The sequence below is a fragment of the Pseudoliparis swirei genome, chromosome 1 (assembly GCF_029220125.1).
Source record: "Pseudoliparis swirei isolate HS2019 ecotype Mariana Trench chromosome 1, NWPU_hadal_v1, whole genome shotgun sequence".
NCBI lineage: Eukaryota > Metazoa > Chordata > Actinopteri > Perciformes > Liparidae > Pseudoliparis > Pseudoliparis swirei.
In genome coordinates this window covers 9,888,588-10,010,483 of record NC_079388.1, presented here as the reverse complement: position 1 = coordinate 10,010,483, position 121,896 = coordinate 9,888,588, and the positions used below count along the sequence as shown (strand labels likewise).

At 42.9% G+C, this 121,896-nt stretch overlaps 1 protein-coding gene across 1 annotated transcript; it reads right to left on the bottom strand.

Annotated features, from left to right (window-relative positions):
* Window positions 1-1,020: 1,020 nt before the first annotated feature.
* runx1t1 (RUNX1 partner transcriptional co-repressor 1) lies at window positions 1,021-58,091 on the bottom strand. Its single transcript, XM_056415550.1, has 11 exons — window positions 57,540-58,091; window positions 21,956-22,093; window positions 19,835-20,076; window positions 17,096-17,185; window positions 13,166-13,347; window positions 9,678-9,940; window positions 8,863-8,951; window positions 8,150-8,345; window positions 5,031-5,099; window positions 2,416-2,606; window positions 1,021-1,466 (listed from the first exon to the last, which is right to left on the bottom strand). The coding sequence occupies exons 1-11, from the start codon at window positions 57,565-57,567 to the stop codon at window positions 1,104-1,106; spliced, it is 1,851 nt and encodes a 616-aa protein (XP_056271525.1). The 5' UTR covers window positions 57,568-58,091; the 3' UTR covers window positions 1,021-1,103.
* Between the last annotated feature and the right edge of the window lie 63,805 nt (window positions 58,092-121,896).

Genomic DNA, 121,896 nt, shown 5'->3' with positions numbered 1-121,896 from the left:
TGTACAGAAAAAGAATGCGAAAACATAAGAAGAAAGATGGAAATGTTGTTAAGAGTTGAGACAGGAGGGAAGCGTGTGGAGTTCTGAATGAGTTTCCTACCGACTCCTCCACACTAGGTTTCCAGCTCGGAGTGGCCCAGCGGCTGCTGTCATGGTGATTTGACAGTCTTGCCGGTGGGATGATGACTTCACTTCCTGTTTGAGAGCTACTGTGAACCACCAAGCATGCAACTTGTAGTCAGTACATCCTCCACATGTGCATTGGACAAAGTTTTGTATTTTGTCCAAGAATTATTTCTTTTATGTCCTTCAGGGAGACTGATTTGTATTTCCCAGCCCACTGACCTGGATATTACTGCAAGTGAGAGGGAAATAACATTGGTTGAACAGCTGGCTCCGCTTGCAATCTGCAGCACATCTGCCCGTTTCATGGCTGTCTGTGGTCCAGAGTTTGAGTCCGTTCCTCTCCTCTCTCCAGGCAGCACACTCGTTTATCCATCTTTCGGTTGGTTTGTCTTTCAGGGTATCGAATATCTTTCTTTACAAAGAGTATTGTTCTGCTAGCTAGTTATGTCCCCTTGGTATGCTGTTTGGTAAAACAAGGTTGATCCGTCTCATGTCCCAGGTACAGGAAAGAAATAAGCATTAATTCAAGGATGGAAAATAAAAAAAACATTTTAAAAAGGGGAGGTCAGATATACTTGTCTTGAGTTCCTGGGTATCTCTACTCGGTCTCTTAATATTTACAGGAAAAACAAGATAAGCTACAATGAGAACAACATTAACAACAACAGGCACAACGACAAACGGACAACAAGAACAGCAAGTGTAACGATAAAAGGATGTCAATATTTAAATCCATTCATTCAAAACAAAGAATATCTTTGTGTTTCTTTAAAGTAATGGCAAGTCAATATGACCTGATTGTGGACCTCCTCCTCCTCCTTATATGACTAGATAGACAGAAGCATTGCCATCTCTTCCCGTTAGCCGCGTTAGCTTAGTATCTTTGCAAGGCAATGTAGACAGTCATGCTGTTTGTGGGGTTGAGGGCTGGCTGTCAAGCCCCGGAGGCCTTTGCCTCGATCCTCCATCTGAGTCTCTTAGCGCGGTGTGCCTTCCGGGGCAGCGGAGGACGGGGTGCTGGGGGTGGAGGATCGAGGGGTCGCGGCAGGCGGGGTAGCAGCCGGACTCCCAGTTTCGCTGCTCGGGGTGCAGGCAGAGGAGCTGATGGGAGCGGGGGGCTCTGACCCCGGCACGCCTGCCTGCTGTTGGCTGGCTTGCTGCTGCTGCTGCTGCTGTTGCTGCTGTTGCTGCTGCTGTTGCTGCTGCTGGGCCAGGAGGGTCTGACCACAGACATGGTGGTGCTTCTCCCAGTCCTTATGCTGGCAGAAGGAGCCGCAGTAGCGCGCTGTGTTGCAGCCGCTGCACGTCTCGCTGGCTTTGCGGCCGCAGTTCCAGCAGCTCTGGCAGACAGAAAGACACAATGTCACCTCACACAGAAATAATACAGCGGAAGAATTTACAATCCAGACAATTGGCCAGTTGAGCTGAGCTTTTGATTAGGCTACGAATGAAATAGTCGTCAGGACCCCTTGTTTGGCTTATTCTTTGCGTAACACACTATCATGCGTTAGCGATATTAAAAGGCCACAAAGAGAACTAGCAACAGTTATCACAGCAACAGTCTGCACATAAACAGAAGGAGTTTCTCCTTTTACAACACTTAAGCTTAAAACAAACCACAGACAGATGAAAAACCCATCTCTGATAACACTTATGGCCTCTTATAAGTCTTAGAAACCGCAGGGAGAGGAGGTCAGGGCGGCTGTATATCCACAGGAAACAGGAGAACAAGGTTGCAAACAGCTTCACAGAGTTTACCTCTGGGGCGCTTCTCTCTCATAAACATCACTCCTGCAATTAATGACAGATGTGTGCCATATTTCCCTCTCACTTAACTGATTAAACGTCAAGGTCTCTAATGGTGATTAGGACATGAAAACTCCTCTCAGCTGAATTGGTAACACCTCTCTAAACATACTAGCTACTCTGTCGGAAACAAACAGAGGGAGGAGGAAAGCGAGGGTGATGTTGGATTGACCTGGTTATATATTTGCAGAAGTACTTTTAAAGTTGTGAACAATCAGAAACCTCTTTGATATTTGAAAGACAGAATACAATGATTGGCTTTCCTTAATACAACAATGCAACACAACAGAAACGTCTTTGTATGAGAAGATCCTATCACCTGTGTCATTAGGGAGCTACGAGAACATCTAAAGTGTCGTCAAAGCGACAACAAAGAATGATCACAACTGCCAAAACAAGAGGATGACGATGACAGTTCTCATGATGTCTGAAAGATTGAGGGTACACCTTTTGATGCCTTGAAGCGCTGCTGTGTGTTCTTACCTCGCTGGAGTCTTCCTGTTGGTTGATTACGGAGAGCGCATCGTCGGCCGCCTGTCGCTTGGCCTCTGCGACCGTATGCTCCATCTTGGCCCGCTCGGTGCTGATCATCTCGTGCGCCTTGCGCTCGGCCTCTGAGACGGCCTTCTGCAACTCTGACACAGCTTGTCGCTTCACCTCATTCACGGCCTCTTCTGGAAAGAGTGCGGACACAGAGGAAGTCAAGCCTCCCGTACCTGCAATGTAGTGTGCATTGGATCATTCTGTGAGTTTATTTTTTAATGAACACACTGATGTTTTCAGTTTTTTTCTAGGATACAACAGTTATTATGTGTGAATATAGACAGTTTATAACAATTTTCTGAAAGAATTGCAAAGTTTAATTCGACAGAAGTGGAATCTAAGATTGTGTCTTCTGAAAGATTAATGATAAAAGCAGTTTCATGTCCTAAATCTGTAACACATCTGGAGGACAGACACTAAAACCATAAAATTAATGCTTTCACTCACTTTTATGTTCGGACAAAATCTGAGCAAAAACCTGACTTGTAGTTAAATGATGAGAATTAATTCACACAGAGATCCTTTTCTGTTTTTGTTATTCCAAGATCATCTGCATCGGGTAGTAACCCCTGGGATACACCAAATGTAACCAGATATCAATTTTTAAATGTGGTAAATATACAATAGTGGATTAAAACATAACACACTGATAGCTTTTGTTTAATCATTAAGGCCTTTCGGAAGTAGACGGTGACGGTGACAGGTTTATTCAGCTACAAAAGGTCCTCTAATGGGTCGTTGAAAGGAATATATTTGACAATATATTTTTTCTTATAATATCCTCAAGATAACAGCATGGGCCAATTAATCACAGGTAATAAGTCAGAAAACATACTTTTGAAATGTAGCAATGTGTTATGTTGTACTTGTTTGGGGTAATGAATAACCTTGCCGTGCGGGTGTTAAGCAGTGGAATTCCAACCGAACGTCAAAGCAAAAGGATTTTTTTGGTTTGCTCCCATCAAGCCTGTAACTTGACTAATTGTGTATGCAAATGAGGCAATTTATATTTAAATTATGCATTTCCATTGTGATCCCTGAGGCCCATGTGGTGAGGGAAGTGGGAAGCCGGTAGGACACCGTGCAAGGTGCTTGAATATTTATCACCAACTGTAAACAATTTGCCCATTTCAAACAGATGTATTCATCGCCATACTCCATTGTGTTAAAAATCACATTTTGTAATCCTCCCCAGGTCACATTTAAATCAGTCTCTCCTCAGCCAGAATATATGCGACTGAAGTGAAAGAGAAATATGGAGAAGAATGCAGAGAATGAAAATATCAGGCAGCATTTATCCTACAGACAAAAGATAAATACAGCTTTAGGTCTGGCAAATACACCTCACTTTACTTAATATCCTTTGTAGACATTACACTTGTATTACAAATGTAACATCTGTTTTTAAAATATCAGACATAATGTGTGCTTTTCTAAAGACAGGCATTTGTTTCCATCGTCATCCAGCTACATTTTCAAACCAGGGTGGTTTTGTCTTGAACCGACTGTGCTGCCTGAAGTCATGGAAATTGCCCTTGTGCAGTGTGATATATGCCTTGTGCATGGAATTGTGATTACACACCAAATGCCTTAGATGGAAGATCGATCAAAGCTGGTGAGGGGAGGAGAGGACTGGAGAGCAGGCAGAGTCCCAATGGTGATACTCAATTCAATTTAAATGCATATTACTTGTTCTGAGTATCTCACACATCATGCTCGGTCAAGCAAGGGGACAATTTCTTTTCTCCGAGGGGTTTAAAAAGCAGATATACTGTATCACTGACGGTGAATACAAAGTGGATTCCTCGAGCAGTGAGCCCTCAGCGGAAAATTCTTTCAGTTTTTCAGGACAGCAATAATGGTGATTGCGGCTGTGCTCATGAGTTTAAAGAATTCTGTTTGTGTACACTACAAATGTAATGGCTACTAATGAAAGCTGTTAAAGCAACAAATTAGTTTCAATACTTGATCTTAACTGGCTCAACACATTTCCCTTTTCATTTTCACGATTGTGTTAAATAGAATTGCTGCAATGTCTATGGTTAAGGACATTACATTGGTGCCAAATGCAAGAAGATACCAAGTTTTGAAAAGTAGTTTTTTTTACCAGCAAAACCACTGGACCAGCTGGTAAAGCGACTTATGTCCCTTATTTGACTGGTGCAATAAAATCGTTTTACAACCTGACATCATATTTGGAGTGTGCAGAGTGTGGTGGTGGAACTCTTAGTTGTCTTTCTTCAATACTGTATTAAATATAAATAATTTTCTAAGAGAAGCCTGACACATTAATACGTTAACCAGCAGTGGAGATTGCAGGCAGCAGACTACACAGGGATCAGAGGGGAGAATGGGGTTAAAGGAGCACCTCTCATCCTCTTCCAGCCGCCCTACTCATCTGGGTGAAAAATATGGACTTGATTTCTACAAAGCAAACATTCTTAAAAACTGCAGAGAGATAAAGAGAAAGAGAGAGAGTGTGTTTGTGTGTGTGTGTGTGGGTGTATATGTGTGTGTGTGTGTGTGATAATGGCGGGCATGGAAATGTTGCTCACCAGCTTTCTTCCAGATCTCTTCAGGTACGTATCCAGACACAGGCCGGTGCAGCAGCTCCCTGTGAATTTCTGGGGAGACACAAACAACCAGCCATGGTCGTTAACGATCAACCGATGACACAACAGAAAGATTGTAGAACTAATCATCATGTTGTAGAAGATGTTGGTTACCCTGATACGGCTCTGGTTTTCAGGGGACGTATATATTTCCACCTGATTGCCATCTGTATAATCATGATTACATAGATGATATGGCGTAGTGGCATTATGTTTGAGCATAACAGTAGAGGACCTAAAATCCACCCCTGGGGATCTCCACATAAACCATCAACCATAAAACTGCTGGAGATAATGTAAAAGATCGGTATCATCACTTTCATGTTGGAAGCAAACCGACTCGGTAGTAATGGGCTTCTTTAAATGTAGGTATTGTCTTTTTCAACACTTTTTAATGATATTTTCTGGAAATTGGCATTGCATCCCAAAAAGAATCAATGAATTAGATTCTCTGACAAAAAATGAGAAAAAATATCAGTATCCGTGGCTGTCGCACAACTATATAAGCTCGTCCAATCATTTTCTTTGGCCGAAAGCGCAAAAGAGTTGGCAACACCAACGGGTGTTTTTCAGTTGGATAACTAAATCTAGCTTACTCTTGCTGGTTTCTCCAATGTTGCCAACCCCATAATAGTGGTTTGGAAAGTGCAACGGGAAACAAATAATTTGGGTCTTTAGTTATAGGCGGAACTTATCCATAGTCAGTATATTACCTACAGAAGATGAAAGCTGTGGACAAGACCAGAGGCAACACGATTTTAAGCCACCTGAAAGAACAGCTCACATAAAAAAAAAATCTATATAAAAAAAGGGTACGCTATATTGAAGAATTCTTTACAGCTTTATCTTGCCGGTGGACAGCCTTTTAGATGTGAAACTGAACTGAAAGTGAAACTGATCGATCCTGTCTTCAAAGCAACAAGACTCAGTGGACTAAAAAAGTTCCCCATCGCAAAATGTTCTAAATATACCGTCATCTACTGGAAATACCCCCAACATCCCGTCCCCCTCTGCCCTTGCACATATGGCACACCGCACTAAGAGACTCAGGCGGAGGACGGAGGCAAAGGCCCCCGGGGCTTAAAGATAAGTACTTCATACAATCCAACAGACTTGTCCCTTTAAGAGAGCTAAAAGAAAAAAGACACACTACAGGAAAGTGTTATGTACATTATGTCCAACTTAAAGAAGTGGTGGGTAAAAAACGTTCTATAGCAGGGCTCCAGACTAACTTTTTTAACTAGGAGCACAGTCGCTCCTAACTTAAAATGTTAGGGGCGCAAGCAGAAAATTTAGGGGCGCACTTTTTCCTGGGTCAAAATGGGTCTTGGGTGGCACCTTCTATTCATGCAGTCGAGCTATTGAGTGCGTGATCAGCAGCTGGCCGCTCTGCCGTGATATGCGCACACAGGTGAGCACACCTCCTTGAAACATACTATTGAGAACATATTCGCTGACATGAACCTGATGAACACAGTTATTTTTTGTTTTTTCAACGCAGACTTTTTTTTGCCTTAGGCGCTCGGGATTTGTCATAGGCGCTCGGGAAAACGACTTAGGCGCCCAAATTTTCTCTGCAGGAAAACCCTGACACACTATAAATCGACTTGCAAAGTTTTCCCATCATTTTACTGTATTACTGATAAATAATTTGACAATATACAATCTTATGCCTGTTTGCCTTCATGAACTGCAAAACATTCACAACAGAGAACTCTTCAGAAGTTACTGTATTGAGTTTAAACATATTTGAAGAGAAAACATACCTTGAGCATGTGCATGTTGCACTTGATGTGGCCAATCAAAACATTTGTTGGTTTCTAGAGATGCACCGATCAGGTTTTGGTGCCGATCACGATCACTGAAATCAGTATCTGCCGATCCGATAATACCAATCACCGATCACGGTGTTGATTGAACATTCTATTTATTGTGTAGCATTATTGCCTAGGACTATGAGGAAATACATATATAAAGCAACTCAAACATTAAAGAAATTACCGATTTCTTTAAACATTTAGGACTTTACTTTGAAAAATTTCCTAATTGATACATTAAAATTGTTTGATTGCTATTGTAGGATTTCAGATATGTATGGAACACAACTGCATCATTCATTTCCTGGAACTCTTGGGGAAATCTATATACAGGACTTTTCTTAACATCCAGACTGACTAATTTTTATAAACTCTTCCTTGGTACAGTAAACATTTTTAATGTTAGCATAATTTAAGCTAAATCTCAGAAACTATCTATAAAGATACAACATCAGTTCATTGTTTACTTTTATATGTTAGTGTATGATTTGTCAACATCTTATTTTGATAAACGGATGTTGTTTCACGTGGTTCTTTCCGCTAACTTTGCAAAACCGGATGTTGTCACTTAAATCCTTCCGCTAACGTTATCAAAACCCTCGCGCGCTCCTGATGGAATGTGTTTACCGTGAGCATCAGTCTATAAGGGCTCAGACATGTGAGAGTCGGCTGAGTTGACCCAGAGATTCAACTCGGGGGACGGGGACGCCGCTCGGTGGTGAGGATCCCCTCGTGGACCTCTCACTCTGCGGCCCTCGCCCTCGTTGCGTCTCCGCTGCGGTGCGCCTCTACAGGCCAGCCTTCTTCTTCGGTTTTCGTCTCCTTTCTTCTTCTTCTGGAGTTAATGTCGGTTAGCAAACCAGTCATTCAGGCATTACCGCTAACTATAGTGGGCTGAAGTGTAGAACAAGTTTGTAAACAACAAAAATATTTAATAACAAAAAAAAGAAATCTGCTAATTTACTGGTCGCGCATGCGCGAGTTGATGAAAAATTTACTCGCACTGTGTCTAATTTTAGGCGCAAAATGCGACCATTTGGTCGCAGTCTGGAGCCCTGTATAGAGGTAGTGGAATAAATAAACTCATAAAGAAAGACGAATACAGATGGAAGGATCAGTGGAGATGTAACGGAGACATGAACAGAACTCACTGGAACATGGCTTTAAGCAGTCCGGTAAATAGACTAATTGCTTGGCCACTTCAACAGCTCTCTATGACATGTGCATGTGTGTGTGATCCCCTACCGGGTGTTGCGTTGTCTTGTGCCGCCGGGCTCTGCTGCCTTGACTGCCCACTAGCGGCGCCCTTCTTCAGCTCTTCAGCGTCGCTGTAGCGTCGGATCCAGTAGTTGAGCTCCTCGCGGTCGGCCTCTTGGCACCGGCGCAGCACTGTCAGTGAGCGCCGTGTCTTCTCCACCATGTCCATGATACAGTTCAGCAGCTGGGGGTGACAGGGAGCGGACAAGGCGCTGAGTTTACACATAGACATGGAGGGATTGATTGCAATTCAGCAAGCCAGTGTGTGGCGTTCTTAGTGAATTATTTGTAATTATTATTTTAATATTTTAGTTCGTGTGTCATTCTTATATTCATATGTTCAGTGGTGACACACTAGACACACTCTCACCCTTGAAAGGTTTACATTGTATGTTTGTTATACTGCAGGCAAACATGCAAGCACACACATGCACAATGTTATTGTATAAAGAATAATAAATAATAAAAAAACCTTGCTCTTAGTTTTGATATGAACTTAATGTCCAACCTTTCTTTCGATGATCTCACACATCATTTGTTGATCAAATACTTTTAGGTCACTTTTATGCACACACCTTTTCTCTTCACTATGTCTTACAGTACAGTGTCATATATAACAACTAAATAGGACTGAATTGAGGATTTAGATTAGTCTCTTCTATTCAAGATATAATAATAAAAAATGTTATTACTTTTCTTACATGGTCAAGGTGTTTCCATTCCTCAGCCCACTCTCTGTCGGTCAGCCTGTGGTCAATCACTTCCTCCTGCCTGGTCCCTGTATGCATACCTGTAATCAATAAGACAGATAGAGAGATAAACAAAGGGCAAGTCAATATGACACAGAGGAACAATGAAATATTACTCCATCACTGCCATCTTTCATTTGGTCCCAGTTTGAAACTCTCTCTCCATCTATTTCTTTTTTCTCCTCCCCCACTGCCCCTTTTCTTTGCTGTCTCCATATCTCTCTCCCGGCCCGAGGGCAGGACTCAAATGACTGAGCTTCGAGTCCAATAAACATCCATCACAAGGCAAGACATGGTAAATGTCTCTCCTATTTTTAGAGCTGAGCCAACATCGTCGTAACAGCTTCATCAAGGCTCGGTCTACGGAGAAAAATGTCTCTAATTCAAGGACGCCGTGCCTAAATGTACTTCTGTTGTGTGCTCATATTTCTCACACAGTGCGTTACTTCAGTCCGGCATCAGGTCCGAGTGGCCTCAGCATCTCTGAGGCAGCAGGAGGGCCCTGTGGTCAGGAGACTGTTTGTCAGTGTGTTGCACCAACACGCACCCACCAGGCTGAAGTGGACACTGACTGATTATCAGTCAGATCTCAGTGGGATATAAAGTCAGATCTCAGTGGGATATAAAGAACTGAGAAATGATGTCAAGATGATGTAAAAATGATGTAACTGTGGTAACTGTTTATTTTTGTATGTAAAATCTTCTCTCGTAAATGCGACAAAGTAAAAGCTTTGACAGTGCCCCCCCCCCCCCCCCCACGTCCTCACCAACAGGCCTGGGCCTCTCCCGGATCTCCCGATGATTGGTGGGGGGGTGTCTGTAATTGTCACGGTAGTGATGGGCGATGGCCATGTCATCCAGCCTGTAGTGCTGCGGGGGGAGCGGGCCCGGGTGGGGCAGGCCGTTGGGTTGGTAGGAGAGCCCATTGGACGGGCTGAAGCGCTGGGCGGGGCTTATGGTGCAGGGCCGCTTGCTAGGGTGAACATCCGGGTGGAGGGCACCATCTCGCTCGAAGCCGTTCTCTTTGGTTCTGGGTGAAGAAAGAAAGAAATGAGGGAACATGTGAGTATTACATTGTCACTGCAAATAGCACTTTATGAGGGTGTTTTTATTTTACTCTTTTGGAAGAATATTGAATATTGGACACTGGACAAAATAGATGAGTTGATAAAGTGAAAGAGCAGAGGACGGAGGACAAATCGTTGGTGTTATCACATCTATTTTGTAAGAATGTTTGATTAAAAATTAGTTTGATGCAGTTATTTCCTACAAAAGCCAAACTTGAAACATGTCCTCACAACAACTCTTCCCTACTTTGTGCTGCACTAAATGCTTGAGTCGACGTGCTAACAGAGAAAAGAAGTGCAGGAATGAAACTGGAATTCTTTCATGAAAATAACTCACGGCCATTCATACATGCGTACAAATAAACAACTACAGTGTGCGCTCACACACACACACACACACACACACACACACACACATACACACTCACTAACGTAGCTTCCAAGGGAACAGGAGAAATGTTGTGAGGCTGCTTCCGAAGATTAATGTGGCCAGGTGTGTTTGTGTGTGTGCATTCTTGCACATGTGTGTCTGTGTGTGTGTTCTCAGTTTTGTCAGTTCACAGTTAAATCTTGCCAACCTCCCCCCACTATCTGCACTCCTCCATTTTCTTCTCTCACTCTCTCCATCTCTCTCTCCCTCTCCCTCTCTCTCCCTCTCTCCGATGAACAGATTGAACTTCTTAATGAGCTGTTTTTATGGGCTCCTAATGCTCATCCACAGCTCTCCATATGCTCTTTCCCTCCATTCGACCGTCTCTCGCTGCCTCCCTCGACTCATCCATCCATTCTCTCCCCCCCCCCCCTCCACACACTCTCGTCTCCCCAGCCTTCCTGCAACAATGTTTATATCTTCAGGCAGTGCAGTGCACACACGTTCACAGTTTCTTATACAATGTGCGGATGTGTGTACCCATAACTTAACCGGCTGAAGATACATATATGGGCCTAATTTACATGGACATGCCAATGTCTTGATATTTCTATATTTTAATAGTTGGATTATCTTTTTTTGGATGTCAGACAGACATGGGTGGCCTCACATTGTCTCTAAGATAAAACGATTAAGCTCATTTACAAATATTGAGATTTTCTTTCAACTCTACTTAATACTGGCAATCATAAAGGCTAAAGGAATTTTATTTCTAAAATTCCTTTTTTAATAAATACATTTTGATTATATTTGAGGAATGCCTGTCCCCTTTGTTTTTACACAAATGAAAAGGTTCCCCTAATTTACATAAAAAAATACTTCACGGGGTGTAATTCCTTTACTTGTGTGGAAGACTTTTATTGTGAAACATCTGCAATAATTGTTCAATTAACAAAAGAATAGATTAGACTTCAATTACGAGTGAGAACACAGTTCTCTTAAAAAGAGAAATTCAGAGCGATAGAGTGTCGGGTTTAATTATGTTGCTGATGGAATTAATGCTGTACAAATATACATCATTATAATTTACCATGCAAGCCATTGTAGTACTAGTGAATTTTCCCTCCCAGCTATTATTTTAATATCAGCTTTGTTAGAAAACTATAGGATACACAATATGTACATTGTTGTTGTTGTCAGATTCATATTGTACTGCATCGTTCCTGGTCAGGTTCCTGCAGACCATGGTATTAATCAGGATGCATTGATGGTGCATTGTTGTCCGTAATTAAGTATTCTCATTCAAATTCCAATATTCCGACGCAGGGCTCCAATGAGCGGGAACGCAGAGCAGAGGTAAGCAGAAACAAGAGGTGCTTAGCCAGCCGTATTGGTGCTGGAGCCTCATCTGTAAGTGTTATCAGCCCATCTCCCAGGGCGCGCGCGCGCACATACACACACACACACACACACACACACACACACACACACACACACACACACACACAAGTGCACATACATGAACCTTACTCACCCCTTCACACTGAATAGAGAATCATCATGCACACACACATTCACACAAAAAAACCACTTTTTTTTCCACTGAATATATGGATGCTAACTTACTTTTTCTCTCTCTCCATATATTTTCTCTCGCTCTTTCTCTCTCTCACACATTTATACTCACACCTTTTCCCCTAAGCTCACTCCCCTAAGCACCAGACGGCCTGCAAATATGCAGGTATTACAGAAAAAGTCTGCCTATCCGACTGTTGGGGGGGAAAAGAGAGGTACAAATTATTAATATCGCTTTTGGCATTTTTGTCCCTCAGCAAATATAAAAAGTACATTTTTCTCTCCCCTGACTGTATTAAAAATTGTAGACCCCAGGAGAATGACTTCTTATTTCAAAAGACCATGCATGCATTGTCCTCGAAGCACAGACACACACTCTCCACAATGCACATACACAAATGTTCAAGAAGACGTGAATGCTTATTAATGTGTAATAGAAGGATATGTGTAAAATCCCTTTGTAAAGTTAATTTTGGATGAAAATGCAGGGAAATTTATATGCTGTGTTCCAGTCAGATTGCAGATATACTAAATAAAGTGTATGAAATAGGGCTGGGAATGAGCCACAGTCTTTAACATGTCTGCCATTGGGCTTGTGGGAAGACTGTTGAAGAGAGGACTGCAGGTTCTTACAGCGCTGTGTGTTCCTGGACAGCACGTCTCAGTGCTCGTCCATTAGAACAGAGAACATTGAGTCATCACCAAAGCCTGTGACAACAAATAGATGTAATAATTTGGCTGGGAAGGGGCACTCAATAAAGTATGGAAGTAAATTATAACATTCACAGAATACATATTCATACACATTCATATTTTCCATTTAGGCACAACAGCCTTCACTACTTTTTTCCATTCTCAAAATCAGTGTGTGTGTGTTTGTGTGTGCGTGTGTGTGTGTTCCCATCTCTTCTTCTCCTCAGTTCTGGCCCATTAAGAGCAGGTTCCAGGAGCTGAGGTGTCCAACGGAGGACATCATGAGGCCCGGTGGCACACAGACAGACACTTCCCATACATACATACAGACACACATACATTAACACATCACTATTGCCCTGCATTGGCTCAGCTTGTTTCTGTGGCGCGGTGTGTGGGTTCATGGATATACACACAGACTCAAAGGGATTTTTGAATGAGATCAAATATTGGAAAAAGCCTCAGCTGCTTTAATGTTTGGAGCTGGTATGCAGAAACCAGATCAGTCCTCTGCCGTCAAAATAGTGTTCCGACTTTCGGATCCACACACCTGTCTGGCGTCCTTCTCTTGCCGTTCTCGTTGACGTCCAGCAGGAGTTCTGAGGAGTCCACTGGGGAGGTGGTGCTGGTGTCCAGGAGCAGCTGCTCGTGCTGTGCCAGGTACTGAGCTGGGTTCTGCTTGGCTAGCCTGGCACAGTGCAGCAGCTCCCTCTGAAGGAGCGGCAGGTTGGCCTGCAGAAGGAAACGTCACTGTGTTACCAGAGGAAATGTAACATTTGTGTGCATGTTCGAGACAACGCTGGAAACCATTTATTGTGGAGATGCAAGAATATAAATATCAATTCTGCCTATTTTCTCAAAAAGATGACTCGCTCAGTTAGTCACTCTTCTTTTTAAGATGCTCTCTGTGTCTTTTTTGCGCTGATTTGGGAAACAATTACATAATCTGTCAGGTTATGTAATTGTTGTTTTTACTACAATGTCTAAAATAGATAGAAAAACACAAGGGAGATTCAAAACTGCATAAAACAATACATTTGCTTTTTGTGTAGTCAAAGTCAAATTAAGCTTAAAAAAGGAAAATATGCAGTTGGAAGATTCAAGTTGTACTCATGTGCTAAATATAATGTCATTATTTGTTGATTAAATTACAAAAATGTTACATTCAACCAGATGGATGGATCCTTTTGATCTAAAACTAAATGTAAAGCTCATAAGGCACATACAAATATGATATAATCATACAAGCTTTTTCCTTGTCTTTTCATCCCAGAAGCACCCATTTGGAATAACAAGAGGTCCATTACTTCCACGTTATCTGACCCCCGTTTGCTCATTACCATTGAACCACCACCACTTCCTGTGACCCAGAGTGCATTAACACCCAAAAGGTTTCTCCGTGGCATACACATTTTGTATATATACAGAAAGACAGAAGCTATTTTCCATCTTTTTCACATAACAAGGCAATATGCTTTCTTTTGTGGAGTTACAGGGTCATGCAGGTATGTGCGCGCAGACTTCAAAGACATCTGATGGGGTGCGTTTTGAAGCAAGAAGATGAAAGTGTGTCGTCAGGCTGGTTCAGAAGGAGAGTGGGGACTATTTCGGCGAGGTACATCACAAGCCATCTTTTTAAGTTTTAGTTCTGTTAATCTTCCAATCTCCAAGCCTCATGCTTTGTTGTTTCCTTTCCTTTCTTTTCTTCCAGTTTCACGATCTAAAGACTTTTCTTTGCGTCATTTCTTCCCATCCGACATTAGCTCACAAATTTGCTTCTGGTTCTTGACCATTCAACCTTGTCCTTGCCAACTGCATACAGAAATAATACTTGCAAAACACAACCATGATTTGTTTAGTCGGATTAATGTTTCATAATCATACAAAATCCCTCTCCAGTAATTGGCTGCAGTAAAAGAAATGCCAAGCGATGGCCTTCGCTTTACCTGCCCGAGTTAATGGTCCGTTAATAGTTTATGATCGTAATTACCCTCTGAAAAGAAGAGCATAAAATAGATTGCTTTGACCCTGGTGAACTCATCTTACATTAATTAGAGGTCATCCTAATTGCCAGAGATGTGGGATGCATTAACAATAGTCGAAGTCAAGAAATGCAGACCCTTAAAGAGACTTGATCATTTTTCATATGACAAAGTATCGCGATTTGCTTCAGTGCAGTTATGGTAACCAACATCTGCACTCGCATAAAAGGAAAAGTTCCAGTAGTGTTCAGCAGCCACAGCTAAAATTCACCCAGGATGATTTATTGTGAAAATACTGGATTTGTCATTTTGTCAAACGATGCCAAAAAACTATTCAGAATATGCTACATTCAGGATATGCTGCACTTCATCAACGTTCTGTTCCTGGGTAATTTGCAGTTGGGGTAGAATCTAGGAGACGTCTTTATTGTTCTATTTCAATGATTTCTCTTCCTCTCTCTTGAGGTAAATGTGTTTACTCTTTTCACAGCACTCCTCTCACTTCATCACGACACACACAAAAAAAGACATTTGACAGAGTATAAAGAAGAAAAAAGCAGCTCAACTTTAACTTGAACCTAGAGAAACGCTGTTACGCTGTTACTCTGTGAGCCTGTTGTCTTGTGTTGCGGGCAGCCCGCCAACTTATCACGTCACCGGCACTGTGTGGTTTATGATTGCCTCCTTCCAGTAAAGAGTCCCAACCAATTTGCGGTTTAGTATTAAGAGAAGGGGAAAGGAGTTGAGTGGGTTTGGGTGGAGGTGGGGGAATTGGGGGGGTCGGCTTGGTCTCACAGTAATGTAATGAAAAACTCTGAGCCCTGACGCGCATTGTTGCAGCTGTGCTTCGACGCACCTATAAAAGCGCCCGTACGCCTCTGACTGCTCTCTGCTACCATATGGTAGCTGGCATTAAAGGCTCTGCAGTGGCAAGACACTAAAATTAGACTGGGGATAGAGAGCGGCGGCGAAGGAGCGGCGGAGGGAAAAAAAGAGTTGCATCTTTGATTCCACAGCCATCCCAGTGATACACTAACCATCTGGCGAGGAGAAGGGAAGGGAAGGAGGGACTAGAGGATGGATAGATGGGGATCAGTAAACAGAAACAGCAAAGGGATGAAGACAGAAGGATATGGAGGGAGAACAAATGAGAAGGTGAGTCAAAGCAGACAAACATGAATACAGCTGCAATAAGGGAGTGATGTGAGAAAGGACACACGGAGGACACAAAGCTCCTGTTAGTGTTGTGAACAGCCTGTAACAGCGATTCTAGTGGGAGCAATGCCACATCAACTCAGGAGCATAGTGGATGATAATGGCTTGTAAAATGTCAACCCACACATGCACACATGTGCAAATGCACCCATGCACACAACGTAAAGTATGAATGGACTGTTTTGTTTTCACAAATAACATTTACCTCGCGCTCGTCACTCAGACACAAGCAGGTGGAGAAGGGTAGGGTGGGATAAATAGGGGATCAGGAATAGATAGAGAGGAAGAGGTAGGCAGATGGATCCAGAATAGCATTGAGCGGTAAAGGGAAATGAATAAGAGAAAATGAAGTGAGAAAACAAAACAGAGGCTGTCATAGAAACAAATGAGCTTTGTGTTAAATGTCATGCCTGTCTCTGCTCTCCATCTCTCAGTGACACACTGATATTGATCTCACCTGGACCCCATAACATGATCTAAACTGCTCCTGCACAGTACATCCCTCAATATAACCCCCCCCAGTCCCATTTGTCATATTTGACTACCAAAACAAATCACACCGGCGACACCACCAGCCTTGCTCCTTCAGACACTCACAATATGGACCTATCTGACACAAACAGCCCAAATGAAGCTCCAACCATCCCAGCCTGGAAGATTAGAGCTGTGCCATTGTAAAAATAGGTGACCGGTAACGAATGGGTGAAATAAACCACGACTGGGTGGCTCCTTCCTCTGGTAATAGAGCATGCTAATGGCTGAACATGGGGAATGCTTGCTGAAGACGTGGCTTAGTGGGATGAGGAATCGATGACAAAGGGAGCCTCAGAGAAAGTGGTGGAGGCTGAAGAGTAGCACATGAGAGGGGACGTTGAGCTCAGGCCATGGCCACGGTTTTTTGGAAACAACAAAAATATTGTTCCAGTTCAAATATTGCACAGGAAAATTACAGGTTGAACAAAGTTGTACACCTTTGATTAAGGAGTGTGAATCTAAAAGAAAGAGATCAGCCTCAGTATTGATAAAAAGAGATGATGTGAGATACAGAATGAGAGCAACTGAAATTGCAAAGAAACTGAGGTAGAAAGAAAAAGAGGTTTAGGATAGATGAGAGAGAGAGAGCGAGAGAGAGAAAGAGAGAGAGGGGGGGGGGAGAAAATGGACGTAGATATGAACATAAATATGCACATCTGGATCTGGGCTGACTAAACGTTTTCCAGGTTTGGTTGATCAGTCAGTGAAGCAGGCAAACGTTCTTAGTAAATGCATATTTAAATATCTACCTTCAGAAAGGGTATGACAAAGGGCCGCAGAGGGAAGTTGGTGGCTTCTTGGAGCTTGGAGTGAAATTCTTCGATGGTTAGTGTGGAATTCTGGAGGAGAGAGACAGAAAGAAAACACATGAATCCATGTGGAAGGCATTAAGTGAAAATATGACTTATTGGGAGCTAAGCTATATCCTGGCCTGGAGTGAATGTTTTGGGTTTTGTAATAGGAAGCGTATGTTTAGGCCGCGGTGGAAAGAGCCACAGAACACTAAGACACACATCTCCTTCAATTAACAAAACAAAAACATATGCGGGAGTCACATCATCAAAATATATGAAAGAATTGTGCCTCATTTTTAAAAATAATACATTTTGTTTTTCAAGATAAGTTATTGGCTCATTTAAAAAACGGCAACCTCCTTAATTATGTAAAGTATAAATGTATTCAGAGTAGTTTCATTTTTGTTAGTACTTGTTGCTCTGATATTTGAGTCTGCTTGTTTGTTATAATAAATAGAAATAAAAAGATGTAATATTCTAAAGAAACCAGTAAAGGATTTATGTAATATATGTCCATTAAAATGGTTTCTTCATTGCAGTTTTGTAGGATATTCTGAATCTAAACAACTTTCACTGAAGAAGCTTGGATTTGAGCCTCCCTGTATCATCACAGAGGACGTGATCTTCCCTCTCCGTTGCTTTTTCTTTGTTTCCATCACTTGGACATTTATGTGGACGCTTGCACACATGTTTTCTGTTTCATGTTTTCCTGTTGTATATGTGTCCATCAGCACAGTACATGCTCCTGACACCCTGTGCTACCCCCTTCTCTCAGTGCCATGAAACACTGCCCGGCTCTTTTCAGAGACCAGATACGACCAAAGTGACCAAAACACATTATGGACCAAGGAAATGAGGACAGAGAAGGTGGAGTATGTGGTGGCCGGGGCGTGATTACGCTCAGCTGTGGAGGTGTGTGGGGGAGTGGCTCAGGGAACAGGTGCAGGGAAGAGGCTTAATTGGCCTCAGCTGTAGAGAATCGGGGTGATTGTGCCTCTGCACTATATACTGCAATGGAGATGGAGGGGCGGGACTGGCAGACACTAAATAAAGTATCTTGCAAAACGTTACACAATGTGTGCGCATTCCTTTCTGGATGGGCGGGGGGTAGAGTAACAAGACCTGTAAGAGTACACTTAGCAGGAGAGGATATCTGTGTTTTTTCTGTGTGCTTGTCTACAGGTGAAGTGTCTGTTTGGAGCAGCGGGGCATCCGATGGGTTATACGTTTCAGTTTGTCAACACCAAAACAAACCCTCGCCTGTAACTCACATTAATGACAGCCGTGTCACTATTTTAAACTATTCCCACGATGCAGAGCCGACAGAAAAAGGAGGAGCATGCACAAGGGAGAAGTAGCTGCTCTATAACGAGCATAAATACAAACAAAGGGGGGGAGGGGGGGGAAAGGCAAAAGAATCAAGCGAGACGAAGAAATAAAACATTAAAAAGCAGCAAATAATATTTTTCATCAGCACACTTTCTGTGTTATTTCCCAGACCTGAATTTTGTTACATTCAGCCTTACATCTGTTCATCCAGATTGCGTAGGGGCTGTTCTTGACAGCTAGTGAAACCTCCTGAGTCTCCCTCTCCCCCTCTCCCCAGCACACAACTAGCTAATTAACGGTGTCACTCTTTTCAATAAGGCAAGGGGAGGGACAGAGAGACGGCGAGCGAGGGAGGAAGAGAAGGAGAGAGGGAGAGATATGGAGGGGGAAGGTACGTGAGCCAACACGACACAGGAGAGGAATGTGCATATGCAGACGGTGAGAATAATAAACATAGTGAAGCCAAAAGGAGGCTATGCTCTCTGAGGCTAATTAAAAAATATCCTCCCTCCATCTCCTCCGCCTCCTCCTTTCTGCACAACAGACAATAACTATTTCTGTATTCCCCTGCTCGTTAAGTCAAATCTTCTCAGATCACAAAGACGTACGGCACATCTTTAGATTTGCACATCTGTCCTATGAAATCTCGTTTGGATAAATGTAGTTTGATGTTTGCAAATTCAGACAAATTATAATTCATATCTGGAATATCAACACAGTTTATAGGTGGATCTTAATTTGGGTTTAATTTGTGCATCATCTTAAAGCTACAATCATCTCTTTTATTAGCTCTAAATAAATACGGTTTTAATAATGCGACACACCTGCACAACTTCAGTGATAACAAAAGTAACAACTCTAATGTTTATTGCCTCTGGTTTCCCATGTTTTTTTTCCAAATTGGATCAGGACATAAAAACACTCGTCTCCTGGTCTGATGTTATTCTTTTTCCGAAAGGACAACATGCTGCCATTGTTTTGTGTGTCAGGCGTGGAGGCCGAGGTTAATACATGCCTGGGTTTATTTTACACTTACGCCTGAAGGACCAGATCGGGGACGTTTCTGACACAAAAAATAATAAAAACAAACCTTGAAGAAATACCCCTGAGGTTTTTATAATCAGAGGCAAGTATTTTAAGTATGTTAAGTATTCATCGAAGTGACAACAAACGTGACACTATTTAAAAATATATATATTTAAACTTATTTCATCTGCTTCTTCAGGCATGCTGAACAAATTTCTAAGAATTATTCTCAAATGTCCTCCGGATGTATTCACTTATTCCTGCTAACTTAAGGCCCGGTGTCAATTTTCACTCCATGATCCCTTTGAACAAAAGCTCGTATACACGGAAGCCACTCACCACTAGTCCGAGCACTAATGTGCGGACCCGCTCGCCGATTTCAGGTGAGATGTCGTTGCCAAACTGCTGGAGAGTCGTGAGGAAGCGCTTGAGCTTGCTGAGCTGCCGGGCGCCGCAGGCCGGCGGCAGCTGCTGGTTGGCCAGCGAGGATGAGGATGAGGAGCTGGGACCATTGCTGTAGCTGTTCGGAGGAGAGGGAGCGCCGTTGAGCGCCGTGGGAGAGTGGCTGCTGCCATTGGTTACTGTTTAAGACAAAACAGAAGTGGCGTTAAGAGAGACTCATTCCATTGGGCAAAGTAGCACTGCGTTCACGCTTTCAAATCACCGGAAATAACCTGAAATCCCAGACTTTACCTTGAACAAACACCAATAAAGGACACAACAAACGTCAGCTTGGCTGAGACCAAACCAGTGATTTGGGATGATTTACATTCCCCTGAAAACATCAACAACCCTCAACATTTGTTTCCAATCGCCTCGGCTCGTTTGATCCTTTGCGTCATCTCATAAAAAACACATTTCTGCATCTGAAGACATGTTGCCTCCCTTTCCCTCCTTCTCCCTTTCCTCCCTCCCAGCAGTCTAAACAAGCAGGGACAGTCCCCCCCCCCCTCCCCCGCCCACCCCTCCCGTCGCGCCAGAGCACGGGAGCGGTGTGCGTTTGTGTGTTTGTGTGTATGTGCTGGGGGAGTCGGTGTACAAAGACATACAAGGCGGCATAAAGCTTTCTCACTAATGAGATTAGGTTTTGACTAGCGATCCACTCACTCCTTCTCTGGCTGCCGTCCAAAGCCGCCACTGTAAAGAGAGGAGAGAGACGAGATACTCAAACTGCATCTGGTAACAATTACGTCGGGTGGAAATCAAAGCATACTGCTTTGTTAAAACCTTCGGTATGCGTAATGAGAGAGCTGGGCCTTTCCTCCCTCATTGCACGGAAGCCCCGATGTTAATTGTGGAGTGTGAGCGAGAGAGAGAGAGAGACATACAGAAGGATAGAGAGAGAGGGGGCTGGTAGAGAAAGCAAATGCTAAAGATGAAGAAAGGGAGGATAAGTGATTGAAAGAGAACTAAATAATGCCTCTGGAGCAGAGAACCAGCACTACTAACGCGCCGACTTGAGCACTCTGAGGGTTACAAGGCCTTTGATTCTCTGATTCTAGTGCTCTTCATCCAAGTGGTTAAGTATGTACTTCTAAGTGAATACTCGGGTGTAATTTACTCGCCACAGGCTATGGGGACGTTGTGGCATAGCTCCAAGGGTTCGTAAGCTTGGTTGTTAATGAACTTGTTAGGGGAGTTGTTTGGAATGACTGCAATTTGGGAGATTGGGAGAGTTCCATTCAACTTGTTACGGAGGTTTTGTGATGCTGATTGATTTTTAAGTTTTTTGATTTTAGGTTTTAAGCAATGCATATTGCAACTGTCTACCCATGCATGGAAGCATGCATATTTGTTCTGTATCAGCGTGCTGCTGTGTATTTTCAACTTGTGACACAGTGCTATGGATTTGGCGGCAAGACTGCATTGACTTGAGCCGCAGAGTGCACTGCCATGTTCATGCAGTTCACATGGCAGTGCCACAGTTTTGCACTAAGTAGTTCCAGGTAATGCAGTGTCACCAGCGTGTCGGAGTAATACGGCAAAATACGTTAAACCGTGTAATGTCCTCGCTAGAGCCAGAGAATAGTTTATCCTTCTGGGCTACTAAGAAAAGACAACAATTCACTTTCAGGTGATTATGCTTTTATAAAAACATAGTTGTGAATATCGTATTCCATTTGTGTTAAAGGTTTCCCGTGAAATGCGACACCCTGTACACCTTTAAGTTGGAATCATGCATCTGATGTGCAGCCATCAGCTTGGAATGTATTCATGTTCAGCATCACTGCAACCACCAAAGTGTAATATGTAGAGATGCACCAACTTGACTCTTCCAACTCTCTCAATATCGATGCAACTATACCACCACTCAGCGTTGATCCAATACTACGACAGTGCTCTCTTCTCCCAAATGTAACACCACACAGCACGGCACTTGCCAATTGCAATAGAGGACGTGTGCCTCCGTTGCTGCACCATAACCCCTTAACCCACAACTGTAAATCTGTCTTTACTCACATGTGGTGGGGGTGTAGGAGCTGTTACGGGGTGCTCCTTGCGTGCTGGGTGGGGGAGGCATGGTAGGGGGGGTCAACCGGGACTGTGTCTTGACGTCCGCAGGTGAGTCGGGCATGGTGGAGCGCTTCCCAGTGTGATCTGAGGGAAGACAAAGTGAAAGGTTGGAATGACATACCAAAACATAACTTGCTGGTGGCTCGACACAGGAAATAAACTAAGCTCGGTGCACAACATCCCAAAAAAATTACATCAAAATGTGGGCATAAACAGCAGTAGAATTTAATTAGCTAAAAAGGCGCCGGAGAGGTGGACCAGACCAGTTCTGGTGTTCGATGGTTTACCACATCGAATGTCTGGCCACAATGGCATGATGCAGATGCTCAGACTGTCAGAGGAGGAATGAGAGGGGGAGAAAGGAGAGACTCACAGACAGACACCCGAGAGAGGAGCGTAAATCTGCTGCGGGTACGAGTCTCATTGCACCACCATCTGTGCCGTCCTGCATGGCCGCTGTACAGAACGGTGACACAGTACCCTCCTCCCCTGCTAACGACTGCAGTGCTCATTACACACACACAGACACACATACAGCCGTAATGCTTGTACCTCTGGAAACATTATTCACATCTGTTCAGGACCGGAACAATGAACTAATTTGATGACAAATTCACAACACAGACTAACTCGTTCTGAACTTGTTCTTTTACATTTTATATTCTCTGACAGAAATAAACACAGCAGATACGGAAGAAAAGTCAGATCATACTCGCACTAATTCAAAGTAATTTAAAATATAAGACTTTGTGAAAAAACAAAACATTTTAAGCATCTTTGTGTACTAGAAAAGCGCTATAGAAGTCTAAATTATTATTATTATTATTATTTTCTTTGATAACAACTATTTTCACCGATAATTTTCCATTGTACTCAGCTTTCTGCACATATCTAATGTATGAGAGCAAGAATAAGATGCTTCTAAGCCCATATTGTGCAGAATAAGCTACACACTATCCCTCAGCAATGGCATTAGGACAGAGTCAACTGTCCCTGTGGCACATTGTGAAGGTGAGATTGTAAAAGAAGAGACAGGAAAGAGGATGCAGGAAGAGAAAAGGGAGAGAGGGCAGAGGGAAGGGAGGGGCCGCAAAAGAAACAAAAGTACTATCTGTGACATTGGGAATGAATAGCTGTAATCATAGAGTGGATGCATGTGCTTTGACTCAAAGACACGCACACACACACGCACACACACACACACACACACACACACACAATGTGTAATCAGGGGGGTAAGGGTGCATGTTCAGGGAAGAGGGTGGTCCCTGTCACATAGATGTCTCAAGACCCTAGAGTGTGTGACTGTGTTTTGCATGATGAATATGCCGACTATTATAATTTATGAGAATGAGCGCCCCAGGTACAAGGTCAAATATGTATGTTATACTGTTTTGAAAATGAGGTCTAAATCAATGTATGCTCTCCAAACTGTGTACGGATATATACTTTGTGAATATAAGAACACGTTGTTATCAAAAGATACAGGATAATCTACTCGTCACTGTCACTCTACAATATCATGCTTCGTATCGCTGGAAACTAGAACCGTCCAAGCTTTCCAATGCACCTGAAGTAAGGCAAGTTATGGTGAAACATCGTGAAATAAAGTTAGAAAGGGAATTATGACCTGTTTACAATTGTTATAAACAGCTTATAAAACATCATTTAAACTACAAATAACAAGATGGTTTCAATCCATAAAAATGCAATCTTATATTTCATATCATTTGAATTGTGAGTTTTTATATTGGAAAAAAAGCACCCATTATAAATGACTGTCACAAAGTAAAAGGATAATATTCAGATTAGTTGATGGTTCACACTGACTTAAGAGAAGGATATATTTTGGGGATAGTCTGGATAGTCCGGATCTTTGTAGACCAGCTGCTATGTTCAAACAACAATACGGAACATCAATGATTGGCAATTAATATCAGCGGCCTTCTTTTTCTTTTGTGCTGATCTGCTCTTTAATCTGATCCATTACTCTGATCCGAGTTTTATGATCCGTTGCATCAATAACCTGGAAACATCTCTCATCGAAACACACAGCAGTTAAATCTATGTTCTCGTCAAAGTCTTTCACAGAGGACGACGCTATTTACGTCCAAAACAGCAGATTTGAGTGATTTATATGTCTGCTGCATTATAATCCTTGAGAAAGCCACACAAATTGGCACCATGTTTTCAGACAATTTCTGGCCACACTCGATACAGTCACCAGATGGCAACACACACTAACAATATACATCATTGTCTTTGTCTCATTCATATGAATATATGGATTCTTCATACATTTATTTGACTGTAAAGCACGAGGCTCTTCTGTCATATGAATATTGATCTTATTCATAGCATTCATAACTTTTACATTGTGTTTGGGAGATTAATGTTATTGCTAAAACACTGAGATATAGATATATCTTTAAAAATGGTATGATGAATGTTGTATTTAATTGCATTTTCATCAAGCTGCAAATTAAGTAAGAGTAGGTAAAGACATTCAGTTGCATCATTGTCTATTGCAGTGGTTCTCACATGTACGCGAAGGCACATTAAATATTTGAATTAGCATCCATTCAAAATTCTTTTAAGAAATATTCAATAAAATATAAAGTAGAAATTCATAAACTGAATTGAATATAATCTATATTAAATCAGACACTGATGGCACAGTATTGTGTATTACATCTTTTTTTCATCCAAGAATACGGCTGGTTCGAGGGTACTCGGCTGAAAACATATTTCACAGGACGTACATCACTGAAAAAAGGTTGAGAACTACTGCACTATTCAATCTTAATTGTAAAGGTGACATTGCCTCTGCTATTAAGATATTATACTAGGCAAGGTAAAACTATTATAATAGATTGGTATTCTTCAGCTTTCGACCTTTCAAAGGAGACCAGATATATGCATAAAAGCCCGATGGTGGAGGAGTGATTTTCAATTCATTTTGGGTACGTTATTACCTTCGCATTGAAAATGCGGAAGGTTATGTTTTGATCGCCGTGTATTTATTTATTTATTACCTTCGCATTGAAAATGCGGAAGGTTATGTTTTGATCGCCGTGTATTTATTTATTTCATGTATGTATCCATCACCCAGTCACAAAGTCTCACTTCAACCTCACTGATCTTGTTCGGCCCTCTATCTCGGCCCTCCTCCTGAGCTCTCTGCTGTCTCTGAGCAGCTTCAGCCCTCCTTCCTCTCCTCTCTCCTTTCTCCTCCCTCGACCTTTCTGCAGCACCAGCCTCACCTCTCACTCATTCTGGATCTCTCTCTTGAGACCTGGGGATCTCAGGCTCACACTGCTCTTTCCTTCCTCCCGGGCACAGCCTGCACTCTCTGGATCTGGGTCTGTGTCTGATCCTTGTCCTCTCCTTCCTCTCCTTCCCGTCCTCCCCCCCTCCTCCTCCTCTCTCTGTCTCTCTCGGCTTCTCTGTTCTCCTCTTCTCTGGCTCCTACATTCTCTATGCATATGATGACACAACTGATCTTCTCTTCTTCCCAACCCACCGAAACGGTGGCGCGGCGCACATCTCTCTCTGTTCTGCTGCTCTCTCAGTGGATGTCTCTGCCTCCACTCACACCCTGACACCAACCTGAACAAGAGCTTCTTCCAGGAAGGCCCCCCACCCCCACGACCTGACTACCACCTTCAGCAGCTCTGTGTTGGCCCCCTACCCACCAGGAACCACCCTCGGGGCTGAACGACAGCCACCTGCCTGCCTGATCGCCTGCATCAACGCGACTCTCCCTGGCTGTAGCTGGCACATGCACAAAGATCAGGATCCCTCTTCTTACTCCACAGAAGGCGGCGCAGGTTCTGATCCAGGCTGGTCATTTCACGCCTCGACTGACTGCACTCTCTCCTGGCTGGTCTGCCTGCTAAGGCCATCCGACCCCTGCAGCCATCCCAGAATGCATGCAGCAGCTCGATTCAGCCTCCCGAAATTCACCCACACCACTCCGCCTCCTCCTCCTCTCCACACTGTTGGCCGCTGCTCGCATCTGGTCAAAACACTGGTCCTGGCGTAAACAGCTTGCGGGCGGGGCCCGCCTATCCGGGGATATGGTCACACGACACCCCGCGTTATCACTAAGCCAACTGAACAACAGTGCCTCCTGCTGCACCTCCCTCCCTAAAATCTAAATCATGCTGATCCAGCTTGTCCTGTGTCCTGTGGTCCTCAGAGCTCCCTCCAGACATCAGACAGAAACATTCTCTACATCTTCCGTCGGACTACAAAACACACCTTTTCCGACTATATCTGGATTAATTAAACACAGACTGGCAGTGATATAGATACTTACTATTATACTTTTGTGGTTCGACTATGTTGAAATGTTTGAGGAACTGTTGTATTTGTGTTGTGTAGTTTTTTACTCTGGTTGATTGAAATGCACTTATTGTAAGTCGCTTTGGATAAAAGCGTCTGCTAAATGACATGTAATGTAATGTAATTTATTTATTTCTATCCGTGTTACTCGCATAACACAAAAAGTATTAAACCGAATCGCATGAAATTTGGTGGGATGATTGCTTATTATCCGGGGACCATTTGATTAGATTTTGGGATCAATCGGGTCAAAGGTCAAGGTTATGAAAAGGTCAAAATCTTCTTTTTACCATAGCGCGGTCAATTTCTATCCAATTGGCATGCAACTAATGCCGAAATGTTCATAATTCAATGCCCAATCTTGTGATATGTGAAGGTATGCGCTCTACCGAGTGCCCGTTCTAGTTATAGGAGTGTTTTCCTAGGAAATGGGGCAAGGGGTTAGGAGGTTAATCTAATTTAACATGTAACTTTGCATATTCTTCCCTCGGTGTTTGTGTGGATATACAGACTACATACATGTTAGTGTTCCTCTGCACCCATAGTGTTAAGTTGAGATGAAATGAAAATGAAATACTGAGAGACAGACAGGATAGCCTAAGCCTGTTAGCTCGTGCCAAGCCTCCGTTACACTCTGGCTTACTGTGACTAAGTATTTTAGTCACGCTAGCTTAGCTTTAGCAGGCCGGCAAGTGAGAGATGGAGATGTCACTGAAATTGTATATAGAGAGGGCTCCATAGAGAGAGGGGATGGGATGTAAATGAATGAAACAACCACAGGAGTATACAAGATATACATACACCTAATAAAAGCTTCATGATTAGTGGCCTGTTCAGGAGCAGTAATGAGTTTTCTCTTTAAGCTTTAAAGGTTTGCTGAGAACTGTGACATACAAGAATCCAACAAGAGCCTTTAAATCCACACCTCTAGAGGTGATACTGCTCGCTATTTCCAATTTTATTCAAAGGATTTGAACTAACTTAAGATCAAGATTATTCTTTGTTTTTAAACATTTTCGAGGAGCTTCCAAAGATCCTCGAGGCAAACTGATCCAAACCCATGCAGAGGTCAGGAGAGGACGGGTCCAGCATCCTCATCCCCAGACAGCTCACACATCTACCTCCCAGCCACACATGACTGTCCCTCAGTAACCATGCACACTCCATGCTGTCCACGGGGACAACTGATCAAGTCACTGGGAAGGTTGGATTTCTCCCAGCACACTGGCACAGAGACCTTTTAGATGATCAGATCTCAAGAACCAGATATCAAGCCTGAACCCTTCCAGGGTTATTGACTGGAATAGATACATATTCAACTTAATCTTACAAATTTTAACATTCTAACTAAAATTTGTATTTGATTATACTGCAAAAATGAAATTAAATATGTCATTCATCGACTCGTACGATAACACAGGTACTGAGGCAGAGCAAGGAACAACAAAGTTTGGCTCATTTTGTTTTTCTTATGAAGCAAAATGGGACCACCAGCTTGTGTCATACAATGGAAATAAATTGAACAAAGGAGGATTTGAATAAAATGAAGCTAAAAGAGGATACATTGCAGAGAGCAGCATGGATAGAAGCAGCGCAGTGGAAACAAGCAGAGTGAGTGATTAGAAAAGCAGGGAATAGAAAACTGGAGGTGAACAAAGAGTCAATGTGAAGAGAGATCGACAGACCTTTAACTGACACACGCACACACACGCACACACACACACACACACACACACACACACACACACACACACACACACACACACACACACACACACACACACACACACACACACACACACACACACACACACTCACTCTCTCTCTCTCTCTCTCTCTCTCTCCACTACAGACTTGGCCAGACTGGGAAAGGTTTACTTCTCTAATTTCACCACAGTAAAGAAAGTCTGGACATGACTATTTATTTTATAAACTCAGGATATAGTAGTGTAGCGAGTGGAAACATATAGTCTTACCTCTGGCTGCCAGCTATCATATCCGGTGTGCCTGCCTAAAATATGATCCATGAAAATACAAGGTCATTAAAAAAAAAGACGGCCGGGTGACAGGACCCAAGGTAATTCATCATTTTCCAGTCAAACACAAAACCTATCATGTATAATGAGTCCAGGTGAAATAGAAAGAAGTTACCGTTTAACACATGGTTGTACTTATCCTGTTTCACTGAATCTTTGAGCTCATGCTTTCCATCGTTCGGTGTATTGGCTTCTCTAATTGTGTGGTAATTTTTTGGCCCAGTTCACATCGATCTATTGTTACATAGTAGGACGTCCAATTAGGATCCATCATCTTATAATTACCATAATATTTGTGACTAGATAGATGGATAATGTAAATGACTTAGATCGTCACAATGGATTTCAAAGCAGATATTGACCTCCAGGGCAAAGGATACCATATAAATCTTTTTGCTAATTCACATTAATGTGGGTCTTTTAAGAGAGAACTTGGACATTATTCTTTGAGGTTAAACTCATATAGAAAAAACAGAAAAGCGCTTTTCTTAATATTCAAAATGTGTTCACAGTAAAAACTTAAATAGGAGGCACAATACAAAATACATAAAAAGAGAAAAAAGCTCAAGAGTCTGGACTAAAGATCCCCCTGAACTCCTGCATGGCCCTCCGGGTCTCGGCAGAATGAAAAGATGAGTTTAGGTACAGCCTTGTAATTGGGGATTAGCACAGAGGTCAGTGTTGTGATTTGATGGCAGTCGTCGGCTGAAGATGAGAGAAACATAAACCGTGGAAACATTTGAAACTCTGCAGTCCCTCGGGGGAAGAAGATGAACGATAAAGAATGAATTAGTGTGAACTTTGTGTACACAGCAAATCCATGTTCTCTCTCTCTCTTTCTCTCTCTTCTGCCTACACTCCTCCTACCCCCAACGCCCCCCCCCCCCCCCACACACACCTTTATAGAAACAGCGGCTCCTCTGTTTCTGATTTGATTGAGAGCCCTGCAAAGCAGAATAAAATCAATGTCTTCATACTAACCAACAAGGGCTGCACCCAACCATTCACTCTGCACTCACTATGCGACTTGAATCAATATCAATACTCCCTCCACAAGCTAATTTTCCCAGTCAAAAATACAAATAAATCTTACAGCTGAAGCATGTGTTTGATAACAGCTCATGCCATGTATATTTTACAATACAGGCATACCTGTGCAGACAGCAGTCAGACAATAACTTAATCTATTACAGCAATAGAGCAAGGCTGAACAATAGTAAGTGATTGCTAACTCATACATAATTCAATTTCAAAAGCACGACCTGAACACGCAACCTTAAACAACCTTGAAAACAAAGTCTCCTCCGGCCTCATACATCTGTTAAAAGTTAATGGATGAACTTAATGCACATCTATTGTTCATTTATTAGCCAGATGCATATTGCAGCCGAGGCAGCAGATCTGCGGCCGGCCGGTGGATGGAAAGACTGGACATGTATTGATGTGCTGAGCGTTAATGGAACGGGGCGATGAGTGCTTTGACTTTGCCTAACTCACTTTACGACTTCTCAGAAGTGCTGTTGTCCAGGAATTAATGGATTGAGGAGGATGAGGACTGTTGTGGAAGAGGCAGCAATTAGCTATAAAAGAACAGAAGAGCCTCTCAAATGTGTGTTGATTCACTCGTGCACTCTATGAAGGCAGAGGTGCCAAACCTATTGATGATCATGCTTATGGATGACAGTGATTAATGTCTCACAACAGCCACTTGCTGCGTGGTTTTATCTAGAGCATCATAAAAGAGCTCTTAGCGCAAATATTTGCAGGATGGGTGGGTGGCCTGAATGAGACTCAATCCCATGAGGCTTTAGTGATGCCTCATTACATGTAACTGGTATATTGTTACTGCATTACTCTGATATCTGACAGACATGGCTGTATTTGCTTTGTCGACATACAGTCTGGATTACACTGATGCTGTATTGCGACATGTTGTGGTATAAACCCCTGTTGCATTGTCGGAGATGTTGGCAGTTCAATAAAACAGTGATGTTCCTTTTTAAAATTGTTTCAGATGTATAGTCTTTAGATGACTGAAGGGGTAATAATTCTCTGTTTTCCACAAGAAAGAAAAAAATCAAAGATTTGAGAAGTCACAAGAAATAAAACAAAACAAAAACAAACCGGAACGGATGTTTTTTTGGTCAAAAGTTTCATCTTCCAATACCTCAGCCACAGTTTGGTAACTCCTTTTTAAAGCTTTACTGCACACTTAGTTCTAGCTTGAGAATAAAATGTTAACATGTTATCCGCCCTCATCTCTCTGAACAGCTCTAGCTGAATAACTAAGCAAGTTGAACTACTCTTGAAATTTATTTAATCTCTATACAATCCCTCCCTCTGACTCACAGACCGATCCTAGAAAAGAGGCAGAACCCTGGACAACCACCTGCCACTTACACGGATGTCTTCACGCTTACATCACCCGTTTGCTTCGTCCATGATTTCATGATCCTCAATGTTTGCAAAAATCCCTCTTTCTTTCTTCGCTTTTGTCCCTCTCCCTCGTACTGTCTTTCAGCCGAGCTCAAAGAAAGGAGATTTTATCGCCCCGCTGACTCGTGATACACGCCTTCTCTAAGGTTACATGCAACTTACATCACTCGCCTATAACAAGGTTGTTGCAGTGAAATATATTTAGAAGGATCGAGGCCCCTGAGAAACAGTTCAATACACTAGAGAGAGGACTTTGCTAGCACAACTCGAGGCAACAACATACAACATTAGATCATTTCATCATCGCAAACAAAGCTGTGAGGTCATTTGGTATTTAAATCACGTTGCCAAGTGGGAACAACATCTCCTAACCTCCATGTTTTAGATTACACAGAGGCTACAACGCCTTCAAAGTCTGTCATCAGGAGACAAACAATCTCCATTACACACTCCATGAGCGGCTGCTGTGTGTGCGGCTTTTTACGTGACTATGTAAACGCTGCGATCGTACAGTTGGAGACGTAGAAAATGATGTGATAATCGTGGCAGTAATATGCCACTCGAGAACACTTCACACAGGCAAACCCCATTCTTCAAAACAACAATGGCTTTCAATCACGCTGCGTTCGAGAGTTGGCGGCTGTGACATAAACAATCTATGGCGCAGTGGTGACTGTGCGAGCACAATATTGTATAAATCAGATATATATATATCATCAATAAGAAGTTAAATTGAAAAATGCATAAAGACTGACCCATTATGGCCTGCACAAGCATCATATGATCGAGACATAATACCTTCAGCTCACAAGTGGGTATGTGAGGTGTTGAAGTGAAAACCGTGAAGCAACGAAGCCACAGGAAGCCTGTGAATGGACCACTAATGTCCACAACGGGCCAATGCCTGTGCAAAATGGTGCCTCCGGGTGTGTTAAACCCCCCCCCCCCCCCACACACACACATGCACACATTATTGTGTGAGGGGGAGTGGGACAGATCGGTAATGGAATAGATGAAGCGATACCGAGATGGCTTGATAGTATCTTGTGGTGATTGCGCTGTGTGCTGGGTACAGATGTGGAGAGAGAGAGAGAGAGAGAGAGAGAGAGAGAGAGAGAGAGAGAGCAGGCGGACACCCACAAGGGAGAAATAAAGGAGGAGAGAATGAGACGACGGACGTGTTAAAAGATCACAGTCAAGGGACAGGTGGGGCGATTGAGATTCAGACGGAGAATGCAGAGAAACGAGTAATCTATCGGTATGCAAGCGTAGTTACCGCTCTTCTTTTTCCATCATCTCTCTCCTCTACACACACACACACACACACACACGAACAGATTCATCGGGAGCGAGATGCAGGAGCAGTATGCAGAGCATGTCCCATCAAACTCCACCCGCTTGTCAAGAAGATGTATGGTTGCAACGCCTCACCACAAGCCCACAAATACATACAATGACACACAGCTGCAAGCACACACGAACCAATTGCAAGCAAAACAACACAACTCTTTTTTTCTCTCTCTCTCACATACACGCAGGTCGGATTACATTTATTTCCCTCCCCAGCAGATGAGGGATACAGAGGTGAGCTGTACCGCCGCCATCAATGTGTCCCGTTGGAATTTTTTTCTTCTTTTTTCTTCTCCTTCCATCTCTCTCATCTCCTCCATGTTGGTCCCTCATTCCCTCGTTCCCTTGTTCCCACTGCCAACACTCACTTGTGACATTCCTCCTGAAAGCTCCTGTTGACTGGTGGCGTCTCCTCATCTCCCATCAACATTAAATGATGGATGGATTTTGGGCTCAGTGTGATGTAGATTCCCCTTTCCAGAAATACCAGTGACTATGTAAGACACCAGCACAATATATCCGACTCATCATGCATTCAATGCAAATTAGACGTCAACATTGGCGCATTAATTTGCGCTAATGGGACGTTGCTCCAATAATGCTGAGCTTTCACCAGCAACTAGGAATGTGCATACTCATTTTGAATAGACGCTCCAAACATGAACTTGATTTGTACCTAAAATATATTTTAATGAAAGTTAACTTTATATAAGACGGCTTTACTCATAAATAATAAGCATTATGAGGTCAGCCTTTTCCTGCTCTAAATGACCGTTACTATATTGGCCTTAAAAAAGCCGCCCTCTAATACGAACAGCTTTCATTTACACGTTACTCAATGGGATCAACACATTAGTTGACATGTACAGTTTATCTCTATCTCACCTCAAACACTCATGCCTGGCCTTCTCAGTCCTTTTAAATTCATTTAGCTCTTATGGCTGGTCAAATATTGTTTGTCATTTTTCAAACCATCTGAGGAGGCTTCAGTAATATTTATGTAGCCGTGATAGTGCTGATATAGTCATTTGTCATTTGCTTATTTCTCCTAAATGATGGAGGAGTTTAATTGGATCCACTTCTCTCAAGACTCGTCATATTGTAGACATATGTTACTTCTAACAAGGTAAAAGTTTCTCCTTGAGACCAATAAATACAGGAGGAATGAAGGTCATGATAACTTTGTAATAATCGCTAGGTTTTAAAGAATGTTGTATAACAACTACTGATATGAGAATACAACTCACAGGAATGAATGAATATATTCAAAGAATTTGCAGTATCCAGAATGAGCATTCCTCCTCCTCATTAAGCCTAAAGTTGTCAACGTAAAAGGTAATTAAATATATTAATTTCAGCTAACTGACACTATCTTGCCCTAATATCTCAAATAGGAAACTGTAGGTCCACTTTAGAGGGAAGAGGTAATGGTACAATACAGCAGGAAAGCTCTGTAAACCAATCTGCTCCTGATCAGTGTTCACAAACATTAGCATTTCCCAACATATCTGTATTTTTTCTCTGAGCATAACATCATGTGTTTATACTTTGTCAAGCCAGAAAAGACGTAAGGAGATTTCTCAATTGCACACAAAGGTCTGAACACCATCTGTTTCATCACACAAACATCAACACGCACATGCACGCACACATGCACAAAAACACATAAACTAAACACACCAATCCTCTAAAACACCTCTGACTACACACACACACACACACAAGCACAGCACAAACTGGACAATAAAACATATGTGGCGCATAACATTAGTTGTCATTCGCTTCTTTGAAAAAAATAGATTTATAGGAATGTCTGTTTTACCCATCTGTTAAAAAAAAGTCTCTCTTGCAGAGGGAGGGAGGGAGGGAGAGAGAGAGGGAGGGAGAGAGAAAGTAAGAGTTAAGGAACAATAAAAATGATTCACAGTTCCTGCGAAGCATCTTCACAAATTGAACCAATTTATGCCACATCTTGTTGCCAGGCAAAATTGAACTACGGGGTCTTGGAAAAAAGAAAAGGAAAGGCAGACAGTGGGAACAGGTGGTGGAAAAAGTACAGAGACAGGGTGGAGGAGGGAAATAATTGGGTGGGAGAGAGGTAAAAAAAGAAAACAGCGGGACAGAGCGCAAACGCTTCCCATCATTATAGAAATAACTAAACTAGAAACATCAGAAATGTTTCGATATCCAAGCGGGGCTCAATATACTTAGAAGAATCTATCAAAAGCTTTGTTTATTCATATAAAGCTAGTCTGTCATTAGCATGAACAACATAATGTCAACATAATGATACAAATGTGGCTTTTTGGGGAAAAACAGAGCGATATCAATCAGATGTAAGCCTTCGGGAGCTAACTCTGGCCATGTGATTGGATTCTGCTCTCTGTGTACAGTTTGGTTCATTTCTGATGCCATGCTGACACGAGGCCAAGTCAACCCAAATGGATCTGGGAGTTTTCCCAGGCAAGACTCTCCGCCAGCAGAGAAGGACTCACATAAAACACTCCGACACTTTCTAATGCCGACGACACACGGCTTCATCTCCCTGAGCAAGGGTTACCTTTCTTTCCTTTGTGATATAGAGAATACGTATGTTGTCTGTCTGAGGATTAATATTGTTGCAGCATATGTACGGTAACACTATTTATATTACACAACCAAAACCTCATTATGGGAATCTCACAGTAGGCCGTGTACTTTTTCCTTTGTGGGTCTATTTACACAAAGCCTTTTCTGTTGTTAGTGCTGAGGAAACATACAATAACACACATGCACAACCCCTCCATGACACAAGCACAATTTAAAATCACTGATGCATCCACTCCATTTTTCAACACAAACAAACACACACACACACACAGATACAAACACACACACATACAAACACACATGCCCAAGTAGCAATTTGTATCTTTTCCGCTATTATATTTCCTCACGCTACACGGCACCACCTCTCTGCAGCCAATTTTGAATCTGTGCGTGTGTGTCGACGCTAAAAGGAATCATATCCCTGACTTCAGGAGCAAAATCCATTTTCAACAGACAGTAAAAGCCCTCCTGTTTTACATGACAGTTATCTTTTACTATGTGGAGAGACACAGCGGCACAGAGGGAGCGGATGGATGGATGAAGGCGTGGAAGGATTGAGTGATATACAATGCAGGCTAAATAAGAGTGCAGTTACGAAGTTAGCAAAACAGACAGGGATGACGGGGTGAAACAGATGTGGAAAGATAGAGAGATGGAAGATATATATATATATATATATATATATATATAGGCAAAGGGAGGTGAGGTCAGAGACTGGAAACTAGAGATAACATGAAGCGCCTATGAGAGACAGATGGGGAAATAAAACGCGAGAGGCAGAGGACGAGCACAGGAAAAAGAGGGCTGCGGCTAACAGCGAAGGAGGGAGGGTTCCTCGGGGTGGGGGGTGGGGACCAGCCTGTCTGCCTGGTGTTTTCAAAATATCACATGACGGCTGCCATGTGTTGGAAATTACTGCCGGTTAACTATCTTCCCCAAAAGCGCTCCGAAAAAAATATGTCTGCAATTTATGAAATGTGTTCCAGGGCTCTGCTAAGTAGAACCAGATTTGTGGAAAAGATTTAACAAAAAACGTTACCCCTCAACGCCCCTTCTCTGAGAGCCACTACTCGCTTTTCTCTTTGCGATCCCTCTCCCTCTCCTCCACCCCTCCCTCCTCTCCCCTGCAGGAGAAGATGTATGAAAAAGGGGTTTGAGTCACATCTGGTGAGCAGGGAGCAGAGTGGTGGTTGGTGTGACCTCGCATCAGGGCATTTCCAGGCTGACATAGTAGGTCTTTGTGTGTGCGGTTGTCCCTGAGTGTTTGTGTGTGATATGGCGACCATGATTTGCTAATAGCTCTGAGTGGCTGAGAGTAGAGTACGTCTGGAGGGGGAGAGGGATGGCCTCTACATGAGCGCAAACACGCAATCACACACACACACACACACACACACATTCGCACAGTAGCTCCACAACCATTCCAGGTCAGCGATGTGTCTTTTGTCTCCCTGATCTAACCACTACACACAATTTCTCCTCGGCTCACTCCTCCTCATCATTTCCCCTGTCGCGGTCTCAGCTCCGTGTCACTGGCGCTCCCAAAATGAGCAAGAGTACCAGTTCACAACGAAGCTCTGACAGACACTGACCTCTGGAACGTCGGTGACAGCCAGGTAACCACAAAGCTGCTGCCTGGATTCAGGATGTTCTGTGTTTTATACAATACATGTGTGCGATATGTCCCAAACATTGAACTCATTATTTGGAAGTTTTAGTTTTTTAAACAAAATATTTTTTTTAATCTGTATTGGATTTCAATATATTTTTTAATTGCAATACGGATTTACTGCTCAAATGCAGTAATTTGACCACTTATGTCTTTCTGCTGCTTTGACACACTCAATCAGGAGCTCATTCAATTTTCTTTGAATTTTTTCCTGCACATTAAGAGTCATCCTCTGCAACACGACGCCCATCGTTGTAAAATGCAATGCACAGCACCTTCTTATTTCCACTAAATAAACCAAACATTAGAACATAAAAGCAACAATGTAAACTGATCCGCTCCATATATTTATAACAAATTGTATGGAATTTTGTATAAATGGAAATTGATTAGCTTTACATTTAGGGTACATACTACAAATGCCATATGGAAATGTAATATTTCATGAACACACATGATCGAGTATAAAATAATTCTCAATTTAAGTTTGATAATAAACATACTCCATCAGGGATAAGACCATAATTTATCTGAGTTATGTGGGCAGTAGAAGTTATTTTTCTCGTCGACTGGCAGTTGCCAGAATCTTACAAAACAGTAAAATGGCATGAAAGTTAATTCAGCACTGTGGGACATGTGTTGCAGTCTTTGTTCTGCAGGAGGCACTTCGGATCACTGTCCTTCCCACATCCCCCTCCCACTGTTCATCAAACAACTTTTTAACCAGCACAACTCTGAACTCTGCCACCACACCCACCACCGACACTAATAGCATCATCACGACAATCCCATTGTTTAGTTTTTCTGCAGCATAAACACGCACACACACACACACAGACACACACACACACACACACAGACTCAGACACACAGCCTAACCGCTCTCCAGTGCTACAGATGGATGCCACCACTCTCTCTGGAGTGTTGCCAGCGCCAGCTGAACAGCTTGCCTGGCACAGGGCTCGGCGTGTGTCTATGTGTGCGCCTGCAGAAACAGTAGCGAAATAGCTCAGCACAGATGGGTGGCCAAAATGTCTCCCCGCCGCCCCCCCCCACATTGCCACACACAAAAAAAGAATGCTCACACACACACACACATGCACACACATATGCTCCAGAATAGAGACAACACACATGTAGACAGACACACACACACAGTGTCTTGGTTCTGTTTAAGTGTTCCCGACCTGGCACACGCTGACGCTTGCACAGCTGCTTCCTCAGACGCACACACACTTATAGACTCACTCACACACAGAGCACACACAGCGGAGGATTGCAGCTACACACACGTACATCTGTGCTTAATTTACACTTCCTGTTTAAGGCAAAGGAAGTATCATGTCCACATATATTTTCAGATTATTTTATGCTTCACACACACACACACACACACACGCACACACACACACAGACACACTTACACTAATACATTGCTTTACCCTCGGTAGCTTTTCAAGCTTGTATGTGTGTGCTTGTTTAGCTCAACACACATGAGTGAGAACATCAAGGCATTCACTTGGAAAGCCTCCAGTGCTGGCAACCTGCCAGCAGAGGCCTATAGATCAGTGTGATCATAGGAGTGTTTTATTAAGACACTTCACTGTTTAATGATTTGACAATGAAATTAAGATATGAAAGCTCTTGCTGGAACAATAGAATCAACAGAATGTAATTACAATGCAGCTGTGTAGAGTTAAAGCGGCTGTAATGCTCAAGGTGTGATGTGAATCCTCGTGACAGGCAATCTGATGTTGCTTCATGCTCTGACTGTGTGTTTCCATTAGATGTAACCGATTAAAAGAAAATGCTGCCTCTGAACGACAAATTCTTCATCTTGGTTTGGGGTGAAAAGGTTGCTCTCTTCGGATCAAAACAAAGGCAGAGAAACTTGAACAAGTGAGTAAGTCCCTTGGTCGACAGCCTGCCAGTCAGTCGATGAGCTCAGGCGGCTGGCAGCAGGTACCCTCGCCTCGGTCCATAGGGGAGAGCCTGGTGGCTGGCAGTGCCAACTGTGCACAGGGTTGCCGTGCCAACACTGCCAGCCTTGCAGTGTCTGTTTGCCAGTGCCATCTGGGAAGAGCAGCTCTGCACATACACAGCACCTCAGCTCAGAGGGCACACACACACACACACATGCATGGATACACACAAGGGCAGAGATGCACTGCGCATACATGCAGTATGCGCACACATATGCATGGCATGAACTCACAGGGAACGGCACGCGCACAGCCGGCCGCTGACAGCTCGCCATCTGCACGCTGCCTCAGACTTCTCCCTCTGCTTCGTTCCCTGCCCTTGTTTTTGCTTTTATAAACTCTTGCTCCCTTCCTCGCGTTCCTCCCATCATGTTTCATCTTATCGGAGGAATTTCCAAGCCGCAGATTCCTGCGTTATGTCATCACGGCCACCTGTAAATTGACATTCTGCATGTATTTTTTATGTCACGCGCATGCAAAATTAAGATGTGCCATTATTTGACAGGTCTTTTGTTGGTGAACTAGGATTGAACAAGACAGGAAGCGTCCGCGGAGACTCTCCTCTCAACTTCCTTTCCTCCCTGACAGATGACATGAGAGACCTAAGAGGTGTCCTTAAGTGGTTTTGTTATACTGAAACACATGTGGGCATATAAAACCTGGAATACATCACACAAGACTTATGGAAACCATAAGGGAAGATCTATAAACATTTAACAAAAGGAGTGAATGTACTGAGGAATATCCCTCCGTCTCAGTCATATTCTCAGTTCGTCTTCAGAGAAGATGAGAACAAAAGAACAACGGAGAGAGAGAAATGAAGAAAGAGAGTGGAGAGGAGAGGGCGAATAAAAAAGAGGAGAAGAGAAGTGGGAAGGTAATAGGAGTTCAGAACCGTGGAATTCACATCAAAGAAAGGCTAAAACGGGTCACTATATTTACCAGAGTAATGCCTGGGGTGAAGCTCTCCGTCATATGTTTCTCATTTAAATCTTCTGAAACACGGTTTGCGAAGGAAAGCCAAGCAGAGACACAAGTACTACACGCGTATAGTCCTTTTGTTTTTGTTCAGCTCGAGTATGTTCACGTATGATTTAGCTCATTTGCCGAGCTGAAATTGTTTTTACTTTGTCCAGATGCTTTTCCGTTTATCTTTATGCCGACATCACAGTTTAACGGCGTGGCTTTTGGAACGGTGCCGAGCGATCCCTTTTCTCCTCGACACAACAGCTGTAATATTTTCAATCACAAATCTCCCCTCTGTTCCTATTCTTCGCTCCGTTGAGTTATTTCCCTCTCACTGGCCGCCGCTACCTGCAATAACTGATTGTTTCTCCCACCATCTATCCTCTCCTCCTCCACATTCTCCCTCGCCCCCCCCCCCCCCCCCGCCCCCATCCCTCTGACCACTGCATAACACCGTCGGAAAGATCGACTATCCCACTCCTATTATTCTTACTCTTTCTCACCCTCCGTTGTCATTCAGTCGCCCACCTCCCCCTGCGTTCTCGTTCACACTTCTACACATCTTCGCCACTCATCCTCCGCTCTGTCCGTATGCCTCTCCATCCCTCTTTCCATCCATCCAGCCCCCCCCCCCCCCCCCCCCAAAAGCACCACATGCTCTGGCAGCGGCAGAAGAAGTATCCTCATTACAAACAAGGAAAATCCATTTGGAGCAGCCTGCTGCTTCTCTGGCCCCCTCTGAACTCTCCTGAGAAGAAATGCCCCACATCTCTCCTCTTTCCAGCCCTCTTTTTCTCTCTCTTGGATTTCCCATCTTTAAGCTGAAATTATTTTTCTTTTTCCTTGTTTTCTCTGTTTCATGAGACACTAACTTTCCATGCCTCTGTGCTACCTTTAGATGTGCTCACTAAACTGATACTGATCAGGTTAGAGCTCAGAAAGGAATTGTCAAATTCTATTTTGATATGGAAAAAATCAAACAGAAATCTATGTAGAATAATGCAAAATGATTATAATAATAACACTTCAATTAGAATTAAATGACATGTGGTTCACTGTTTTGCACTATATTAGACAAAACCCTTTTCAGACATTATCGCTTTATAAAGAGAAACAACACACTTGCTTATCTACATCCAGGCTACATTAGCGTTTGTTAAGGACCGTGTATGTTCACCTCGTACATGTAGGTCCAATATTTACTCTTTATTTAGCTCTCGTTCTCAAGGAAAATATCTGACTATTTACCAGCTGTCCGTCTGACATGTGGAGTGTATGATAGTGTTTTAACTCAAATGCAGCTGGAAACGACATTGAAGAGAGGGAACAAAAACAGTGACGTCGTGGGCCATAAAGAAAGATGCTGAAGTTGAAGCTGAAGGGAAACTGTACTGCTAAAGGGAAAGAGACAGTTGGTGATAATTATCTGTGGGTTCATCATTGTGAGCGAGCCCTCTCACATTACATGTGGTAATTACATACATTTTATGAAAGTAAAACTAATGATCATAGCATATTTAATATTAGGTCAAAGCCCGGCTGTACACTAGTTTTATTTATATGATACAGCTATCAGAGTATGGATAATGTATCCAGTCCCTACAGGAAACATTTGTCATTTTTGTTCAGTAACCTCAAACTCATCAGTCCATTCAGTTAAACTAATGGTCTGGATCGATTCTCAGCAGTGGGGTTTTCGCAGTTATAAAATGAATCACTCCACCACTTCCTGTCATTTCCATCCACCAAGCTTTCTGTTCCTCTCTCATCTTTTAAAAGCCCCTGTTTCTTTTCACCCTTCATTCTTTCCTCCAAGTGCTCTCGCTCTCTCCCTCTCTCGTTCTCCCCTTCTGCTCTGCCATCATCACAACATCTGATTAACATATGTCTGGGCTTTCACTCCCTGTCAGCTTGCAGGCATCTGCACACATGCAGGCGCACACATTCACACAAGCTTGTGCATCGTGTCTCAGGTTCAGGAAAGTAGACAAAAAAGGCACAGCAATTCCACTGATCCTCCTTTTAACTGCATTTGTGTGTGTGTGTGTGTGTGTGTGTGTGTGTTTGTGCCCACAAGTGTGAGGATGAGAGACAAAGCATCTTAACATTATTGCAAGCCAACAAGCTTCATGCTCCCTAGTGAGCTGCTTGAAATGCCAGTAATGGAGGAGAGAGAGAGAGAAAGGGATAAAGCAACATAATAAGACACATGGAGAGAAGAGAGAGAGACAAATGAAAGTGACACTGTGTGTGAGCATGTGTGTGTGCGCCGGTAGACAACAGTAATAGCTCCGCCAGCTCCCTTGAGACTTACGGCTCTGAAAATTACTCACATTCACGTCGTCTCTTTAAGCTCATATTACCTTTCATAGGCAGACATTTATACAATGGATTTAGTTTATTCAATAAACAGCAGTTGGGAGCTTAACTTCATATCCCACCTTCCAGTTATTGTAATCAGAGATCATGGTATTGATTGTTTTCAACATTGGTTCCAGGAAGGCCATGGTCACCAGTGCCAGCCGATGGCGGAAACCTTTGTGATCAGGCAGTATGGAGGAAGCCTTTTCTTAAAACACAAGGAGGATTTATTGGCTCACAGCAACAATGAAATCATTCCATATGTGTGCAAGCGCGGTGTTGCAAGATGCTGAAGCCTCTTTTCAAGTCATTTGTTCTCACTCCTCTGTCCCAGATTGCCTGGAATTAGTCCCACGTTCACCATCTCATCCACAATAAAAATATGGAATAACAGCAACAGACGTAGGCAACCAAACAAATACTTTAGTGAGAGGCTTGCCAAAACACATAATCCAACTAACAGCAACAAAAGCTTAGCGAAACTCGGCGGCCAAATAGTGATGATTGTTTGCTTTGGTCTGTGTTTGATAATGCATGTCATTTCACCTGTTTGTAATAACGGCCTTCGTTGCCACAGTTTTGTTAAAAAGGGACAAATACATTGCAGACAGTCACATTTGAAATACCACTTTTGCAATTGTATGGGATATGAGTCGTGCTGTGTTAAATTACTCTGTGTCTGTCTGTGTGTGTGTGTGTGTGTGTGTGTGTGTGTGTGTGTGTGTGTGTGTATGTGTGTGCAAAAAAAGCCTCAAGGACTTGCTTTATTCAATTATTAAACAAGTCAACTTGTCAAGAATCTGTGGCTTTAAGAAGGCTCGCTGCATCCAAAATAAAGATTGCCCGTCTCTGGTTCATCCTATTCAGGCTATCAAAGAATGATTCTCAACATATGGGTTCATATATGTGCTTAAATTCAAAACAGGCAAATAAAAGGCCTCCTGCATACAGGCGCATTAACAAACTGAATCGTCAAACAATGCTGATGAGGAGAAAACGTTTTGCTAAGGGGATTTCAATGGAGCGCAGAGGCTGTTTTGTGTGGGACGGAGCCATCCTGTGTGCCAATGTGTGTGTGGGTGTGTGTGTGTGTGTGTGCGTGTGTGTCTGTGTGTGTGTGTGTGTGGGTGTGTAAGGAGGGTTAATGGCTTCAATAACAAAGAATGGGAGTGACTTTTTTGTGGAAGACTTGATAAACTCAATAGAGCTTTGGAGGGCCCACTCAATGATGAGTCAATGAGGTGGACTTGAATAGTGGGGGTGATGAAGTGAGAGACAAAAAATGGTCTCTCTCACACACACACACACACACACACACACACACACACACACACACACACACACACACACACACACACACACACACACACACACACACACACACACACACACACACACACACACACACACACACACACACACACTGATGTCCGTTGAGACAGCCTCTCGCCACTCAGCATGTGTAGGCTTAATGCCACAGACGGATGTGTGTGAAAGAGAAGAGGAAGGGAAGCAGGAGAGGTAGGTGTATGCAAAAAGAGTGGGGATGCAAAAGCATGTAAATACAGGCTTGTGTTTTAACAGACAGTACATCACATCAGCACACCCAGACATGCCTGCCTCCTTCGTTCTCTTCGCTTTCCTGTCCTCTCTGCCCACTAACCCCTGCTTCTGTGCTGTCTAAAATGGATGTGTGGGTATCTTTGTGTGTGTGTGTGTGTGTGTGCGTGCGTGCAGCCTACAGAATACACAGAACCCCACACAGTTTACACCCCAGTAGAGACCATTAGTGATTCTCGATCAGACACACAGGGAAGTCAGTCTGAGAGACAGAGGAGGAGAGGCAAAAGTGTAGCAGAGAAAGGGGGAGACAGAATCAAGAGAAGGAGAGAAAAAAGAACGAGTCAGTGACAGACGGGCAGACTGATATACAGACACGCACACAGATGGGAAGATAAATGAACATATATTCTGGCAGCGCAACACTTCATTGAGAGAAAAGGAAGGGGAACATCAGGGCAAACGTCAGTCCTTTTCTTCCCTGTGCCTTTCTCTCCCTCTCTCCTCTTTCCTAGTCAAAGGATTGACCAAACATGGCCTCAGCTTTAGTGCAATCTGATGTAACTCGCCAGAAACAGAGTCTCAGTACTGCATATCAAACCTAGTCATACCCCAGTTATCAAACTGAAGAGGGAGGCTCTGTGAAATCTGTCCAAACTGTGTCAGAATGTAAGGTGGACAAACTCCGGTCCATGTAAGTCCTTAATTAAGAGTACATGAACAAGAGGAGAATAGAGGAGAGGAGAGGGGTAAAGGAGACACCGACAGAAAATGAAGGTCAAACGACAAAAGGTAAAAGGTAGGAGGACAGATGAAGAGAAAGGCGGTGAAGGTGGATGAAAGAGTCATGAAGGAGGAGAGAAAGCAAAGAATGAGAATGTTTTGTAATAGATCACAACAGACGCTCCACTGCACTCTGCCTCCTGGTCACTAATGAGAGTGGATGTGTATATGTGTGCGCGTGTGTGTGCGCTTGTGTGCGTGTGCACGTGCACCACGGCTGCATGTGAACAACAACTCTGGAGGTAGTGAGGTTACATATGGTGTGTGTGTGTGTGTGTGTGTGTGTGTGTGTTTGTGTGTGTGTTGATGGTAGTGAGAGAAAAGGGGGAGCTGCAGAAAGAGGGCAAGTGAAAGCGAGTGTAGTCGAAACGGTGCAATCAACGAAGTAAAAAAGCGAGCGAGAGACTCCCTGTGTGTGCGGCAGGTCCCCAGCCATCTGGACACTCTCCTCCCTCCACCCCCCCCCCCCCTCTACTCTCCTCCCCCTCCCTTTTCTCGCCTCTCCTCTGCCGACTGGTGTGCTATTCATGGCGGACCCATTTCACCTTTCAGTGTGTTACGCCCGCTCGCCACAATACATGCTAATGAGGTAGAACAAATGACTTTTTTGCTGTGGGTGCATGCATGTGTGCGGGCCTGTGTGTGTGTGTGTGTGTGTGTGTGAGTGGGTGGATGGGTTGCTGAATCCTTCCAATCTCAGCTGCTCGCCAGAAAATGTTAATGGTTATGCAGAAACCATTTTGGCTTCCTCACCTGGAGGCACAAAATAGCTGCAGATTACTGACACATGATCTGATGTCCTCACGTACAGATGTTTATTTTCTAGAACGCTGAAAACAGTAATCTCTCCGATGTGTCCAATCACCCATTTTAAATGGCGTCTAGGGAACTGTGATTTGAATGCGCTTCCCGCTGGGCCTCAAAGATCTAAAGCAAATAAACCATATGATCACAATGGGGAACTACCATTTCATTTCAGCGTGGGCAGCCTCAACCAGTCCTATACATCCTCACATCCGGCCTCCTTCCTTTTATCCAGCACTGGGTTACTTGGCCCAGTTCTGATCTGCTCAGGGATGATAAAGGTGGAGAGCTGGCTGTCAGTGGCGACATGAGAGAAGAGAGCGCACACTTCCAGTCCTCTGTAACACCGTTGACAACAGATGAATGGAGCGCTTGATTTGTCGCAACAGTACACGAGACGGCACAACTGACGCTGGCAAGAGGATTGGGCGAAAGGGAGAAAGAACGACAAAAGAAGGATGGAGAAAATGCCAAGGGTGATGAAAGACTGAGAATGGAGAGAAGAGAAGTAAGCGGAAGGGAGCCACTTGAGAAGGATAGACAAAGAGGGAAAAGAAAAATGTGTGGCAGTACCGTTTGTCAAAATCACCGCCCCTTCAAGTCTTTCTTGAGTAGGCGCTGCTCTTCTCTTCTCTCTGCATCACTGGGTGGCGCTAACGACACATCTGTACACCTGCTAACTCTCTCTCCTTCCTCTCCCTCCCTCTCTCTTCCTCTCTCTTTCCATAGTGAATCACTATGACAGCCTGGCGTGGCGGTCATAATTAACTGAGTGCACCCGCCTGTGCAGCAACACACCGCGGAGAGCAAGTCGTCTCACAGGGAGAAACTCCTGAAGCACAAAGTGGACGGAGCTCAGTTAGAACTGTCACAAGGTACGATGGTCTGGCTCCGAGTGGGTGATGCGCTACAAGCTACCAAAGGATCCTACAAAATAATGCTGTCCATATGTGTTCACGTTAAAGAGGGTCATTTTGAAAAGTTGTTTAAATTGCATTAGGGATGACTCCCTGTCCAGCAGGGCCTTTGATGTGGCATTTTATGGTCAATATCATAACACATGTCTGTCTTTTCTTGATAAGATGAGTCCCAGAGAAGAAAAACATTCTTTTTTGTGCTGCATCATTTGCACGACAGACTTCTCTTGTCCAGCTGTGGAACAAATTGCTTTATTACGTTATTTTAACACCCAAAGCATTCAAATAAACTCCCAGATTCTCATTATCAAAGCCACACTTTTCCCAAAGAGAGGGAGACCATTTAAATGGCTGTAAGTGTTTCCACAAAAAGATTGCACAACAAATCTGTTTTACAGCAGTTATGATCGACTAATGGAAATGGTGCTACAGTTCCTTTAACGACAGCAACAGGAACCAGATCATTCCTGGCTCCCCTCCCGGCCCCCGGGGCCCAGGGCCCAGCCCAACTCGCCACACAATGGGCCGGCAGAATGAGAGGAACCGCCGGCCATCCAGAGATAGCCTCGGTGGTCAGGAACCAGAAAGGGAACCAGAAGGGGAATCTGGAAAGGGGGGAGGGGGGCTCGAGAGCAATGGAGAAGAGAGGGGTGGGGATGGTTGGCTGGTCGGGGTCAGGATGTGTGTCAGGGGGACAACGTTTATGTGTGTGTGTGTAACAGCCAGTATTGCAGAGTTCAAATATGTCTTCTCATGCTAAAACAAACTTGCACGCACACACAATGTGCTCCGCCAGGTTGAGCCAGGATGTTTTCGCTTGTTTTCAGGGAATAGAAGTTGGAAGCGTATAGTTGTTGCATTGAAGGCGGAAGGAGGAAAGCTGATGGAGGAGAAGGGTGGTGCTGAGAGCGATGACCTTGGGCCTGACCCCGCTGTCCTGCCTGCTTCCCTGGGTAAGCAGGCTGTCCTATCTGGCTTCTTCAGACATGGTCCGGGGCATCAAACAGTGAGTCAAACCAGAGCGGCCGTGGACTCTGAACTTCCTGATGGCAGTTAGTCATCGAGACAAACATTTAAAAGTGGAAGACGTGAATGAAGTGAGAACAAGAGGGCAGTCTGAATGTGGTCCTGATCTTCCTGACCGGATCTGCACACATGCTCTACTTTGGGGGTCTTTGGGGTGAAACACACACGCAGACACACACACGCACACTATGTCCCCACTGTTTCCATGACAACAAGAGGAGCACATATGTTATCCCAACTGTCAAAGGACTTTGTAACTGTATTTAGAAAAGTGGCAAATAAATCTTTACTTACTTACTCACGTGCACACACATATGCACATGCACATATGCAAGACAGGTGAAAAGAGACAATGGAAGCGAGCAGAAAGGAAAGAAAATGGCCGATATAGCAGGAAGGTGAAATTAGAACAATATTTTTGCACAAAACAATGATTTTTTGTTGTGACAGGAAGGGACTGCTTTATTGCCAGTAAGTAACACAAAAAGTGACCAATAACTTAACGTACATCTGTGACTCCCGCATCTCGACAAATCTGCAGTAAGTACCGCATCTCTTTTATTGTGCTCTCGTCTGAACCAGACTGGCCCTGTGTCTGACTGGTAAAATTAAATACTATGTTCTTGCTTCTTCGCCTGGCACAAGTGCACAATTACTGCTGCTCTGAGACGCAAGAGAGAAAGAGACACTGTACAACCTTTTCCAACAAAGCAGTATCACAAGTGATGCTCTTTGGGGGATGAAGGGATGTCAGGGTGTGAATGTGTGTACACGTTTATAGTTCTACATCAATCTGTGTTTGCAGATGTGTATGTGGAGGCATTAATTGTGCATTATGTAGAGATTTTTAATATTGTCACTTGTGTTGCTGCCAATTTTTAGGGAAATTCATAAATAAATAATGAATGTTCCTTCTGTAAATGAACTATTGTTTTAGGATCTGTGAATTTGTGTCGTCCATGACGTCTTTTTCCTAGACATTACAATCCACATCCTAATCTAATTTGCAGGGTGTGAATGAAAACACTGGCACATTGGATGTAAGAAGACACAACATATTTAAAATGACTGCATGCACACTGAGGCTGCCTCACATCATCAGAAAAGCAAGACGCCTTTTTCGCTCCAGGCTTTACCACATTTTACAAACCTTCTTCCACATACCATAAATACAGCATTTTTCCACAACCTCTTAATCCCTAGTTGTACAAAAATATTCTCTTACAGTAGAGCCACTATATAAAGTGTATATGCTCGCATGTATCTGTGGTTACGACTGGCTGCGTGAACTGCTTCCCATGGACAAGTTAAATATAGGTTGACTGAATTCGTACATTATTTTTTCTCAATTGCTGAAATGCTTCCAGCGTAGAGGCAGTTTAACAAGAATGGCTGTCTAAAAGAGAGACAGAGAATCTCAAAAGCACATTAGAGGTAAGAGAGCTGAAGCGTGTATCCAGGCTCAACAATTTGGAAACTCGTGAATGTTGTTGAATATCTTGGGTATTCTCTCTTTCTCTCTCTCTCTCTCCTCTCTCTCTCCGCTTGACTCTGTGGCTTCTGGCAGCAGTCTCCAGCGGTTTAGAGTCACTCACAAATGTGCCCCCCTTGATTTTCTCCGTTTCCCACTTTCCCCAATTTCCAGGGTCTTGTTCTCCAACTGGCAAAGGCAAGCAGCTTATACCAGAGCCACAAACACAGAGACCTCACGCACCCTGCTTCATAAGCTGGCTGTTATTCCAAAACACAAGAGTCCCATTTTGGATTGTTCCCACACTGGTCCATATCTGAGCACCGGTAACTAAACTAGTTGTGATAATCAATACACATTACGTCAAATCTATAGGAGACATGGGCTATCTAATACTAAATGAATGTATTGATTATTAAATTATTATTAGTGTGATTTAGTGTCATCCCTTTTCAATGGTGATGGTAAACAAACATTGGATTAGGAGAATGTGTGTGTGTGTGCCCACCCTTGATCAGCTGGTGACTTGCTCTTGTTATTGTCCTATCAGAAGCCCGGGGCGTTGCACGGCTAATGCATTAGCGTTTTTGGCAGTTCGGGGCATCTGCCGCATGTGGCTGCATGTTTTTATTGTCTCGTAGCCTCAGGCAAAGTAGCTAAACCAAAGACGAGTTGTATCTAAATACAGAGCCAGCTCGTGTGAACTTAAGAGGTCTGTCTCCAAATATATTGGAGCTGTTTGCGACCTCGCAACAATACAATTCTAACTTTTAGTTTTTGTTCCATGCAGGTAACCTAAACCAAAACTATATGTTATGGGAAACCTGTCACTTCTGTTGTGTTCCAGTAAAGCAGGAATATAATAGAACATAATTAGCGGTAACAACGAGCTCAGCATGCCTTTGTTTGATGACAGTCCTAGGATATGGGTATGTGGTGGAATGAGTGTGTGCATATTTGTAGATTTAAGAAACAGAAGCAATAATTACTATTTTTAAACTTGTGTGTGTGTGTATGCGCATACAGGTCTGTTTACATGACACTGAGTGTGTGTGTGTGTGTTTGTGCGTGTGTGTGCATACTGTATGACGTGGAGTTGAGCACCGTGTGTGAGGTGGTTTAATTCTGAAACATAACGTTGCAGCTGCGAAACAATAAGCGCAGCTGTGAATTATTATGTGGACAAAATAATTTTGCCAAAGAGGAAATAGCAAATTGAGATCTTAATTCTGTTGTATCGCTTAAGTGTGCAGCAAAAGGTTTGTGTCCATTCATTTCTGAATGTTAGTTTGTTATTGGATGGGTCTGTGATTCTATTCTCTCTAAATGGGAGTCGAGGTGCAGACAGAGACCCAGGGGTCCCACTCTAATGCTTCAGGGGAAAGGGCTTTCCTCTCACTAAAGCATCCCCAAACTAACAACTCAGCAATAATTTTTCCTTTCACAGGGAAAGCATAAAAACCAGAAACCCAAATTCTTTGCAGTCATGGAAAAAGTGAAGAGAGAACCAAAAAAGCCAAAATACTTTATCTCCCCAACCCCCCCCCCCCCCCTACTGAAAGTTATTACAGTTTCTGAATGGTATGACTTTCTAATAGTTAGCATATGTGAGTATGTGTGCACAGAGAGAGAGCAGTGGTTGAGGATAAGTTAATAGCACAAGCAGAGGGGGAACTGGGAACCCTTGGCTTATAAAGGATACTTGTTTCTCTGCCTCAACGAAAACCAGATGTTGATCAAAAAGACATAGGGGGAGGAGAGAAGACAGATGGGCAAGGAATTACCATCACTTGGGCCAAACATCTTGAAACATCTGCAAAGAAATTACAGACCTTACAAGGGGAGATGGATTTATGCTCTCTCCTGGATTTTTATTGCTCCGTGAGAGTCCTTCTCCCTCCTCTGCGCATTCTCTCAAGAGTTTTGCCGCAATCTGGAGCTGGTTATGTCCTGGAAAAACACTCAGATTCCACAAATGGCTTTATCGCTCAGAGAAGACAAACATGTCCGTACACTGCAGGAGCCATAAAACTTCAGAGAGCGCCGCAGGATCAGCCCAAATCTGCATGAGTCCACTATCACGCTGACTAACTCGATATGCATTGCTATAAATGTCAAGGTACATCGCAATACAGACACCGCTATGTTTGCGCAGACATCCTGCACATGTGGGGCCAAAAACATAATTCATATCATATTTCCAAAGAGTGGAGTTGGGTTACCATGGAGACACATCATTTACGAGACTATGAAACGCGCAGCTGAGGATGACATGTCCATATGGTGAGAGTACGACAGAGGGAAGGAACAGATGCTTTGATGAAAGGGCTGTCAATCGCAAATCCATTAGAGCAGCTGGGGTCATGAATGTATATCAGATGACACTACAGAAACAGATACAGACATATAGATAGATAGATAGTCAGATAGGTAGATATATAGATGGATGGATGGATAGATGGATAGATAGATGAATATATGGATGGATGGATGGAGAGATGGATAGATTGATGGAGAGATGGATAGGTGGGAAGATGGATAGATGGATATATATATATATATATATATATATATATATATATATATATATAGATGGATAGATAGATAAATGGATAGATAGATGGATATAAAGATAGATGATAGTTGGGTAGATAAATGGATAGATGGATAGATAGATAGATGGATACCTATATGGATAGATCTCTATCAGTTCATTGATACGCAGCTAGCCTCAAACCTAATCCTTACGACTCCCCCTTTCTTTACTTAACCACCATCTTCAGACAGAACACCAGGACTTTCTTCATCCCCTTGGAGAAAGTAAGTGTGATTATTCTCAACATAATCTTGTATTTTTTGCAGGTAGACATGCCATCAAATATCATTGTATAGAGATAAAATGGACTGTAATTTTGTTGCTGGTGAACATTTTCTCGACTGTGAGCATAAACACTTGGTGGCAGGGTGGTGAGCAACAATTGAGACTATTGAAGGTTGGATGTGGATGTGGGGGGCATGTGGGGCAGGATGCACTACAAGTTAAACAAAATGGGGCTTTTACTTGGCCCCATTTGGGGAAAATGGACCAGATCTTTTCATTTCTTGATGTAACCCCCACTGTCTCCTGCCTCTCTCTCTTTAAACCAATTTCCAAAATGGCCCTTCCTCGAAATAATTGACACTCTGCGTTTATCATTTGAGGCACCTGCTGTCGGTTTGACAACAAGACAATCAGACGGAGCGAGTGGCCTTTGTCCCATTGTCCCGTCTCCCTGTTTGTCTGTGACTCTAACTGACAACAGCTGGAAGCCCTCTCTTCCTACAATACCCATCATGCAAGTCAAATTTAACCACAAGAAGAAAAGAGCCTCATTATTTGGCTGCAGTAGTTTTAACCAGTAGAGGAAACAATGATTTAGTTGTATCTGTCTGTTGATGGTATACAAGCCTTGGAGCCACGGGAAGTCCTAAAACAACATGGTTCTGACTGCTCTCCAGTTGCCGACTGTATTTTATTATGATTATTAAATAAGCACACCTTAAATGCAGATGGGTAATGGCTGTTTGATTCTATACACCACTGTGCTGCCACACATATGGGTTTAGACATTCACAATATGTAAGCACACGCATGCGCCCATCTCCCGATATACACACACACACACACACACACTACATCACCACCCCTCCGTCTTCTCTTCTTCTCTCTCTGGCTGTAATTGACTGAATACGTCAATAGTCGGAGGGTAAAAACAGAGGGTCCACTGTCTGCATCTATTGATCTGAGCTTCTCTCTTCCTCTCTCTCTCTCTCTCCCTGTCTGCTGATCTTAATTACACTTCTTTTTACCAGGCTAGTCTGCTCTCCACTCCGGCGACTGCCCTTTTTATAAAGTGTATCGTCCAAATCCGTACATCAAAATTAATGAGAGAACTGAGCTGTAAATCAAATATGAGGGACATCCACGCTGATAAGCAGGGATGGCCGTCGTAAATTGTGTCCTTTTAAAACAGTAACAGAAGGGTAGAAAGAGAATTATGTGCACATGCTTATGCAGGTCAACGTTAACAATGTAGACGTTTTATGGAGGAAGCAACCTCGGTTGAGGTGATTAAAAGCGCTAAAGCGTGACAGGACTGAAGTGAGGTTTCTCTCCACCCTCACGCTCCTCACCCTTTTCCTCTTTCTTTGTCTCTTTTCTTGTCAATTTGTCAGATTTTCTGCCTGCTTGTTTTTTGTTTGTTTTAAGAGCTGTCTGTCTGCGCTCAGCGCTCCACCTCTCTCCCTCACACGTACACACAAACACACACACACACACACAAGGGCAGAAAGGACTTTTATGGTCAGGTTTTATGGACTGACAGCAAAGCAAGCCGGTCCATTCTTCAACAATTGTCCTCTTGTGAACTAGGAAGAAAAAAGGGCTCCTAATCGCACAGTTTCACAGCTCATACTCGCCATCAATCAAACCTTTCTGAGTGTCCTTGGCATTTGTGTGAGCGCGTCTTCGAGCATTTCTGTAAGAGGGAGTGTGAATGTGTGTGTGAGCGCACGCTCCCACCACCCAAAATCCCAAACCTCTCCTGAATCACAAAACAAAAGCTATTAGAGATGGCAGCGCAGTAATCTCCTTCCACATGTGCCCACACATGTACACACTTTTCCTTTTCATACAACAGTCACAAAGGACATGCAAAAACACATAAACATACACAACCACACACACTTCCACCATTACATTTTGAATGTAAATTGTGTGACAGGTGAATATTGCAGAGGTGAGCGATAATGGGGAACATCTTCACTCAGCTACATTATCGCCGCTCCGCATCGCTGAGAAGTGCCCATTCAATATCTTACCTTTGCAGGGAGGAACACACTGTTGTGTGTGTCCCTTTGTATTCATAAGACACACTGTACAGACACCTGCATGTGCACTTACACTCACACACAGACACACAGTCACAGAATCACATCCAGTTGCTTATCTTTTGGAATAAGAAAAGGGGCTTTTCAGGGTGACACGTTGTATGTATATGTGTGTGTGTGCATGCACGTGCGTGTGTGTGTGAGGGGAAGGCAATGTGCATTAGGGCGATTACAATATCAGTCGACTCCAGATGGAGGAAGGAAAATAAACAGAGGGAGAGAGAGAGAGTGTGAGGTGAAAGACATCATGAGGAGTCTAAGAGAGATTCTGTGTGTGTGTGTGAGTGTCTGAGTGTGTGTGTGTGTGTCTTGCAGTCTGCATGTGTGCGATACAGTTTGAGAAAGTGAAGTTAATTAACAACTCAATCCGAGTCGATATAGAGAGGACTGAGAGAGCAGAGTGTGTGTGTTGATGTTGTCCTGCATTTGTCTATCAGTGTGTTTTAGTCCAAGAACCTTGAACTATAATGTAGATCCAGCCAGCCGTCTGTAGTTAGAAATACTGCAAGTACAGCTGTCTCTAGTATGTTACTGTTTTTATGATAGTTAAGGAAAGGAAAGGGCGACGTTTAAATGTGGTCACATTCAGAAACTGATTATAAATATGAAGTGCAGAAACCTATGAAGAATGATCTGCGTCCTTGAAACTTGAAAGATCGTCAGTCTGCCCTATTGCCGTCTTCTTCACTTGCTCTATAAGTCTTGCGTTATCCGGAGTAAAACCACGAACAAGGCCAATAAAATCAGTTTGTAGTGCTCATTGTTGACTTTGACATTAAATAAGCCCCTCTAAAGGCCAACTCACAATGACAATAAAACAAAGACCTCTTGCTTTTGTGAGTGCCGGGGAGCGAGCAAACAGACACACACACTCACACACACACACACACCTGCACACAAATCCATATACAGACCCAAACATATGCGAGTCGTTTTATTCCGCCGCTGCTCTTTCATGGTTGATGAAATTCAATAAGCAGTGAAGAGAACTGCCCTCTTGCTGATAACCATCAATGGGCCTATTGATCTACAAGGGTGTGTGTAGGTGCATGCACACAACCACACACACACACACACACACACACACTGACTCCCTCCATAATTCACTCTGGGACTTGGTAAGAGATGGCTCTGAATAATCAGAGCAGATCTATACATCTTGAAGGAGTGCATGGAACAGTGGTTTTAGTTTCCAATTCTGCTGCTGACATTTGTCCTGTGACTGCTCGGCTGCTTCAAATACAACCTGTGTCTGTTTCAAAAAGCTCAACTTTGTCTTTATACGGCAAGCAATAACAGAAGGAAGGACAGATGAATAATGTAAGTGTTCTTGTTTTTCCTTGAATGACATGGCAAACAAACCTTGATGGAAACCAGATTGAACTACATTGCAGTGACATGATATTCCTCTTACCCGACTGAGCACCAGGAAAGCTCACTTATCCCAAGTACACAACAAACAAACAACAACCAAAACGGTCTTACTCTCGACAGCATTTATATCATAGCCAGCGCATAACTGATGAAGCTCGTCTTTTCTTCTGAATGCTCGACAAAACCAACTTTTAACAAGGGATGTGTTGAGTTGATTATTTTGCAACTCAACACATCTTGAACTCTACAGGTGATGCATCCGATACCAAGCCGATGTCTTTTGGTGCAAGAGTATTTGCAGCTTTGAGAAATTAGAGTCTGCAAATACCGAAAGACACGAGGGGGCTTCATGATGTAGCCGGTATTTTAACTATGTTGAGTCATCATCACTTATTCACCACATAGCAAATCTGGACCGCATCCAAACGTCTGCGTGTCATACTTAAAAGAAGTGCTTTGTAATCACATCACAGCGCTGGAGCCCCGATATGACTCTGAGCCAAAAGAGAAATCAGTGTTTTCTCTCCAAAATAACCGTAATTTATTGTTTGAGGCTGTGATCTAAAAGATGTTTGAATGCATCATACACTCGAAGCTATTAGCTCTTTGCATCAACATGCACTGAAAGAACTTCAACTTGCCAAACATGGGTGCATTCATGTTTCTGTGCTTGTGTGTGTGTGCGAGTGTTTGAGTGTCTGTAGGCCTATGAAGGTGATAATAAAATGGCTGCCATCCTTTTTGCAAGGCCACGTTTGTTACTGTGAGTGACGGTCTGATGCATTTGACCCTACAGCCTGAGAGCTGGGAGGAAGAGGGAGGGAGGGGGAACAGGTGTGAGGCAGGCTGGTGGCTGGACAGATGGCCAGAGCCTGGACCACTGAGAGTTAGCAGCTAACGTTAACACAAGTCTGTTTATACAGCGAGCACGGACGATGCAGAAACGCACACACACACATGCACACACATGGGCAACCAAATGCACACACAAACAAAGCGATAACCTGCAAACAGCACTTATCATTTACTCTCCCCTCATCACCAGCTCTGTGTACCTTTCATTTACTCCTTCTGTCCCTCTGTCTCTCTCTCTCTCTCTCTCTCTCACTTTATCTCTATAAACACACACAAACTCCAGGTAATGGTCTTTTCAGTCAAGTAACCACTTTAATGGAAGTCACAGTGGTCACAGAAAAAACAACAACAAAGGATGACACAATAAATGACGGCCAAGGTAACCAATTGAAGTAGAATGATCACTGCAGTAAATAATACTAATGATAGCTAATACTGATAAATACAAACTCCTTATATTGCAACTCTATGTGGATCACATTAATAGGATACCACCAACTCATCAGCAGCAGCAGCCCATTGACATTCTGGTGTGTTGGATTCACAGAAGACTGTGAAGATTTGTCTGACCTCAATGCAACTGCTCATAAACACTCATCCTTTGTATCTATATTCTGCTGGGCGAGGACTACATCTGCAGTGGGCCACGTTTTTTAGAGGAGTTAACAATCACTCTCTTGGATGCCTATACAAAGCTTTGCATGGGGCGGTTCGGCATGCGTAAAAAATGTCCAAAGCCCTGTGGGTTTACAGGAGATATTTTGCTCCCTCTCTAATCCGAGCCGTGAGAACAGGCGGTCATCCGCAGCAGGTTGAGCCCCAGCCGTCTCCTTCCCCAGCCCGCATGTCTGCTCTCTCCTCAGTCGAGGGAGTCAAATATAGCCAGAACCCTTTAATTTAACCCGAACGCCTCTCCATAAAAAAAAAAAGACAACCTTTATTATTTTTTTCTTTGCGCTTTTTCGGTTATGTGGTGATGACAGAGTGGCAGCAGGCGGAGATGGAAACTTCATAGGCTATGGATCTGAGCGTTAGACGGTGGTGACGGAGCTCCGGAGGATGTTTTCAAATGCAAACTCTGAAATGCAAATGAAGTCTCTGAGAGAGAGCAGAGGGAGGAGAGGAGGCTCCTCGCTGAACCCAGGGACGGCCAAGTCCCTCACCACAATGTATTTGAACCGAATCATGTCCTTCATGACAAGTTGTCTTATTTAGAAAACAGGGAACAATTGTCATCCAATAGGAATATTTTATATGCATGCTCTGAGCCCATCGTGGCACATTATGGTCAATATCCCGCGCACGCCTCGCTGTAAAACATACGTTTTAGTGCCCATGCTTTCTGGGGATTATCAGAGGATATTTATTTCTACACATGGCAGGGAAAGGGAGTCACGAAACGCGATCCGTGAATTGAAGTTGCCTGTTGCCGGATAACAACTCGCCATAGGTTTAAGCTCATGAATTAATATCCGATTTTTATGGAGACACGCAGGGGCAGAGAGTTGCTGTCGTTATCTAAACAAACTAAACCAATAATTCAGGAAAAATGAAACTAGTTGTTATAATAACGCAACAATGAACTTGTTTTCTAAAGTGTATATTTAAATGGCGGTCATACTTATGTAATGTTAAGATATAGCTCTTCAACTTCAATTTATCAACAAACAAACAAACTATTTTCACTGAGCCTTTTTCTCCTACAACACAGACACGCGTTAGTCGCTCCTGCAATGTGTCAAAACAGTTCATCTCAGAAAATGAACATAAATAAAAATCATTAAAATAAATACAAAAGGCTGTAATGTAATTGGCTTGATAGGCCGACATATGTTGTAATTTTACACACATCAGTCTACATCTATCACTCTGGAGCACAACAGCGTGAGCCTATACCCAAACATTACAACAAATCATACACGTCACATGACATCTGATCAGCAGCTTCATGTTTTTATATCGTTAATTTGGTGCACGCGCGGATATGAGGGTTCCACATGCTCAGCAAAGGCGTAATAAATAAAACAAATCACAACAGCAAGAGAGAGAGAGAGAGAAAGAGAGAGGCCACTTACACTGAAAAGAGGCAGAAATTCCCACCATGCGGTACGTTGATGTGAGAGGGCTAAATAATTTCCAGTCCTTTTGACTCCGCGCAAGGTCCCCTCGATGATCCGCTTGTATGGGGAAGAAGAAGCTAGAGTCCAGCCAGCGCTCAGGGGCTCAGGCGGGAGACTTCCAGCAGCTCACAATGAGGTTTGAACTCCGACAAAAGAAGAAGGGCAGCTCACGGCTTTGCGACGAGTGATCAGTCACTGGGGATAGTCAGGATGGAAGAAGCCGGGAGTCTTGTAAAAGCGCAGATGCAGAGAAGGAGGAGAGATGAAACAGAGATGGAGATGGAGGATGCGGCAGTGCGCGCGGGACACCCGTCTGGTTTCCTATCCGTCTTTCGCACTTTGCTCCAAAATCCTTTTTAACGTCGAGTCGGTCGAGATTGTAGAAATCGATTTTTGTTTTGTTTTTTACATATGAGAGAAATTCATGCACACACCCTCGGTCAAGAAGGGCTTCTTGTTTTCTGCTTCTCCGTTGGCGTGGGGAAGAGGAGTAGCAGCGCTCTGCCTCCAGTCGGCGGTGCGCAGCAGAGCCAGGTGGCGGTGGGCGGGACCGGAGCACCGCTGTGGAGGGGGAGGCGGCGATTGGGCAGCAGCATCTATCTGTGTGTCCGAAAACAGGTTGGAAAAAGCGGGGTCAGATGAAGTCAAAGTGGTTTCTACTGTACCAGCGGCTACCGACGCTTCTTCACGTCCAGGGATCCCAGGAGATCAGCCCCGCGGTGTTTTACACAAGGACGCAGGAAGTTAACCGAGAATAAAAAGAGTCGTTCACAGTTTATTTTCATATCTGTCTGCATCAGGCCTGCTAGATGTCTCCTCTGTCCATTCTGGCTGTGATGAAATCAAATAATTTCCAATAGCAATTCCAATGGACAAAATATCTATTTTTGTCTAAAAATTCAAACGTGAAAAAATATAAAAGGTTTGGTTTTTGACTGACACAAAAATACACGAGACACATTACAGCGACATTGTGTCATCACTAACGCATCGCTCCCTTCTTGGGAAATAATTATATGGAGAGAAAAACAGTAATGTCTATTACATAGCCGTGTACAACTGTCATCTCCAAATTAATCTCGGCCTACACTGATCAGACAGCTGCAGATGAAAACCTGCACGAATTAGAATTTTCTGCAAAAAATAATGTTCTTCAAAAAAGACTGCATATTTAGAAGATAGCCAATCTAACTGACAAACTAATTCGATTTAGCAAAACAAATAAATGCCTTTTTACACAGAATAAGGACTTTATATACTCTTTTTGAAGTTGCATTTGTGCCAAATTCCTTAGCACACATTCCAGCAGATATATATAATCTCTGTCCTGAATCAATTACACTGAAATTACTTTTTTAAAGGGGAAAAAAAGGAACCTATCCTTTAAATATATGTTTATTTTAGGAGGGAATACGCATAAATACACATTCAACTACATAGAATGAACAAGGTTATTTATTTAGATTTGCTTGGGACCCCCTGGAGTGTCCTCGGGGGCCCTGAGCGATCCTTGGACCCCACTTTGAGAACAACTTGCATAGCCAGCAGTGGAGTGTGATGGACAAGAACCAGCTAGTTCAGAGCTAGTTGGTGTGTGTGTGCAAAGAAAGTTAGGACTGCACGATGCATGTCTGCACTCTTTCACACTCACACACACACACACACACACACACACACACACACACACACACAGACGCACACACTCTTTCTTTCCCTCAGCTGAAAAAGGCCCAGGCAGGCTGGCCTGCAGTAACCTAAGGCAAACACTTTCCCCGCACCATCTGGAAGTCATCTCACCCGCAGAGCCAGTGAAAGCACAGAGCAGAAGCTACGTTTACAACACGGTGATAACAACCGGTCCACTTGAACTGCATGGTTGAACAAGTCATGCACCAAAGCCCGTTCATAACATCTCAGAAATCAAAAGATTTGACTGTATTCTATTTTGCAAGGCTCATGTTGTAGGCATTTGGGCTGAAACAAATAAACATTAAGGTGATCTTAGCAACAACGACTAATGTTGACATTGTTAGTAAATATTAATTTTAACTGGTATGTTGTCAGACTGCTACTTCTAGTTATTGGGTCTCTTTTGTTCCTGGGAAATACATCGACTGGAAAAACACTTGTGTGTATTTACTAACAACATATCTCTCAACTGTATAGACTATAGAGCGTTGTTATCACACAAGTAACTTCTTCCACTTTGGTAACATACTGTATGTAAAATATTCAGTGGATTATTAGCACACCATCGACACAGAGCTTATGTTCCCTCAACGCAATCTCTGTGGGGAGAAGATGATGCCATTAATGGCAATTGTTTGCAACGGTGCCATTGTGCATTTCTCTTTTTTTCACCTCATCTTTCTCTCTCTTTCATCTCTCCCTTGTTTCGCTGCTTCTGCGATGAGTTTTATTGGGTTCTCAACGGGAATATAGATAGATACGGTCTCTAGCCAGCGTAGAGCGAGGACTGTGTGCTGTGCTTCCATTTCCCAGTCTGGGTCCTTTTGTCAATTCACGACAATGGCAGCGGGCTACGCAGGATCTGTGAATAGATTTAGGGAAAGAAGGTGAGGGATGGAGGCAATATTGAGCAATAAGACGGGAAGAAGAGATGTGGTTCTTAATGAAACGGAGGACGAAGGGAAGCGTGTGGTGAATACATGCTTGAGAAAAGAAGTGGCCCCTGAGTCTGGCATGAGAAAGGTGCTGAAGTAATGTGCCCGCTCAACCTAATGGGGTCAGAAAAAACAGCGGGGTTGTAAGGATGCCGTCACTCCTCGCCTATTTGTGTCCTGGTTTGTTCCCGGAGAGCAAGTTCTCTCATGGCAATCACAGTGAAACATCTTGACGGCCGGAGGCACAAGGATAGGCGTTGAGGAAACCTGCAAGGGAAAAGAGAACAGGGCAGTGATCTCCGTGTGTGTGTGTGTGTGTGTCTGTGTGTGTGTGTGTGTCTTGCGATAACGGTGCGTGAGAGCAGGAAACACACAGTGCCTGTTTTTGCTGCAGGGGTTCCTGGAAGTCAGCCGCCCAGTGTGATCAGCGACATGCACACACACATGTGAGGACGCACACACACATACACACAGGATACCTCGCCTCTGAAAGGGAAAAACATGCTGCGTCTGATACATGTGGACACAGACAAGCAGACTTCCTGCATTTTCCCACCTACTGGGCGGCCACCTGTAACACACACACACACACACACACACACACAAACCATTCGTGGAGACGAAGCCAGAACACAGCAATATAAGTTGGGAGTTGACAGTAAACAAGTACCATTGGAACCCCAGTTATTATCTGGCATCGGGTCAACACCGCCTGAGGCCGAGCAGCCTGACATCAACATGATCCACATCACCAGCAACAGGAGAAAGACAACTAATGAAAAGGAGCTTACTTAGGGCGGGATTTCCATTGAACATTGTGTAGCAGTTTAGGAGGATCTAGTGGCTGAATGAAAATATAATACAAGAAGTATATCTTTAAAATAACAATCATTGTCTTCTTGTTATCTCAGAATGACCCCGTTATATCTACACACTGTTGTTTCTACCGTGGCCCAGAACTGACAAACCAAACACTGGAGTCCTAATACTAGTTATAGTTCTACTTTTGGGTCATCAGGGGGTAGACACAATGTAATGGTCTCTATTTTCTTTTAATGTATCTCTTGTGCTCTAGTCTCCAAAATAGTCAGTGATGTTTTTGTAGGAATGTACAGTATATGTGTCTTTTACAGAAACACAGGGAGCAAACCAACTGTATATAATAGTTTGAATTAAACCCATTTTGAGCCATTGCAAAAGTAAAATGCATAATCAGTAAATGGATGCTAATTCGGTGATACGATCTAAAATTATAAAACACTTACGGGGCCTATAAAGAAGCTTGTCCATGGTAACACTAACTTGAAGTTGTCCTCGAGTTATTCAGCAACAATTTAATAAATTATGAATCTTTTATGGAGATAGAAAATGTAAGCAACATTGATTGAGACATGGAGTGTCAGTTTGTTTTGGGTTTTTAAATAATTACCCTTCCAAGGATAATTGATTTGAAAGTGCGTACACTAGAAAGAGTCATGAATTCCATGTTAACTGGCTTACAATTGATATTTGAGGAAATATTTAGGGGTTATTGGTTTAACTGGAGGTTTTTGTGCCACATGACATTCCATCATCAACATGACATTTAAACACACACGTCATACTGAACTGAATCAAACGCAATCATTTTTCCTGTCACAAAATAACTATGCATTTGAATATGGCATGCTATACTCATGGAGGAAGTATGAAAAGCAATGCATTGAATGTAACAGCTCAAACTAAATCCTCAACCCTCCTTTGAAAGAGATGGAAAGGGGTTGTGGGAGGGAGGAATAGAGACAGCGCTGCATGATGGGATAGCAGCTGCAGTGCAGCATCTTATACAGGTACAGTGTCTGGAGAGGGATCTCACTCACACACTGGGGTATTATGGAATTCAACCCACCGTCTGGCTCGTAGCGAAGGAGAAGAACTAAGTGGGCGGAAACTGACAACCTTGAAATCTTCCATGAGAATGTAAATGATCTTTCCAACTTTTATAGAAGACTGGGTAAATGTCTTGAAAAGCATGCAAACATGTAAGACAATAACTTTCAAATCCCACCATTGACAATGCTGTGGTGTTATGTCATCGTATATTACAGGGCAACATCCATGTCTAATGAGCAAACAGATACGCTGTCATCCTAACAAATATGTACAACAATGTGATGTAGGGGATGTTTGCTTTGTGAAATTAGAGAATAAAGACAAAAAGATGCATATCCCCACTGTATTGTCTTTGTGTACATAAAATCCCCAAATGCCAGATATATAGGCCTGCGTCTGACTTTGCTCCTCTCTTGGGGCTTGGAGGGTATCCCACAATTCTTTGAGGGGCTGTAGTTTTCCATCTGCATTTTTTTAAGTGAAGACAGGGATAAACTCCTTGCCTGTTTGCCACTGACACTCCCATGTTCCTTCTGAAAAAATTGACATATAAACACTTGACATATGAGATTCAAGAAATGTTCCTTTTTTTCCCTCGGTATAGTTGGTTTAGCAGATTTTCTGTTTATTTTTACTCAAAGTGAGCAGATCCTGTGAAAGTTGACACCTGATCTTACACGGGGGATGATGGAGTGAATACATTGGCCAAGACGGGATCACGTTTGAAACGAATCTCTGGAAAATTAGAAAGCCTAGTATACTTTACTTATCCTGGGGATATTAAACACTCTGTAAAGCAAACTTACACGGGCTTCATTAGCATAGATAAAAGGAGTTCCCACCATATCCATAGTTTTCACCCAAAAAGAATGAACATCTATATATATATATATATATATATATATATATATATCCTTTCCTGTAAAGGTGTGGCCCTTTGTAATTCCTACCCTCAAAGCTTCTGTTTCGACAATGTTACCTTTGTTATAATGTCACTCGGTGGATGATCATCTCCTGAGGCTTTTGATGATGGTCAAAAAAACATACAATGGAATTCAAATGATGAAACTACTCGTCAGCTCAGAAAGTAATTGACCACCTCACATTACTCCTTTGTCTGGGGAAAAAGAAGTGTGCGCTCACTTCCACTGTTTATTCTCTTCACACAAGGACACATTTAAGTCACTGAGCAATTTAAAAAGAAAACATTGCATTCATTAACATTTCACAACCTAACCTAACCTTGAAGTCAACCTATCAATTTTGCCAAAATGTTTTTTTTTATGGTGGATTATTTTGACCTTTTTGTGTTTGGTGATAGAATGATAACATTATTTGATTTTACTACAGATTATAGCAGATTAAGATACTACCACAGGCCCAGCAGTTTAAACATATTGAATTCTATACGACGGTCAAATAAAAATGACTGACTCACTTTGTTGAAGAATTAAAGTCTTCTCTATTAGCTAATGGGTAGAAAGGTATTGTTGCTATCATCCCATCGCCTAATCAAATTCTTCAGGTAAAGTACAGAGGGAATACTCCCGCCTCAGGCATTGAATTCACAATGACATTTCCTCATGTTAGAAAGAGATCTGGGAACTATACAGACAGGACAAGGAGGGTGATGCAATCGGAAAGATCAAATGTAAAAAGAGCAACGATCTTTGAGGAGTAAAAAGAGAGAGATGACAGATTGAGAGAAAGGTGAAGTTCGAGATTTTGTGAGCAGCTAGTTCCTAACCATGTCTGCATACTTATGTGAAGCAGTTCTTCCACACATGTATGCATAATAGCTGCCGAAGGCTGCTGTGATTGGCAGCGAAGCTTCTAGCCCCATCCATCATCATCACCCACCTTGCTACACCTCGCTCGCGGACCCGACTTTCCAACTTCCCCCAAATCATTGGCCAGATGGCCCTCACCAACACTCACCCGCTTTATACACCTGATATGAAGCTATCCGTCATCCGATAACGACCAAGCTTTGGCGGTCCCCCAGCTGGGGCCTCTGCTGCAGCACTGGGCACTGGCGTGTATTGGGGATTGGGTGATGGCGGGGTGGTGCACAGCCTGACTGCCCCTCTGATGGATTAGTGCCAGGTAGTGTGGCTGGGGAGGGGGTGGCGGTGCTGAGGGGTGTCCCCTAATAGGATTCACAGTCATCCAGTGGACCATGGAACAGGTGGATGGAGAGAGGGACACCGGGGAGAAAGAGAGGTGTGTGTGTGTGGTAGGATGCAGTAGATGGAGCGGAAACCAGAGAAGCTGCAGCAATGTAAAGAGGAGAAAGATGGTGGAAGGACCATCGGAATACACCAACAACTGGAGAAAGGAGACAACAAACGAGGACTGTGTGCCAAACTCTAAGCAAACCTTGACCCGAGGGTTTTCACATCACTTTGACATCCAGAGTTTCTAACCAGGACGACTGTTCCCTCACCTGAACAAAGACGTTTTTATGCCTTAACCTAACCAACCGTTGACAGTTGTGCTGGTTTATTTTTGCAACAGGATTGAATAGTGTCTTTTGTAAGACTCTCCCAAATGATGCAGTCCTGCCGATATGGGCATCCGGCAGAGAGACAGTTATATGTGTCACGCGTGGAGGATGTGGACTAAAGATGACCCTGTTTGCATGACTGCAACACGATGATTGACTGTGAATACAGACGCAATGGGAGGACAGAGAAGACGGGTCATTTTTAATGATGACAACCACGTTATGGCTGACGCAGTAGAGCTATTATACCTACAGTGTAAATGAGGGCACAATTACATTCAGCCCACTCAAATAAAGTGCCGTCGCCACATTGCATGAAATGTCCTCGGCTGTAAATAATGACTTTTTAAGCAGTTAGATACAATACTTAAAGTGTTAACAATATCTCGGGGTTAGGGTGATTGACAAGATGAAAATGCCTTAATGACTTATGTTGAGCCTAATGTAGCAGTGTTTCCGACTTACACATGCCAGTGCACAGCGAGGGAGGCTGGCAGCACACAAACGCACATACGCATACACACACACACACACACACACACACACACACACACACACACACACTAGCAGTTCTCATTAGTGAAGTCAGTGTGCTCTAGGTAGGCAGGGCCCCTGCAGCAGTCTTTGGGAGTCAGAGGGGCCATTTGTCAGTGGAAAACAATTAGCGGGGAATGATCCGTTCCATTGGTTTTAATGAGTACAGCCGGGTCACTCTGCTCACAGCAGCAAAAGTCATCAAAGGCTGAGAGCGACGCACAACCAAGTCACATTCATAGATAGGCGCGGAAACACACACGGCGCGCACACACCTCTGTTCACTTTCACCGCTTTTTGCTGCTTCGGATGTGCCGTATTCACACATACTGATGCAGAGAGAATCTTTTTGGGCAGAGAGAGGTGGCGTCAAGTGCAGTACTTTACGGAAAGGTTTTGGAGGAGGTGGAAAAAAGAGTACCTCCACAACATGACAACAAGACAGTGCTGGCTAAGCACCAAAAGGAACCTGCAGGTCTGTGATATAGTACTGGACGCTGATCACTCTACCACGAAGCTATGGAGGCTTGGGACAGTCTCATAAGTCATTCAAGGCAAAGATGGACTTGTGAGACGGACTAAAATCTTGTTTGGATAGAAGGAAGGAACCACAAAGCAGAGCGCGCGCACTAGCAAGCCCGCTGTGGAGCGCTTTTCCAGAAATGTGTTTTAATGCTAGAAGCTGTTTCAACATTATGCAGTAAATAAATGGGATGTGGTTTTCTGTGTGCCACATCCATCAACTGGTTTGTAGCAGATAAACTTGGTTACAGTGTAGTTTGTTTAGAAGTTGGCTCTTTAGGGAATGCAAAGCTTTATTCCGCCGATAAACAGCAGAAGAAGAAGAGGTTGTAAAGAACTAGGCTGTCTCGGAAGACGACATTTTGACGTTTCCATTCAGCTTCTCTCATGCAATACTTCAAAGTGTGCATTCAAATATGAAAATGGAAACATGGTTACAGAGAGGTAAAGAGATCACCAATGGAAATGCAGAAAGTGTTCACGCAGGAAGAGATTTTCAACACTTCACTGCCCTTAATAGCCACATTACGCCATCAATGGCCATTTAGCATAAAAGTCCACCTGGTAACCGTGGCCCCCGAGCCCTTCCCTCCATCCCACACTGAAACCAGTGGAAAGACCTCCGAATGGTTTGTGAACACTGTGACAAGTAAAGTGGGGTAGTGGTGAGAATTAAGGGTGTTTAAAATGGGAAAGCCTGCAGATCAACAGATAATCCATGTAGTTATGTGTATTGTATGTAAAGCTCAGTTTCATTTGTACATCCCACCTTTAAGCTCGGCAGAGTGTCGTAATGTCAACAGGAGGCTTCTTTCGACACAATGAATGATAGCTACTTAGATACAACTCATTGCATTTGAGAAAGCCACTTTTTTAGCTTTTAATTTGCTTATTTCTACAATATTTGTTCCTTGGAACTAAAACATGATTTATATTGTTCAGCAATTAAGACAAAAATAGAGAGAATTACCTTGCACATGGCGGATACAGTATAAATCAGTGATTCTCAACAGGGTGCATGCAACCCAAGGGGGCTGTACTTCTGCAGTTGGCAGGGGAAGCCAGGAAAGATCGTGAAATAGCTCTGCAAATTGGAAAAAAATAAATAGTAATACATTTCTTTAAAAAAAATCCACATATTTGCCGTTAGGAGGAAAATAAACACACAAACAGGTGTACAAATTAGTGTGACGAGGCTCTTTAGTACATCTGTCATCACAATGATCACTAAATTACCAAGTATGATAAGTTCATTGCACAGGACATGCCTCCCACCAAGGTTTCTGGCACCTGACAGTAAACGTGAACGGTAACAAAATCATCTTTATGTCTCATCCTGAGTACAACACACGCTGCCGTGTTCAGCTCAGACGATTCAGATAAACATCTTCTATTTCGTCGCAACTGTGATGGCTATACAAAACACAAGTGTTGAGTGTGGACATGATTCAGATGTCTTTAATGAAGACATGTTGTCTGCATTATGGTGCTGCCTTCTCTCCTCTTTCTCGCTTCTGCTCCTTCTCTCCTTCCCTGCTCACGCACACATTTGCTTGCAAAGTGCATCAGCGAATGAAAGGATGTGTCAGGGCAATCGGAACAATGTAATTAGAAGTGCGAGAGAGAGGTGGAAAGTGCTTTATGGCGATAATGTGGCACAGTAATTAAGGGGAAATATCATGACCCTAGTGCCCATGGCATTTGAAAAAAAGAGCCATTAAAGTCCGAGATTACACGGTGGTTGTCAATTCAATGGAGGAGAGGGTGAGGGGAAGAATGTGGAAAATGAACTTGTCTTGATGGGGTGCATCGTGATGGAGGAGGCAGATTCAGTATGCGTGTGCATGTGTGTGTGTGTGTGTGAACGTGACAGTTAATGGACTGCAGCGTTGTGTGGATTTGTGCTCTGATTTATCAACTATAATCCAATAATCATTTACGGCATATAGATTACATCAGAAGTTTGGTTTTAAATATTTTTCCACATTTAGCATATCACTTCCTGGATAAACACAAAGCGCAGTGTACTGCAGTGTTGTGGCACTCACTTTTAAAAGCTGTAGTCACAGAAGAACTGCAACCAGAGGAGTCAGACAAAGGGGAGGGGGGGGGGGGGAGAGTGAGACAAAGGGAACAAGTGGAAATAGAAGGAGAGAGATCTTGGTAATGACAAGTACGTCACAGTCAGAGCCGACCTCCCTCCACCCTCGCACCCCGATGAGATAATTCCTTCTACAAATTGCAATCAAAGCTCAGAAAAACACTTGAAAAGCAGGAGCCCTTTCAGCCATTAACTCGCCAGGTCCTGGGGTGCTGCTTTTTAAATATTACATTTCTTTCAATGTGTTTACTGCATATTGTTTTTCCCCTTTTAATTATTGTTCCTATTACTCTTTGTCTTCAACTCATCATTAACCCTGTTTGGGATGTATTAATATTCAAGCTAAGTAACTGCATGGACAAACGAATATTAATAAGTTGATGCACTTAATCACTCTTCTTTTCTTCAAACGCTTTGTCCCGGTTTACTTGCATGACCTCGCTATTGTATTCGACAAAGGAGCACATTCACAAGAAAGCTGCTGGTTTGGTCGTTTTCCTCTGGTTACGGTCTCACCCTGTAAACGGCAACAAACGATGTATGTTCTTTAGACTGGAGGAAATACTAACGGGGCCCAATGCAAACAGCACAGACTCCCGTTTACACCCCTTAAAGGAGTCACGACTGTGGTGTGCAACAACAAGAAATCAGCACCCGTAGTTAGCGACTCGTTGTGGACAAGTTAAGAGCCACTGAGACACTGGAAACACTTCTGATCTTGCACCTTTAAAAAAACTGTTAAGTTTCCTGACACTGAGCCATCATCTATATTTATTTCACACATCTGGGCTTCAATTAAGGAGCTCAGCTGGACTCAACATCATATAACTGAGACACATTAACCTGTGTGGTCACCCATTTATCCAGAACACGTGGGTGTGCTGATGAGGATCATCATGAAATGAAACAAGCACAATCTGTCCAGAGGATTGAGACTGGAATGGGTGTCTTTGAGTGAAAATACTGTGTGTGGGTGGAGGAGACGGCTCATGTGGTCTTTCCATGCATGGTGAGGTAAATATGAACAACAGGTCAGGGCTTAGAGCCCTCTAGAAATAAACAGTATTCTTTCAGGATAATGTGGCGGTCCGTTTGGACAGTGTTGTGACCCGCCTGATCCCCATGCAGGACTTGAAAGACCCTGAATGTCAGAGAAAAGAAAGCTCAGTCCTCTGCTGTAGATCTGGTGTCAAGTGGCTCTATTTGTCATAATTATGTGTTGTAAAGGGAAAGTCTAGAAAAGGTCTAATCAATCTGATTTAATTAAGTGCAGTCAGTCATTTGAAATGTGCAGAATAGAATTAATAAGCACATTGTAAATTTGCATTTAAACCCATGTAATTATGCCAATTTAGTGGCCTCACTAGCACTCTTTTTTTTTTCAAAACACAAAAAAAGAGACAGAAACAATTTTTATTTTTTCTTGATTTGATTCTGAATCGATATGCAGTCAAAGGAAGTGGCTTAAATAATGCAAATACCATGTGTATTTTATTGTACAACAGATTTCTGCCCTCACACCGATGCTGACAGGCTACTGTGAGGGCATTTAGCTTTTCTATTAAATAAGGGTGCTTTAAGTAATTATGCATCTAACTATTGACAAGTGTGACAAAATGCCAATGTCAGCCATGGAATGAATAATGTCTTCGAACGCAACAGCAAATAACAGTAAATCAATAAGTTGGATAACTTCATTTTTTAAAGAGAAATGTCATAATTCCAAGTTAAATGTTCACATCAAGCTAAATCAGTGCATCAAATATTCTAGACAGATGGAATGAGTCACCTTTCATCAGTTTCAATATTTAATTTAAAGAGACCATCTTGTGATGGAGGGATGTTATGTGAGGGGGGCCGACGGCTCCTACTTTCGGCTCTCTTGCCCGGACCACACCCATTTTTAAAAGCAACCTTCATTTTGATCTCAACTACTCTGCTGTACAGTTGCATCTTGCACAGTTATCAGTCACAACATCTTTCCACAGACAGATATAAATATAAACATCTGACAAAGTACTCCAACCTGCCTCTGTGGACATTCCCGCTCTCAGTAGGTGTATCATAATGACACACACACACACACACACACACACACAGGCAGAATACAATACAGCATCGCCGTCGCGGTTCATAGTCATGTTAGCTGCAACATGTTGCTATTTCCTACGTTAATCCGAGTGTACATTAGGAGAAGAAGAAGATAAGCGGCACTACATCAGAACAAAAATATATTTTACAAATATAAATAATACAACATATGTAATATGACCAAACAATGCAGAGCCGCATGTCTCGATGTGTCGGGGGCGGGAAGTAGGTCCTGGCCTGCCACTCTCCTCAGCATTAGTCAGTGGGGGAGAATCTGGATCAGTTTGGAGAAGGGAAGAGAACCATCAGCTGTTTGGGTAGGACTGGGTCGTAGGCTGCTTGGTGGACCGGTCTACACTGGACTGGCTGACTGATTGACAAGGTGACTGACAAGGTGACTGTTTATGTGTTGGGTCTTGCATGGCTGGTTCTCTGAGATGCACTGAGGCGTTTCCTCTAGAGCGAGCACGGCACGGGGGAACCTTCCTCCACTTTCATTTTGACCGGTTTTCATTGGAATATGCTTTAAAGGAAATACCTAGAAACTCCCATACAGCGGGTTAAGAACTGTAAAATAATATTCAAACAGTGCAACATTTCAACCGTATTCCAGTCCTGCTATAAAAAATGGTGTAATTTTCTCACAGTGCAACTTTGCCTCTATTTATTTAAAAATCCTTTTCATGCATATTTTTTAATTGTGCAAGGCATGTCAAACATAATTTGACATGCTGTGTGGAGAATTAACGACACGCAAATAAACATCACAGCCTTGCCAACGGAGCTTACCTGCCATGGAAACAGCTGAAATTAACCACCTCCCACAATTCTTTCTTCTATTTACGTTTTACATTCCGCTTGAGCAACTCCACCTCTCCCTCTGAAAACCATATGGGCACCTCAACAGATATTACACTTTGAGTCACTCGCAGCGCTGCACATCTGTCTTTTAACTGGCAACAGCTGAAAGGGGTGGATTTTCTTTTTCGTGGAAAGTGTGATTGTGCATATGTGTGTGTGTGTGTGTGAGAGATAAAGACATTTGTTATTGAAAGAGAGAGGAGCGACCCTGTCGATGAAAAGATGCCTGCAAGGATTTACCGTATCTTACACATCTCTGTTTTTTCTTTCTTTCCCCTAGATATCACGACGCTGCTTTGCGCTCCAAAGATTTCCCGAGCGGCATCAAGTCATTTCCAAGCGGCTTCCTACATCTTACCGCTAATCAACACAGTTCATTTGTTTCCCTGTTTATTTCATATGGATCCTCAAGCTACCACACTTGGGTTTCCGCCATTCCACAATATATTTCTCCAGCTAACTGGCAAAAGCTCTCTTCATTTATCAGATCCACACAGCCGGCTTATTACAAGAGTTCTCTTATCTGTCATATTTCCTTCCAGTAGTACTGCAGTGGTTACAAATGGGACTTGGTCTATCTGGCTTGGAGCTGATGAGGGAGGAAATGAAATTATTGCGATTAGATCTGACCCATATGCTGGAGTGCTTGGAGTGTGTGTATGTGTGTGTATGTGTGTGTCTGTGTGTGTGTGTCGTGTAGGCAGAGGTATAGTGCTGCTTTATTGTGTCTCACACTGTGCTGGGTGGCAGTGGCTAGCAGCAACATGAAGGCATCAGGCAACGATGAAGGTGGGTCATCATAAGAAGCAGATCTTTTTTCAATTGGTACCATTAGGAGATCTTTCATCTTACTTTGTTTCTCTCTCTATGTCTTCCTCCCGCTCTCCCCCCACACACACTCCCCCTGTATTTCTTTCTCTTTCTTGCTCTTTCTGTGAATAATTGAACCGCCAGCCGGGCCAAGGTTTAGCGCTATCGTCTAGCGAACAGTCTGACTGCCAATCAGTTGACTCATCTACTCTTGTCGAGAAAACAAACAGCAGGGCACTGATGCAAGCCAACAGACAACACTCCAAATCCTGTACCAGTAGAATGAATCGTGGTGTGTTATCTGCGGCGGTCCAACGACGATGGCAGAAATAAATGGATTCAATAGATGTGAGAAATAGATTCAGCATTTCTTAAAAATAAACAATTCAAAGGAGATTGGACTCAGAGGTTTGCAAGCAACAATGATTACGTTGGAATGACATTCACAGAACGAAAACAAAAAAACTAATATTTTATGATTGGAGGAATACTAATAATTGAGCTTCTGGATTCCCCTTCAACTCTACAGCAACTCTTCCAATGTAAGACACATTTAGCCCTTTCACAATATTCCGGACAAACCTGTGTGATCCTCTTACTCCGTGCACAATTGGTCAAGATGAATAAGGCGCCATACGGCCTCTTTGATAAAGCAAGACATGCCCTCTTCTGCAGTGTTTTTGTTATTAGCTATAAGTAGATGCATGGCCCTGCTTTAAATCCAATATGTTGTTGGACCCCCAGAGATGCTTTCAAAGGGCTTGGGACAGTGAAAGACAAACAGAGGAAGACTGGTAGCTGCTGCACATCTAACAACAACAATACTAATAATCTAATAATAATACTAATAATAGTGAAACCAAGGACAATTCAAGATAATATAGGTAATTAAATGAATGAATCGGTAAATGTGTAATGTTGTATCTAAATTAATCCAGCGATGGGGAAATAAACAAATACAAAATGTGGAGATTGACTCGGGAGACCTCTAACATCTGTCCTAATCTGGGGCTGAAAGGATTCTGTTCCTTATAACCTCCTCATGTAGGAGCACCTCTTTGCACCTCTAAACCCAAAACATCTTCCTCCTCGTAAACATGCAGCTTCACACCACAACCGATCCCTCCCTTCATCTCTCTGTCTCCCTTCAGAGAAGATCAAGGCACTCCAGCGCCAGTCAAGCTGTCACCATAAGGTGCCCTCTCCATACTTAACATGGCCCGATCAATAGGCATTGGCCAGGAGGACACAAGGAAGAATAATGAGCAACAGGCCCAGGGGAAAGGCACACACACACGCACACACATGCAAACACACAGACACACACGCACGCACAAATATAATGTGCATAAATGTATAAGTGTTTTCTCCTTGATGCTAATATGTTGTCCTCTACTGAATATTTCAAAGCTGAGAGAGAGAGAGAGAGAGAGAGAGAGAGAGATATGTTGTGTCCACTAAAGCATTGATTCTTCATTGCAGCTTTACTGCTAGAAACCAGCAATAACCAACAATAAGGCTAAAAAAACTGAAAGGCCAGAAAACCCATAAAGGTCTTTAGATATATCAACATTTATATTGTAATAATTATACATTGGAGAGCTACAAGATATCCGGAGGATGTAGGAGTGCATTATCAAGTGGATCCATTCTATTGATTGACTGAAAATGTATTGTCAATACTTTACATAACAGTATTTTTGTATCGGACATTTTTTTTATGGAAAACATTCTCTGGCACTCCAATATAATATAATGATATTGTCTGTTTCATTTAATTATACAGTAAATATTTACTCTTGGTCTGATAAAACACTTAATTTGAAGACATCACCTCAGGCTATAACAGTTTGCAAAAAACATTAGTCAGAATCTTCTGTCATTTCTTTAGACAAGCTGATTAATTGTAAAACATAAAGAAGAATAAGTAATACATGGAATAAAAAAACATTGATTAAAATAATTGTTGCAGCCCTAATTATTAAAATTACTAAATGTAGCTTGTCCCTGAAAACCAACATGAAGCAAAGGAAGAGATTTAAAGATGTGGATGTGCTGCAGTTGGATCACATCTGCTCGTAAGCCTTTTCCTAAGCATTTATTTATGTCTATAAATTCAAACCGTCAAACCATTGCTTTTTACAGTGACAACAGTTCAGAGATGATAAGTGGAAATTGGATTCCTGTGACTGTTTGTTCCTGTATTTTATTTCTCTGTAATGGCCTTAATGCAAGTGGCCCCGCTCATTTCATTAGCATCAAGTCCTTGGACAAGGCTAGCCGAGGTCTCTCCAGCGCAGCTTGTTTCTCCAATAATGGGCTATGAGGCATGTAAGTAGCGAACAGAGGAAACATTATTTTGAAAACCATTAAGCTTGTGTGTGCGTGTGTGTGTGTGTGTGTATTTTTATTCCAGTCGGTAAGTAGTAAGAGGTTAGTGGCTGTTAAGTAAATAACATGCAGCAGAGAGGTTTTGCCCTAAAAAATCCTTTATTCATGACCAGGACAGTCTGTTTGCCTTCTTGTGTCGCCCATATGTGACTCCGCTCACACATGAGATTTAAGTAGGTCTGATGCATTTTTTGGGTGTTTCTTTGTTTTTAAATTCATGAATTCATGTCGTCTCTATGAGAGTGTTTGTGATTTTCTGTATGGAAATATATGGGCTTATGTAAATGTGTGTCCTCACGTTGATGTGTATGTGCACAGCAAGGCAGATTAGCGTTTCTTGGCCTCTAAGTGAGCACATCTGCAGTCAGCGCTCAACATCTGGATCTCACATTTTCTCCCACAAGCACTTCTTCAACTAAAAATGAGCGCACAGAGGATGTAAGAGACGGAGTGAGGGAGAAGGACATGCTTAAGGTATAACAAGTATTCATCCTGAGCCACTGTCTGCCCTTAAAGCCACCTTCCCCTCTTCTTCCACTTCCTTTCTACACTAATCTTCAGGGTGTCATGTAACCATTCACATGTCTTTTACCATAACCCCCAAATGTGTAGCGGTTATGGATCTGTTACTATTTGTTGTGCTCTGGCAGCTCTGGGCCCTGTTTCAGAAAGCAGATTGAGTGAAAACTCTGAGTTGGTTGACCCTTAGATGAGGGAAACTCTGGGTTTTCAGTTTCAGTTTTCATATCTTAAAAAATGTAGACAAGCGCTTCATACATTCAGATTCCCCCGATTTATCATCAGTACATTATTAATTAAATGACAAAAACAGAACATCGTGCTCACTTTCTGACTTAAATATAAATGTGCACGGTCCATATATCTTTACATGCATTAATATCTCTACTTCCACTGAATTAAAGTGGAGGCTGCCCCGTTTACCTGTTGCCAGAATCGTGGAATCGGACCTCCACTGACGGCTTTTCTCATTCACGTGCACAAGCTTAATTTAGAGTTGATTGAAAAAAACTCAGCTGTTCTGGAACCGAAAACTCAGATTTTTCATCTCAGGATTTGTCAACACACACACACACACCCACACACACAGATTCCAGCTTGGGAGGCAGCTTTTCAGCCGGGCCGATTTAGCGGTCACAGAGTCAAGCTCTCTGCTCTCTGGGACAGACAGTTGGTCACAGAGCCCGTCCAAGACCCATTTAGCCCTCTCACCCAAACAGATGTCAGAACATAGGCCGCAGAAACTTTGAGCACACACACAAACACACCCAGATACTTTAGGTAGGAAACAGTGTTGTACACGTAGTGGCAGTACACCAAGTTCATAGGTTTTATGTTTTAAAGACACTTTATTACCATAATCTACTTACACTAATGTAAAGATTGTGTGTATAGGTACTAAATAACATTGTATAAATAATTAATATTTTCTATTTACACTTGATTTTCTCTATTATTCATTATTCTGTACTGTAACTGAACGAGTATTAATACAATTATACCCTTTAAAAGTACATTATATGTTTGGTAAAGTTTAACTTAAGTTTGCCTGGCTGAAGAAAGTCTGAAGGGCGTTACGATTCTTGGTCCTTTTCCTTCCCCTTCTTCTCTCTGCTCCTCTTTGATCTTGAAACATGTATATACTTCAAAATCTCCCCAGGCCTTCTCTCTCCTTCCCTTCCCCCTCTCCTCCCCCCCTCCTCCCCACCTCTATTTCTCTCTTGCCACCATCTATTAGATGACAAGGGACCAGTTCAGAGTCCGTATCAAAGCCCATCTGGGTTTGAAGTCTGTCTTTCTCTGCCTCCCAGTCATCCTCTGAAGTCAGTGGACAGCCGTCCATGAACCGCCCCAGTACTTGCTGCTCCCAGTCCCCTTGACTGGGACTGTGACAGCCTCGAGGTGGGAGGGTAGATAGAGCATGACCTGACTCTGACTCAATGCTGGTCACAACTTGACTATAAGGCTGCTGATGGCAAAAAACAACAACAAAAGGCAGCAACTTGGTGCTGCCAGTGAGCTGTAATAATAATACATCAACACACTGTACACACACACTACATGATGGTCATGAAAAGAAAATACGTCGATACAACGTCTGTGATATATTATGGCATTTCACATACAACAGGTGAGTCTGATTGTTTCCAAATGAGAGCATAGCGTTTGCGCCTGTGTGCACACGTACCATGAGTTCATATTACAGGGATTGGATTGTGTATCTGTCTTGTGTATCAGGGCTGCACGGTGGTGTCGTGGCTAGCACTGTCACCTCACAAGCAAGAGGGCCGTGGGTTCAATTCCCAGTCAGGGTAGTCCTTCTGTGTGGAGTTTGCATGTTCTCCCAGTGGCAGCGTGGGTTCTCTCTGGCTTCCTCCCACAGTCCAAAGACATGCTCAGGTTAATTGATCTCAAAAAGGTGTGCATGTGAGTGTGAATGGTTGTCTGTCTCTATATGTGCCCTGGATGGACTGGCGGCCTGTCCAGGGTGTACCCTGCCTTCGCCCAATGTCAGCTGGGATCGGCTCCAGCGCCCCGCGACCCTAATGAGGATAAGTGGTATAATGGAGAATGGAATGGAATGGATTGTGTATCAGTTTCTGACTAATCTCCCCAAATGGCAGAAAGCAGCACTCTATGAGGCAGAAAGGTTCAGAATAGCAATGTTTTTCATGTTGGAAGCACAGACACACACTCAGTTATGCTGACTACACACACAAATCTCATAGCGTTTAGATTGCATTCATTCTAAAAAATTCTGCTCTTATCCAATCTAGTTGAGTTTAGAGAATCACAAAAACCTTATAAAATATGTGTCATAGATATAGCTGAAAGTTTTCATCAATTGAATAAATATAAGTATGCTGTTTGGTTGCATTTAGTCTCTTGAATAATTTTAGTTGCGCTCTATTTCGATTAAAAAAATCTAATGTTTGTCATGCTTCCCAGATCACATTTTTACTTTAAAAAAGTCCACTTTCCTAACATCCTCGGTACTATGTTTCACTGCAGCACATACAATAGGGGAATTATGGGATGGAGTCATAGTATGTCTTCCTTCATGCACTCAGTCAACTGGCACGTTCACTGTCTGGTGTGACACCATCACCATACCCCATGTCTTCTCCCTCGCACACATCACACACTTAATAAAATATTAACTAGATGCGTCTTTTAGTGCTGCCAGCCCGACTGAAATAGAGCTGATGGATTTACAGTTTCACACAACTGCTCCACAGTAAGAACCCACAATGCCCCCGCCTTTCTTTGGTGCTTTTCTTTTTTCCCTTCTCAGTAGCCCCTGTGCGACCCTCCTCCAGCTGTTTAAAGTACAGCTCCGTCTGAGGAGAGGGGTGGAGGAGGGAGGCATGCAGGCCCTCTTACTCTCTCCCATTCCCCTGCCACACACATTCACATAATCCACCTCCCCTATGCCAAATGTGTTCACCTAAGCCTCAGCCTATAGCTAATGAGGGGCTCAGGACCAATGCCAACCATAGTTGTTAAATAGAGGATACATTAAACCATTTTTAAATACATCAACGTCTCTATTCATATTTATCTGGGGATATATGATCTTTCTGAGGTGACATCAATGGACTTCTCTGGACAACACAATGCAGTTACTTCTAGGTTTTTATTCATTGTTTCGGTGTGCTTTTTTGCCTTTTTTTTTCACATTCGTGAAGCATTCCAGTAAGTTGGACCGACTCCCTGTTACACTCATGCTTATACACACAACACGCACTCATGACCTCTGTCAACATGGCGAAAAAAGAAGACAGATGTCTGCTTTTGTGGAAATGACACAGAACAGCTATTCTCCTCATACCTATTCCCTTTTAAGGCTCTGCTGGCTCTGAGTTACTCGGCTACACCTCTACATATAAATTGAGTTGGCTCCACCTCTGTTCTTGGTCCTGTTCTCAAGCCGGGGTTCCTGGCAACAAGCTTATTGATGACAAGACCATTCCTAGTCGGCTTGCAAGCTGCGGATGGAGTGAGCGAAATTGATTATTGGCCTCTGTGACAAGGATTGGGTTAGCGTGCCAGAGAAGCTGTAAAAGAATTGGAAAGCTGCGAGTGGAGTCACCTTAACATGAATTTCAAATCCTCCTTCTTCTCCAACCTATAACTCTAAATCTACGTAAGTGGACGGCTTCACCACTGAATCAATGTGCGATTTAAAAGGGAGGCGTTTCTGTCAGTCCTTGTGTGATGTATAGTTTTAGCAGCCTTGACGTGAACTCCTGCAATGGCTGCACAGTAAGGGCATTATGCAAAGAGAGAACAAGTTTGTCAACTTCAAGTTGAGAATTTACAGAGGAGCAACATGTGAACTTAACCACACATGATTCAAATGCTTCCCGACTGCAATAGATTACAGATAAGCCAGTTCTGTAACATAATGTCTCGACATCGCAGCAACATCGAAACACTCAGACCTTTGAGTTGCCTGAGTGATCACAGTGGCTCCAAGATGTGGGAGTTGCATGTCAAATCAGACAGGTAGATAGGATGCTGACAGGCAGCAGGGTAAAGACGCAGGGGAGCGTAGACCAGCAATTAGTGCAGATTGATTTAGGTTGAAGAGCCACCCACATTCGCCTTGGCAGGAGCAGTCGGGGCCAGCAGCTGTGAGAAGCACCAGGTTAATTAGCGGTGTGTAGATCTGTTCAAGTGTGTGCGCTGTGTGCTAATATAACTCTCCTCTCCCTTGTGGAGTGGATATGACCAGGTGTGTGCTCGATTACACACATTACTAATGCCACCCCCTGCAGACCCAACCCCCCTGTGGGTCCACATACACAAAAACACATACAGACACATAGACAGAGAGAGTAGGGATTGGCCAAAAGCTATCGCCATCATGCTCTACCATTGGTTGATGAGAATAACTCCACCACCTGTTATATATATATATATTTATATATATATATATATATATATACATATTTATATATATGTAAATATATATATATACATACATACATATTTATATATATATGTAAATATATATATATATATGTAAATATATATATATATATTTGTGTAAATCTGTCTCTACACATATACATATATATATGTATTAAAAAAATATTGATATATATATGTATATTTATATATATATATACATATATATATTTATATATATGTAAAGATATATATATATATATTTGTGTAAATCTGTCTCTACACATATACATATATATATGTGTTTAAAACAAATTTGATATATATATATATATATATTCCATAATCCATCCATACCACTTATCCTCATTAGGGTCGCGGGGCACTGAAGCCGATCCCAGCTGACATTGGGCGAAGGCAGGGTACACCCTGGACAGGTCGCCAGTCCATACAGGGCACATATAGAGACAGACAACCATTCATGCTCACATTCACACCTATGGGCAATTTAGAGATCAATTAACCTGCATATCTTTGGACTGTTGGAGGAAGCCGGAGTGGATGAACAGACATGAGTGCACTTAGATCCCCACACACGCGCCAACACACGTAAAACCACACACCTCACAGAGGAGACGCACACCTCCCAGTCCCATGTCTCCCCCGGCGAGAGGCTTGACAGGACCTGAGGTGAGGTGAAGGGGAGAGAGGGGAGGAGGCAAGAGGAGGGCGAGCGAGCGGCGAGAAGATGAGAGTGCGAGTGTTCCAAGTCCTTTAACAACAGAGCTGCTCAAATTAAACAAGATGTTTTCCCTCGACGGCCGAACTCTGTTTTAGTGAGGGCGGGAGGCAGCTGTTGAACTGGAGCCCCACAATAAAAGAAGCCACAAGCAAAAACATCGCCGTTCTTCTGAAAGTCGCTCCTCGTTCAGTGCAGCGATAAAAGCTAATGGGAAACATCTTGAGGCAGACGGGAGCACCAACTGACATTCTTAGTCAAACGAATGTGAACGGTCGTTTGGGAACCGACGCACGTCAAATCTGATTTTTTAGAATTGAAACCTCTTAAGTAAAAAAAAAAACATCTTTTGTGTTTTGGATCACAATGAAAAGCATGTAGTCAGAGCATGTGGAACACACACACCCACACTCGTACAGTACACCGCAAACACACACATGGCCTGATGTGATGCAACTCCCACACATGACTTGAATTCAACATGTGGGACACAGAGCTGAATAATGTAATTGCCACCAGATGTAACGGCCTGTCGAGCAGCAAGTTCTGGTTTCTAAATAAACAGGCTTTTATGACTCATAGCCACACAGTGGTGAAGGAGCTTCGGTTTCCCCTGTTGAAACACAAATAAATAATAAAGCGCACCCCCTCAACGTTCCACCATTACCATTTTGTTCTTGGCAAGCTGACGCGGGGGAGTGTATGGTTCATATTAGCTTGAAAGGAAAGAATGAAACGTTCATCCTTTATCAATATGCATCTGTATATTGTTTTATTTGTTCACATAGTCATGCAGAAGAACAGAAACAGTGAACACCAACAACAACGAAAATATCTTCTGTATTTTAATTATGTATTTTTTACATGTACACGTGCAACACGCAAAGTATTACTATACATCTTGTTCGGTATTCAGTACACAACGAAAAAGACATACATTCAAAATGCACAAACTCAATCAAAGGTTGAATAATAAAAAGGATTCAGACATTTGAAAAGTCACAGAAACAAGAAGTAGTTTGACATTAATGGGAATACACGTAATCATTGTCTGATGATTTATACCACGTGTAAAGCCAGCAGCCGGTGAGCTGACCTTAGTTAACAGACTGGGAACAAGTCTGGTTCTGTCCAACGGTACAAACCCAACGCTTGTAAAGCAATGTTTTGTTTTTTATCCAGAGCAAAAAACAAAGTGTAAAAACCACAGGTTGTGTTTTTATGGCTTTTACCTCCTGAGGTCTTGACACGTGTATTTCAGTCTATTTCTTACCGCACCACTCGCTGCCTCATTACGTCACGAATGATTTATGTTTTTAATAATTGCAGCACCTCCCAGGAATTTTATTTCATTAAATTACATATCTCACCAAAAAGCAAAAGCCATGAGCTGAATTTAAGGAATTATATCATGCTGTTGTATATAGGCAAGTTTAAAATGTGTACATATGATGGATAAGGAATTACATTCTGATATACTTTGATTTCTTATTTTACAGTCAATGCTATTAATTATCTAATGTGCGTAGATTAATACCAGTAAAGTTAACATTTTGATTTCCACAGATCACAGTTTTGATGTGTTATGTCTGATGTTCGACTATTCATTGTCCTTCAGATATAGGATCATTGTACTTTTACCTACCAAGACAAATATACAGCTCTAATTTGAAGAAGAGCATTGATTTGGAGAATTCAATATTTATCGATCACAAACAAACTCAAGTTTTAAAAAAGCACCCAGAGGCTACTATGGTTACTAAGCCTCTCACACACTCATTCATGTTAATCAGGCTACAGAGAAACAGCTCTCTGATTATTGTGACACCAGCTCTCGCCAACCCAGTGTGTATCAGCAGATGTACACGTTTATATTGTTTCTGCTTTGTGTGTCTCTGTTTAAATATCAAGGCTCCGTCACTGTAAGATATGAACAGTAAAGTGCTGTACATGAAATGATTGTCCCCATTTACAGTAACACAACTGGTGGGCAATTTATTATAACATTCGTGCTGTTAAGCAAACGCCTGCCCTTCCTTTTCACCCAGCCCTCTCATCACATATACAATTATCCACTCAGAGTGCTGGGCCCAGTGTCAAACCTGCAGAACCATGGACGTCACACTCACACACACGTCACACTCACATACGTACGCCTGTGTGTGTGTGTGTGTTTTAGCAGTGAGTACTTTTGGGGTCCAGAATGATTGCCGGGTACCTTTTCCCTCGCCATGTGCCAGCAGGTAGAATTTTAATAACTGACAGCCAAATTATAGAGATTCCGCAGAAAGGAGACAGGTTAATAGCCGAAGAGAGGAGAGAGTGTGATAGTGCGAGTGTGTATCAGAAAAGTATATGCTGACACAACTCTTTGTGTGTGAAAAGAAGGAGTGAAGAAACATACAGCGGATCTATGTGCAGAAGAAATAACTGCATAAAAGACCACATTCAATTCTTCATATTTCTCATCCTTTTCATTTAAAGAGAGCTGCGTCCCTTGATCTCGCTAATTGTGAGAGGTTAGCCATGCATTACGCTGATGAGCCCATTTACCATTAGTGCCTCTCTGCAGCTTAATGGAGAGATCAATTCTAATAAAGCAGAGACAAACATACAAAATGGAGATGTGACGATGCATTTATATAATGGGAGAAAGTAGTACAAGTAGAAAAGGACAAAAGAGTAAGAAATAAATCATTGGTTCCACACTTAAGTAGATCAGTGTGAATGTTTGTGCTAAATGTCTGAAAGGTAATAAATTGTGCATACAATGGGACCCTTCAACCACATTGATAATTCTAACAATCTTTTCAAACCTTTCCCTTTTCTCTAAGTGGGTTGAGAGCACACGCTTCTTTTCAACAACATACACCAGTTACACACACTTTCATCCAACTTACACACACCCTTCAGTTAGCCACTCAACAACTTCACAGCCCAATATGCATCTATTTGCCTTGCTTATCTTGAAAAGTGGTAAAAAATAAAATGGTGTTCCTTGCATTAGAACAGGTTTGAAAAAGAAAAATAACATCCCCTTCAAGCTTGCAGTTTTTTGGTTCTTTAAGTGTGAGTTAAAACACACAAAAGAGGACAAATATTAGTTTCCCAGAAACTCGGAGCAAATCCAAACAAAAGGAATAAACACACCTTTTCTCTGACTACAAAAGGCTATCGTCATTATCAGTATTGACAGATTCCAAAACATGTCCATGAGAAAATAACGAGAGTCCCATCATCTACTTTCTATGCATTGGGTGCAATCCACAACACAGTGACAGCATTGTCTATGCATGAGTAACCGGCAGGAAGCAATCTTTACTGGTATAGTCGATGCACGGTACTCAAAGGAGAGAAAATCATTCAGAGTGAGAGGACAGAAAAAAACAAGGACATGGCTGAGTGCTGAAAATAAGTCGGGCAACTTCTAGAGTTGGAGACAACAATAGTTCGACTCAAGCAGCTGACATTATGTTGTTTGTATTGATTTGTTGGATTGTCTTAGTTAAGATGTTGATGCAAGTAGAAAACTACAAAGACGGTGTCTTAGTTGATATATGATCACGCTTTCTGCTTTCAAAGAAAGATGGTTTCTATTTTTTTCCCCATCAAGTCTAGTCAGATTGTAAATGGCTTAATTTGAGCCTTTTGACTATACAAACGAAACACCTCAAATGGATTACCTCTTCATGCAAAAAAGTTGTTTTTTTCTGACACATCCAATCATATTAAGTGTGCACTAGCGGTTCAGTTCCCCAATTCAAGCCTGTCACTTTGGCGAATTTCAAAAGCTTGTTAATTTCAGCATAAGCAACGTGTTCCCCCTAAAATTGCCACTTATCTATCAAGCAAACTTAAAAACACACACACATACACAAAGATTCACATTCCCACATTGAGGCCACAGAGCAATACTTGGATAAAAGAGCAACTGACAGACAATGTTAAAATGAAGTGCAGAGCAGTGTTAGAACGTAGCTTTCCCTTAAATATATTAAAGCCACTTAGTTATCAAATCTCTCTTGTATTGAAAGTCGGGGAAGATTTTCAATTAGACTTGTCCTGCGTGTTTTGAGTTTATTGTGAATAATGAAATAATCTAAATCAATATTGGCTTCAATGATCCAATTCAGAAGAGCTTTTTTATTTCAAAGGTGGCAAATCGAAAAAATGAAAAATAATTAATGGTTTGTTTTGTAAATATGATTTTGCCACCACACTAAAACAGACTCAAATTGAGATCCAACAGATTAATGGACAAACTGTCGTCAACACAAACATATTCAACACATTCTCATTGTCATCAACAAAAGTTCATGCATAACTTACAAAAAACCCAAACGATGCTTGTATTATGTCCTACGGGCTGCATCACCAGGCAGTGCTGCCTCACTGGGAGATGCTCCTGGGTTCAAATCCACCTCTGAGGAGGCGGCCCTGCAGGCCTCTGACCTGTCCACTCATTGACAAATGCAATGCACTGTAAGATGGCGATGTAGTGGGATGACCGTGTTTTAAGTTCATGGGAACAAGAAAGAGGAAGGAGTGGCTGCACATAGAGAAACAGTCAGTCAGCAATAGTTACTATTCACAACTCCAACCTGTGGAACCGCTGTGTCCTCACACCTCCTGCTTTTTACTGCTTATTACTTTAACCTTCTGCTCCCTTCATCACTTCCCCACCTACAGTAGCTGTTACCTTCCCCTCCTCCCTGCCTCTCCTCCTCTCCTCCTCTCTCTGATACACAAACAGTCAAACAGCTGGAAGTCGATTACTTCATCCAGGCTTGGCTAGCCACCAACTTTCTCTCTCGGCTATTTTAAGCTCTTTTTCTCTCTGTTTCTCACTCAATTTAGTCGAAAGCAAAACAGACACTGACAGATGTGGAATCCCCGCTTTACTCCTTATCCCTCTCTCTCATACTGTTTGACTCTCTGATTTCTCCCTTCTCTCTTTTCTATTGGAGAACATTTGTGCAACAGCCATTGACACAGATGTTGAATGTTGTTATCTCTCTCTCCCTCTCTCTCTCTTCCTCTCTCTATCCATCTCTCTCTCTCCATCCCTCTCTCTCTCTCTCTCTCTCTGCACCTGTGCAGAGTCTGTGCCAAGTTCCTGTTGAGCCTAAATGGGAGGTCCAAACATTCCCGGAGTTTAGCTCATGAAAGCAAATCTCCCACATTATTATACACTGTATTATCGGCTGTCACGAGGGCAACCCGATTTAGAGAGTCACCAACAACTAAATGATGCGAGAGGTCATGAGCATGCAAAAGCATGTAAATATCCACATCTGCGTGTACACGTAGACACACACACACACACACACACACACACACAGATGTACAGGCACGGCAGGCTCTATAACTCTGACCTGTTATTACTTATGGCAGACACCTATTTGTATGCATGAAGCTACATTCACACACATTATTAGTTGCTCATCACACTGAAGGATGTTGTCTGCAGTCTAAAGTTGGATTAAAAATGTGAGTGTTGTTGTCTGCGACTTGGATGACACCCATTGTTTCAGAATATACAAGGGGAAACATAGTATGATAATAGTATATTATATAAATTGTATATTTTGGGAATTATTTGGCTTTGTTCCCTCAATAAATGAATCTCCGATTCTAAAGTATTTCTATATAACTAAATAAGCAAAAAACAAAGTTAAAGTTTGGGGGGAGAGCAACATTAGTTATTCATTATTAAGTGTATTACTGCCAAACTGATTCATCTGGACCGTTTGTGTGTTTTCTTTGTCACATTTGACAAATAAAACAATTGTGAATTTAATAATTTGTAAGACGCTGATTGAAAAAATTAATTTTCGGGGAACCTCCATCAACATTGTTCACACATCATACAGAATTCACAAAGTATTTTTCATGGGGATACATGAAATCATATGTTGATTAAAAAAAACATCTCATCACCTTGTTTGTTTTCTTTCCTATTTTGCAAAATTAGTCGTACAATGACAAATAAAAACCTGGTAACCTTGTAATATTTCCCTCAGTACCTGTGTCGTGTTTCAAAACATATCTTCTTTTGTAAAGATTGTTTGTAAAGAATATTCGTACAACCTTTCCACAGGATCCACACTTTACTTTACATATGGTTGATTGGTACCACTTTCTCCTGCAGGTGGTGGTTATTGCACATGTCAAACTCTGAAATAAATAACAGATGGAAGAGGAACATGAGCCATGGAGGAAAGGTAGGTAGGAGGGATGGTGCAAGGTGAGGAAGAAAATAAGCAAAAAAGCAATGTGTGTGTACACCGAGGGGGAAGAGTTAGAGAGGGAGAGAGATAGAGAGGGAGGGAAAGATGGAGATGAGTGAGATAGCTGAAAATGAGTGTGAAACAGATCGGAGGCTGTGTGCAGAAGCAGCAGATGGACTGGGGAGCAGCAGAGCGAGGCGGAGGAACACAGCCTTTGTTCTCCCTGCTGTCTGTCTGCCCGCCTGCATTTTCTGTCTGTCTGCACGTCTGTCTGCTTCTCGGTTTGTTTGGAAATGTTTTAAAGCTCACAAATACGCTCCTGTTCTCATCTCCTCCTCTTTCAGTTTCTCAAACTTACCAAGTCTCACATCTCTTCTTCTCCTCTCCTCATTAATTCTCCTTTCTCCAGTGCTCGTCTCCTTTGCCTCACTTTACCGCTTCATCTCTATCTCACCTTTCCTCCAGTCTCTCATGCTTTGACCTCCAAACCACCTTTTTTCCATTCATGCCTCTATCTGTTTCAGCATCTCCACTAGCATCTGTCCTCCCAGCTCCACAGCATGTAGAGACCTTGTCGACCAGATCTCTATCTGTGTCTCTGTGTCTCCGTCTTCCCCTCATCTGGCTGCCCGTGGCCCAGATGTTAAGGCACATGCCATTAGACCTACACACCATTACTCCTAATATCTCACTGGGGTGAAAGTATGCACATGGCGTAGCTCATCTGCGACAACAATTATACGCACGTGTGCTCGCTTGCAGACCCACACACACACACAGACAGAGAACCTCACACACACACATTGTGCAGGACAAGTGAGGGAGGTTTCATCTCAAACCTTCGTTGATTTCCGCAACTGTCTTACAGACTTTGCTCGTGTGATGTATAGTATATCTCACACAATCAATCATGTATGGCAGTCATAACTACAGTAATATTTCTTGGGGTTTTGTCCATACATGTTAAAATGTTCTTGATGTTTTAGCAACCCTTCAGACATAGTTGTGTGTGTGTGTTGGTCTTCTATGTATGATTCTGTCTGAGGTACCCTCCACAGATCATCCCAGCTCTCCTCACAGCGAGGGAGGGCAGTGCCAAGCCGTGAACAAAGGATTAGGAGGAGAAGGTGTGTGTGCGTGTGTGTGTGTTTATGCGTGTGTGTGTGTGTGTTTACGTGCGTTTGACTCAACACATATTCCTATATCCTCAGGGCTGACTGCTGCCGAGCCTCTATTCTATCACCATCCATCTCTTGCTGTGTGTGCATGTGAGTGTGTGTACACGCGTGCGCACTGATGCTATCATCATATTAACATAGATGACAATCTGGCGCGAAGGTGCTGATCAAAGATAAATTTCCCTCCCTGGCTCGCCTCCCGTTAATTACGCCATCTGTGTAGGAACGTAGCGTCCCGAGTGTGGGGGAGGCCGATCCGTCAAACGCTCCCGCTCTCCGGCGCCGACAGTAATCCACCAGAGACTGATCGCCTCCAACCCTCTGATAGGTTACGCACACATGGCCACGACGCGATGGTGCACAACTTCAGTGCCCAGATACACACACACACACACACATCCCACTATTTACTGTTTTCGTGCCGTAAAAACCTCCATTCCATTACACACAGTGACTTGTATATACACACAACCTTTTGCTCACCTCTCACCACCAAGTGCACACATGTCAACACCTCTCATCCAGCATTTAATTCAAATCTCTCTGTCAAACACAGCTCTCAGAGTTGGAATCCTTAAGTTGCACTTGGTTTAGCTGTAAGCCAGTTGAGCCGAACCAACAGCTCATACTTCACATCCCACTGAGATATGACAACACTTCGGCAACTCAATTCACTTTGTTAAGTCAGGGGAAAATGGTCTTTGTTAACTTTTAAGGAACAGTGATCTGAAGCATGAGACGTTTTAAAATGTTCAAGCATTTACTTTCTCAATATTCAACTATAAAACATTATCTTTCCCGAGCGTTAACACATGAACCCTCAACAGCACATGCAAACCCACGTCTCAAACTGGAATTATGCTTCGAAGATTAACGTAAACATCTTTGCAGACCTACTGCGGAGGACATTTATAAGACATGAAAGAATGTGGGATTCGTGGATTGTCATAGTTTACTATTTTCAGAACCTCAGAGTCCTTCAACCGTTGCATATAATGTCTGGAGGTTAAGATAAGATGAAGACCTCCATGTTGTTCTCGTCTTCCATGGTGAATCGTCTTGTTCTGGGGTTACACGTTTTACCTCCGTCATACGTGATTATATGTGAATCTGTATGACGTAGCACAAACTGTAAAAAGCTGACCGCATGTTACTTTATATCTTAACAACACGTCAAGCAAGCGGATTGGTTGTTCCAACTCCTGTGGTGAGGCAATTACGAATGTTTTTAAAAGGTTTACTTTAAAGTATACAAGAAGCAGCCACACAGTAACCTCCATGCATGTTTGCCTGCACAGGCATGTCTCAGCCTTCAGGGTTCAAGCCGTGAGCTCGGATCAGAACATTATTAGAACCCCAACTTACACCCCACAACTCCTTTGCCGCATGACAATTCCAAGACTGGACACATGTTGCTAAAAGATGCAATCAAGGTTCTATATACGTTTCCTCCATTTGTCAAATCAAGACACAGTTGTACAGAAGCATTATTGTTGGAGAATAAATGTAGAGGATTTAACTCGGATAGCCTGAGTAATGCACGACATCCAGAACCATATACTTGTTTACATTCATTTGTATTCAAAATGAGAGTAATCTTATCAGTGACTAACACGGTAATTGTATTACAATGTACATGGCGGGTAACACGGAAAACCATTCCCAATAGGTGGGTTATTAAGTGCTTTAATTGACAGATATACATCTGGTGAACACAAAGGAGAAGGCTGTCCTCATAATGGCACATCACAAGGTCATATCCGAGCCACAGATAAAGCACAGATAACCAATAATAAGTCAGAATGTGAGAAATACCCCACTAGTATCAGGTATCAGGTATTCTAACAGCACTTTACACCCACTATACTTGTGCCAAGAGGATCCTCTGATTCCAGAGAAACAGTGAAAGACAGTGGAGTGAGGGATTGGTGCCCCGTGCCCCACGCTTGTGCCAGATGTGTGGGGTGTGCTTTACGAGGGGGCGCTTGGCACAAAGTGCCACTGTGACGGAGAGGCACACGCCATTAAGCTCCTTCCTCTGGGATGCCTGGATGCCGCTCTGCTTTAAGAGTCCTCCACCCCCCCGTTCCTCTACCCTTCTATCCTCATTGCCTCCACTCTCCCATCATTCCATCAATCCTCCCATCTGCTCCGTGGTAAAACAGAGACTCTTTTATTCCTCTACACTTTTCTAAATGAAATCTTAAGCTAGCGTGCAGGCATTTCACTCACTCCATCACTTTCTCATCCATCCATCCATCCATTCATCCATCCATCCATCACTTAATCTTATTTTGCTCCAGTCCCCGTTCGAAGCGCTCATCTTTTCCTCTTCCCCTCCTCCAGCTTTCCCACCAGTCAAATGAAGCAGTCACAGCTGTGCAGCCATTTCACGGGGGGCCGCACTGATCACACCATTACGATTATTGACTAGATTAAGCAAAGATGGCGGGGGAGGGGGGCTGTTTGTAACATTGACCACAGTGCTGCATGATCAATAGATCCTTTGAGGGGGAGAAGGAGATGAAAGAGCTTTGAATCAGGTATCTTAGAGAGGACAAATACGCAGATTTACATATCATACTGAACAATAGGTGCAATAGACACACATGACAAATAATCCCAAATTGTCTTTGTGGTTGTTCCTGATGTGCTATGAAATTTATTTGACATCAAGAAGTGTTTTATTTGAATTCAGAGGTCAGGCAATCCAGATCCGCATGAACTATTAAAGCAAAACAAACACAAACAAAACTACTTTACTCAAAACATGACTTCCTCGTCACTGAGTAATTAATGACAACATCCACCACCCCGCGGGTCCTTGGGGATGTTATTGGGCAACCAAACATTAGTCGTTTATGTGCTTGGGTCTTTAAACACGAGCAAGAAACAATGATGTGATTCAAACAAGAATCAAGGTCATCATTAACATTTCAAAGTCTTCAAAGCAATACAGTCCTAAATACTGCTTAAATTGACCATTAAGGGAGAATTTCTAACAAATCTTACATATTCTCTTTCATCCCTTGAATCATGTTCATGTGATAAACCTATTGAGGGAAGGAGAAAAGCGAGGAATCAAACACAAGCAGAGTGCTCTGGGAAGCCAAAGTACATCAGGAGTATACGTTTTGTTCACTGAAGTCTTTCAAAGTCTTCTTTCTTCAATCCTTTACCTTTAGTAAGTCTTTGTAACTTTCCCAAGTCCCGTGTTTTCATGTCCCTGTGCTGATTGTGTCCAGTTGTGCAAGTGTGTTTATGATTGTGATGCACTCCCAGCGTGCCGTGCTCTCCCAGAATCCTCCTGGAGCTTTCCCAGATGGCCCGCAGAACTCCTACCCATCTCTGAACTGGCATCGCTGTCAGGCCCACGCTCGCTTGTAGGGCACACAAGACCAGGGGCTTGGCACCTGCAGTCGCTCCCAGGACTAACGAGCAACTTTTGGAGGTCATCTCAGTGTTCTTGGACCAGCTGTACTTTCACCAAACTGGTGGCTGTACTTTGGTCATTTGGATGAAGCAACATCTAAAAACGTATGCTCGTGTTAAGCATTCAAGCAGTTACACTGCGCAGCAGTACAATATGCTTACTATTCTACTTGATGAATAACACAAGGAACCAAATATAAGCAGGTTTATGCAGAGACCCCCCCAAAAAACAAAAAGAATTTCCACCATATGACTTTACCAACCACAGTTACCATGATCTGATCAACAAACAGAAGGCCTGGGGGGAAATGAGTGTCACATTACACAAATAGAAAAAACTGTAATTTACACAAAAACATGGAACTTTATTTCTTTTTTCATGATTATTTGTGAATGGAAACAATTAGACTTTTACTATAAACAGACGATCTGCAGTAAAACCAAGGTAACATTCACTAGTCACCGGTCTCTGGACTTGCATTACTAATGCATCTACAAACCGTGCAATGTGAGTCTTTGGCAACTTTTTCAGCCGAGTTATAATAGAAAATTCAGATCAGAACTCCAAATGTCGTATCAGGAGAACATGGGGGGAGATGAAGATAGGGAGCAGAATTAAATGATACGGAAATTAGAGTAGGCATAAATGACTCGGCGAGGGTGAAGGACGGAATAAATTGAATTGGACTGATTCTGTAGCCAGCAGATAAAATACAGCAGGCATAAAAGAGGACCATCTACGCTGTCATATGGAACAAGATGTGCATGTGCGCGTATATGTGCGTGTAGGTGTGTGTGTGTGTGTGTATACAACCAAAACTCATTCATTTGTTTACTATTCTCCGCACCTGCTCTTCAATATTTCCCCTCTCTTCCCCCCTGGTGACCTTGCTGTCTTGTCCTTTTCCTGATGTTGTTTTTCTTTAATAGGGCTTGGGGTGGAAGAATGGAAGCTGTGCATGCATGGGTTTGTGTGTGTATGTGTTTGTGTTTCTGTGTGTGTAGGTGTGTGTGCGTGTGTGTGTACATGTACTTCTAGTGGTGGTGGTGGTGGGGTTAAGTGGGGTTGTTGCAGAATGTTTTGCCGGGGTTGAAAGACATTCCTGCCCGGTGCCATCTCTGGGAACCTGGCTGCCCCACAGTTTCCTCCAGCTGGAGAGCTGCAACTCTGAAGCCAAGCCTGTTCCAGTCGCACCTGCCTCTATCTTGCCTTTGCCTGTGTGTGCGTGTCCCTCTCTAGTGGTCCTGTTTATCCCCAAGACACCACATGCCAACGAGTGAGAAGAAAAGGGGTACGACAGGGAAACAACCGAATGGTTAGGCTTATAGGGAATATGAGTAAACAAAAGAAAGAGGGAAAAGGAAAATGTAAAGAAAGAATAAAAGAGAAGGAGAGAAAGCCACAGATGGGTCCAGATCAAGAAGGCAACTAGAAGAGCATCCAGGGACACACTTAAAGGCAGGCCCTGAGGGGAAGATAGAGAGAAGGAGACGGAAAGAGGGAGAGGGAGAGAGCGCTGAATCCTTTCCCCTCCAGAGCTCCTGACCACAGACACAAAGAGAATGACTTCCACCTGTGCAACCATGTCTCGTCAATCAATTGTTGATGGGAGGAGAGGGAGGGCGAACGAGAGAGATAGTGTCTCATGCTCATGTGTGTGCCAGTGTGGAGTGTGTTTACAATGCAGGAGACAGCAGAGTCTGAGCAGGTATTTGAATTTCTACCGAGGCAAAGGTGTTGTTATGCTGAATTTGACCTGTGACCTCCCTGTCTAGAGGGGACAGATGTCGATCCACGTTCACGCTTAAAGTAATATAATCTCTTGCAGTGTTTATCTCAAGCATCCAATAAACAATATATATGTATTAAGTCTTCACTAAATTGGGTATGGATAGGCTCACAGGTCTCTGGTTTTTATATGTAACACCTGAGTGAATCCACTGGTGTGTCAAAGTCATCGCAGGTGAGGAGAAAATGAAGTTTTTGAAAAGCGAGACGGAGACCGACTGTGATAATGACTTGGCTATATGTATTTTCGACCACCGCTGCTCATCAGTCAGCAGCACATCGCTCTGCAGGGTCGGTGTTCTCTTACTATTTGTGTCTGTTTAAGCCAACAACATTTTGGCCCCAATTTGTCCTCCTTTTGGACCGAGGATTGCGTGTTTAATTTTATGTAATTATGCAGATCAATGCAGAGGGTTTTCCATTGGTCCATTTTGGATTCTGTCCAAAATGTAAGACCTAAATTCTGCATTACATATAATATTCTTTCCATTTAATCCCCTTGTTCTCAACTCCTGAGTCATTTTGCTGAATCCTTCTTATAACATTTCTACATACCGCCGTATTTGACATGGTGGAGAATGATGACAAGATATGATATGTGATGCACACCAGTGCACTTCAGTCTGAAGCCCAATTGACAAGTTGGAAAGAAGTCAAAGTTTGATGACCTCTGTGCCTTCTGTTAAAAGCTCCAAGTTCTTTAACTCACCCCGAGGTACTGAGACCTCTAGAGCGAAGCGAGAGCGTCGCCTGGTGAGTTGCTTTAATTACTTCTCTCCCTCCCTCGCTGCTAATACCTTTATTTTATTAGGCCTGATCTGATTCATATGCATAGTGCAGACATAATTTTGATTCAAAATGATTTCTTATCTGTGGTGGCTGGGACTTCCCCTGCATGACTGCATCCAAAATCAATTACCTTGCTTGGTCCCCTGGCGAGCATTTGTCGAGGAACAGAGTGGCACAGTGTGCAGGTTCTATCGCAGACTTTGAACCTTAAAGACAATGTTGTCTTTCACTTTGAAGGACATCTCTGATTCTGGTGTGATAGTGTTTTATGGATGAGGAGGTTGTGGTATCACTTTAAAAACATTCCCCGATTCAAATCACTCACTGTGAAAGCTGGTTAGAAGGAGAGATGTTGTCATGTCAGTCAGGTTGGAACCGAGAAAACAACCGAATGCAAAACTCGACTTTAAAGCTCCAAGATGCCATCCCTCCTTAGACTCCACAGAGGAAAAGCTGCCTTATGCCCACAAAAAAACAACCACCAACCTCTGACTGGCAGCTTACGTTGTCATACGGCACCTCGCCATCACATTTACAGAGAGGTAACACCTGTGTTAAACAAACATCCCCGAAGATGTTTGGCTATTCATTTGCAGCAAGTTCTCGTTATGGATCCATTATGGAAAGTGCCCAATGCACCGGGGTGTAATGACACAGGCAATGCTTGGTGTAAAACAGTGGCATATGGCTAAACTACACAACATTAAACATTTTGGAGACTGCGCCTCCCCGGTGCCTAAATAGCACAGCGCTTTGGCAAATAAACCATTACGCAGTGTGAATGACTTATGCACTCCCGTGCCAAGCTGAGACAAACAAAGCCGCACACAAAAAGAGAGCACGCTGCATTGTGCAAGACACACACACACACACACATGTGAGTAAACTTAACACACACATGTTAAAAAAACATACAGTAAATACACATGTTCACATATACGGCATCCAGATATTCAATCATCCATTGTTGGTGGCAGGAGACCAAGCAGAGCAGCCCAAAACACTGTTTACATGTTCTAACTTCTCTTTGGGGATCCCGAGGTGTTCCCATGCCAGCAGGGACACAAATAAACCCTCGTGTGGGTCCTAGCTTTGCCCCGCGGTCTCCTATCATTTGGCAATTCATCAAAGTGACTCCACAGGAACGTGTGCAAGAAATGTCCAAATTAGATGTGCAAATCACCTCGACTTGCTGCGTACTATTTGGCAGTTCTCCCTCAAGCTCCTCAATACTGAAGACACACTCTGTCCCCCGAGGGTAAGCTCCAACCCCTGCCAAGCAAAACTTGTTTGTTTTCGGTCATTACCCAAAGCTCTTGATTACTTTTAAAGGCTGAACAAGGACCGCACCATGACACCCCATTATATTGGCGATAAATGTAATCTTCAACCCCTTGAGGACAACTAGTCTTCAGTTTTGTAACCACGGCTTCAGATTTCGTTCCAGCTACTTAACAATGTACAAACCACCCGGGTGGACGCTGAGAGTCTCCGTCCGACATAGACGGGACTGTCATCTGCTTAACATGGGAATGCAAACCAAATGCAAACAGAAATCCACCACACTGGACGCTTATCAACGATTCCACGTGCCTTCTAAATACAAGTCCATCAGTCAGGCTTGTGCACACTGTTTATTGCACACCTACAGCCTAAAAGGATCTCGTGAACCTTCTCAATAGATGTGCACCAGTAGCCTGAACTGATGCCACCTGAGACCTTCTCACATATACACACAATCTGCAGGCAATCATCAACCAGCATCACAACCGCATATTGAGCTGGAAGCTGAAGTTGCCTCACAACCCGCCACTGCATCTTCTTCTCGGTGCCAGGCATGTAAACCGCCTCAGCCATGCAGTTACAGCCATTTCTGTGTGATTGATGTGAGTGCTTAGCTGGGCGACAGAGGTCACAGTGCCTGGGAGATTGTTTTAGCCCTACCTGCTCCTCTTTCCCACTTCCATCTCTTTTCTGTTTCTCTTCCTCCCCTCTCTTTCTCTCTCTCTCTCTCCCCACCTGGAGTGTCGTGAACCCTCTCCACACTCCACCACCTAATTATATCCTGGACGTGTAAATGTATTCATATTCATGAAGGCACAGATGCTAAATTAACTGTGGCAGGGACACGTTGCACTGTGCCGACTGCACAATCTGCTTCCTCCACTTACAGAAAGGAGGGAGGGAGGAAAGGGGCGTCGGAGCTGGAGGAGAGAACACTGTGGGGAGAGAGGGAGTTAAACAAAGAAGGGAAGACGAAGTGGAAGAAAGGAGACAGAGAGGAAAACAAAGCAGGGAAGAGAAGAGGAAGACACTGCGGTCGGTTTGGCGGTGTCAGGAGGTGACAGCCATGTTTACGGAGGGACAAAGTCCCCCTTTCAACCTCAGAATCACGTGAGATGTAACCATCACTGGTACCGCCCAACGCCCTGCCATCCCGGGCCCGGTCACATGGGCCTAGGCGGCGATGAGTGACAAATCAAAAAGCCAGAGTGCATAAAAACTTGGAGCCGGTGGCAGCAGAACGGCGCACAGGGAACTCAGGGGCAGATGGAGGGAGGTGCAGCGGTGCGCAGCGAACAGATGGCCATTCCGAACTTGATATATGAAATTAATAACGTTTCTCAAATAGAATTCAGAAACAGGAATACATTACCTGAATTTTAATAAGTGATTTTCTCTATTCTTTTTTTGAGGAGTGTGGGGGCGGGGGGGGGGCGCAGTATTTGCATGTCAATGAGGGATATGTGGGGGGTAAACAAATTCAATGTGCTCGATTCTAGTGGTTGTTTTTTTCTCCCCCTGTGGAAAAGGAGACAATAGAAGGTAAATGACGGCAGCTGCATTGTTCTGAAAAGTCCCTCCAAGTCGTCCCTTTGTAGTTGCTGGAATGAAACAGTATATTTGGTCACTTTCTTCAAACCAGGGGTTTATTATATTGCCCCAAAGCATGACTTTACAATTGTATTAATCAGAATGTTAGAATTGTATTTAAATAAATGAACAAAGGTTTGAACAAGACAGTAACCCTTTCCCCACTGCCTGTATGATGAAAACAATATATGTCCTTGAACCTCACACTGACTGTCTGTTTTTCACAGTTCTGCTTGTTTTATATTCACGTAGTTTCGGGTATTGTATTTTAGCGAGAGGTTTTGCTCCCTCAACAAAGAGTGTTATTCACTGCTGCTTGATTTGCTCCCATCAAAAACAGAACCATGAATATTCACAGACCTGCAGAACGATGAAGCCTTCTGACACGCTGTATTCAGAGCTCAGTGGGTGGAAAATCAACCATAATGAAAATGTGTAGAATCAGTTTAATTCAAACAATTGTATCAAACAATCAATTGAACAATTAAAAATGTTCCAAAGGCGTGTACTTTATTTTCTATAAATCAATTATGCCTGTGAGAGGTCATGTCAACACAACAGTGAAGAACAGGAAGTATAAGTGGAAGGTAAACTTAATTTGAAAATAAAAATTGTCCATGAGAAAGGTTACCCATCTGATGAAAAAATGAAAATTATTTAAGTCATCTGCAATTTGAGATGTTCATATTGATAGTGTAGAATCGAGCCAATTTAATTGAATATAGAGCTGTCATGTTTTGGGCTATTGGAATATATTAAGAATTATATAAGCCTAGAATTTGAATCACAGAGTCAAACAGGATAAAATAAATAGAATTTTAAGGTGTAATTTCTAAAAGGTTTTCAAAATAAAAATTGCTGAAATGAAATATACAATTGATGACTTGCGCAGCACTCCAACAACAGGTGTGAACCACTCGAAAATTGTGTTCGTACCCAAAAGATAAGTCCTTTGAAATATTATTACGAGCCTCTTAAGAACAAATCAGTTGGTACAAATGGTTCTAGCATGAGGCCCAATCCTCTCATCTACCTCTTGGGAGGAAGGCGATTGAGTGTAGTTCCTAAAAGGTTGAGATAGTCCTGAAATGCGATTGTGAGGAAATTAACTGGAGTTTCACTGTGTGAGTGGACTCATGGTGCGTTCACACCAAAAGCGTTGCGAAAAACAAACAAAAAAGCAAACTATTTTCACAGAGTAAAGCCACAGAGATAAGCCACGCCCCTCGGAAAGATTCGCAACACTTTTGGTGTGAACGCGGCATCAGAACAACATGTCGAGCAATGGAGTCGGACTGCATTGAGTGAGGATATTACCCACTCAATGACAATATAAGGTCGGCGAAAACTTCTGTTGTCTCAATTAGCAACTTAGCAACCGTCTTTTTTGAGGCACAGAACGGCTTCAAAATTCTCAAGAAGGGTAAACTTACATATTTTAGGTTAAAGAAGTAAAATGTTAAAATCTCTAAAAGCATTAAAAAAACACAAGTGCTAACTCATTTCTGGGTTTTAGGAGTCATTCCTGCAGCACTATATTACACCTAAATTGGAATATTTCTCTCTTGATATCTGTTGCTTGAAAAAGGAATGAACTTCCATCGCTCTACATTTAGAACTATACTGTACAAGTACAGCAGCACTAGAGCAATAATACGCCCACTACCTCCTCCACCACCAACTGCCTCACAGATATAAAGACCTGGATGCAAGCCAACTTCCTCTAACTCACAGCGACAAAACATCATTATCATCATCATCATCATCATCATCGTCATCATCACAACTTCTCCCTCTGCATCTTTTGCACCTGTGTTCCTACTTCCACACACATCTGTGACCTCGGTGTCATCTTTGATCCAACCGGCTCCTTTGAACCCCACGTCAATCACATCCCAAAAAACAGCTTCTTCCATCTTAAAAATATTGTGCGTCGACGCCCGTCCCTTCTCCTCCCGTCCCTTCGCCTCTTTAGCCGCTGAAACTCATCCACGCCTTCACAGCCTCTCGACTGGACTACTGCAACAGCATCCTGGACGGCACGTCCACCAACATCATCAACATCCAGAACTCAGCTGCTCGGCGGCTCTTCTACTCCCACACCAGAGATCACATGACCCCAGTCCTTCAAAAGCTCCACTGGCTCCCCATACAGCAAATATACACTTCCAGATCCTCCCCATCACCTTTCGAAGCCCTTCACAACCCTGAACCCCCTCGTACCGTTCTGACCTTCTGCACCGACACTCTCCCTCCTCAGACGCCAGCCTCCTTTCCCCGCCTACTCTGTCCAAGCATCGGACCTGGGGGGGACAAGGCCTTCTCCATTGCTGTCCCCTCCCTCTGGAACTCTCTCCCCCATCACTCGCCACTTTCAAAGCAGCACTTAAAACTCATTTATTTAACGTGTGATGCAAGTTCGATACGTTTTTTTCTTTTGTTTCTTACTGTCAGGCCACCTCTCTTGTGTATGGTGTTGTTGCTTTATTGTTTTGTATTATTAGTAGCAGTAGGACAAGAGCAGTAAATCAAACTTTGCAGTTAGAAAATGGAAAGTTTGTTAGCAGAACTGTATTTTCATAGGCTCAACATTACGTTAGTGCATCCAGGGAATTGTGGAACAAATACACACACGTTTGTGTGAGACCATGTGGGCGTGATGCCACATCCACAACCAAATTAGTTTTCTTTCTCTCTCTTGCTGCTAAATAATCCCAGATTTCAAGAAGAAAACTATGGCCCAAGGATAAAAAATGAACAGCATATGTTTGGAGTCTGCCTCATCTCCGCCGTACTGGTGAGATGCATTAATGAACCGAAGTGTTGACTTTGCTCGTGATGACAGAGACGACTCAAACAAACACAGCAAATGGTTCTGTGAGATGGATATGAGCTGTGTGTAGGTCACACACAGACGTGTTGCCTCCTTCCATACCACACCTCTCCACGCGGCTTATAGATTCTCATCTATTTCACTCCTATAAAGAACCTGTTCAACATAGGCATCCTGGGCGTTTTAGTCTCAGGGTTAATGAGAGGGTTATGTTGTGGGCTCATTCGAGAGGGAGTCAGAACTGTTGATGGTGGGACTCTAACAAACTGCCGAAACAGATGAATATGCAGCATAAAGCTGGTGACAGTGATTCCGTACCCCTGCAATATGTAGTGGGAGTGGTAGCACGAGAAACTTGGAACTGGTTCAGGCGCGCAGTCTGTTCACCTTCACGGGCAGAATGACAGATGGCCCGGGTAGCTTTCTGCAGCAGAGCAGAGCCACCATGTCATGAAGAAGTTTGCATGTGTGGGAGTTTTGACAAGCTCTCGTCTCCAGCAATCTGTGCATGCACAGACGTGTACACCTGTGCACGCAGTCGCACACAGACACTCAGTACACGCCTCAGTAAAAAGCGGTTTGTTTTCCCTCCCGATCCAATCGCTAATGCAAAGTCCATTACCGCCGCAGCGTCATTATCGGTGGCGTTGGGGCAAGTCAGGAGCTTCAAGGTACGTCTCAATCCACGGGGGTACGCGTTCCCGCCGAAAACAGAAGGTAGGAGTTGGCGAGGTGTTGTGCACATGGAGAGTGTTACTTACTGGTTATTATGGTGGTCATACTGTGTCCCGTATGGCAGTGTATAAATGAACAGCATGCAAACACCTTCTGTCCAAACATCTGCGACAGGCACATTTTAGGCTGCCTTCCAAAAACTAAAAAAAGATGGAGGCAGAAGAAATAAAATCTCTCTCGCTGCTTGGCTCAGCTCGCCCGCTCTCATTCTGTTGGCTTATTAGTTGGGTTTTCTTTCCCCCAAAGCTTCTCCGCCATTCCGGTATGAGAGACAACTTTTCATTTCATTTGAATTTTTAAGGATGTTTGCAGAGTTGAAATTGAAAATTCAAAACTACTATTTTGATAAAAAGCCATCTAGGCTGTTTTGACAATGCATTGTCTCAAGAACAGACAGGAAACCTTTGAAAAACAAGCTCTCTCGAATCCTTCATCCCTCATTAGATATCATTTACCGGTAGAAAACAATACCTCACACAATTCACATCATGTTCTCCAAAATCACCCTTCACTCTGTTTCCTAGACTCACCATCAGTGCCAAGATTACAAATAGTCGATATCATCTTTGTCATATTATCATATTCAACAAATGTCACACTATTACAATGATCAATAATCAGTGTTGGTTACGTGCCAGCATGTGACCAGCAGTTTTGTGGTATCCATGCCCAGGATGTCATGAGCCCTATTCACAAAGGAACTAGTACTAGCATGTCATTCAGAAATGCTGTCAAAACTTTCATTTATGATGGCCAACGCAGATGCCATAATTCTCGACCGTGAAAGAGGCAGAAAAAACACACACAAATGTGTAATATTGCAAAAAGAAAGAGAATAAAAATCAATTTCAAATCACAGAGATGCCAATTTGCATAGGATTAATATCATCACATGACCTTAGTGTTGGTGAAATATTTACTTTTTCATAACTTTGGACGTGGTAGATTCAAATAGGATTAGGATCACAAACAATTTCAGCAATAACTACACATTATAGAGTTCTAAATAAATAGTAAAAGTATTAAGAATCAAAACTGAAACGATATGCACTTAATTCTTTTGAATTCATAGAGGCTTTGTGGATACAGATTACTTCAGCCGCAACAGGAGATAATTAATCATTAATCTTATAATATATAATAGGTATGTTACTTTTTACATTTTTGAATGTGAATTACACTGATTAAAGATTAAAATCATGGTGTATGTTCACGTCTCCTGTGATCAGTTCCAACGATAGAAAGCTGTAAGTTAATATGCTTTCACCTTTTCAGTTGAAGCTTCCACAGATTTGTTCAAAAGCAGATAGATACTCTTTTTAGAAATGAAAACAGTGTGTGCAATAGGTGCAATATACTCTATATTTATCATATTCCACAACATGTGATATACTGTAATTATTTCAAAGAATTAGATATGGTAATCATTTCTTATTACGCACAAGTTTTTTTCCGCTTCAGTTTCAGCTTTGAACACGTATCTTCTTCCGTGTTTTCACTAGTAATTGATCCTATCTTGGCAAAGATTTTTCTCATCTACGAGTTGCATGACCTGGCCAACGCTGTGTACACAAGTACTTGGCACGACCATACATAGCTGGCCAAAGAGGCGCCGGTTATAGAAATAAACAAGTGGAAGCTCGGCTGCAGAGCCTCTGGTGCTCCGTCTCGAGGCATCACGTCATACATTCCTTCTGTTCTCACTCATTTTCCAGCATTTTTTGCCGCTGAAGCTTTGCCCCCTGAACACGACTTATAAAAGACATCCAGTGTCAGCCAATTATTTTGGACTTTGATGGTCATAAATCAAGGCTGACCAATAAAAATGAAGACAGCCAAGTATAATGTTCGTGTGTGAGTCGAACTGGATTGTAAATGAAGCCAGATGGGCTGGGAGAGAGCCACTGAACAGAGCTGGATCCCATCACTAAATGGCTGTGTGTTTTCCCCTCGTGCACAAATTACGGCATCACCTCATTCAGCGACGTAAATCAAAACCCAAGCTGTGATATGCGCAGGGCATCTCTCCATCTCATTACTAAAATAAATTCTCTGGCAGCCTTGGATGTGTGAACCCTGTTCAAATTGTTGATACTGCCACAATCGGTACTTTTGTCGCCGCTTTTATTTTGAAGCCGTTGAAGCCAAGCGGAGGCATGCTTGGAGATGAAACAGGGGCTGGGAGTGTTGCCTCATGGGGGACCTCTGGACACCTATTGAGGAGGACTGACATGTTTGGTTCTGGGAGAGTGGGGGAGGAGGGGTGGGGGGCAGAAGGAGAGTCAGGTCCACAGCAGATACATCTTATAAAAAGCACAAGCTTTTTATAAGCTGGACAGTGATGAGGAAAAGGGACAGGAGTGACAGATATGAATGAACAGATGCATGTGGGCAGACAGTGATGGAGGTATTTGAAAGCATTATGAGGCAGTCGAACTGAGCTCTAGATTTTTCCAGACACACAATGCTGACCTTTATTCGTCTGCTGTGACTTCAATTGTAGAGCGAAGAAACAGAACACTCTGAGAACCTGTCTTTCTCATTCAGTGACGAGACAGGTTCCCCCTTTACAAACAATCGATTCTCTGCAACCCTCTCTTCATTTAAAAAAATAAACGTCCAAGGCTAAATTATAATATTTGTGCCCTTCTACACTCCATTGAATTTACAGTATTGAATGAGTTTTACATATGGCATTCATGAATTTCCGAGGTCAGGAAGGCTTGGCCAAGATAAACAAAATTATGCATTTCATGGGGCTAGAATACGTCATCAGTAACACACGAGTTGAAAGATCGTCCTTTCTGCAGAGAAAGATTCATGGGAGCAGTGAACGGCCTGACCTGTTATGCTTTCTGCATTATGCTTTCTGAAAAGGAAATACTCGAAGACTGGCACCTGATAAAAGAAAGCTTTCAGTCGATATTGTGGTTTAGCGTTTCAAACTGAAGGTCATCGATACTTGTCTGTGAAGGATGTAGGAGTGGGGAGGACTGGCACGGTTGCTGACAAAGTTAGTCAGCTGTCAGTCAAAGCCATGCAGCAAAAACAGATCCATAACAATATGCAGTCAGTGGATGGTAACTGAGTGGCGGTGCTGCCGGAGGCAGCTTTCTCTCCTTCTCCATCACACTTTGCTCAGAGGAACGTCCTTTCCTCGGGGAACTGATTAGCACATATACAGCTGGTTGGTTGGAGCCTAAAATGTTAACGGTAAACCAATCAGTCGATCTAAATTTCAATGTACTGTATGAGACTACAGTATCTATTAGTCAGAGCCGAGTCTTCAATTTGTTCTGCAACTTTGATTGCTTATTTAATCAAAGTTTGCTGAATTCATTATATTTTCGTGATGTCCAAACACAGTCAAACTGGAAAATGTAAACTGAAGTGATGCAGATGTTGGTTGAATAGAGAGAGAGAGAGAGAAAGAGAAAGGGTAAGAGAGAGAGAGAGAGAGGGAGAGGGAGGGAGAAAGAGAGAGAGAGAGAGAGAGCCTGAACAATGCTGATATGACTTGATATGCAGCATCTTTTTCAGCTGGAGCCCTGAATAACCTTTTCTACTTTCTGCAGGGCCGTCTGCCTGATGTTGACTGGCTATGCAATCCACGGCCTTGAGCCATAGCAGGCATGGTCTTTGCCACAATACACACATCATCTGTTACACACTCCGGGAATTGTCAAGGTAAGCAACAGCAGGCGTCAAGCTGCAGACAATCTTCTGTGTTGCTTGGAGGAAGTGGTTGGGGCCTGTGTTGGTGTTTGTCTGTGTGTGTGTGTGTGTGTGTGTGTGCGTGGGTGTGTTTAGGCATGTTTCTTCCTGCATCTGAATGTGTGCATGAGTGGTCCCGTGCACATGGATGTTTGAGTCTGTCGGCCAGCGGCCGTCCCCGTGTCTCAAACAAAAGAGCCCATTGGTTCACGAGGGAGAACGGGGACTCAAAGAGGAGAGGACCTGGATCTTATCACTCTCGCGGTTTAACACTAGCCAGACCACCGCTCGCTAACTCCAGGCAGCAAATTAGGAGCTGGGAGCTGCTGACTGGACTTGTGACAGGGACGTGATGGAGAGCAGACAGGCTGGGCCGCTTCACAGCTCCCATGGACCATGATAGGAGAGGAATGCTCCCTGTATATATAGGATAAGTAGTTCAGGAATGGAAGCTCATGTTGGGGCTTTTGTTTCACATCAGAAGTCCTTTTAGAGATGCTATGCATGTACACAGTTGGAACAATGGGATACTTCATTAATATAGGATACTGTGTCAGCCATCTGTTGCATAACGTGGATGAGAGACGTGGCACACACACAGATGAAACCGCACACCGCGCTTTCTGACAACTTCCCATTGGTCTTTGTTTGGATATTAAGTCGATTTTTATCAAACCGAGAAAACACATTACAAAAGTATGTTTGCAATTAACATGATCCGCAGAATATAACTTAAACACAAGTAGTAGTTGTTATAAACGTACTGACCAGTATAATATATCCTTGAGTTTTTTGCATTTGTGTGTGTCTGAAGGATAACGCTCCAATCCAAGCTTCAGACTCTTTCCTGGCAAGGAAGTTCACAAGGGCACACACAAGGTCCCTACAGTGAAATACATAGTATCACATGAACATAATGTCTATACTTACACATGCAGAGCAACAAACACAATATCCCTGCTACTGTACCTGACTTTAGGTTCCGACCATGACGAGCTGACATCTGGTCTACTTCCCCTTTACGGTTATTTTCCTCTTCCTGCGTCTCTTTCTGCTCTTTTCACTTTCTCGTGCTCCCCTATTCTATTAGCACCCCCCCCCCCCCCCCACACACACACACACAGTATTGAAAGCATTGCATATGCTGTGCTTCAACAAAAGGTATTTGAGTTACTCTCTCAACCTGACAAATATCCAAAGTGAGCAAACATCCTTCACAAGTCTGTAACACACCGTGGTTAGACTGAGGATTTTGGCAAGTTGCCTCTTTCCTTTTTTGCATGCTAGTTTAAGTTTGAAGAATTACAGTCGTGGCAAAAATGTCTCTTTTTAGCCTTCCATAGCTTTCTGATGACTTTGGTTTGATGGGATTTTCCAGTCAATGTTTCCATATTACCATAATATTTAACTTTGCTTTTAATTATTTGCTATTTGAAACTACAATTAAGCGATTGTCCTTTAAAAAGGAAGACCAAACTACTAACTAACTTTCCACATTCCGAGAACATTTTTACAAAGGATTTTTTGCCCACACACTGTCTCCAAAGTTGTATTTACACAATACAATCTATTTTCACTTGTTCTCAAATACGTCAAATGTATTCTTAATACACAATCACTACAATTCAAATAGCTGGAAGGAGGACCAAATATCAACCTAAACTGAATCAAAAACATAATTTAAATGTTTTAGTTGTTAAATACACAAACAGATTACCAATAATCTCAAATTAAAACCTCCAGTTCTGCTGAGTGAAGTTAATACAGATTTAAAAACCTGCATTCTCTCTGCTGACCATCAGGTGGCGTCTCCTCTGGTTGCAAAAATAAGTCTAAATGTATGGAAGTCTATGAGAAAATTACCCTACTTGTCACTTGATTTATCACCTCAGTAAACATTGTGAACATGAGTTTATGGTCTCAATCTCTAGTTTCAAGTATTTAATACAGCATGCTCTTTATTTATTAAATGATGGTCCCATTTAGAGTAAAAAAGACCATAAAGCTGAGTATGCTTTAGGGCGGGCTTCTGTGATTGACAGGTCGCTGCCGTATACACCGTCTCTACATCACTCCTACACATTACAAATATGAAACCTCCGTTCACCAGTTGCAAAGAGTCAACATGGCGACGGTCATAATCCAAGATGGCGACGTGGAAATCGCTGAACTCAAGGCTTCATAACGGCAGTCCACACAGCAATGAGTGACATCACGGGGACGACGTCCTCTTCTCATACACAGTCTGTGGTATAACTTCCAAATATGGAATTCTGTTAACAGGAAAGTTTGTTCAAACCAGTTTTACATTCTGGCAATGAAGATGAATGGCTATTTTCTTGAGTGCTCCTACAATATCAATCCAGTGTTTCTGTATACAATATGGCACACATACAATGATATGTCTGTGTGTATGGTGTGTGTGTGTGTGTGTGTGAGAGAGTTCACCGTGTGTTTACTCAGTTCAGCGGGCTTGAAGCCAGCCGTCCCTCATGTGATCCACTGTCTCCATTCCTTATCAACAGCACTTTGTCGTCCCTGCCTCGCTGTCAGTGCTGTGTGTCTGTATCACCTCTCTGCCCGATAGCCAGCAGCCGCCTAAATACACCTGCACTCTGTCACACTGCCACCGCTTTTCCCGCAGCCGTGGCTTTTGGTGTTATTTACATACATTGCTCAACAATGTCCGAGTAGATCTGATTTGATTACGTTTCACAAATTGTTTGCAAATGTTACTTATGTGTAACTTAATGCCATAGTCCATTTAAAGGGTACCTGTAGTGAAAGCGAATATGTAGCCAGATCAAAAGATAATGTGTTTCTAAAGGTTATTCATGCACTGACGGTCCAGTATTCAATAACAATACGTAGTTTAGGCTGTTCAAAGTCCTCAACTCCGACATGCGACATTGCACTGGAGCTTGAATATGTCGCGGGTGGTGTGACGTCAAATCGTTGAGAGATCGACAGCCAGCCACAGCGGATGTGTTCAGATACCAATATAAACAACGTCGAGCGCTCGCAAACAAATGCTGAGAGATTGATAATATGGACGATGAAAGATTGTCTGATTCAGCAACTGGATACTTGTTTGAACCTTTAAAAGCAGACTATCCCCATTTAGTGAATTGTGACAGCGATGATAGCGATGATTCTGATGCAGTTGATGCCGAAGGACCGCCGGTCCAGATGCTTCACCGTGCGGACCGTGCACGCAAGTCGGAGGACGTTTGGTGCAGTTGTGGGAAATGTGTGCCACAGAAAACAGACATAGAGTGCATTTGTTGTAAAGAGCACAAACTTATGTCCGATGATATAGTGTCATTAGACCTCATCTGCTTCACACAAAAGAGTGAGCTTGATAACTACATCGCGCATAAGCCAGCGCTGGAGATGTCTTTCATTGATGCAATGTTCGGCCGACATGTTCGGGGGCCTGCACCCGAGGGAGAACTGTCAAATCGGTAAGTTTGCCAGTTGTTTCATGTAGGCTAATTTGCGATCACCAGAGTTGGTGTGATTATTACTAATATTCTGAATATATTCACCTTTATTCTCCCATAAGCGAGAGGCCTAACATTTGCCTGCATACTATCGCCCATGATTATGATGATCCTTTAGCATAGACTAAGAAGCCCATACTTTATATAGCGGTCTCAGTAGGCGCGCACCATGGAGGCGCGGTATATCGAATAAGGCGCGTCCGCTGCCGTGTATCGTGGCATTCGCAGTATCTCCATTGATTTTGACCATATAGATTGTGTAATTCTTCGCTACGAATGTTTCACGATAGAGGGAAAGACATTATATTTGGTACACCTTTATAGCTCAGTTTGTTTGTTATAGGCTATCCGCTGTTTTGTCACAAAGTGGCTCCGGATTGGCTGAATTCCTTTCAACGACTCAACGTCATAGTTAGCTTTGACATGAGTAAATAACTAGCAAAATGGCTGCGCCCTGAAGCGTTCACGGACTCGGAATGTTGACAAAGAAATGTAAATCCTCGGGCTATGCGTGACTTGTTGACAATAGCGGCGGGGTAAATATGATTTATTTGATGCGCCGAATGGATGTAGCACGTTGTTGTTTTGCACTACAGGTACCCTTTAATATGCAAACAAATAAGTCTCAAAGTGGTAAATCAGTGGCTTAATCTCACAACTTTTCTCACATATTATCTACTGTTAAATCAAATGCAATAAACAAACATAACCAATCATTAGCCGCCCGTGTTTCCACACGTGGCAGCGACACATTGGAAAACTAGAACGGGCACTCGGTAGAGTGCATACCTTCGCATATCACAAGATTGGGCATTGAATTATGAACATTTTGGCATTAGTTGCATGCCAATTGGACAAAAATGTATCGTGCTATGGTAAAAAAAAGATGTTGACCTTTCCATGACCTTGACCTTGACCTTTGACCCGATTGATCCCAAAATCTAATCAAATGGTCTCCGGATAATAACCAATCATCCCACCAAATTCCATGTGATTCAAGAAGATTTGACCTGTTCATGACCTTTTACCTTGACCTTTGACCCGATCGATCCCAAAATCTAATCAACTGGTCCCCGGATAATAAACAATCATCCCACCAAATTTCATGCAATTCGGTTCAATACTTTTTGAGTTTTGCGAATAACACTCATACAAATAAATAAATACACGGCGATCAAAACATAACCTTCCGGCATTTTCAATGCGAAGGTAATGAAGTATCGCTGCGTGTATGTCTGCTCTGGCAGCAACTGGATTGTGATGAGGAAAACGGGAACAAGATTATACTGAATATGCATTGCAACACATTGAAAGCTCAAGCTGCGCTTCTTCTTTTGGCGTTCAAACAAGTAAGAGATAAAAATGTGTTTGACGACGACTGCTGCTCACTGTGTGTGTAAACTGGAATGTTGTCTTGAAAGCAATGAGATAATCCATGCTACATTTATCTGTTCTCCTGTGTGCCATTACACCCAGTAAGATGAAACATCTACTGTGTCCTGCTGTTAAGCTTCACAAATCCATCCCACTCCACTCCGCTCCGCTCCCAAGCCAGCGAATGTTTATCACACTGCTTCTCATATTCCCTTCTACTGTACCCATTGCTCTTATCCATTCCAACACTCGACTGCTCTGTACTGTATGTCTTTTCTCTCCTTCATCCCACTAGTGCTTCACCTTTCAGCTCCAGACTGTCTGGTTTTCATCAAGTGAGTCCGCTGGCACCATATTGACGCCCACCAGGCTCACTCCAAGCTAGACGCCTGCGTCGGGCTGATAACCTGCCCTGAGGCTGCCCTGTCCAAGCAAACACATTCCCTGTCTCTTTGCCCTGATGACAGCGCAACACGGCATGTCTTTAGAGGAAGAAAAAGCGACAATTTAGAGATTCTAACTTTTTCAACTTCAGTGTTACCAATGGAACAACTTTTGAGCTTAACATTGAGGGAAACAGCGGAGCAACTCTGCCCTTGAATTAAAGGATTGAGGTCAAGACCATAGGGCTCTATTTAAATGTAGCCAAAAGTCTGATTCCTACCGGCGGTGTCATACACTAGGTGCCGTGCCATTTCTGGGGGGAAAGCAACACATTATGTAATGAGTCAATGAAGTAGCACAATAATACCTCTTAAGTGGAATATGTAGCTGTTTTGGCTGTCAGTTCTTTCCGGTGACACAAACTTGGATTGTCAGTTAAGGGTGACGGCTGTTGATGATGGCAGCAGACAGTACAGCGCCATGGGGGCTATTTACAGGCTGCATGCCGTCACGGGTGAAGTGGTGATGGAGGTGTGTGTGTGTGTGTGTGTGTGCGTGTGTGTGTGTTTAAAGAAGTAACACACCCAACAAAGTAAAGTTGGATTGAAATTAAGGTCGAAAGCAATTGCTCTTAAATTGGCAAAGGTTGCTGTCCAATGTTATAAACAATGATAATATTTAGGTTTCTGTGTCTAAATGAGGTTTAAATGTCTTTGCAGTGACGAAGAAACAAAAGAAGTCATTGACAGCATAATACACCTAAAACACTTTCCACAACCCCTCGTCTCTTTAAAATACATCATCCGTCACAATTCACTCTCTCATCCTTTTCCCATCAAATTGTGTCCAACCATAATTGATCATTCTCCCATGCAAAACCTGACACCATATAACATCAGGACGGACAGATGTGAACAAAAGACAGGGCACACAGGAGAGTCACGCGAGTACTCAAACAGAGTTGTTGGAACAAGTGCGTGGTGTCCAGCATGCTGCTCTCTGCCCTCTGCACCGTCACGGGCAAACAGAAAAGGGAGTAAGGGACAATAAGTGGTGTAAGATGTGTGTGTGAGATGTGAGAGGAGTGTGCATCTGTGCGTGGGCGGGCGAGAAAGCCAAATGTGTTTTGTGAATGATGATCGCACACATGTACATATGTGCACGTGTAGTTGTGTCTGTCTGACTATATCAGCACATATGTTTGTGCATGCCTGTGTGTGTGTGTGTGTGCGCGTGTGTTAGCAATTCAGCAGCCTACATTGTGTAGGCTCTGCACCAGCTGTGTGGGCCATGTGGAGGAGGATGTATCAAGGGGTCAGGAGCTGGCAGCTTGCAGGGAGGGAGGGAGTCCAGCGCTGTGTCTAGAGGCCTAGACATTAGGAGTTGTGTGTCTGTGTGTGTGTGTGTGTGTGTGTGAGAAGGCAGGATTCCTGAGAAGGCAAGAGGGAGTGTGAGCGTGTTGTGCAAGCATTCATGTCTATTAAATCAGATAAGCACATTAACACTGAGACAACAATGGAAACACTCCCACCTCTTGTTGATAGTCGTACCGTGTCAGAGCGCACACTCCGCATCGACACACTGTGTGGAGTTTGCGGCTGAGCAGTCATTAGCACCTTCAGCGGGCATCTGGTTTTCCTCTGACATCACTGATGTTTCTGACCTCCGGAGTGGAAGGGTCACACACAAGTCACACATGTTGCTTCAATGAGCCACATAACATCCCCACAACTCGACTCACACCAGCATCTGGTAGATTAAAGCTCTGGGGTTTACTTCCATATTTTTATTAGATACTTGGATCATTCAGGTTGATTACATCTGGGATTGTAAATTTGTTGTCAAGCCAATTGATATTCTCAACGATTTAATTTGGAGGTAAAACTAAAAGTGAGCGCAGAGAAAATGGCAATAAAAATATTCCACTGGAAAACTGAATTGTATGCATAACTGTGGGGTAGGAACCATAAAGTACGTCTGTTAACGCTGATACGTTTTCTTATTTTAAATTAGACGATCATTTTGAGTTGTCTTTCTTTTTTCTCATTCTCTTTCAAATAAGTTTGGCTGCTGTTGCATATATTTTAAAACATGTCACACTTACACTTAAATAATCGCCTGTTTCATTCACACAACTTGATTCGACCAATAGGAGAGTCACAACATCGGTAATTAGCGAACAGTGATAGCCAAAATACTGTTATAAGACATCACTATCCACATCAACTGTAACCTTATTGTGATCCAACATTCTGTGTTTTTCTAAACCTCTCAAACCAAAGGCCATTCCAATCAAACCACCTGTAATCGTGACTGTCAGTGACTCCCTGAGGTGGATGTAATGTGTCTTGCTCCCTGATAGAGCTTCTATGTGCTGGCAGGTCCAGAGATGTGCTGCAACATCTGTGAAGCAACTTGAGGTCCTAATGTTTCAATCCCATCCCGGCTAAAGCAAACAAGGGGAAGCATATTGGGAAGGAATTAAGGGCCGATATGAGCTGTATTGTTGAGCCTTCCCCACTGACATGTCTGTTTCAGTCGTTTGAAATATACACCTTTTAGGAAATGGACTTTTTATGGACTTTCCAAACTGCATACATGTTTATGGGTTATGTTAAAGAATAAATAAAAAATAATGCAAAGAGAAAAGTTGGAAAAACAGAGATGAAATGTAACAATGCCGTTGAGACCCCACCTGCACTTTGCCCTAACCTTTGCATTCATCATGTGACCCTCACTCTAACCTTCCCGTCCAATCAGATACATCCGGTACAGTCTCTTCCGGTCCTCTCACAGATGCACACATGCAAACGCACACAGACCAGCAGACACACGGACACCCGCTCATTGGTTCATTGGCTCGCTGAAAAGCTGAACAGATGACGGCTTCTCCTTTCGGCGCGGTGCCGGCCGTGGTGGCAGTAGCCGTGGTTGGCGGCAGCATGCTCATCATTCCACAAAACCCCAGCCAGATGTCCCCGAGCCTGGGAGGCAGGTGGGCCGGGGCCCCCCTCTGCCGCAGCGCAACGGTGCTGGCAGCTCTTCAAACCTGCTGGGTATAACCTTTAATTCACATGCTTTTCCTGGCACGGCGGGCCGAGGGGCTGCCATCTGCCCGGCCTGTTGTGGTATACAGTGAGAGACGAGGAGAGAGAGGAAAGATCGAGAGAAAGTCAGTACGCATACGTGTGTGTGTGTGTGTGTGTGTGTGTGTGTCACAGTGAGAATGACCGAGTTTCCCAGAGACCACCTCAAAGAATATTGTTCTGGTGGTCCATCAGTTTGGTATAAGACCCTTTTGGCCCATGTAGCATGCACGCACGCACACGCACGCACGCACACACACACACACACAGTATTAATGCAGATAGCTTCAGTATATTCACAAAATCATCTTTACTTAATATTCAGTGAATGCATCCTCAAGGTAAAAGCTCGCCACTATGCTGACTAAGTAATAGGAATTCAAAAAAAGAAGCCCTTTCAATGATTTAGCAGGTTACTGAAATCAATCAACACCCTGTGGAGCAAACACATGAATGGTCTCTCAATGCAGATGCTCACCAGATGCAGAGATTTTAGTCTATTTCACAGTATCCCTTTCATATTCTCCATCATGGAGAGCTACACTGTTTGGTTCACAACAGATGTCATTAATAATCCCCAACATAATGAAACGCTGCAGATCCCTAAGCCGTGATACAGTCGACAAACATGGCAACACTCACCCTTGAGGTGAGGAGGGAATTGGGGCATCTTGGGTCGTCAACAGAGGGGTAAAATCATATTACAATGTTGGGAATTATTGCCAGACTGAATTAACTGATAAGATCAAGGGAGGAGTGGAAAAACAAATTGAAAGTGCCTTATCGCTTGATGTGGAATAAATCTCAAGGACTTGTTTTTGCAGCATGTTGCCATTTTCTGTTTCGCAAAATCCTATTGGTGCAATGTTTTAAAATGATATGAAAAGGTTTGATTTTGATGGAGCTTTTTTTATATTTCAAGCAAGGAAAATGTTTTTTAAAAATTATTAATATATCTACACAATAAAAAGAAGGAAACAAAACTGACATAATTGATATGACAAAACACAATATACAGCCAATATACTGTACAGCACTTGTAACATGTAGAGTTAAATGAATGTTAATCACAATATTCTGTCACTATTGTCTTAACACAGTGAGATCAAATATCATTGATCTGAAATGATACAATAAAGTCTAAACACATATTCTCTTATCCGTTAGAAACTTTTGCACTCAACAATATTGCTCCCGGAATATATTATGATTAATTTTTGAATAATGATTCAGATATTATTCTACGCATCATCACATATTTCTGGAATATCTGTAATTAAGTATGCAAATCCATGTCTGTGTTTGATCTTTTACAAGACAGTTGTCAATCTTGTCCCATCCCTACTTTTTACAGCTTCAGAGGAAATAGAAGATAAAAGAGGGTGTCAGATGAGCAGAGAGAGAGAGAGAGAGAAGTGAAGACAGCAAGGGAAAACAGAAGGAGTCAGATCCATGGAATTAAATAAAGTGAGAGTGATAAAAGCAGAGAGAGGGAGCCAGACTGCGAGAGGAGACGAGAAGATAGGTGGTGAGCAATACGCAGCACATGCGAGAGATAATGAATAGAAGGAGGAAGAAGTAGAGAAAATAGAGAGAGAGAGAGATAGGGGAAGAGAGGGGGGTGCCGCAGAGAGGCAGTCACAGGCCTGCTGTGCGGTGCATGGCGGAGGCTCATCATTCAGCTAATTATGATCAGGCTTTTCCCTGCAGGCACAGCAGCGCTGGAAATGGAAAGTCTTTGTTCTCACACACCCCAATGGAAGCGATGGGGCATGGCGCCATGCAGATGAGATGCGTGTACACACATGTACACTCGTATGCAGCCGTACACACACACAAGCAAATGGAGCGGCTTCATTAAGACAACATGCACACACTGTGCTTACATTCTTGTATACAGAACACACACAATCACCATTGACTCCACACTTCTCTCTTAATGCATGTTGCCAGCCATTTGTACAGCCTCCCTCACACACACACACACCTCTACTTCTCGCCCTCACTCGTAATCATAAAGCGCCACGCGCAAATACAAATGAATGCGGACTCAAGGGATTGCACACGCGCCTGCACACAAGCACACACAGACGATCGGACACAAGCATGAGGATCTGCCTCTCACCAAGAATACATTGGGAACGTTATGATTATACGATATATTAAGTCAGCTCCTACTGAGAAAAGTTATCCATCTCTATTACAGAATACAGACCTCGTTTAGAAAGACCAGTGGGGTATTCACTTCGAAAAGTGAAGAAAACCAAGAGATTATATCCAACAGAGAATAAAGAGATCGCAAATGGGTAAATTATGGCTTCAATGACCGGCCTTTTTGTAAGAACTTTGAGCAATTAGGACAAATATACGAACACGTCATTCCTTAGAAGACTTGTGGGGTCAAAAATCAAAACAATATAATAATATCCATAATGGCCACACTTGCCTGTCAGGACCACGCTGTGTAGTTCATGGCCACTGAGCAGCACTTATTAATTGAAATGTATAGGTATTTCAAACACTTAATTACAAAAGAAAGGACACATAATTGCTTAATTAATAAATAAAGCAAAAGAGAAAGCCTGCCAAGAAATTGGCAGTGGTCTGAATACATAAGTACTTTTCTTAATTAAAATATTTGACAATAGTTTGAGAGGGCCGAGTCAAAACTCAGGAAAAATCTATTCAAACAATATCTGAGAACAGATTATTCGTATGCTGTATATATTTATATATATATTTATTTATTTTTAATCATATTTACAGCATGAAATCGTGGCACAAAAGATATATCTTAAAAAAGAAGTAAGAAAGTAACACTTATCAACAGGAAGAGCGGCCAGTGAAAACAAAACACGTCAGATTTTAAGTGGAAATATTTTCAACAAGCTTTAAAATAATCTCCTTGATGTATTAAAACTGACTGTAGATTATTAGTTTATAACAGGTCAGTTTCAACTGATTTCAACTGGAAGACACAGGAAGCTAAATTGGCTTGGATGTTCACCTCAATCTTATAAAATATGTGATAGTTTCAGAGCCCCAATCACCTGGTGAGCAGCAGTCCAAGAGCTGGACGCGTGTTTATTGTTTCAGAGAACGCACTTACACAGAATAATCTAATATTTCCAATGACAAGTAAACTGTTACAGCTTGGGAAAAAAAGATGTCATATTTTACATTGCCACACGTTGGCTGTGTGACTTGTGCCTGTGGCTGGAAAAATGAAGAGGTCAAAAAGTCTGCAGTGATGGACTGAGCCACTTTGCCTCCATGTTGCTGATGAAGCAATGTGCATTACAAATCATCTAAAGGAAACAGGGTTGGAATAATATAGGCCAAGAGAGAAGGAAATAGCTTGAGGAGGGATGTGATTAAGTACATTTTGAACTATGGAGAGCAATAACTAGGTCTACTCTATTCAAAGGTTCTGATAAACAGCACATCACTGAAATGAGCTTACGGGGAGAAGCACACAGCCCTTTACAGAGAGAAATCTCATTGTACCGCAGCTTACAAGAGCAATATGTCAATTAGTAGAACCATATCTGCACACCGATCCCGCGGAATGATTTATGATTGGTGTAATTTGTTTTGTAGGGTGTGAATGAATGCTACGAAAGGACACAGTTGCAGTCGAGTGCCTCGGAAAGCTGATAAAAGGAACCGATTCTGCCAACATTATTATAGATTTCCAACAGCTTGTCAACAAGACTGATGCTTGAACTCACTTTAAATTTAATTACATGTAAAAAGTTGATTTTCTGCTTTTAAAATCATTAAATGATGATGAGGTTTTCCGGGCACGTCCAACTGGGAGGAGACCCCGGGGAAGACTCAGGACACGCTGGAGGGATTATATCTCCCAGCTGACCTGGAAACGCCTCGGGAAGGAAGTCTGGGTCAGCCTGCTGGGTCTGCTGCCCCCGCGACCCGACCCCGGACTAAGTGGATGAGAATGGATGGATGGATGATTATGGACATGTTCAGAGGCTTTACACAAAGAGGTAAACAGTCCATTGACTACAGGCAGCTTGCTGCATTCAGCACATAAGTTTGCAACTGGCAAAGAATGACATAAACATGTATTGTTGTGCTTTTGGGCAAAAAAGAAATGGCGCCCATCCAGATTCTTCCGTGAAGACTATCATCGCAGCCCCCTGGCAGAGAGAGCATCTCTTGGCATGGCTCTGCACCACTCTGCCTCTCCCCTCTCTTGTTTACAGTACAAACACATCTGCCTTTCACGCATAAGTGGCTCCTCAGAGTTGTGCAACGGTAAACGATATCCCCCTGCTCCCAGATAGAGGGGTGTGTGTGTGTTGCAGAATAATGTCCCCAAAGCTGAGAGGACTTGGCAAAAACACACAGGTTGTTTTAATGAGCAGCGTATGATTGGGCGGGTGCCTATTGTGTGTGTATCCAATAGACACACATTGTCACAAAGAATGCTCCCGAGAGTTTTAGCGTACACAGCTTCCATCACTTGTTGTTTTTTAAGCAAGTTTATACAATCGGTTCATATTTTAATAAGCGGTTGTCAGTGTCAACAATACATGTTTGAAGTTTGGCTTTGCTGCATTATACAGACTTATACAGTAAATTAGAAAACATCTGAAATTCAGTGATGGAAACAGACAATTCATCAGTTGTTGATTGAACAGGACTTTTGTTGTCAACAGCAACAGTGACATGAAAATGAGTGGAAAGCATCTGTGTGATGTGTTGTGTTGTTGTCTAAAGATTTCTGTAAGTGTTTCTTACAGACAGACTGATGTACATAGTGTACATCGAATGATAAATGCTTACATGGATAGATGATTGCAAGAACATTTACCTCCTTCCATATAAAAATATTTATTTTCTGAATTACCATGCAGTACACACACAACACTGCCTGTAACCTTTGTGAAACTTCTTGCCTCCCAGACTCTCATTAGAGCTGAATCAATATGCCACAGAATGGGTCACCTCAGAGGAATCTGGATGTGGGAAATGATGTGCGATTACCAGGCAAATGTCTTTTGGAGTAATTATTACGTGCTGGACGTGGTTACAAGCCATTATATAAATGCCCCATTCACACTGTGCGTGCATATTGATGCAGCTATACAGGCATATTAATTCACTGCATCTCAGGTTGTTGATGGGCAGGTGGCGCTGCGTTAAGTTGTGCCCTGCAGGGCAGTGATGACATGTGTACATGCGTGTGTATATGTCTAAAAAGGATCATGTGCAAGTGTCGATTTATTGTGTTTTCTCTCATTTTATGGAAACTCTAGATAATGCCGACTAAACTACGAGAAGAATAGTACTACGCGTGTTCAAATGGTGTAAAGTGCTGCAGGGATTTGAAAATAGGACTCAAATGTCATGTCATCAGCTACATAATTGAACAGTAAAAACAAATGAACAGAGGGAGATTGAATATTGTATGCAATAAAACAATTGTTGAGTCGCATCCATCCAATTAAAAATACCAAGTATTGCCCGGTCAGTATTTCAATCAAAAATACTGAATTACCTGCTAATAAAAGAGCTAAAACAGATGAATCTCTAAAACATTTCTTTCGGATCTCTTTCGCAAGTGAAGCTACTAAAGTGACGTCATTAATTAAGTCACAGTCACCAACACGCTAGGACCCCAAGCTTTGTCCTCACTTTGCGGGTGTGATCAGAGCATTTCTTAAACGTTTATCATCTACTAATGGTAATTGTAATTGTAGCCAAAGTTGCGCACACAAACACACAGATGTATGAATTTAAATGCATTAAAGTATTCTTCCACTTTACAGTTGTATAAGCATATGAACTCTTTTCGCCCATTGAGGCTTTAACAACGTCATGAAATCAACAGTTTCTTTTATCAAGAAACAACACCGGGGCAGTGCCATGCCCACGATGCTCAGTCACAGGTGTGAACTCAATCGATCATTGTCAGATATACGAAGTCTGTGACTCAACAACAACCGCTACATCTAAAATCATCAATGTGACATTACAGCTCTCCTTAATTTGCCTGAACACTGGCATGCTGGGAAAGTGGGTTTGAGGTTTAGACGATCAGATCAGACACAAACGTTGTCTCTCCTCCTCCGTCTTAAGCTCCCTCCTTCTCTGCTAAGAGCCTCAATGCGTGGCAGAGCTGGCCAGAGGCATGAGGAGAACAGTGGTCACCCGAACTGTAAGGCAACTCCCCAACAAAGCAACTAGCCCGTGAAGTAGCCGACCTCGGAGCCAAGCAGCCAGTCGGCCAGTGCCTCCCTCATGCTGCCAGCTCTGTTTCCTCCCAGTAGCTACAATGTGGGATTGTTTACAGCTCTTTTTATAGGCCTGTGAATAAGCCCTTATTTTCTCCCAATCTAGCCCTGCTGGGAGAGCCAGCCCAGACAGTGGAAAGTGGCAGTGGGAAGTTGTAATTATCTTTGGCACACGCACACTGACACACACACACAGACACACACACACACACACACACACACACACACACACACACACACACACACACACACAGGGAGAGAGGGCAGTGTTTAAATACCATCACTTGCATATATGCAAAGACATCTGAGAAAGAAAGAGTACACATACTGTATGTAGCCGCACACTGCTGAGTGCTTGTGTGTAGTTAATGCACATCATACACACACATACAATTGTACTCTTTTAAAAACAGCGCACATAAAAAAGACACAACGCCAGACGTACACGCGCTCACAGAAAAGCCCTCCGCAGCCTAACAGCAATGTATACGAACTCACCTCCCATTTCTGCTTGGAACATATGTTTAACAAGCACTCGGGCCCATTCGGCCGACTCCCGTCAGTGAGAGGACGCTGTGAGGTCACCGGATTCACGGTGGCTGTGCATGCATCGTCTGATTTGTAATGTTGCCTCAAACAAATGTCTTTGCATTAAGAAATATCCCCAAAACAGTCTTTTTGAAGCGCACAGCTCCCTGTGTATGTTCCAGTCAAATTACACCTATTGTTTATGTTGTTATGCTTCCATGTCAAGATGATAAACTTTACTGTATATGCAGGACAATATAGAAAGTGCATTTAACTCAGAGTCCTTCTTTGAAACTTTTATTTTCTTATGCTTGGCGAGAAGCAATGCGAAAGTGAAAATCAACAGTTAAGTGGCGATATCTTCACATATGCTCTCACAGAATATGTGTGACTGTGAAATTAAACTGATTTGTAAGAAGTGATCTGGGTGTCAGCCTCTAAATCGAGGTTCATCGCAAAATAATAGGAACAGTGGGTGTGATCGCTCTGCCTTTTCCTCCAGCAGCAGTTCCAGGGGTCCTCTTACAGTAAGTGCTCTTTGTGTCGGCACAACATGTGTGAATACATTGCAATCCATTCCTTTTCACAAATGCAATTCAGCTATTCAGTGTAACAACATTAAATGAGGAAAACAATCGCGCCAGAGAAAGAAAATGTGCTGCGGTGGACAACACATGGCTCCAGTGGAAGAATTGTCCTGAACTGCAACTGGGTAAAAGGGGCTGTATATTCATTCTGCTTCTCCAGCTCAGCTTCCCTCGTTGGCACTTCTATTCTCTTAACAATGGTTCATGTTAAGCCGTAGTAAATATAAACAAATTCCCCAAATCTTTTCATATTCAGCACAATAGCTGTGGTCGGAGGATGAATTGGATCATCGCTCTGCAAAGAACACATTGAAGCTCTCCAGGAATCCCATTTATCTGTGTGTGGGGTATTCAGATTGTGTTATCGTAGCAATGCTATCTCTCCACATCGGACTTAACATGAGCAACCAAGCATGATTTATTCGTTTTTTTACACTCTCAAAACAACGCTACGACAAACGAGACAGAAAAGTAGAAAAAAGCAATGCAGTATCTATATCTACAGCACGCTTCTTGATTTTAATGTGTGACATAACCAGTCCAGCATACTGCGCGGATGAAAGGTTTCCGTGTGGCGAATATTGACCTTGTTATAAGTCATATACCAATTACAATTATTTACATAAATAATACTGAGACTCCCACATTGGAAGGCAGATAAACGGTCTTAATCCAGAAACACATCAATGAAATCAGCGAGCATGAAAACACCCACATGTCGGCTCCTTGTGTTCACCACCATGTGGCCAAGATCGCCAGTTACCGTCAGGCACACAACAAAGGGTCAAGCTAATTGTTATCCTCTGTGTATCACATGATTAGTGTCTGACTTCAGTGTGATGTGGATATATTCTACCTGTATACTGCGTCTCTTATCAGGCGGATCAGTGCACTAAATGCACTAAAGACATCCTGTATCCTATCTCTGAGTTTCAAACGCTATTGTGTAAAAACATGCCACGGGTTATGAAGATAACACTTGCTCATTTAAAGACTGTTCATCTCTCTTCAAATCAGTGTCGGGCATGCTGAACTTTTTTTTTTTTTTTACTGAAGAAGATATTTGTACACGTTTGAATACATAAGCCCAATACGAAGAGGGAGTAAAATGGTGGTTATTTAAAGGACCCATATTATGCTCATTTTTCCACACGGTGATATGGTTCCTTGGGGTCTTAATGAAATGTTTGTAACATATTTTGGTTAAAATACCACAAGAATCATTTCAAACAGCACCCTTTTTACCCTGTCAAAAACACCTCCCCACAGATTTACCTGTTTTGAGTGCCTGTTCCTTTAAATGCGAATGAGCCAGCTCCCCCCTCCTCCACGAGATGCGCTCACCTAGCTGCTACCTGCCCAGCTAGCCATTACCAGGGCTCTCAAGTCTCACGCATTGAGCGTGAGACTTGAGTCTTATCTTTCGTAGTCCTGCGGCATAGCAGACCAATTGTTCAAATTGTTCTAAAAGCACCAAAATTGGCACACATGTAGATTAATATATTCTAAACATTTTTGGATATGGAGGCATTCAAGATTAGCCCTGTGGAAGATATGGCGGCCATTGTTCAAAATGGCCGCCATTTACCATTAGCGTCATTACATAGACTTCATTATGTGTCGTTAGTATGGTGCTAGATGGGCCAAAATTCCTTTTTTTTACATCAGAATTAACATCAATAAGTGTTTAACATATATTTAGATGAATCTTCTCAAAAATGGCCCCCAAACTGGCCGCCATTTTGTGGAAAAAGTGGACATTTGATGAAGATTCCAATACTCAATGACATAATACCTCTAATAACCAGTACATGATTTCAGGAACACACTTTAATTGCTCAAGTTGCTTTTTATTTCAAATTGCTGGCAAAATTGCAATGGAATGGTAGTCAAAATAATACACAGAGTACGGGAGTTTACAGTATGGTCAGATTGTAGTTATATAGTCGACCAAAAGCCCAGTCTCTAGGCACAGTACTTACAGTTATACATTTATGGATAGATCTAATATAAATGAACAAATCTAAGTGGCTTCAAGAAGAGGACACAATAAACAGTTGCCAATACAATAACTTTCAGTATTGTGTAATCCTGCAGTACATACATGTAATACAATAACGTAGATTTTGCCACACTATGTTAATTATGATTCTGAACTTTTCAAATCTGGTCACCAGGATTATGAATGTCTACAGATCATAATGTTGGCTAGCAAGTTTTCTGTCCTAATCTACTGGCATTCGCCTTCACAGAAACACAGACCCGTGCATTGCAGTGAAGCCTTCTTGCACTTGCAGCGGTTTCTGCAGCCTTTCTTGCATCCGCAAGACACCAGCTCATAGCAGGTCTTGGATGCCTCAGGAGTGTGGTCCAGAGTGGTGTGTAGGGCCCATCATCACTCCGATGCCAGCCCCAGTCTGTTGGTGGAGGGAGCACGGGCTCTGGTACCAATGCCTGGCCCCAGACATGACCACCCTGAAGGGCAGATCTCTTCACATGCTGCTCCAGAGCAGCGTAAGTTGGCGGACGTTCTGAACAGAGCTCTTCTTTGCAAAGAGCTTCTTTCTCGCCTTGTTGACGACCTTGCATTTGCTTGTGCGGTCATACAGGAGTATTACAAACCTCTCGATGACATGCATTGTATCCTCTTGGATGCTTGTGGGTGCATTTGCCAGACTCAGCAGGGCATCAGTGAGTTCTGGCAGCGTGTTCCATGTTGCCCAGGCAGATTTCTTCCCATGTCCGACGAAGGCTGACACAGTATCACACCCTGTGATGGCATGAAACATTGGAAGAGCACATGTCTTCTCTGGACCAAGGGAGGAAGCTATTTCATGGGCTGCAATGTAGCGGTAGTTCTTGCCTGTCCCAAAGGCTACCCAGAGTTCGTCTCCAGCTGGTAGTTTCTGGACTACCATCACTGCTAGGACCACGACGTCAGTGTCTACTGTTCGAACCTGTATCTGGTGGTGACCATGTTGTGCAGCATGTGCTACATGTAGCATCATGCAGTGTCTGCCTCTTCTTGGTTGC

Coding starts and splice junctions, on each gene's coding strand:
- runx1t1 (XM_056415550.1), bottom strand. CDS start 57,567: ATGGTGGGAATTTCTGCCTCTTTTCAGT. Junction 8,346..8,862: donor AATGGAAACACCTTGACCAT/GTAAGAAAAGTA, acceptor TGTCACCCCCAG/CTGCTGAACTGTATCATGGA. Junction 2,607..5,030: donor AGAGATCTGGAAGAAAGCTG/GTGAGCAACATT, acceptor CACTCTTTCCAG/AAGAGGCCGTGAATGAGGTG.